The sequence below is a fragment of the Rana temporaria genome, chromosome 3, assembly GCF_905171775.1.
Source record: "Rana temporaria chromosome 3, aRanTem1.1, whole genome shotgun sequence".
Lineage (NCBI taxonomy): Eukaryota > Metazoa > Chordata > Amphibia > Anura > Ranidae > Rana > Rana temporaria.
The window spans coordinates 225840966-225975246 of NC_053491.1; the positions used below are offsets into that span (position 1 = coordinate 225840966).

General features: G+C 41.0%; 1 protein-coding gene across 1 annotated transcript; it reads right to left on the reverse strand.

Moving 5' to 3' along the window:
• Positions 1-59291: 59291 nt before the first annotated feature.
• Positions 59292-108930, reverse strand: LOC120932173 (homeobox protein EMX1-like). Its single transcript, XM_040344377.1, has 3 exons — positions 108355-108930; positions 63092-63276; positions 59292-59872 (listed from the first exon to the last, which is right to left on the reverse strand). The coding sequence occupies exons 1-3, from the start codon at positions 108668-108670 to the stop codon at positions 59705-59707; spliced, it is 669 nt and encodes a 222-aa protein (XP_040200311.1). The 5' UTR covers positions 108671-108930; the 3' UTR covers positions 59292-59704.
• Between the last annotated feature and the right edge of the window lie 25351 nt (positions 108931-134281).

Here is a 134281-nt window from a genome sequence, read left to right on the forward strand (position 1 = left end):
ACATCATTATCAGTTTTATTCAACCCCCAAGTGACATTCAATCTTAGTACTTAGTACAACATCCTTTTACAGTTATTACAGGTTTTAAACTTGAAGCATAGCTTGCCACAAGTGTCTTGCAGCGATCTACGGGTATCTTCGCCCATTTGTCATGGGCAAAAGCCTCCAGTTCAGTCACATTCTTAGGCTTGCGCACTGCAACTGCTTTCTTTAAGTCCCACCAGAGGTTCTCAATCGGATTTAAGTCTGGTGACTGCGATGGCCACTCCAAAATGTTCCAGCCTTTAATCTGCAACCATGCTCTAGTGGACTTGGAGGTATGCTTGGGATCATTGTCCTGTTGAAAGGTCCAACATCTCCCAAGCCTCAGGTTTGTGACGGACTGCATCACATTGTCATCCAATATCTCCTGGTACTGAAGAGAATTCATGGTACCTTGCACACGCTGAAGCTTCCCTGTACCTACAGAAGCAAAACAGCCCCAAAACATGATTGACCCCCACCATGCTTCACAGTAGGCAAGGTGTTCTTTTCATCATAGGCCTTGTTCTTCCTCCTCCAAACATAGCGATGATCCATGGGCCCAAACAGTTCTAATTTTGTTTCATCAGTCCACAGAACACAATTCCAAAACTTGTGTGGTTTGTCCACATGACTTTTGGCATACTGCAGTCGACTCTTCTTATTCTTTGGAGACAGCAAGGGGGTGCGCCTGGGAGTTCTGGCATGGAGGTCTTCATTACGCAGTGTGCGCCGTATTGTCTGAGCAGAAACTTCAGTACCCACATCTGACAAATCTTTTCTCAGTTCCTCAGCAGTCACACGGGGACTTTTCTCCACTCTACGCTTCAGGTAGCGCACAGCAGTCGAAGTCAGCATCTTCTTTCTGCCACGACCAGGTAGCGTTTCAACAGTGCCCTTTGCCTTGAATTTGCGAATGATGCTTCCTATGGTGTCTCTTGGTATGTTTAACATCTTTGCAATCTTCTTATAGCCATTGCCCTTCCTGTGAAGAGTAATCACCTCTTCTCTTGTCTTCCTGGACCATTCTCTTGACTTCACCATGTTTGTAACCACACCAGTAAATGTCTAGAAGGAGCTGAGTATCACAGTCATTTTAAAGCTGCCTAATTGGTGCTTATTAGGCTTTATTGATGCTCCCTGACATCCACAGGTGTTTTCAATACCTGATTGAAAACACTTCAATGAACCTCTGTTCTTCAGAGTGGTAGTCTTTAAGGGGTTGAATAATTGTGTAAATGAAGAATTCACAAAATAAACATTTACTACTGTATTACAAAACCAATTGATGTCATTTTAGTTGCATATGGTTCTTTAAGAAGTCCTTGTAGGATTTCATTCTGAATACAATTACAAATGTACTCTAAATTCCCTAAAACCCTTTACAGCATTGGGGGTTGAATAATTTTGAACAAAACTGTATATATATATATCTCAGTAGGGCAATAGACAATGTCGGTAGAGCAGTGGACAATGTTAGTAGGGTAGGGATTGGTGTCAGTAGAGCAGTGGACAGTGCCAGAAATTGTTTTTTAGTATTACTTATTTACAATTTTATTATTTAAAAAAAATATATATTTTTGTCTTTTACAATTTTTTTTAGCTTTGGTGAAATATCAGGAGTCACTTTTGAGACAGAGAAAGGGACTGCAGGCAGCGATTCCCCAGTCCCTTTCTCTGCAGCCAAAAATCAAGAGGAATCTGCCCAGCACAGGGTCATTAGGGTGTCTCCAGGCACACCTGGCACACCATCTGCGCATGCCCATGATTTAGGACAAGGTGCGCTGTGTACCAGGACTAGTGAGTATATTCAACTGTGCTTGCATCCCCACTGTTAGTAATACAATAAAACCAGAGGCTGCTGCCTTGCTCAGCAACCCAAAAGCAATTCACTGCATGCAGTTTTAAAGAGATAATAAGTGCACCACCATACAGATTGGGCCCCCTGTTAGCTGGCTGATGATTACAAGTCAGGCACCAGGCATTATACAACAATTTCTCAAGGGTATACACACAGAGTGCATTCAAGGACACTTTTGATAATTTGTGCAGAGTTACTGTGAGACTTTCCATTACCGTTTATACTTCTCATCGTTTATGCTATTCTTTACTAATTCAGCATATACTGGGTTAATTTGGTTCAGTATTACTGCAATACAGGTTAACTGCCATAATATAGTCTAGCATTCACATCAGCTACCTTAGTGCATTCCAACAAATTATTTACTAGTTCATTAATTTTGGCGTATTATTAATTTATTTTGCCTTTTTGACAATATAATTGCTTAATTTTCAATCTCTGGCCTGGTGTTTGTTTCCTATATGCTAATATAGCAGTGGTTAGTATTTTAATACCTGAGCTAACGGAGGTGTTTTCAGCATCCTATTACCTTACCAGGTGTGTCAGAAGGAACAGTACTTTGACGAGTCATGGCAGAACAGAGAACCCATCATACAAGGTGCTCCTCTGCTCCACTTTGTGAAGTTATCACTAAACCTATTCAAATAAGGACTAAGACCAATACTACAACAAGCTTGCAGACTAGTGGCTTGTTTAAATGAGATGCCAAGAGATGCACGTTATCGATTCCTAAGTGGTCTCTATTTTTTGGTTTTATGTAGCACACCTAAAACATACCATATTAAGGACTTATTTAATTGCTAAACATTATATTGGGTACATTTTGAAATTTTCAGGGTACACCACTAGGCAGTAATAGTAACAGTTTGGTGCTCACTTGAGAGATATTTTAAAGCAGAGTTCCACCCAAAAGTGGAACGTCCCCTTAATCCACTCCTTGCCCCCTTACATGCCACATTTGGCATGTACGTTTTTTGGGGGGGAGTGGGGGCTTCAGGAGGAGTGGGACTTCCTGTGCCACTTCCTCCTTTCGCCCAGGGACCACCTAGGTGATACACCATCTCGCCTACAGCGGCCCCTCCCTGTAGGCGATCGCCTGACCAATCACAGTGCGCAGCGCCGCTCGCGCATGCGCAGTGAGTGCCCGGCCGTGAAGCCGAAAGCTGTCACAGCTGGGTGCCCACACTGACAATGAAGACGCCAGCCGAAGAGGGGGGAAAGGAGCGGAGCTCCGGCCGGCGCGTCGCTGGACCATGGAGCAGGTGAGTGCATGTTTATTAAAAGCCAGCAGCTACACTTTTTGTAGCTGCTGACTTTTAATAAACATTAAAACAGCCTGGAACTCCCCTTTAATAAAAATATCACCATTGTAGTCAACCACTTTGTGAATGAAACATGAATTATAGAAGTAAATCATTGACAGTTCAGATTTTCGAACAACTTCACACACCAACTAGAGGAGGGAACCATGGATATTCGCTATGGAAGACAGCAAACCAAATGGTCTAACCTTTTGCTGTATCCCATTTTTAGAATTGTGATCAATATGTCTCATGTTTTACCTTTTTTTTTTAGCTTCAGTGTTTTTATTCTCTTCCTATTTTATTTTTCTCTCTCCTTCGTTCTACTTCCCTTCCCCTTCTTTTCTTCTTTGAACCTTTTCTTTTCCCCCCATTTCCTTTCTTTTCATATTCCTTTCCATTTACTTCATTCCCCAACCCCTGTTTGCTCTGTTCTGCCTTTGCTTAGCCTCTCCTTTACCATTTAATTCCTCATTTCACTACCATTTTTTTTCCTTTCCCCCTTCCCTTCTCCCTCCACCCATTCTCCCATTCCCCTTGGTCCATTCTTTAGTATACTTTCTTTTCTTCATTCTTTTAATTTTTTCTTTTGCTTCAATTTGGTATACCTTCATTTAGTCTTCCATATTTAGGAATCAGCTATTTGGGCTATCAACAACCATTACTATCCTCTTATAAGTAAAAAAAAATGTTTTTATATACTGTATTTTTGGCGTATAACACTCACTTTTTTACCCTGAAAATAGAGGGTAAACTGTGCCTGCGTGTTATACGGAGGGGGCTGTGGAAAGGTTTTTACCTGAAACTTCCCTCTTAAAGTTATGGTGCGTTTTATACCCCTGTGCGTGTTATACGCCGATAAATATGGTAAATATTGGTGTTTATATTAGTATTTTCTGTCTAGCAAAGATTGTTGTTTTTATGGTTGAACAGTATCTGTGGGATTTTTCTATACCCCACATTCTGCATTTGAAATGTTTGCAATGAAGTAGTATGATTATTATTTGTTTACCTATATATTATAATACGTGAAATGACTTTGTAAGAATTAAATATCTGTATGAGAGTGTGTAGTATCAGTGGCATAGTTTCTTTAAGAATATTAGTCGGTTAAATCCAAATGTGGTGTAAGTATCCCAAACTCGCACAGTCTCCATTTCTTTACAGCCGTGGCAAGTTATGTTTGAAATGCGTTAGATCGAAGCCTGTGTATGTTGGAGATGTCTACATTTTTTAATAAAGTATTGATATCTGTGCTTCAGTGGTGGTGCAGCAGTTTTCTTTCCTACACTCTCTGCAGTAAAGGAGTTTACACATCTGGCCATACTAGTTTTCACCATAACAATTCTATTCCACAACACTTTGCATTAAAATTCTTACTTCCAACTTTCAGCATATTGCTCTGTAAACGGAGCATTGATTTAGTGTCTGCAGATAGTAACGTGTGGATGGGTTGTCTGCAACATTTTTTTTATAGCAATATACTCATTTTCATAGTTTAGGTTACTAATTAGGTAACTTATATTTAATTAGCTACTTTGTTAACACTTATATAGCACGCTTGACATCAAGAGTCTGTGTAATGTCTTTTCTAGCAGAGTATAGACCTGTAGTGTTACTCACAATTATAGTTTAGTTGCTACTGACAGAATTTTATGTTCTGAGACCAAAGATTGTTTAACACCTCAATAAAGGTTTGTCAGGATCTCTGGAGACTCTGGTTATTCAAACTAAGTGGAAACAATTTAACTGTGATTCTAAAATAAATAATTTATGAACAAGTTTGTAGTGGAACAGAGATTAAAGCTGGATTTCAGGAATTCAGCAACTTTGTAAAAAGTTTAGGCATACTATGGGTTGTGTCAAATGAGGTGCCACCTCCTTAACTTATGTCTGTTATTTATATTTGACAGATTTATGGCTCTCCAAGAGGATTTACTCAAGCTAAAAAGCACACAGCATAGCATAGCATAGCGGATGCTGCTGCTCTGGAGTCTTGAGAATAGACATGTGCATTCATTTTCATCTGAATGCATTTTCGTCCAAATTTCGGGTATGTTCGTTATCATTTTAAGAAATGAAAACGGACGCGCAGAATCCGAAATCCGAAACATCCGACATAAAAAATGCTTTTATTTTTTTGCGGGCTTAAGCTGGTGTTAGCGCTTCAATCATCATGGCACCACGCTTAATATGGTGTCAGGGTGATTGAAGCGCATTATTTATATTATTATATTGTAGTAATAAATTAAATAGTCACCATAATGTAGAATCAGTGGAAGCCCTGATTGCGTCACTTGCCACTGTCGCCTGCTACCAGATGTGGATAGTCACTTGCCACGCTGCCTGTCACCAGATGTGAATAGTCACTTGCCACATCACCTGCCACACTGCCTGCCACAAGATGTGGATTGCCACCTGCCACGTTGCCTGTCACCAGATGTGGAATGTCACTTGCCACGCCACCTGCCATGTTGCCTGTCACCAGATGCTGAGTGAGTGGAGTGCCCCTTGTGGTATATCAGGCAGACAGCTGAGGGGGTGAACTACAAGTCCCAGCACACCCCACCAGTACACCCACACACAGCTCACCTGTCACTGATGACGTCACATCTCTGTGGGATCGCCCCTCTGGATGTAGCAGGGTGTCTCCCTCCTCATGATGCAGCCGGTCTCACGATGCGGGATGGGCAGTGTGAGATGATGTCATCTCTCTGCTCCCTCTGACACTGAGACAAAGCACTAGCTTTGAGGGCGGAAGAGTGGTGATGCAGGGGGCGGAGAGAGATGATATCTCTGCTTGCACGCCCGCTCGCTTCTTTCACCCAGCGCTCTCATCCCCCCTGGCTCTCGGCTCCGATCGGAACTCCGCCTCTCCAGCCCTCTGCATTGTCGCTCCTCGTACTGTCCCACGAATGCTAATAATCCTAATACCGCCGCGCCTCTCCAGCCCTCTGCTTTGGGGGATACATAGCATGAATACAGGAAATCAGTTAAGGAGGAAGTGCAGTCTGCTCACATAATTTGTAATGGAAACATCTTTGCCATTCTGAAGCTTCCCTCCAACCACTTTGCATATTATTTTATATATACTGTGATTATGTATTTGCCAAATATGCTGCAGAAATCTCCCTCCACTGAGTCAGGCTGCAACCATTTTAACTGTGGGCAGCTGAAGCTGCCGTCTGTTCACTTCCTGGATTTACACAGACACCTCCAGCTCTGCAGCCCTAGAGCTCTTATTTGCCATCTTATGACTCATTCCTCCTCTCTTCCTGACAAACTCTGACAAGAGTGAGCGAGAGAGCTGTGCATGATGTCATAAGCCTAGACTTTTTACCAGACAAGAAACAGGAAGTGGGCTGTATAAGGTGTTTACTGGTAGAAAAAATATGCTTTACTATCCAGTTAAAACAGAGGCAGAAGATTCAATAGATGGAAAGATGAAAAAAGTACTAAAGGTCTGCTTTAAGTTGCCCGTAGGTGGATCGAATTTCAGCCGGTTCAGCAGGTAATAGCCAAATTTCAATTCATCTATTGCCACTCCCGCTCTACAGAAGTCGATCTAACATTTGACTTCTGCCAAACACAACTGTTAAAAAAACTTTTGTTCATCAGCAGCTGCAGCCAATCAGCTGCTGTAACTGATCAGTGTATTCTGACAGCATGTGTGGGTGGGGGAAATTGGTACATTTTATTTTAAATGAGACATCTATGATCAGCCTTAGATTTTTTTTCTAAGTTTACCTCCTTGTCCTAAACAGGGGTACAGTGCCAATTTAGTTTTTGGCTGGGCTATAATTTGCTCAAACTGATTGTATAGTTTTTCACCCAGTTTTTCCCTAAACTTAAGTTGGCGTCCTGGAAGGGCGCACAGACCTCTCTGAAATCCCTTTGGTTAAAACTTATTAATGACGCTATCCCACTGTATAAACTTAGTTTTGAACTCCGGAAACGGAACAAAACCTTCCACAAAATTTAGGGTAGATGGTTGGCTAGTCCGCTAACCTTCTCCCAGCACTGATTGTACTACTCTTGCTTGACCATTGATGGGCCATGCCTCACGGATCTCTAATGTCTGGACCTCTGCTTTTGCTAAATCCCGGTATTATATCTGAGCCTTTTACCACTGTGCCTACTTTATATTTTGCACTGATGTCAGTTTATTTTTCTATGTTTGAGTGTATTGCCTAACGTTTATGACCAGGTTGTCTGGTGGTGGTGGTTTTTTTTGTATGTTTCTTTCTGTTTGTTGGTTTGTCTTAAACCTAATAAAAATATCTTAAAAAAAAAAACTTAAGTTTGCGTGTGATTTTTTACTGTCACCTGTAGACGTCACTGGAATCACTGGTCATAATATGGGATTTCACAAACAAAACTAAGTTATGGATATTTATATTTTCTTCAGCCAATCCAGTAGGAGGTGTATGCAATTGGTGCGTGCTGGGTGAGAATATAAAGATTTGGAACAGACCATGCACTTGCTCTCTTTCTCTGGGCTGAGGCCTAGGGAGGTGCTGTTGGATGAAGCTTTGCTATTAGGTCCAATGGCCTGGTTGGGGCCCTGTGCGGAAGCGGTCCTGCAGTTGCCCTGCCTGGTCTGAAGGAAGCTGTGCCAAGGAGGAGACCCAAGGGAAGTCCCTTGCTGGAGAGAGCCAGAAAGAAGGCTGATCTATCCGAAGGCCCTGGCGATTCACTTGGAGGACACACTAAAATTTGGGAATGCACTTACAGTGTTGCGGGATCGACTTAAAGGTTCTGAATCTGTGACGCTGGTCATTGATTTGGATCTGGAGAGTCTGTAAGTGATCTGCTATGGTAACATGGGCCCCTACCCCTAGATCTCATTTCTTTAACCATTCTGCAATAAAACTTTAAAACAACAAAAGAAAAATGGTTTAACTCCCTTGCTGCAAAAATGTGTGAAAGAGCAAATTTGGACAGATAGGGAGTGATGCTATAAGATTTGGAGAGTGCCCTATTTAGCACTCCTGTTGCTGGTGATTTTCTGGCAGCAATAAGATAGCTAGTGTGACATGTTTAAATTAAATCTGTACTAAAAAAAATATGAAGGCTGCCATTGCTGCTTTCTGCTTCTGAATATGTTAGCTGCGTGGTTGATGCTAACCCAGTGGCGTCAATACTTTTGATCCATTGACCTGGAACAAGCAGATCTGGGGCTCTGACTTTCTACTATACATGTTTGTCTTATGGCAGCAACTAAAAAGTTTAAACCAAAGACAGATATTTTTTAGAACTCTAAAGGTAAAACAGGTGTTACAACCTTACCACATAACAGCTCTGCCCGGTTCTCAGACCTCGAGGCCATAACTAAGGACTAACGTCCGAAACGTGTAGGCTGTTTTTACAGCACTGTACATGTCTTTTCAACAAAGGAATACTATTTATTGGATGTCATCCTGAGTGGCAACCATCCCTTTCCTTTTTTTTAGATTTGTCCTGAAGACATCTAAAAAATAGCTGTACAAAAAAACAGGGAACCTAATATATTTATATACATTGGGGTTGATTTACTAAAACTGGAGTGTGCAAAATCTGGTGCAGCTGTGCATGGTAACCAACCAGCTTCAAACTTCAGCTTGTTCAATTAAGCTTTGACAAAAAAAAAAAAAAAAAACTGGGAGCTGATTGGTTTCTATGCAGAGCTGCACCAGATTTTGCACTCTCCAGTTTTAGGAAATCAGACCCAATAGTGTTTTTAGCTGTTAAGCAGTAGTTCAGCTTTAAAAAAAATGGCAGGTATTATGCATTTTATTGCACATTTAATGCAATTCCATTAACTCCAAGGCATGTATAAATAAACAAACCTAAACAGTTCCATTGACAGTAATTCTACAGATTTAGTCATATACACAGGGGTTGATTTAATAAAAGTTGCACTTTGCAAGGGATATTGACCAAAAAGCCTAGTGAATGTAGTGACGTTTCTTTGCAAAATAAAAATAACCACATGCCAGGAAAATAAAAACAAAAATGCATTTTTGCTTGCATCTGATGGTGGAAATCAGCAGAACTTTACTTCACTCATTAAGCTCCGGGGACATCCCCTTGCAAAGTGCAACTTCCTTTGCAAAGTAAAAAAGCCCATTTGCCTTTAGTAAATCAACTTTACCGTGTGTAGTTTTACATGAAATACCCAAGTACGAAAAGGAGATTTATCTTAGCCTATCAGTATTTAGAAAGATACACACCTGTATATTACAAGCTAAATGGAAAAAGTGGCTACATCCTATTGACATAAAGTAAATTGTATGTTTTTTGCTGGTTTTGTCCCATCTTATTGTCAGTTCGTTCATGATTTACAATGCCAGTGACATCATAATCGTTGCTTGCATTGATGATTTCCTTGTAGACTTGATAGGTTTGCTTTAGTGTCCAACACCTGTTTGAGGTAATGATGTTCAAGACATGTCCAGGCAGAATTACACAGTAAAAATAACAATTTCACCTGGGCTGTTCCATTTAGGATTCTCCTTCTCTCTTCAGGGTAAAAACACTCTGGGGTCCACCAAGCTCCAGTAACTACATTTACAGCTGTGATGAGTGTTCACTAGAATATATTTACCTATCCTAACCTAGTGTATAGATTACTCTATATAATATCATTTACATCCTATGTCATAATAACTTTAAAACTTACACCATCCTTTTGTCTGGATCTACAGACCACAATGCCTGCTAATATATCTTTAAACTTGCACTAGTGTGCATGCAATAGTAACCGCTAAAATTATTCTCAATTAAAGCACAGCTCCGGGATATTGGCAACTCCCCTCCCACCCCTCCCTGTCACCCCCTCTTAATGACTGCTGGTATGAAAAAAACTATCCAAATGGCCATTTTACTTAAAGTGGTAGTTTTTTTTTTTTTTACTTGTACCTATAGATAAGCCTACAATAAGGCTTACCTGTAGGTACTGTGAATATCTCCTAAACTTGCACTGTTTAGGAGATATTCACACTGCATGCAGCCGGTGATGTCACTGGGGCATGGACTCTGAAGGAATGGCATACCATGCTATCCCTTCAGAGCTCCATGCCGCAGCCGTGTCATCGTGTCTTGACCAATCAGGCAGCGGATCACGCAAGCCCAGAAGGAAGACCATGTGAAGATAGAAGCCCTGTCAGCAGTGACAGTGCGCCACTGGGGGGCTTCGTTCTAAGGTAAGTAATTCATAATCTGTCAAAAAACACAGAATTTCCAAGCTCAACTTACCAACCAGTCAGCAACCAACCAAATTCACCTGTCTAACAGTGTGTTAAAAACGGGTTTAGTTGCACGCATTTGCAAATACATGCGTAAGCTGCAGGACCCATCAAGGCTCCCTGTATACTGCAGACACTAACTCTAAAATTTAAAGAGTCTGCTCAGTGGAAGCACATGTATGCTGATGGATAGATGAAGGGCAGATGACTGGGGGGAGCCGTACCCTCTTTAAAGGAGCAGGAGCACACTAAACACCCAGCACATTGCACAATGGCGGCAAATGGGCTAGCGAGTTGCCTAACCACAATGACAACAATACAAAAAAATGTCACTGGTCCTACCTATAACTGGTCTTCACAGCAAGGAGCCATGGAACGGCATGCTTTGATGAAGGCCTAAGGCCGAAACGCGCCTGCATTTTCTATGAATCATAGTATTACATGTAGAAAACACACTCAATGCAAGCAGCCAATGGAACAAGCAGACATGTATTTTTTTTTTATTACAAAAATTACAGTCATGTTGATTTTGAGTAGAGACCTTACATTTAAGATCCATTCACTCTAGATGCACTGACATATTTTTTCAATGCATGTGAGTTCCTGTAAAAAAGAAGGTATGTGAATGGGAGCAACTCTCACTGGTGTGTTATGCTAATATGCACTGGTTTACAGTGCAAAAAAAGTAGAGCAAGACCTGAAAACGTATTTTAGTACAATGCAATACAATGCATGATTAACCTCCCTGGCGGTATGATTCTTTCAGAAAAAACATGCTGAAAGCGGTACCATTATTTGCAAGGAAATTTGGCGTTTTATATTGTAGGTCTGTAATTTTTAGAAATAACTCACTTAAATCTGACCAAACAAGATTCTAATATGCATCCCGGGTATGACATTTTTTAAAAAACAAAAATATAAATTATAATATAATAAATAATTATAAATAATTATAACAAATAATAATATAATTATAATAAAAATTATTCAATAATGTAATCAAATCAAAATCACTGAAATTTGCTCAGTTGCAGAATTGTCGCTGTCATTATTTTATTTTTTTTATGACGAATTTCCCCACAAATCGCTATCGCACAATTCTGCAAGTGATTATAATTTATTATTGCTGTTTTTTAGCTGATCTAAAACCATTTTTGACATAAAGGGACACTTTTGGTTGCTATGGACAATCTACAGTTTGCAGGGAGAAAGAAACGTTTTTATTATATAAAATGACATGCATGACACTGGGCAGACCACTAGGGACAAGGGGGGTGTGTTTTTTTTACATACAGTACTGTAATCTATAAGATTACAGTATACTGTATGTAAAGTGTTTGTTTACTTTTTTGAATTTGGCGCCGTTCTCCGTCCCCGTGCGTCGTAACGTCGCAGGGAACGGAGATCGGCGTTACACAGAGGCACTGTGTGAATCGAGCGAGGTCCCGCTCGCTCACACAGCGCGGTGGCATCGCTGGATCCAGGGACAAGGTATGTAAACAGTGCTTGTGGATCTAGCGAGGCAAGCCCGAGTCTGACTCGGGGTTACCGCTCGCAGCAGGATAATCTAACCCCGATTCAGACTCGGGAATACCGCCAGGCAGGTTAACCACTTACCCCCCGGACCATATTGCTGCCCAAAGACCAGAGTACTTTTTGCGATTCGGGACTCTGTCGCTTTAACAGACAATTGCGCGGTCGTGCGACGTAGCTCCCAAACAAAATTGGCGTCCTTTTTTTCCCACAAATAGAGCTTTCTTTTGGTGGTATTTGATCACCTCTGCGGTTTTTAGTTTTTGCGCTATAAACAAAAATAGAGCGACAATTTTGAAAAAAATGAATATTTTTTACATTTTGCTATAATAAATATCCCCCAAAAATATATAAAAAAACATTTTTTTTCCTCAGTTTAGGCCGATACGTTTTCTTCTACATATTTTTCGTAAAAAAAAATCGCAATAAGCGTTTATTGATTGGTTTGCGCAAAAGTTATAGCGTTTACAAAATAGGGGGTAGTTTTATGTCATTTTTTTTATATTTTTTTTACTAGTAATGGCGGCGATCAGCGATTTTTTTTTCGGTACTGCGACATTATGGCGGGCACTTCGGACACTTTTGACACATTTTTGGGACCATTGGCATTTTTATAGCGATCAGTGCTATAAAAATGCATTGGATTACTATAAAAATGCCACTGGCAGTGAAGGGGTTAACACTAGGGGGCGGGGAAGGGGTTAAGTATGCCTGGGTGTGTTCTTACTGTGGGGGGGGGGGGGGGGGTGGCCTCACTAGGGGAAACACTGATCCTCGGTTCATACATTGTATGAACCGAAGATCAGCATTTCCCCTGCTGACAGGACCGGGAGCTGTGTGTTTACACACACAGCTCCCGGTCCCCGCTCTGTACCGAGTGATCACGTGTGCCCGGCGGCGATCGTGCCCGCCAGGCACACGCACGGGAGTCGGGGGCGAGCAGGGGGCGCGCGCCCGCGCCTCCGGCGGCGCGCGCGCGCCCCTAGTGGCGGCTGGGAGAGAGGACGTCATATTACGTGCTCTCGCCCAGCAGAGCCACCTTGTGGACGTATTTCGACGGTGCGGCGACGGCAAGTGGTTAAGGCTGGCCTTACAGGGTTCGAATATGGGCTGGTTTCTGACATTCAAACCATTAATGGACAGGCTGAATGTACCAAGTTGGTCAATCGATCCACAACTAACCTGACTGATTCTCGTGCAATTATCGTTGGTGGCTGCTATAGCGGCTATCGATTATCACTGTAGTCTAAAGGGGGGGCAACTTCCCCTGCCTGCTCTGGCCCCTCGTTGGGACAAGACAATTGCTCTGCAGAAGGGATTCCCATGTCAACAGGAAAGAAATTCACACTGTGTATGGCCTGCCTAACACACGTCAGCACAATAAATAATTTGGCTCCTCTGCCATACAGTAGACCCTTTTCTTGTTCCAGGAAGTGAGGAGAAAAGGAAACATTAAAATGCAACACAATACAGCATGTCAACGCATGTGTGTTTACCTGCGATCAGTGCACACTTTGTGGTGAAACTTAGAATATACTGTACATCCCAGTAAAATAATATCGAGCTGGAAGGGCTTCAGGCAAGACAAAGATGAATGATAAGGTGACAGAATATCAAAATATTTCCATTTGGTATTCATTTGTTCCTATTAGCTTCAGAAGTCTCTTTTCTGAAATGTAAACCTAAAGTACCTCAGGTTGTCAGATATTATTTTAACCACTCACACTGCTTTTGTATGTGTCTGCATATTCTTAGAAACCCTCATTTCACAAACCGACCTTAAGGCTATAGTAACTGAAACTTTGGTATGGATCATTAGATATTGAGACTGATTTATTAAAAGAGTTAAGAATTTTCACTCAAAAAAAAATGAGTGAATATTCACTTCAATTATTAAATCATGTTGAAAGCTAATACTTGTTCTTTTTGAATGCTCAATAATGAGCAGATGACAGATATTTGCTTTTCACCACTTTAAGACCTGGCATTTTTCTGACATTTGTACTTAGAACCCCCCCCCCCCCCAAACATTATATATGTTTTTGACCCTAGAGAATAAAATGGAGGTTGGCGCAATATTTTATGTCACACTGTACTTGCGCAGAGGTCTTTACATTTTTCAATTTTTTGGGAAAAAATATACTTTCATGAATTAAAAAAAAAAAAACATTAAAGTTAGCCCGATTTTACTTGTATAATATGAAAGATGCTGTTACACAGAGTAAATAGATATCTAACATGCCATGTTTTAATGGCAACAAAATACGGTACTTAAAAATCTCCATAGGCGATGCTTTACATTTTTTACAGGTTATCTGTTTAGAGTTACAGAGGAGGTCCTGTGTTAGAATTATTGCTGTCACTCTAAGAGCTGGTTCACACTGGGGCGACTTGGGATCCGACTTGAAGTCGCCTCAAGTCGTCCCAAGTCGCGCTGTCGAGATAAACAATGCAAGTGAATGGGAGCGGTTTTAATACACACGACTCGAGTCGCTCCGACTTCAAAAGAAGTTCCTGTACTACTTCAATCCGACTTGTAGGCGATTTGTACCCATTGATTTCAATGGAAGTCTGATCACTGTCTTAACTGAAGCGACTTTCCAGGAAGATAACATACATTTCTCAGGCAAACCTCTCCCTCCCCCTCCCTCTCCCAGAGCTGATTGTTGTTTGATTGGCCACTGGAAAGTCTCCTGTCCTGGAGACGACTTCAAGTCGTGTTGTAAATCGCCCCAGATCGCCCTGTGGTTCATGCTCAAGTCGTGTCGGAGTCGCCTCTGGAAGTCGTGTCGCCCTAGTGTGAACCGACTCTAAATATTGTGGCGATACCTCACATAGGAGTGCGACTTATTTATGCGTTCGCTTCTGCACGCGAACACGAGGGGATGGTGAACTTTATTTTATTTATTTTTCTTTTACTTTTTATTTTTTATATGTAAACTGTCCCTTTATTTTTTTATTTTTTTTATCACTTTTATTCTTATTACAAGGAATGTAAACATCCCTCATAATAGAAATAAGCATGACATGTCCTCTTTATTGAGATCTGGGGACAAAAAGACCCCAGATCTCTCATTTACCCTTAAAAGCAAAATCATTTTTTTTAACACTTAAAAATAAATAAAAAAACACGTCTTTAAGCCTGAGAACCGGAAGTGTTGTCGGTGGTCGCTCCAGTCCTCCAAGGGTATAGAGCTGAGTGGGGGCTATCTTGCTCTCATTCAGCTTCCTGCCTAGCCATCTGCTGCATCGGATTGGTTTCAAGTTTACCGATGGCTCTGGTAAGCTCGGAAACAACAGGGAAACGTCAGGGGGAGAGGCACCTCTCCCGCCGCCTATAAAAGTGATTCTGCGGTGAATACGCCACTGGGATTACTTTTATCAGAAAGCTGGCTAACTAAGGTAAAAAACAATACCAGGGTTAAGGCTGCCATGACCCCAGTATTTATTGTCAAATTCATGACATACATTCACAGTTAGGAAGTTGGCAAGTGGTTAAATAATTGAAGTCAAAGTTATCTCAATTTATTGAGTAACATGTCCCAGCTCCTTTGGTAAAACCAACCAATAGAATTATAATGCAAACAAAGGGCAGCAGCTCCCCTTACGGACACATTTACTACAGATTTTTCAAAATTGGCTCAAACTCCTCTTTATATTTGAATATGCCACTGATTCTCTCATACCTTGTCCAGATTTGCACATTGGTACTCTTATATACAGTAAAACCTTGGTTTGAGAGCAACTTGGTTTGAGAGCAACTTGGTTTGAGAGCGTTTTGCAAAACAAGCAAAATGTTTTAATACATTTTGCCTTGATATACAAGCGATGTCTTAAAATAAGTAGCGTCATGTCATAACTGAGTATAAAAAAGAAGAGAGGAGCCTCTAAGTGTAGCAATATGGTTACATTTAATGAAGGTACAACATTTAGCAACAAATTGCTACACTTAGGCCTCGTACACACGACCGAAGAACTTGTCAGAAAAGACACATGGTTTTCCTCGACGAGTTCCTTGTTAGGCTTGTCGAGAAACTTGACAAGCTTGCTTTGCGTACACGCGGTCAAGACCAAATCTCCTCGTTCTCAAACGCGGTGACGTACAACACATACAATGGCAGGGGAATTCGATTCCACTGGCACAACCCTTGGGGCTGCTTTTGCTAATCTCATGTTACTGCGTGTTAAGTCAAAGTTTGGTAAGAGACGATTTGCACTTTTCAGACTGTTACAGCGTGACGAATGTGCTATCTCCATTACAAACCCTACTTTTACCGAAGGTGCGCTCCCATCTCATACTTTATTCTGAGCATGCGCAGGTTTCTAAGCGTACACACGATCGTGTTTCTCGTCGAAAACCAACACGACGAGGAAATTGAGACTCCCGTCGAGGAAAAAGAGAACTTCCTCGACAGTTACCTCGATGAAAAACATATCGACGACCAGTTTCCTCGGCAAAAAAGCCCTGCCATCAAGTTTCTTGATGGATTCTGTCGAGGAAAACGGTCGTGTGTACGAGGCCTTAGAGATGCCTCTCTTCTCTTTTATACCCTGTAAAAAAATGCTTTGATATACAAGTGCTTTGGATTACAAGCATGTTTCTGGAATGAATTATGCTCGCAAACCAAGGTTTTACTGTAGTTAAAAAAAAACACAACTATTATCTAAGGCCCAAAGCTAAAATCCTCCACCATCCATCAATATTTTTGGCGCTGTTCCTTATTTTATCCAAGACCCATACTTAGAACTTTTACTGTTTCCTTAAAATAGGGATGATTGGAAGGTTAATCTTGGAGGTTGTGAAAAGCAAATATCAGTGCTGTAGGCTGGATGCCAATATTTCTCTCTGAATTCAATTGTATTTCTGCCATATGTGGTGTCATACGTCAGTTTATTTAGTCCAAAAACATCCTTTGTACGCCTATTCTTAGGTTAAAGCGGAATGCCAGACATATTTCAAAACATGAATCAATGCAGTATTTATTCAAAAACATTAAAAGCATTTTGACTCTAGTTAAAGGGGTTGTAAAGGCTCATGTTTTTTCGCCTTAATGCATTCTATGCATTAAGGTGAAAAAACATCTGATGTTTTCTGGCCCCCCGGTTTACTTACATGAGCCCTCAAAAGTCCAGCGTTGTGAACGAGCAGGCTTCTGGACCTGGCTTTTCGGCTCTTCTCGGCTCATTCATTGGATAATTGATAGCAACGCAGCCATTGGCTCCCGCTGCTGTCAATCAAACCAATGACGCAACGCACCGAGTGATAAAGTCAGCCGCTATAGCCGCCGGCTGTATCACGGGAGTGCGCCCACAAGCTAACCCCCTTGGGAGAGAGCTTCCCATGAAGGGGGTTAGCTGATGCAGGGAGGAGCCGAGACAGCCGCTGAGGGACCCCAGAAGACGAGGATCGGGGCCACTCTGTGCAAAACAAACTGCATAGTGGAGGTAAGTATGACATGTTTGTTATTTATTTTATATATATTTGAACCTTTACAACCCCTTTAACCTTTTATCCACTGCCCGCCGTCAAATGAGGCGGGAGGCAGACCCTGTTGTTCTGGGTGGACGTCATATGACGTCGCGCCCTTTAAGTCCACTAGGGGGTGTGCGCCCGCCGCGTCACTGGGAACAGGTGTGCGTGCCCGGCGGCCACGATCATCGCCGGGCACCTGCGATTGCCCAGTAACTGAACAGGAACGTGGATCTGTGTGTGTTAACACAGATCCACGTTCTGTCAGGGAGAGGGGACCAATGGTGTCTCCCTTGTACATAGGGACAACCATCGGGCACCTCTCCCAGTCACTCCCCTCCCCCCACAGTAAGAATCACTCCCTAGGGAATACATTAACCCCTTGATCGCCCCCTAGTGTTAACCCCTTCCCTGCCAGTCATATTTATACAGTAATCAATGCATTTTTATAGCACGGGTCGCTGTATAAATGTGAATGGTCCCAAAAATGTGTCAAAAGTGTCCGATGTGTCCGCCGCAATATCGCAGTCACGATAAAAATCGCTGATCGCCGCCATTACTAGTAAAACAAAAAATTATTAAAATGCTATAAATCTATCCCCTATTTTGTAGACCCTATAACTTTTGCGCAAACCAATCAATATACGCTTATTGTGATTTTTTTTTTACCAAAAATATGTAGAAGAATATGTATCGGTCTAAACTGAGAATTTTTTTTTTTTTTTTAAATGGATATTTATTATAGCAAAAAGTAAAAAATATTGTGTGTTTTTTAAACTTGTCCCTATTCTTTTGTTTATAGCGCAAGAAATTAAAAACCGCAGAGGTGATCAAATACCACCAAAAGAAAGCTCTATTTGTGGGAAAAAAATTACAAAAATGTCATTTGGATACAGTGTTGTATGACCGCGCAATTGTCATTCAAAGTGTGACAGCGCTGAAAGCTGAAAAATGGCCTGGACAGGAAGGGGGTGAAAGTGCCAAGTAGGCAAGTGGTTAAAGTACCAAATTTTTCTTAATGTCAGCCTCTCTTTTGTTCCGCAGCTCCCAGACTTGAAAAGGTAGTGCTCATAGTCTGTGAAAATCAGGTTGTGCTGTATAGACATATGCTGTTTGGGAAGAGAAAGGAGAAGAGGGGTGAGCTCATCAGTGTGCCGCTGCTCTTTTGTTTCCCAGTCATAAGTGTATACAGGGAGATGACCTTATTGCTTGGGTTTTATTGCTTAACTACAGCAGGTCACCTGTGAAAATATCAGGACTAGATGGAAAATGTGAAAAGCATATATATCCTCATATGTGTATACATTTTACCTTTTGCCTGGAGTTTAGCTTTGATGCCACACATAATCGATATTTTTCCATGACAAAAGCATAATGTGACAGGATCAAACTCCAATGCAGCTGCTGGCTCAATCCTAAAACTGCTCCACCAGCACAGAACTAGGTCTATTATGAATCCCAAAGGTAAATGCGAGCATAAATCTACATTTTCCAGCATGTACAATCATTTCAGTTTTTTTGGTACACTGAAATGTAATTTAAAAACTCACAGTGCATTTTCTTAAAATTCTGGATGGTAAGAATTAAATGAGAACAATAATTTTTGCTTATTACAAAACAATATAAATCACAGTTTTAACTCTTTGGTGCAGGAATTTTAAGTACAGGTTTGCAAAGTAAAAAAAAATGACTGGTATTTGAATGTTTTCTACTTTACCTTAACATTATAGATGGGCGAAACATAGGGAATCACTGAACAGGAATCTGTTAAGCAAGATTTAGAATCTGAGAAACAGATGTTTCTGTCACTGCTGTCACCACCTCTAAAGGAAAAAAAAAATGTGCCGAAAAAGTCACATCACTTTTTCAGCACCTGGGTCCATTTCCCAGGTTGTCAGGACTGATAACATAAAAAAAATGTTTTTAAATTAAACAAATGGCAGCTTTACCCAACTCTTTAAACGGTGCAGCTTTTGACCTTTTTCCAAAAAACTTAAAGTATGAAAATAATTGCAGTCATTGACGGAATATTATTAGGTATCTGACATAATTTAATCAAGCTATTAAGAGGATAAAAGAAAATACAAGAATACACTTGATTTATAGTTAAAACTCGCCTTTGGGTAAGTAAAGCATATTATCATATTGTCCCCGCAAGATAAAATGAAACAAAAAAATGGGTGGTTGCAGACATAGCATTAGCGGCAGACACAGACAGAAAGGTGCCACATATTGTAAAATAATTTGGATACCTCTTTTGCCCCTTAGTGTTAGTTAACCCCAACAATTGCCACTGGTGTACCCCAGTGATTATTAATGCATAAAAAAATAAAAATAAAAATTATAGTTGAACCTAGGCAAACAGATGAATACAAAAGTGAAACACATACATGGGCACTGCTTTACATGCCAAAAGAACATATATTTCGGTCCATCCAGTCCTGAAATTTACACAGCTTTATCACACAGAACAGCCCCACCTAGAAGGGGAGGGAATCTGGTCTTTCTCTGGTGCAAAATCCCTTTTAAATACAGGACCCCTACCTGTTTTCACTCTGTGACTGGACAGTGAAAGGAGAAGCAGTACACAGATAAGCTTGTCTTTTCTTCTATTAGCATTCTCCTTGCACTGCAGCAAAACTGACTTGCCCCTAGTACTGCTTCTTTTTCCTCCTCTCTTAACCTGCCTGGCGGTATTCCCGAGTCTGACTCGGGGTTAGATTTTCCTGCTGAGAGGGGTAACCCCGAGTCAGACTCGGGCTTGCCTCGCTAGATCCACAGGCACTGTTTACTTACCTTGTCCCTGGATCCAGCGATGCCACCGCGCTGTGTGAGCGAGCAGGACCTCGCTCGATTCACACAGCGTCCTCCTGTGCCGCCGATCTCCGTTCCCTGCGACGTTACGACGCACGGGGACGGAGAACGGCGCCAAATTCAAAAAAGTAAACAAACACATTACATACAGTATACTGTAATCTTATAGATTACAGTACTGTATGTAAAAAAAAACACACCCCCCTTGTCCCTAGTGGTCTGCCCAGTGCCCTACATGTTATTTTATATAATAAAAACGTTTCTTTCTCCCTGCAAACTGTAGATTGTCCATAGCAACCAAAAGTGTCCCTTTATGTCAAAAATAGTTTTAGATCAGCTAAAAAACAGCGATAATAAATTATAATCACTTGCAGAATTGTGCGATAGTGATTTGTGGGGAAATTCGTCATAAAAAATAATAATAATGACAGCGACAATTCTGCAACTGAGCAAATTTCAGTGATTTTGATTTGATTACATTATTGAATAATTTTTATTATAATTATATTATTATTTGTTATAATTATTTATAATTATTTATTATATTATAATTTATAATTTATTTTTTTTTAAATGTCATACCCGGGATGCCTACTAGTCTCTTGTTTGGTCAGATTTAAGTGAGTTATTTCTAAAAATTACAGGCCTACAATATAAAACGACAAATTTCCTTGCAAATAATGGTACCGCTTTCAGCATGTTTTTTCTGAAAGAATCATACCGCCAGGGAGGTTAATTCTGATGAACAGACAATACAGTAAAATTGCAAGAATACCTGAACTGATATGAAGTCAATTACAAGTACTTACACTGCTTGCATTAAAAATACATTTAATAATGTTAATAATTTAAAGAGCTGTATTAATTTGTGTCTTTAATATCTGCCTGAAATTAAAGTGACACTAAAGTCTTGTTTTTTTTGGGGTTTCAAAATAACAAACATGTTATTCTTACCTGCCCTGTACAGTGGTTTTGCCCAGAGTAGCCCCGCTTCTCCTCTTCTCGGGTCCCTCTTCGGTGCCCCTGGCCCCTTCCACCTGCCGAGTGCCCCCACAGAAAGCAGCTTGATATGGGGGCACCCAAGCCGAGCCACAGCTCCCTTTGTTCATTCAGATAAGGAGCCCCGGGTCTGCCCCATCCCCTCTCTCTCCTCATTGGCTCACTGACTTTGAATGACAGCAGCGGGAGCCAATAGCGCCGCAGCTGTCTCTCAGTTAATGAGGAGGGAGAGTTCCAGGCAGCCAAGTCTCTCCTCCAACATCACTGGATCGAGATGGGCTCAGGTAAGTATTAGGGGGACTGAGGGGAGCTTCTGCATACATAAGGTTTTTTAACTTAATAGATATTTAATGCGTTAAGATAAAAAAAAGTTTTGCCTTTACATCCAATTTAAGCTTTATGTTGTCTTGAAGTGGGATTTGGGGGTTTTGCTTAAATGTTGATATATGTCCTCTTTATTTAAGTAATGTATGCATGTTATTGATAGTTCAATAGAAGTCATTGATCTGTTAGGGATCTGGAGTTGGGGGAATTTGGTCACATGAAAATTAAAAGGGTTGTAAAGGTTTGTTTTTTATTTTCTAAAAAGGTTCCTTTAAGCTAGTGCATTGTTGCTTCACTTACCTTTTCTTTCGATTTCCCTTTTAAGTGTTTTTTTTCTTTGTCTGAATTTCTCACTTCCTGTTTCTCCTCAGTAAACTTTCCCCCCGTCATCCGAGCTGTTCTGGCTGGGGGCTAGTCAGCCAGAACAGCTTACTGAGGAGGAACAGGAAGTGGGAAATTCAGACAAAGAAAACAAGAAAAACATTTTTTATGAGGGAAATCGAAGGAAAGGGTAAGTGAACCAACAATGCACTAGCTTAAAGGAACCTATTTAGAAAATAAAAATTAACCTTTACAACATCTTTAACATAGTAGGTAGTTCAAATTGTCTTAATCATACTTTGTATTTATAATATGCTCCTTTAACAATAATTTAGGCCTTGATTTTAATTTAATGATTTTATTTATGGCTTTTAAGTGCCATTCATTTTTAAGACATTTAAAAATATCTTTGTAGTAAATTAATGTACTTAATTCACAAACTTTTTTTCTGTAATCGAGTAAAAACAAATAGTTATTTAGCAACAAATTCAAAGTAGTAATACAAGAGCTTCAATGACAGTTACATTAGCAAAACCCTACTGTACATAATTACTTTTGAATTGTAACCCTCAAAATATATAGTATAGTATTATTTTATCACCTATATATCTTCAAGAACATAGAACATAGAGGAGAGCAGGTTTGGGTTCAAATGTATTTGAAAATATATATTTTTTTTACTCTAAACTGCAAAACAACACAGGTTGGAAATTTGTAAAGCTAACCCCCTTATTTCTCTTATACCGCGTACACACGATCGGTTCGTCTGATGAAAACGGTCCGATAGACCATTTTCATCGGACGAACCGATCTTGTGTGGGCACCATCGTTTTTTTTCCCTTTGGTGAATAAACTTAGAACCTGTTTTAAAATTATCTGATGGTTAAAAAAAAACGATAGAAAAAAACGATTGTCTGTGGGGAATTCCATCGGTTAAAAATCAACGCATGCTCGGAAGCATTGAACTTAATTTTTCTCAGCACGTCGTTGTGTTTTAAGTCACCGCGTTGGACACGATCGGATTTTTAACTGATGGTGTGTAGGCAAGACTGATGAAAATCAGCTTCATCGGATATCTGATGAAAAAATCCATCGGTCCGTTTTCATCGGATGAACCAATTGTGTGTACAGGGCATAAGATATAAGCTACATACTTTATTAAAAACTCTGCAGAGACTATTTTCTTTGACTAATATCTGTAATTACAGAAAAAAGGACTTCAGTTTTGTAGAGTAGATAATCTATGTTAACTTTACCTCAATTCAAATATCTTATGAAATTATGAAGACTGCCTTGATTTGTATACCGTTATTCTTTTTTTTTTTTTTTGCTTTTTCTTGATTTTAGCCTTAGGCCGGGTACTAACGAGCAAACATGTACGGTGAAACCGGTCCGTCGGACCGTTTTCACCGTACATGCCTGCCAGAGGGCTTCTGTACGATGGTTGTACTAACCATCGTACAGAAGTCCGCGCGTAAACATTACGCGGGGCGTGTCCGCGTCGTCGCCGCGATGATGACGCGGCGATGACGCGGCGACGTGGGCGGGCCTGCCATTTAAAGGCTTCCACGCATGCGTCGAAGTCATTCGCCGCATGCGAGGGACGGCGGGCGCTCGGACATGTACGGTAGGTCTGTACTGACGACCGTACATGTCCGAGCGGGCAGGATTCCAGCGGACGGTTTTAAAACACGTCCAGGAATATTTGTCTGCTGGGAAAAGGCCCGGCGGGCAAATGTTTGCTGGAATTCGGCCCGCTCGCGCCTACACACGACCGAACATGTATGCTGAAACTGGCCCGCGGACCAGTTTCAGCATACATGTTTGGTCGTGTGTACGGGGCCTTAGTCTTATGATACAGAGCATATGTCAAAAATTGTCAAAAGCTTACAGCCCAATTGAAGTATGAAAATATTTTCTTTTCTTTTTATAGTCCTGCACCCCCATGCTGTGAGTTGTGTCTGATCTTTACTTTTAAAGGCCTTAAAATGCTCTGCACTTTAAGTGAAAATACTGCTTCCTACTATCCCCTCCAGGGCTCTGTGGCCCAGATTCTCAAAGAAGTTACGCCGGCGTATCTCGAGATGCGCGGCGTAAGTGTATATATACGCCGGCGTATCTATGCGCCGTACTCATAGAACCAGATACACCTGAAAAGAGGCTTCTTCCGACCGGCGTAGCGTAGGCGCATATTTACGCTGGGCGCATCTTGCGCTCCCATTGATTTCCTATTCAAATATGCAAATGAGGGAGATACGCCGATTCCCGAACGTACGTCTGCCCGACGCAGGCTACGCGCGGTGAGCGTAAGCTGTACGTCCGGCCTAAACTTGCCCCTCATAAAGCAGGGGTAACTTTGCACCAGACGTGTGCAGGTCAGCTGGAGAGCAGCTTCAGCAGCACCGTTACGGACGAGCTGAGCAACCACACTTGCAGGACAACACATCTGTATGCCAACATGCCAGGGGCATCCATGGTCATAGCTATACTAGTGTGTGCCCAGGCGCGTAGAAGGAGGAGGGCACGGGAGAGGATATACCGAACGCGCATGGGGGATTCGGAGGTGTATCGCATCTTCAGATTCAACACTGATGCCATCCTGGAATTAGCCACAACCCTGCAGGATGACATCACCAGCCAGACACACCGCTCATATGCAGTGCAGCCACTAGTCAAGGTACTGGCAACACTGCATTTCCTCGCCACTGGATCTTTTCAGCGTACAAGTGGAGTTGTGGCTGGGATGTCACAAACCAGCATGAGCAGATGTGTGCACCAGGTTGTCCCCGCAATCCTCAGACGCATGTCCCACCACATCATCAGACCCACCCAGGAGCACCTGCGGAATAAGGCTATGGCGGATTTTGTCAGAATTGCAGGATTCCCACGCACCGTGGGGGCCATTGATTGCACACATGTGGCACTTTGGCCCCCCCGTGACACAGAGCACATATACCGCAATCAGAAGCACTGGCATTCCATCAACGTACAGGTGATAGCCGATGCCCAAGGCCTCATATGGCACGTCCGTGCCAAACACCCAGGGTCCAGCCACGACAGCTACATATACCGTCAAAGCACCATCCCAACAGAATTTGAACAAAACGTGTACGGGAACAGCTGGCTGGTTGGTGAGTGACATGGGAGTCAGGCATGACTGTCCGACCCCATGATGCAGACATCACGAGGGGCACATGCACGGCTAACATCCTCCTGTCTTTTCCCTTCCAGGTGACTCTGCATATGCACTTGGGCCCCATCTCATTAATCCATTCCGGGATCCCCAAACCACAGGAGAGCAAAACTACAATGCTGCACACATACGTACCCGTGCAGTAGTGGAACACACATTTGGCATCCTGAAGTCCAGTTTCCGATGCCTGGATAAGTCCGGGTGTTGTATTCCCCAAACTTCGTGTGCCAGATCATCGGTGCATGTTGCATTCTGCACAACTTTTCCGAGAGAAAGGGCCTGGAGATTGATATACGTGATGACCTGACCCCCGAAACCAGACATTCCCCCCCTGCCCGAGGCTACCCCATCTGCTGAGGGAACAGCAGTCAGAAATTGTCTCATGGAACGTATCTTTGCATGTTAAACACACACATTCATCATGGCACAAGGAGAATGCACGCATGCACACCACTGTGGTCCCTAGCACACACCCCACATCCACATCACATTGGATTAGCCCAAGTCCAACATGCAGGACTTGGGAGCAGAAACGCCACGGCAAGGCTCCAATTATGTTGCTGACCATTCATACCACATTCACACGGGTCGTGGGGATAAATTCTCCCCAACGACCGAGGGTGACACCCCTTTGCTGGCAGGAGTGTCACCCCCCCCCCCCCCCCCCCATTCACACACCAGTCACACTGTAATTGCACGCCTCACCGTGTGCATTATTGGAAAAAAAATAATAACACTCTTAACCAGAGCCAAAAATAAATCATAATACTCTTAACCAGAGCCAAAAATAAATCATAATACTCTTAACCAGAGCCAAAAATAAATCATAATACTCTTAACCAGAGCCAAAAATAAATCAAACACAAAATAATTAGTTGCCCTGGCTGCTGTTACGGCCACGGCTCCGTAACTGCCTGGTTGACGGATCAGGTGGGGGGGGGCATCAGGTGAAGGAGCATCCACCGGTCTCTCCATGGCTGAAGGCCTGCCCTCTAACGTCACGGCAATGCGGGTCAGGATGGTGTTGGTGTCTGACTGCACCTGTCGCGAACGTCTCCCCTCCACCTCAATGGCAGCTGTGTGGCTCTGGACGGCCTCAGACAGGGACCGCACCTCTGCCACGAGGGTAGCCGTTGTGGCCTGCAGCTCACCCAAGCAGGTGATGACAGCCACATCTTGCAGCCCATCATTTATGTGGCCCCTGGAGGCCAGGCTGTCGGCCATTCGCCTCATCTCCTGGACCATCTCACCCATATGGTGGGTCTGAGAGTCCTGGGCACTGGTCAGGTTCTCAGGCAGGAAGTCAGGAACCCCCTGGTCTTCCTGGTTGCCTTCCTGGGGCCAGGAGAGGCTTGAGGCCTGGCATAGGGGGAGGGACTTAAGGGAGTGGGTGGGTTGGGGATGGATCCAGAGGGGCTGGATGATCGGAGGCTTGACGTCCGGGATGGACCAGCCGATAGGGAGGACTCCTCAAGATATAGGGACACCTCCTCACCCAGATGTTCTGCATCCTCCTCAATCACCTCTTCAGTGGAGGTCTGGCCACTCCCCTCCACCAATGCCTCTTGGCTTCCCAGGGGGTCAGGGGCATGATCTTCAGGGGATGATGGCGTGGGATGGGCAGAGGCACCAGATGGCCCAGCTCCCTCCTGGACATCTGCGGATGACACAAAACATTCACATGTTGGTGGACCCACACACTTGTCACATATTCTCTTCCACCCCCTCACATGCTACACACCAGATAGGAGAAAAAACACACTTACCTGTCCTCGAGGCGGCTCAACTGAGTCGTAGCCCTCAACTCCCTCCACTTGCTCCCTCTCAAGGCAGCGGGCAACCACCTGCTCATCAGGAGTCAGCCGAATACGAGAGGCTGGTCCACCACCAGTGCCCCTGACATGCCTTCTCATATTGGCCAGCTTCTCCTTGACCCTCCTGTACATATCGTTCATCTTTTTGGTGATGTCCTGGGGCCTCCTCACCTCATTGCCTACGGCATTCACCTGGTTGGTGATCCTCATCAGGATTTCATCCCTTCTGCCCTTGCTCGTCTCCTTGCTCCGTGCCCCATGGAGGCAAGCGTCATACCTCTCCATGGCCGCTAGTATGATGACCTTCTACTCTGGGGAGAAGTTCTTCTTTCTATTTCCAGAACGCCGAGCCGACATGTCAAGAGGAAGAGCGCAAAAGTACCTACACCTCAAGAAACCAAACGGGTGTACTTTTGCACTCGACGGGCGTATGTCTGGGCGTATTTATGCCCTGGGCGTAAATGGTGGGTTAACTCAGGATTTACGCCGGGCGTAGCTGTGAGCTTGCGCAGAGGGGCGCGGGACATACGATCACATCACGGCGCATGCGCCGTTCTTTCAGCCCTTCATTTGCATGGGGTCAAGGTTCATTTAAATGGATCACGCCCACTTTCTTCCTACTTTGAATTACGCCAGCTTACGCCGACAAAATTATGTTACGCCGGCGCAAAATTGGACACATTTGCTTAGAGAATACGGAGCTTGCCTCTCTAAGTTACGTCGGCGTAACGCATATGAGATGCGCTACGCCGGCATAAACATGCGCCGATCTACGAGAATCTGGGCCTGTGTTGGCATAGCTAAATAATAGCAATGCATACAGACTTGTATTACGAAGGAAGAGAGGGAACATGGAAATTGCATTTGTCCGAAAATCCGAACGAATTAAGGTTGAATCTGTCATTGAAGGCTTATGGTGTCTGTCGATTGTTCAAAGAAGATTCGACGGAGCAGCAAAACTGTACGATGCTGCAATCATACTTTTTTGGTTGAATGTTCCGCCTACAAGCTATAGTAGAATTCTAATGTTGTATGACTAGTAATAATTATATTTATTATTTATTACTACTAGTCAACCAACATTAGAATTTTTCTATAGCTTATTGGCCGAGCTTTTGACTGAAAATGTATGAATGCAGCGTCGTACAGTTTAGCTGCTCCGTCGAATCTTCTTAGAACTATCAACAGACACCATAAGCCTTCAATGACAGATTCGACCTTTGTATGTTTTTCGATGCTTTGTCGAATCTTCGTCGTTCATGTTGAATTGTCAAGTTAGTTGTAGCTATTTTACTGCTCCTCCTATTTGGTTACAATCAGCCAATAACATTCATCATCATCATTATTTTTATTTTACTTCCTCCACCCAATTCCAGCAGCGATCTTTTCTCTCTATGTCGAATCTTTTTTCTCTATAATGTTGAATCCTTTCTCTCTAAAATGTCAAATCTTTTCTCTCTATAATGTTGAATCTTTTCTCTCTATGTAGAAAAATCTTGGACTAATAGAGTTAAGGTTAGGCACATTCGACCTACGAAAACGAAAATAAAGCATTTGTTTTTCGGTTTTCGTATTCTGTGCGTTAGTTTTCGCTTGTTACAACGATAACGAAAATACCTGAAATTTGGACCATGTCTACTGATTACTGAGAGCACAGGTTCTTGAAACTGATGTACATTGGGCTTCACCATTATACTGTATTTAGACACACTGCACAACTGCTATAACAGGAAAGTAGAGGCAAAACTATGAAAATGAAGATGTGAACAGAATTTCTATCTGATTGCATTTCTTTTTCTGTGGCTTCAATTAGGCTGACCATATGTGGCTTGAATTTCCGCTGATGCAGCTGAAGCAGACAAAATTGGAGCTGTAGGTGGCCTTGTTGGCACCACCTGGTTTGACAAAAGTCAACTGGAAAATTAAAGAAGAGGGGAGGTAAATTGCTGGGTGAAGAGTGACTGTTCAGGTATTCAAGCAGCCGCATGTGCTGGGACAGCTTAAATGCAATAGCCATTAGTGCAGATTCCCCAATAAATGGTGTTTAACATAAATGGAGTAATAGAATGATTTTCTCCCATTTAGCCCATGGGCTAAACAAGAGAAATGTAGACATGTATGGCTAGCTTAAGGCTTCCACTCCTCCTCCTCTCTATTAATACTCGGTCTGCTGCATTTTCAAGTTAATGTCAACATAGAAAGGAGTAGCAAGGAGTATGAAGGGGGAGGGGGAGATTCACACGTATGAGATGGTTGCCCAAATCAGCGACAAAATGTGGGCTGTCATTTCACGTCTATGGGTGCCTCAAAAAAAATTCTAAAGGATTTTGGCTAAATAATAATACATTTGCTGTTCTCCAATCATTTTAGAGAACAGATACATCCAAGCTACTTGTCAGTTATAAACCCATCATAGATTTTATGCAGAATACCAATAACACAGATAACACAGGAGAAGTGGAGGAGAATTCTAGAGATGGGACCGAAGGTTTCGGTTTCACCCCCGCAGAAAGTCTCCCACCTGATGTTGATAAATAGAGCTTATTATACACCCAAGCGTCGGTTCAAGTAGGTAAGAAGATTAGACGATAAATGTCCTAGGTGCCAAGGGCCTGGAGACCTAATACACATAGTGTGGCGTTGTCCGAAGTTGTTTCGGTATTGGGAGGGAGTGCTTAATATCTTGAGTGACACATTTGGAACACCTCTGGAGATGGAGGCCACACTGTGTGTATTGGGGTACAGGAAAGAACGGGGGGAAAAGAAGAGCACTACAATAGTAATATTGAGATGTCTTTTTCAAGCCAGAAAATTAATAGCCACGAGATGGCAGGCGACAACCCCTCCGGCAGTTAGAGAATGGATTAGAATAGGAAATGAGACAATTTGCAAAGAAAGAGCAGTCTACATAAAAAGAGGTAACCTTAAGGACTTTGAGGAGATGTGGAAGCCATGGTTGGAGAATAAGGGTGTCCCCCCTCAGAGGGTAAGAACTATAGTAGGGGCGGAGAATAACCAGGATATAATATCTGATTGAAAAGGCATATGCTTGATAATTCAGTAGAATTATGGTTACTGTAGCTTCGAGATCTAGCTGGGGGAGGGGAGACAACCGGGTGAGAGAACCGCTATATGAAACCAACGGTAAAGAGATTAATGGAGAAGTATTAGCTGGGGAGGAATAAAGAGAGGGGAGGAATGAGAAATAGTATAATTATAATCTCGAAATTGGGTAAAATAATATATAGACTTCCTGGCCCGGTTGTTTCTTCTACTCCAGTAAATTTTATGTCTTTCTCTTCTTTGTAAATCTATTAAGATTATGATGAACATAATAAAAACATTTTTTTACCTGTCTCCAATAAATGTGCCGCATCCTTATAGTGAAAGTATCATGTGAGAGTTCTTTACTAAATATGTAGAATTATATATTAACCACTTAAGCTCCGGACCAATACGCTGTCTAAAGACCAGAGGTGTTTTTACAATTTGGCAATGCGCTGCTTTAACTGGTAATTGCGCGGTCATGCAATGTTGTACCGAAACGAAACTTGCGTCCTTTTCTTCCCACAAATAGAGCTTTATTTTGATGGTATTTGATCGCCTCTGCGATTTTTATTTTTTGCGATATAAACGCAAAAAGACCGTAAATTTTGAAAAAAAATGATTTTTCTTATAACAAAAAGTAAAAAAAATCGAATAAACTAAATTTTAGTCAAACATTTAGGCCAAAATGTATTCAGCCACATGTCTTTAGTAAAAAAAATCGCAATAAGCGTATATTTATTGGTTTTCGCAAAAGTTATAGCGTCTACAAACTAGGGTACATTTTCTGGAATTTACACAGCTTTTATTTTATGACTGCCTATCTCATTTCTTGAGGTGCTAAAATGGCAGGGCAGTACAAAACCCCCCCAAATGACCCCATTTTGGAAAGTAGACACCCCAAGGAAACTGCTGAGAGGCATGTTGAGTCCATTGAATATTTAATTTTTTTGTCCCAAGTGATTGAATAATGACGAAAAAAAAAAAAAAAAAATGTTTACAAAAAGTTGTCACTAAATGATATATTTCTCACACATGCCATGGTTATATGTGGAATTGCACCCCAAAATACATTCTGCTGCTTCTCCTGAGTACGGGGATACCACATGTGTGGGACTTTTTGGGAGCCTAGCCGCATACGGGGCCCCAAAACCCAAGCACCGCCTTCAGCATTTCTAAGGGCACAAATTTTTGATTTCACTCCTCACTACCTATCAAGGTTTCGAAGGCCATAAAATGCCAAAATAGCAAAAAAAAAAACAAATGACCCCATTTTGGAAAGTAGACACCCTAAGCTATTTGCTGAGAGGCATGTCGAGTCCATGGAATATTTTATATTTTGACACAAGTTGCGGGAATATGACAAACTGATTTTTTTTTGCACAAAGTTGTCACTAAATGATATATTTCTCACATATGCCATGGGCATATGTGGAATTGCACCCCAAAATACATTCTGCTGCTTCTCCTGAGTATGGGGATACCACATGTGTGGGACTTTTTGGGAGCCTAGCCGCGTACGGGACCCCGAAAACCAATCACCGCCTTCAGGATTTCTAAGGGCATAAATTTTTGATTTCACTCCTCACTACCTATCACAGTTTCGAAGGCAATAAAATGCCAAAACAGCACAAAACCCCCCCAAATGACCCCATTTTGGAAAGTAGACACCCCAAGCTATTTGCTGAGAGGCATGTTGAGTCCATGGAATATTTAATTTTTTTGCCCCAAGTCACTGAATAATGACCAAAAAAAAAAAAATACAAAACGTTGTCACTAAATGATATATTTCTCACACATGCCACGGTTATATGTGGAATTGCACCCCAAAATACATTCTGCTGCTTCTCCTGAGTACGGGGATACCACATGTGTGGGACTTTTTGGGAGCCTAGCCGCGTACGGGACCCCGAAAACCAATCACCGCCTTCAGGATTTCTAAGGGCATAAATTTTTGATTTCACTCCTCACTACCTATCACAGTTTCGAAGGCAATAAAATGCCAAAACAGCACAAAACCCCCCCAAATGACCCCATTTTGGAAAGTAGACACCCCAAGCTATTTGCTGAGAGGCATGTTGAGTCCATGGAATATTTAATTTTTTTGCCCCAAGTCACTGAATAATGACCAAAAAAAAAAAAATACAAAACGTTGTCACTAAATGATATATTTCTCACACATGCCACGGTTATATGTGGAATTGCACCCCAAAATACATTCTGCTGCTTCTCCTGAGTACGGGGATACCACATGTGTGGGACTTTTTGGGAGCCTAGCCGCGTACGGGGCCCCGAAATCCAAGCACTGCCTTCAAGATTTGTGTGAGTGAAATCAAAAATTTATGTCCTTAGAAATCTTGAAGGCGGTGCTTGGTTTTCGGGGTCTCATACGCGGCTAGGCTCCCAAAAAGTCCCACACATGTGGTATCCCCGTACTCAGGAGAAGTAGCAGAATGTATTTTGGGGTGCAATTCCACATATAACCATGGCATGTGTGAGAAATATATCATTTAGTGACAATGTTTTGTACATTTTTTTATTTTAATTTTTTTTGGTCATGATTCAATCACTTGGGGCAAAAAAATTAAATATTCCATGGACTCAACATGCCTCTCAGCAAATAGCTTGGGGTGTCTACTTTCCAAAATGGGGTCATTTGGGGGTTTTTTGTGCTATTTTGGCATTTTATGGCCTTCGAAACTGTGATAGGTAGTGAGGAGTGAAATCAAAAATTTGCGCCCTTAGAAATGCTGAAGGCGGTGCTTGGTTTTCGGGGTCCCGTACGCGGCTAGGCTCCCAAAAAGTCCCAAACATGTGGTATCCCCGTACTCAGGAGAAGCAGCAGAATGTATTTTAGGGTGCAACTCCACATATAACCATGGCATGTGTGAGCAATATATCATTTAGTGACACATTTTTCTTTTTTTTTTTTTTTTTCTCATTATTCAATCACTTTGGACAAAAAAAAAAAAAAATCAATGGACTCAACATGCCTCTCAGCAGTTTCCTTGGGGTGTCTTCTTTCCAAAATGGGGTCATTTGGGTTTTTTTTGTGCTATTTTGGCATTTTATGGCCTTCGAAACTGTGATAGGTAGTGAGGAGTGAAATCAAAAATTTACACCCTTAGAAAGCCTGAAGGCGGTGATTGGTTTTTGGGGTCCCGTACGCGGCTAGGCTCCCAAAAAGTCTCACACATGTGGTATCCCCGTACTCAGGAGAAGCAGCAGAATGCATTTTGGGGTGTAATTCCACATATGCCCATGGCATGTTTGAGCAATATATCATTTAGTGACAACTTTGCGCAAAAAAAAATATATATATATATATATATTTATATTTCCCGCAACTTGGGTCAAAATCTAAAATATTCCATGGACTTAAGATGCCTCTCAGCAAATAGCTTGGGGTGTCTACTTTCCAAAATGGGGTCATTTGGGGGGGTTTTCAATTGTCCTGGCATTTTATGCACAACAATTAGAAGCTTATGTCACACATCACCCACTCTTCTAACCACTTGAAGAAAAAGCCCTTTCTGACACTGTTTGTTTACATAAAAACATATTATTTTTTTGCAAGAAAGTAAAGTTGAACCCCCAAACATTATATATTTTTTTAAAGCAAAGGCCCTACAGATTAAAATGGTAGGTGTTGCAAAAAAAATTTCCACACAGTATTTGCGCAGCGTTTTTTCAAACGCATTTTTTGGGGAAAAAATACACTTTTTTTTTATTTTAAAGCACTAAAACACACTATATTGCCCAAATTATTGATGAAATAAAAATTATGATCTTAGGCCGAGTACATGGATACCAAACACGACATACTTTAAAATTGCGCACAAACGCGCAGTGGCGACAAACTACATACATTTTTAAAAGCCTTTAAAAGCCTTTACAGGTTACCACATTAGATTTACAGAGTAGGTCTACTGCTAAAATGACTGCCCTCGATCTGCCCTTCGCGGTGATACCTCACATGCATGGTGCAATTGCTGTTTACATATGACTCCAGACCGACGCTTGCGTTCGTCTTTGCGCAAGAGCAGGGGGGGACAGGGATGCTTTTTTTTATTTTTTTATTTTTTTATATATTTATTTCGCTTTTTTTATTTTATTTGTTAACTGTTCCTTCCATTTATTTATTTTTTTACCATTTTTATTGTTATCTCAGGGAATGTAAATATCCCTTATGATAGCAATAGTTAGTGACAGGTACTCTTTTTTTTTTTTAAATGGGGTCTATTAGACCCTAGATCTTTCCTCTGCCCTCAAAGCATCTGACCACACCAAGATCGGTGTGATAAAATGCTTTCCCATATTCTCAATGGCGCCGTTTATATCTGGGGGGGGGGGACATTCCCTCCCACTGAATGTAAAAGCAGTCTAGAGGCTAATTAGCCGCTAGGACTGCTTTTACATGAAAGCCGACCGCTGGCTGAAAAGAATGATACCAAGATGATGCCTAAACCCGCAGGCATCATTCTGGTATAACCATTCAAAGTCCTGCAACATACCAGTACGTTGATGGTTCTTGTTGGACATGTATTGTAATCTTTTTTTTTTTCATGCAGTCTGTTGGCTGAACAAAAAAAAGATTGATCGGTGGGTATGCCCACCATTAGAATACCTCCCTTCATCCACCCACTTCTAATGATGGGCATACATGCACCATTTATATATGCCGAAGCATGGGGGCATCCTCCCGCAAAAAAGTTATGCCGCGTACGGTCGGACTTTTCTATGCCGCGTACACACGGTCGGACTTTTCTATGCCGTGTACACATGGTCAGACTTTTCCACAGGAAAGCCTCCGTAGGAATGTCAACCGTATGTACGCGGCATTAGGAGCAAAATCGCTCCTCCGCCCCTAATGCCCCCATGCTCCGGCATATATGCTCTTTTTTGAACTGTAGTGGTGAAATCACCTCCTACAGCATTGGAGTCGCGGCTTTATATATCGTGGGAGCAAACGCTGTTGCTGTCACGCTAAATAAATCCGCACTGCAACTGAATGGCGTACCTGCTAAGCAAATGATGGTTAACATTAAAACAAAGTAACATTCCAGTATAACAGTAAGATCATACCATACCTGCAAAGCAAATACCTATAAAAAAACATAGTAAAAAATAAAACATTTTTTAACGCAACCTGTGCCTAAAATATATATATATGCCAAAGCATGGGGGCATCCTCCCGCAAAAAAGTTATGCCGCGTACGGTCGGACTTTTCTATGCCGCGTACACACGGTCGGACTTTTCTATGCCGTGTACACATGGTCAGACTTTTCCACGGGAAAGCCTCCGTAGGAATGTCAACCGTATGTACGCGGCATTAGGAGCAAAATCGCTCCTCCGCCCCTGCTGCCCGCATGCTTCGGCATATATGCTCTTTTTTTTAACTGTGGTGGTGAAATCACCTCCTACAGCACTGGAGTCGCGGCTTTATATATCGTGGGAGCAAATGCTGTTGCTGTCAAGATAAATAAGTCCGCGCAACAGCTGAATGGCGTACCTGAAAACAGTAAAATAAATTACATACCTGAAAAGCAAGCATGAAAAAACATAACAACAATAAAACTTTGCAGAATAGAATACAGTAAAAAAGAGCAGAACAATAGAGAGAGAATAGAGAGGGAGAGAACAATAAAACGACAACTATTTTTGTTTTTTTTATTTTATATTTTTTTGTGTGTTTTTATTTTTTACTTTTTTTTTTTTTTTTTTAACACTTTTTTTTGTAACTGTGAACTGTAACTTCAACTTTTCGGTTCCAGGTTTGGGTCTCTCAAAATGCGATGGCATCTTGGGAGACCCTGTGTGAGTGTGCCTAGCCTGTGAAATGTTTCACCCTACACTAATAATTAACGTGTGTGTGGAAGCGTTCAAAACATTCACCAATACAAAGACCAGGATTGCCAGGACATTTGGGACAAAAATAACGGGTGTCACGCCTAAATCCGCGCTTGGTACAGACACGACATTTTCTTTGGGGGGCTCGTTGGGTAGGGGTACTCGGGAGGACATAAGAAAAATGCCTCTCATGCAGTCGGCTTACTGCATTTGGTAGGAGATGGTGAGGTACAATACCGCCTGGATACAGGAGTTCTGTGATGATATCCCTCTGGAATTGAAGGAAGGATTCATTCCGTCCTGAAGCTCTGTATACGACATGAGCATTCAGTAGAGCCAATTGAAATAAATGTAGAGACACTTTTTTGTACCAGCGTCTCGTCTTACGGGCAATATGATACGGCGCCATCAACTGGTCGTTGAGGTCCACCCCTCCCATATTAAGGTTATATTCGTGGACACAGAGGGGTTTCTCCACAACACCAGTCGCCGTACGAATTTGGACTGTCGTGTCTGCGTGAAGGGTGGTAAGAACGAAAACATTCCTATTGTCCCGCCACTTCACAGCGAGCAAATTTTTACATCTGCAGCAGGCTCTCGCCCCCGGCCTAACACGGGCATCTACAAGCCGCTGGGGGAAGCCCCGGCGATTAGGTCGCACGGTGCCACATGCTCCAATCTGTTGATCAAATAAGTGGCTAAAAAGTGGCACGCTGCTGTAAAAATTGTCCACATACAAATGGTACCCCTTTCCGAATAAGGGTGACACCAAGTCCCAAACAATCTTGCCAGCGCTCCCCATGTAATCTGGGCATCCTTCCGGCTCTACCTGACTATCTTTTCCCTCGTAAACCCTAAAGCTCCATGTGTAGCCTGTGGCCCTGTCACAGAGCTTATAGAGCTTGACCCCGTATCTGGCACGCTTGCTGGGAAGGAACTGTTTGAAAGACAAGCGGCCAGCAAATTTAATCAGGGACTCATCAACGCATACAACCTGCTGGGGATTAAACAAGGCTGCAAAACGTTCGTTGAAATGGTTTACGAGGGGCCGAATTTTGTAGAGCCGGTCAAATTCAGGGTCTCCACGTGGACGACAAAGTGCATTGTCACTGAAATGCAGGAACCGCAGGATCGCCTCGTATCGTCTCCTGGCCATGTGAGCAGAGAAAATGTACATATGGTCAATGGGATGTGTGGACCAATACATCCGCAATGACGGAAATTTGTGTATGCCCATGTTGAGGGTAAGGCCCAGAAAGGTCTTAAATTCGGAAACCTCGAGAGGTTTCCATTCTTTGGCAAGGCGAGACTGGGGGTTAGCGGCGATGTAAGTACCAGCATATAAATTAGTCTGGTCCACAATAGATCTATAGAGATCTTCCGTGAAATACAGCGAATAAAAATCAAGTGACATAAAGTTCGCTGTATCCACCTGAATACCGGGTTGGCCAGTGAATGGGGGAAGTACAGGTGCTGTAGAAGTGGTGGGGACCCAATCAGGATAGGCAAATTCTACAGGAAGGGCACTATGGGCACGATGGGCCTGTCTCTGTCTTTTTCTTGGTGGCAGCGGGACACTACTTGTGCTTGCCACATCGCCAGCTTCAACTGCACTTATGGGACTCGCCACGTCACCAAGTGTTACTGCAGTGCTGGATAAACGACCAGGGTGTACTAGGCCGCTGGTGCTTGCCAATTCACCAGAAGGAATAGCGGCGCTAGTACTGGATCTCTGCTCCATACGAGGGTCCTGCGGTTCTTGCTGCTCAACAACATCAGAATGGGATCGGGTACGCCTGGCCTTAGCAGGGACCTCAACTTCGTCGTGCGAGCTATCTGACATGGAGCCGCTGTCGTAAATGGGTTCATATTCTGAGCCAGAATCTGTCAGATGCGTGACCTCCTCCTCTTCACTATCTGACATGCACATGAACTCCAAGGCCTGCTTATCATTGTACCTTCGGTTTGCCATTTTGGACTCTAAATTTAGTGGTACAATGGTAAGGATTCACAGGTAAAAAAAGCACCTGACTATAGAAAAGCAAATGTAGAAAACGCTTCAAAAAAAACTGTAAGCGATCGCAGGGATCAGGCCTGTCTCTGCGAACGCTGCAGTTATGTGTCTTGTGTTTTGTAAGTGACAGTGATCGATCGATACTGCACTTGGGTGGGTTGGGCTGGGCAGAGGGGGAAAACGCAGGTGCTAGCGGGTATCTGGGCTGATTCCGCTAACAATGCGTTTTTGGGTACCCTAAACTGCTGGGTACGCTAGTATAGATCTGATCAGATCAGGTATCGATCCGTTCAGATCCTATACCACTAAGGGGGGTGTATGCTTAGCGAGTGGGTGTAAGCGGTACTGGCTCTAACCTAACGCTGCCTGGGGTGACGCAGACCCTGACTGGCGCTAAAATTTAATTTATATCACCCGCCGGGTGATCAGGGGGTTAAACCTATTGGGTTATATACGGCGGGTGCTCTGATGCTATAAACAGCAAACTAACCAACCAGCGTCAACCGTAACACTTATACGGTGATCACTGGTGAAAGGGTTAACTAGGGGGCAATCAGGGGGTTAAAACCTTTATTCGGTAATATATGGGGGTACCTAACGCTTTCTAAAAACCTGGTGGCGAACCTAAAATAACTAAATAACTAACTGGCTAACCACGTCACCAGTGACACTTATACAGTGATCAGTGGTGAAAGGGTTAACTCTAGGGGCAATCAGGGGTTAAAACCTTTATTTATGGGGGTACCTAACGCTATATAAACCTGGCGGCGAACCTCAAAAAAAACTAACTGCCTAGCGGCAACAGTGACACTAATACAGCGATCAGAAACCGATCGCTTAGTGACACTGGCAATAGGGGTGAAAGGGTTAACTCTAGGGGCAATCAGGGGTTAAAACCTTTATTTATGGGGGTACCTAACGCTATATAAACCTGGCGGCGAACCTCAAAAAAAACTAACTGCCTAGCGGCAACAGTGACACTAATACAGCGATCAGAAACCGATCGCTTAGTGACACTGGCAATAGGGGTGAAAGGGTTAACTCTAGGGGCAATCAGGGGTTAAAACCTTTATTTATGGGGGTACCTAACGCTATATAAACCTGGCGGCGAACCTCAAAAAAAACTAACTGCCTAGCGGCAACAGTGACACTAATACAGCGATCAGAAACCGATCGCTTAGTGACACTGGCAATAGGGGTGAAAGGGTTAACTTTAGGGGCAATCAGGGGTTAAACCTTTATTGGGGGGGGGTAGGGGGCTACCCTGGACCTAAAGGGGCCTAAACCTAACTGCCCTGACACTTTTTTCTGTCACACTGACACTAAAAGCAGTGATCAGAAAATAAATGATCACTGCAATCAGTGACACTGTGACAGGGGGTGATCTGGGGGTGCTGGGGGGGTGATCGGGGGGGGGTTATGTGCCTATGTGTGCTGTGTCAGTGTGCTGTTGGTGCAACTCACAGTACTGACGTCTTCTCTCCTCTGGAATCAGACGAAAAGACCGCCAGAGGGGAGAAAACGTCACTTCCTCCCTGCCTGTGTTTACAGTTACACAGGCAGGGAGGGCTCTGCTGCAATCTCATTCGCCGAGGGAGATCGAGAGGGGACGGCTGGAAACCAATAGCCGCCCCCTCCTCCCGGACCTCCCGTACACCGTTCCCGGCCGTCGCATGTACCGGAGGGGGTCCCGATCGGACCCCCGAACCGAGGTAAGGCGGGGACGTACCTATACGCCCATGTGCCTGTACGTGCCATATTGTGGACGTATATGTACATGCGGTGGTCGGGAACTGGTTAAAAACCATGCATTAAAGTATAGCTGCAAGAACCCATTAACAAACAATTGCCTTAATACTTGTTATGATCTTTAAAGTTGGATAGAACCATTTTATTATTTCATCAGAATGTAGTAAACAGTGTCAAATAGGTAGTGTTAGACTCAACACGTTACTCGGAATGCCGGTTTCTGCTTCTTCAGGAGAACATGGGGTCAATATTATAATACGCTTTGTGAATGGTTCCCCTTTTGGGACCAGCCTTGAGAAAGGGGTGAATGCCTGGAAACATGTTACCTAATTCCCTTGAGAGCTGCACACGTGATCCTGACCAGCTGTGTGCAGCTTGTTTGTGGGAGTGATCTGATCCCTATTACCCCAATTCCAGCTTTGCCTTTGCCAGCCGGCCGGTGTTATTCTCAGGACTCCCACTGGGCTGCACTGTGCTGCCTTTGGGGCTGTGCCCCTCTCTCCTCTATAGACCCTGTGCCTTTGTGATGTTCTATCTGGAGTAAATGATGGATGGATTTCCAGATGTTGTCACACTGATGCTTACATACTGGAATGTAAGTGGATATTATATTTATGTCTATAAAATCAAAATCTAGAACCATGCTGGAATGTAGTGGGACTGCCTTCATCCCAATATCAATAGAAAATGTAATACCCTCCAAAAAAGGAACGGGGGGGGCTATTATTGGCACAGCAGACAAAATTAACTTAAAAAATGTATATATATATATATATATATATATATATATATATATATATATATATATATATATATATATATATATATATATATATATATATATATATATATATATATATATATATTTAAATATATATATATATATATATATATATATATATATATATATATATAAATATTTATATAAAAGCTTAGTCTTTAGTACAGAAGCAGCAATGTATAAAATGAATTAAAAACATGAAGGCGGACAGTACAGTATAAAATAAACACAGTGCTGGTAATGGAACATAACCTTGATCATATATTCAAATTACAGAGAACACTGTTGCGAGGATAGAGATTGTTTGTTTTTCTTCAGGGATGCTCGTGTAAAGGCAAGGATGTTCTAAGATGTAAAGACAGCATAGGTCACATATAAATACATCTATAAATAAAGATTAGCATGAGAGTAACAAGGATACAACCATGCTGTGTTAGATATGGACATGTATTTGGGCGCAAATTGTAAAACCAAATGGAGATGCAAATTGCCTCACAACCAGAGCTTTTTTTCTCAGAAAATAGGAACTCAACCACGACCCCGTTCAAATTTCACAAACAGTAGAAGGGTCTTAAAGGGGCAATAAATATCAGAATTGCATTACATACAGAATGCAGGGTTCAGGGGGTTACACACAGAGTGCAGAGCTGTCACTTGTAAACACAAAAACCAGACTTCTGTGTTTACAAGTGATTATGGTGAGCAGGCCCCCCCAAGGGTCTGAGCCAGAGGTGGTGGAACTGAGTTCCCCCAAGTTCCCCCTGAAAAAAAGCCCTGCTCACAACAGAGACCACATGGGTTAAGGCCGACCTGACCCCCCAAGACAAAAGGCTGCTGGGGCTGCCACAGGTTGTAATGACTCAGCTTTTATTTATATACATTTTTGGATTTTATTTTGTAGTTTATTTAATAGTCCAATAATGGCCCCTGTTCCTTTTTTGGTGGGTATTGCATTTTCTATGTCTATAAAAACAGTATTTTATAGTTTGACACCTTTCTGCACTCCATCTCTGTGTTTTCATTACCTGTACAAAAGAATACATGACTAATAAATTAATACAAATATATTAAAATTGAACATTTGGGTAAAATGAATTCATAGCCCCAACAAGGTAAATCTGGTGAATATGCGGACTTGTTATATGTATCTCTCTGTAATAAATTCATATTTTTGAAGCACAAGTTTCATTAAACCAGCATAACTTTCTTCATGAAACCAGTAATTAGATGGTTAATATAGACCTGGCCTTTCAGAATGAGTTTCCATTGAGCACTCAACCTACCCCTCCCAAGACAATTTGTTGAAATATTTTATAATGTAGGAAGGTATAGTCTTTGAAGTTTAGAAAAAAGGATATACCTATAATTTGTTTTCCTGAGGGGACACAAGACTGCATTTACCTCCTGACAGAAAACTGTGGACAGACGAAAAATGATTGCCAGTATAGGCAGTCCTAGCAGGATTAGCAGACACCATCAACGTACAGTGAAGAGCCCAGGCATGTGTCAATAGGCAAACCTGTTAGTAAAACATAAAAAGAGAATAAAATGATGATATTGCTGCAGGTCAGCATGACACATTTTTCTAGAGTCTGACTTTTTATGTTAAATGCATTCAGAGTTTAGTAATTGCCTTTGCCTACAAGAACAAAGAACAGGTCAGATTCTCTGAACTGAACCATCAAGTTTTTTCAGTGCGTAAAGACAGGAGAATGAAGATAAGTTCATGCAGTTAGTGTATAATCTGATAAGCACCCTACAACGATGTTCTTTATGGAAAGAGCAAACCATCTGGTTTTCAGGTTTTGGGACTGTTAGTGGAGTAAATCGTTTTCTTCCTATAGTTTTTTTTTTTTATCAGGGATTGCAAACATTCTCTAAGGCTTCATATACACTGCTGCTGGTAAATGGACGTTTAGGAGCAGTTGGGCGTTTTTTTCAACTGCCCCTAAACTCTCCTCTATACATGTATACAGGGTCATTTACAGTCGTTTCTAGGCAGCTGAGTTTAGAAGCATTTTTGGAAAGCAAAAAATGCATTCAGGCTGGATGTTCAGAGGCATTTGAAACGCCTGTAAATGCATGTAAACGCGTGTAAACGCGGTAACTCGCGTTTACCTGCGTTTTGTTTACAGGCGGTTAGTTTTTTTGGACTATTTGAAAAAAAATCGTTCTAAGCGCAAACACGTCTAAACGCAGCTAAACGCGCATGTAAAAGTGGCAAAACAAACGTTTTTAAAAATCGGTTACTATCTGTCAAATCGTTCATGAGAGGTTGTAAAATGTCCTGTGTACATTAAGTCTAATAGTGACCACTTTTCCATGCAATGTGAATTTTAGTCTCACCATCCTCTTCGCTGTAGCTAACTAGAACTTTTTATGAAAGTTTTATTAAATACTTTAGCATGTTAAAGCGTATCTCCTCTCCCCCGCCGGTCTCCCCCTCCTACTTTAGCATGTCTCCTCTCCCCCTCCGGTGCCACAAATGGCACCTTTCGGAGGGGAGGGGGGACAGGATACCTGTCTTAGACAGGTATCCTGTTCCCACTTCCGGGAGTCCGCGCTGTGGCCCATGACATCACTGAAGGGGCCTCGCGTATGCACAGTAGGACTCCCGGTGTGAAGCCATAAGGCTACACTGCCGGGTCTCCTTACCCGCAATGGCGGTGGCAGCGCGCGACAGCTGATAGAAATTTCAACTGTGGTGCTGACATCGCTGGACTCCAGGACAGGTAAGTGTCATATTATTAAAAGCCAGCAGCTGCATTATGTGTAGCTGCTGGCTTTTAATTATTATTTTTTGGGTGGACCTCCGCTTTAACAAATAGTCTAAAGAGAGACATCAAATGCCAAAAAATCTCTAGCTTTACAATAGACTTATCACAGCCGTCAATCCTGAACAAAGGTATTGATTTACTAAAGGCAAAAAGACTGTGAACTTTGCAAAGTTGCTCCAGAGCTTAGTAAATGAAGTAAAGCTTCACTTGGCAAAGAATACCCAATCATGTGCAAGAAAAATAAAAAAAAAACATTTTTGCTTGCACGTGATTGGATGATGAAAGTCAGCAGAGCTTTTGAACATTTACTAAGCTCTGGAGCAACCGCACTTTGCAAAGTGCACAGTCTATTTGCCTTTAGTAAATCAACCGCAAAGAGTAATCCACAAGTTAGATCAAATAAAAAGACAAAGGGGTTGATTTACTAAAACTGCAAAATCGGAGGCAGCTGTGCATGGTAATCAATACGTTTCTAAATTCAGTTTGTTCAATTAGGCTTTGACAAAAAAAAAAAATGGAAGCTGATTGGTTTCTATGCAGAGCTGCACTAGATTTTGCACTCTTCAATTTTAGTAAATCAACCCCGCAGGCTAACTTTTCCCAACTTAAAGAAGAATAATATGCCTATTCTCTGTGGTTGGCTGTTGGTGTTGTATCACGGCCACATACTGTAAGCTGATATCATGTTGTTGTACAATTTTTTTTACAAAGTTATATAAAGAAAAATAGAACACTAAGGGGTTGATTTACTAAAGGCAAATCCACTTTGCACTACGAGTGCACTTGGAAGTTCAGTCGCTGTAGATCTGAGGGGAAGATCTGAAATGAGGGGAAGCTCTGCTGATTTTATCATCCAATCATGTACAAGCAAAAATGCTGTTTTTTATTTTCCTTGCATGTCCCCCTCAAATCTACTGCGACTGCACTTCAAAGTGCACTTGTAGTGCAAAGTGGATTTGCCTTTAGTAAATAACCCCCTAAGTAACAGAATTCGATAGACTAGCGTTTTCAGAAAATGCCCCTCATGGGGCTAGTTAACAGAAAACAACAGAAAAAAGTGTGATGAAAAAGTAAAGAATAAAAAAAAGAAGGAGGAAGATGTTAAAAGGGAAGTATGTTTTTTTTGTTTGTTTTTTTGCTAATCATACATACCATGGTGCACTGAGAACCGAGCCCCCGAACACCACTGATGGCTCGGTTCTCACTCCTCCCCGAGCAGAGCTGGTTTGCTTCGCCCCGCTCATTGGAGCGATGAGAAGTGGAGGGGCAGGCAGAGGCTGTCTTAGCATCTCAGCGGCTCGCTGAGACCGTCATCAATCAAGGCGACTTGGGAAGTCGGGATGACGCGCTGCCTCAACTGATTCCTGTGACTTCAGCGGAGAGTATAACCGAGCCCCCGAACACCACTGATGGCTCAATTCTCACTCCTCCCCGAGCAGAGCTGTTCTGCTTCTCCCCGCTCATTGGAGCAATAAGAAGTGGAGCGGTGGGCAGAGGCTGTCTTAGTATCTCAGCGACTCGATGAGACGTTGAGACCGTCATCAATCAAGGTGACTTGGGAAGTCGGGATGACGCGCTGCCTCAACTGATTCCTGTGACTTCAGCGGAGAGTGGACTTCAGACCGCTCTGCGCTAAAAAAGGGTCACAGAAGAGCTAAACTAATTGCACTCCTGTGACCCAGAGGAAAAGCCCAGCCTAAAAAGCTCAGGCTGGCCTAAATATTGGGTTCGGAGGCAGAAGGGAAGGGAAGGGTTTGGGGGGGGTGCAGCTTTGAGCCATGCAAAGACAGGGCCTATTTTTCATTTGCCATTAGCAGGACCCCCTTTCCGCCAAGCATCTGTTGTAAAGAGCCCTGTGCAATGTTCGCCACACTTTCATTCCCATTGATGGAGTGATCTCCTGCACAACGCTTACATTAAAGAGTGAGAATGAAGCCCCGTACACACGGCCGAGGAACTCGACGTGCCAAACACATCGAGTTCCTCGGCGTGTTCAGTCCTGGAGCCGCCGAGGAGCTCGGCGGGCCGAGTTCTCCCATAGAACAACGAGGAAATAGAGAACATGTTCTCTATTTCCTCGCCGAGGTCCTTGACGGCTTCCTCGGCCGAAAGTGTACACACGGCCGGGTTTCTCGGCAGAATTCAGCTCTGAACCGAGTTTCTGGCTAAATTCTGCCGAGAAACTCGGTCGTGTGTACGGGGCCTGAGAGCAGAGTGGCTGATGCAGGAGAGAGAGGAGCATCATGGGAGCAGGTCCTGAAAAAATCCAAAAATCCACTGGAGTTACTTTGTAGCGCTGAACACCAATTCTGGGGGTATTTTTCTGCCCTGACACCCTGGGGGTATTTTATTGCACTACCACTAATCTTGGGTGATTTGTGCTGCATTCACAACAAATTTGAAGTTTTTTTGCTGCACTGAACGTCAATCCTGTTTTTCTTTTATTTTTGCCATCAGGTATTTTACTGAGCTCAAAGGATTCCTGGGACAGCACTGACACCAATAATAGTGGTATTTCACTGCACCAACACCAATCCTGGGGGTACTTTTTTGTCTTGCAATGACAGCAATTTTTGTTTTTTTTACATTGACACCAATCTGCTTCTCTCAATTGCTTACAAACATTTTTTGGTAGTCTAGATTTAATAGGTTGCCCACCCTTCTTCTATCTAATTGATTGGTGCTGACATGAATACTAAAGCCAGCCATAGATGGCTGGAATCTTGACCAGTTCATCGGGAACTGGCCAAGTTCGAACCATATATGGGCAGAGATAGATTGTACCCAATCTACTTGGGTACAACCAACCTGTCAGATTTTTCATGGGATTATTGCCAGCATCTATAGGTGCTATCTATAAACATTGTGTGCTCTCCCAGGAGAGCTCCACCCCTGCTGAGAGTAACGCAATAACCCTGCAGGAGGGATTGACCCTATCAACACTCATTGTGTTGATAGGGGAATTTAGTGATTTTCTTTCCTGCAAGCCTGTGGTTGCAGGAAAGAAATTCACACCATCTATGGCTGGCCTAAGGCTTTGAAAAGAACAAGTTTTGTCTGCTGATGTAACAATAGTATTAATGTTGGTTATCGTAAGGTATGTACGGGTGACTGACTTTGTTTTACCACATTACAGACTCATTATCAGTAGTATACTTTCCTAACAAGCAATAGGGTCTTGTAAAATTATGAACAAATGTTACTATTGTATTTGTAATGAAGTAGTACCAACATGAAGGAGGTTAATGTACAGGGACACCTACACAGACTTACACAGACACAGATGAGGCAGCAATCGGGGGTAGCAAAACAAAGTACCTTTTAAACAGGGAGAGGGCTTTTGCATTCTCCAAATATCCTGTAACATCTTGTAGTTATTTGACTTGTCTGCTGTGTCAGCATCATCCTATACATCAGGGATGTGCAATTAGCGGACCTCCAGCTGTTGCAGAACTACAAGTCCCATGAGGCATTGCAAGACTCTGACAGCCACAAGCATGACACCCAGAGGCAGAGGCATGCTGGGACTTGTAGTTCTGCAGCAGCTGGAGGTCCGCTAATTGCTTATCCCTGCTATACATCCTTACGGGGGGGTTAAAAAAACAAACAACATTTTAATCCAATATGTATATCAACAGATGGGTTTACCAGGGCAGTGGGATGTATTAAATATATAGGGATGTCCTCTCAGTTTAAGACAATGAGAATTCCAGGTTATTGGTGTACCATGATTGTAAGGTATGTACTTACTATTTTGCAATAACTAACAAGAATAATTAGATTAGTACAGGCATACTACACTTTTAAATACACAATGGGGTTTTATTTACTAAAGCTGAAAAGTGCAAAAATCAGGCTCACTTCTGCATAGAAACCAATGAGCTTCCAGGTTTTATTACCAAAGCTTAATTGAACAAGCTGGGGTTAGAAGCTCATTGGTTTCTATGCAGAAGTGAGCCTGATTTTGTACTTTCCAGCTGTATGAAAAAATGCCTCTTAGCAAATAAATGAATAATAATAATAGAATTGGTTGTACCATCATCCAGGAGATTTAGTATATAGAGATCGGAGAATTGGTCCCCGAATCAAAACTCCAAAAAATGGGGGGGTTTACGGGCAGTTGGACTATCATGGTACAGATAAACAAATAAAGTAAGGTATAAATGCACATATGTAAAAAGAATAGCTCAATTTTATTAATCAAAAATGTATAAAAGACAATACATTCATATATAATTAAAAACATTTAGTGGCAGACCATACATATCACCAATAGACAAATCCCCGGGTAGGGGACATGGGTCGCGGAGGGCATCTCGACTAGTTTCGCGTTGTGAACCGCTTCGTCAGGAGAATGTCTAAAGCCCCTAATAGACCCGGGATACTGATGGTACCACAAATGAGGGGTCCCTAGCGGCGGACATGGGGGGACGTGCCATGGATGGACTAACTGCAATGTGGAAGTGCAGTGTAAGGAGGTCAGACCCAGGGAGTAATATCAATAATGGGTAGATGACATAATTTAAGGGGCGCTGTGGGATAAACAACGAGTTGCAGAGTATGGGTAATACACCGCGACAAGACCCAGCTTAGTGTACTGGGTGATGGTGATCCCTGGGCCCAAGATCCAGCTTTAGTAAATAAACCAACCCCATTGCATACTTAAAAGTGGGGTATGCCTGTAATCAATTATTACATAATTACCACTTTGTTTTACTATAATGTAGTACTGTATTCTAAACCTTCCTACATAAAAATTGTGATTGTTTCCACTGTTTCCACATCACACATTACAGTAACTACAAATTTTTGCTTCAAATGCTGTATATTACACCCTTTATGTCGCCTCTCTGTATTTTGTTCACAATATATATATATTGAAACATTTACCACCTTTTTAAAAACAGCCTTTGTAAAGATGAAAGAAACATTGCATGGCTAGATATGAATATAAAAAAATGCCATCAAAGAAACAATTGTATATGGTGTGATTATTTGAATAATTGTAGAGCAATAAACCTTCATAAGCAGACATTTGTCTTTTCAAGTCGTTTGTCCACAGATTTAGACAATGTCTCAAATAGACAATCATCCCAATGTGTTCCACAACCTCTTGGAACAGTGTATCAAAACCATCAAGGAGCAAAATAGTGCTATGAAGCAAAAAATGCTTATGAATTAAAAGGGAGGTCCACCCAAATTTTTTTTTTAAAGGTCAGCAGCTATTTTACCAATACAGCAGCTGCTGACTTTTAAAAAAATCGACACTTACCTTGTCCAGCGCTCCCGTGATGTCGGCAGCCGAGGACGAGCAATCGCTCTTCTCTCGGCTGCCCCCACCACCATTCTCGGTGAGGGAATCAGGAAGTGGAGCGTTGCGGCTTCACTGCACGGTTCCCTGCACGGCGTGGTTCATTCTCACTGGTCCCCGCTCTCTCCTGGGAACAGTGACGGGAAGTGGCATGACTCCCACAGGCGTCTATGCCCGAAAGTGGGTGCAAATACCTGTCTTAGACAGGTATCTGCACCCCCCTCCCCCCTGAAAGGTGCCAAATGTGACACCGGAGGGTTCCGAAAGGCGGAAGTTACATTTTTGGGTGGAACTTTGCTTTAATGTAAGATGCTGACAGCTCCCTCCTGCTTCTAATTGGCAATCACTGTCTTTATGAGGGTGGTCATAGTTCTGGTGTCTTTCTTTCTTAGGATACTTCCAAGGCACATGCCCATACCATATTTTTGGTAAAATAAAGAATGCTGCTCAAGCATCTTCATGCATGCCTGCGATGTCATTGGGAGGCAAATTTAATCTTGCTTCTAGCATTCAGATATCGACAAAGCAAAAATGTTCCTCTAGTCTTTTATGGCACTTTAATACACTTATCACTTCATCCTAATAATCATAAGTTTGCTGTTTCCTTTTATGGTTAAACAACTTATCACATTGCTATAATCTTTTTATATGGATTATAAACTGAAGGATTTATGTAATAATTGGTTGTGGAAGGAATCATTTGAATTTCCATTATTTCTTATGGGGACATTTGCTTTGATATACGAATGCTTTGGATTACAAGCATGTTTCTGAAACAAATTGTGCTTGCAGTCCATGGTTTTACTGTATTAAGAAACAGACAGATCATGCAGTTTGGGTAGTAGAAGGCCAATCTGGACAAACTCCAAACCTTGCTGCCAATTTATGCAGTTTTCTCAGAATTTACTACACTATTAGACGACCCCCTTGTGCGGTAGTATTGCCTTTTAAATTAAACGAAGAGACCGCCGCTGCCGGGTGCTTTGTAAGGCTGTATGTAGTCTGTATATGCGCCGCTCAGCCAATCCCGATGCACTGTGTTGATGACAGAGCATGCTAAGCCTGCTTGGATAGGAGTAACAACATAATGTAGCCTGCTCGGATTGGCAGAGGTTATTACTCCAATCTGAGCAGGCTTAGCATGCTCTGTCATCAACAAAGTGCATCAGGATTGGCTGAGCGGCGCAGAATACAGAATACATACAGCCTTACAGAGCACCCGGCGGGCTGATATCGATAGAGCAGCTGCTTCACCCGCCGTGACCCCCGGTTTTTGGCTGTGTAATTTCGGTGGAAAAGGTCGTCTTATATGCCGGAAAATACGGTAGCTGAATTGAAATAGAAAAACCTTAAAGTGATTGTATTTTCATATAGCCTGGCAAAGTAAAAATGGACTTTCACTGTATTGTTCATTTAAGCACAAGAGACTCCATCTTGTTCTGCAATATTGAAATGTGCTCTGTAACTTTCACTTAACACACAGACACAACTGCTATAAACTCTCTCTAGCTTTGCTCCCCCCCTGTCAAGGTTTTACTTTTGCAATTGTTCTATTCGCTAACTTTTATTAACATATTTCTATTTGTTAGTTTTTAATAACATCGCATACGACCCCTTTATTATCTATGTATAAAATTACATGTAATAACAAATTTTGTCAGAACGGACATTTTAAACACTGTGATTGTGTCCTGTGAAACTGTTCCTCCAATTGCAGAGTTAACTTTTATATATAGAGTCTTAACCAATATTTCCACAACACAGTGTTGTAGGAAATAATGTGAAGGGTCGATGTTCTCTTAACCAGTGTCTCTGCATATTAAAATGGATGTCCACTTTAAAAAATATAAAACTGTGGGGTTGATTTTAGGGCTGTGCAAATTAACTTTTAATTAATCGATTAATCTTTCATTTTTTTGATCGATCAAAATCTTTTTGATCGATTAAAATTCTTTTGATTGGTACTCACCTCTCTGCCGGCTTCTGGCCTTCAGGGAGTTCCGTCGGAGATCCAGTAACATCACGGACACTGGCGGGGCTTGCCGTGTCCATCTGAAGGGCTCCTTTGCTGTGCCTTCATATCTGCATGCTGGCGGGACCTTACTATCTGCCACACACAAGGGCTGTTACACTTCCCTCTATCAACCTGGGATTCTACAACCATCCAGTGGGAATGGTTATGGTTCCCTTCATGGGACATCTACATGCAGACGGACTGATGTTAACCTCTCCGCATCTGGATTCAGCAGTGGTATCGTTGTACATTTGTGTATTTTTATAGCAGTATCATACTTAGCTACATGTTTTTATGACTGCTTTTGGTACCGTTTGGTATTACTCGCACCATTTTTACAGTTTATGTAGAGACATCGATTTTATCTCCAGTGCAATATTTATTTGGTTACCTACTTGAAGACTATAAAGGTTTTAATGCAATTCCCATCGAGTGCTGCCTTTGTGTGTTTTTTGTATCCTGCTATCCATTTTTCCAGTTGTTGGTAGCTGCACTGGGAATCAACCTGCAAAAAGATCAGCTAAAAGTAGTTGGATCTGTATGTGCGTTATAATTAATCGAAATTAGTCAATTAATCGATTTAAAAAAAAAACGATTAATCGAACAGATCAGTAACAGCCCTAGACTTGATTTACTAAAACTAGAGAGTGCAAAGTCTGGTGCAGCTGTACATGGTAGTCAATCAGCTTCTAACTTGAGATTTTTTAATAAAGCTTTGACAAAAAAAAAAGGAAGCTGATTGATTTCTATGAAGAGCTGCACCAGATTAAGCGCTCTCCAGTTTTAGTAAATCAACCCATGTGAGTGCCTAAGGAGTATGCCTTGCTTGACTTTAAATGGAAAGAAATGGCTGTTTCCACGTCTGATTAGAAAGACAGATGTCAAAAACCCCAGAGTCATTTCCTTTATTGTGCTGGCTTAAAAGTCCTAAGTAAATGAGAAAATTGCACAGATGGGGAACAGGGAAAATTCTATGACTCCTCCAGCAACATGGACTGCTAGCCACAGTTTTATCAGTATCTATCCTATGTCTACTCTTCAGGATCATGGGAATTCTGCTTATACTGGGAGCCTGTTGCCACACAACCTACATGTGTGCTGCTTCCTATCGGAGTCAGAAGACACATAAGGGTTGATTTACTAAAACTGGAGAGTGCAACATTTGGTACAGCTGTGTATGGTAGCCAATCAGCTTCTAACTTTAACTTGCTCGATTAAGATTAGGCAAAAAAAAAAACTGGAAGCTGATTGGCTACCATGCACAGCTGCATCTGGTTTTCCATTCCCCAGTATTAGTAAACCAGCCCCATATTGGTGGTAACCAGTGGCAGCCTCTCCATAAGGCGCCACCCCCCTAATCCATGCACCTTGCCCCAATCTCTATGCAGGGTGCTGGATTCATGGATTCCAATTTTTATTTTATTTTTTTAAGCATGTGATTAGAGCCTGAGGCTCTAATTGGCTTCAGAAAATGGTGGGCTCGGGCGCAGAGCACTGTGCCCTGAGCCTACCCAGTTGTGTGTCAATAGCAAATTAATATTTGCTATTGTCTTCCTTAATCTCCTCTTGCCTAATCAGGAAGCGGGTCCTGAGACCCCGATTGGCCAGGAAGTGTTAGGACTCACTTCCTGTTCGGCCTGGAAGAGAAGCCCCTGCTCTTACCTCGGAAAGCTGGAGCAGCAGTCCTGCCCCGGATCATAGTCATCTGCTCATCCGTCTCCCGGCAGTGCAAGTGAGGAAGGGGGTGGCTATGGCAGTGCGAGTGAGAGGGGGGATTTGCGGCGCTGCGGGTGAAAGGGGGAGGTTTATTTGCCACCCCACCCTAAAATATTAAGCACCAGCCACCACTGGTGGTAACTATCCTGTCCAAGTGCAACTGATTGTGTATGAGCTTTTAAAAAAAATTCTAGTAGTACAGTGTTGCCAAAATGTAATTTACTACATTTGTATAAACAACTTAAATAATTATAAAAATGTTACTTATATCACATTTACAACAACCAGACACATGGGATACGAATAAATGCTAAGGCCATCAAAAGACATGTTTTTATCTTACATGCATTTAAATTGTTCCATGCATGTCATATAATAGCCCCATGGAGAATGAGCCACCAAGCTGCCTCATCTTTGGACAGCCAGTAAAAACAGTTTGGAAATAGCTAAGACTTACTATCCCACAACCCAATCAATTTTTTTAGCCAGTTTTCTTTTCCTTGGACATGTTTTTCCGATCATTTGTATTCCATATATTGTTCAGTTAAAAGGCACACAAATATTTGTATCGTACCACAATTTTAGATTCCATATACTGATTTTTACAGGAATAAAAAATCCGAAATTAAGTGTTTATTTTTTTGTTTAGTGTTTGATCTGTGATGAATAGCCATTTACATTCAAAACATCTTGTTTGGAAAAGTGCAATGTTTCCTTCACAGAATCCTGGTGGTCAGACTATTGAAAATTGGAACAAGAAGATCTAGTGTTCCACATAAACTATAATTGTTTTTGTTTTTTTTAGAACACCTGTCTATATAAGGTCCCACAGTTAACAGTGCATGTCAGAGCACAAACCAAGCCATGAAGTCCAAATAATTGTCTGTAGACCTCCGAGACAGGATTGTATCGAGGCACAGATCTGGGGAAGGTTACCGAAAAATGTCTACAGCATTGAAGGTCCCAATGAGCACAGTGGCCTTCGTTCTCAAAGTAGCCTTTATTCTCAAAAAATAAATAAAAAATAAAAAATGATAGTTTATGTTGCTATAGCCAACCTCTATCTTCTCTCATACTCTGTTTATTATAATACAGCACTGCTGTATGTTGCCCTTCTGTCAGGGTAATTCGATTTTCCACACAAGCTGCAAACAGCACAGCTGAGATCTGCAACTGAACATCTGCAAACTATACAGGAAATGTTTCTCAAAGCAGTTTTCAGGGATCACTTACAGTTCATTTTTTTCAGATCTCATCGCACAATCACAAATAAAGTAATTAGGCAACATCAAGCAACACAGCTTTGCAACTGCGTGAAGGTTGGAAATCGGGACCTGTTGGTGGTTTGTAAGAACTGCATTTGGGAAACACGTATATAAGCTAACCTTTTAGTATTGTTATCTACAGTGCATCCAGAAAGTATTTCCAGCGCTTCACTTTTTCCACATTTTGTTATGTTACAGCCTTATTCCAAGATGGATTAAATTCACTATTTTCCTGACAGTTCAACAACAATACCCCATAATTACAATGTGAAAGAAGTTTGTTTGAAATCTTTGCAAATTTATTAAAAATAAAAAATGAAAACAAAATCACATGTGTATAAGTATTTACAGGCTTTGCCATGACACTTGAAATTGAGCTCAGGTGCATCCTGTTTCCACTGATCATCCTTGAGATGTTTCTACAACTTTATTTAAGTCCACCTGTGGTAAATTCAGTTAATTGGACATGATTTGGAAAGACACACCGGTCTATATAAGGTCCCACAGTTAACAGTGCATGTCAGAGCACAAACCAAGCCATGAAGTCCAAGGAATTGTTCGTAGACCTCCGAGACAGGATTGTATTGAGGCACATATCTGGGGAAGGGTACTTAAAAATTTCTGCAGCATTGAAGGTCCCAATGAGCACAGTGTCCTCCATCATCCAGAAATGGAAGACGTTTGGAACCACCAGGACTCTTCCTAGAGTGGGCCGCCCGGCCAAACTGAGCAATCGGGGGAGAAGGGCCTTAGTCAGGAAGGTGACCAAGAACCCGGTGGTCGCTCTGACAGAGCTCCAGTGTTCTGTGGAGAGAGGAAAACCTTTCAGAAGAACGACCATCACTGCAGCACTCCACCAAACAGGCCTGTATGGTAGCTTGGCCAGATGGAAGACACTTCTTAGTAAAAGTCACATGAAAGCCTGCCTGGAGCTTGCCAAAAGTTACCTGAAGAACTCTCAGACAATGAGAAACAAAATTGTCTGGTCTGATGAAACAAACATTGAACTCTTTGGCCTGAATGGCAAGTGTCATGTCTGGAGGAAACCAGGCACCGCTCATCACCTGGCCAATACCACCCCTACAGTGAAGGATGGTGGTGCCAGCATCATGCTGTAGGCATGTTTTTCAGTGGCAGGAACTGGGAGACTAGTCAGGATCAAGGGAAAGGTAAATGCAGCAATGTACATGAGACATCCTTGATAAAAACCTGCTTCAGAGCGATGTGGCGAAGGTTCATCTTCCAACAGGACAACGACCCTAAGCACACAGCCAAGATAACAAATGAGTGGCTACGGGACAACTCAGTGAATGTCCTTGAGTGGCCCAGCCAGCGCCCAATTGAACATCTCTGAAGAGATATGAAAATGTCTGTGCACCGACACTCCCCATCCAACCTGATGGAGCTTGAGAGGTCCTGCAAATAAGAATGGGAGAAACTGCCCAAAAACTGGTGTGCCAAGCTTGTAGCATCATACTCAAAAATACTTTTGGGCCTTAAAATGGTGCCTTAAAATGGTGCCAAAGGTGCTTCAACAAATTAATGAGCAAAGGCTGTGAATACACAGTACAGTACATGTGATTATTTTTTGTGTTATTTTTAAAAAATTTGCAAAGATTTCAAACAAACTGCTTTCACATTGTCATTATGGGGTATTGTTTGTCGAATTTTGAGGAAAATAATGAATTTACTCTATTTTGGAATAAGGCTGTAACAAAATATGGAAAAAGTTAAGCGCTGTGAATACTTTTCCAGATGCACTGTATATTTTGGGTAGTAAAGGACAATCTGAGAAAGGAAACGGAAAACTTTGTAATCGAGTAAAGAAACTGAACCTATTCTGAGGTATTGTAAATGGCAGGGCTGCTCTAATAGATGAGTGGATATTTTGATCAGAGGTTCATGAATGCTATTTACACTAGTGACAAATTCCCTTTAAAAAAATGTAATGCCATATTCTTAAATTTCTATTGTTTTTTTTATAGCATTAATAACAATGTATAAGCTCTTAAAAAGCTTATATTTTCCAAATGCTATAAAAGTGTAAGGCCCCGTACACACGTTCGAGGAACTCGACGGGCAAAACACATTTCCCATTGAACAACGAGGAAATAGAGAACATGTTCTCTATTTCCTCGCCGAGATCCTCGTCGGCTTCCTCGGCCAAAAGTGTACACACGGCCGGGTTTCTCGGCAGAATTCAGCTCCGATCGAGTTTCTGGCTGAATTCTGCCGAGAAACTCGGTCGTGTGTACGGGGCCTTATACTAACACTGAGTATATGTAATGGTCAACACCCAGCAGCAATATTGCATGCTCTGAAAACTATTCCTGATTGTGGAGTCCACATGGGGAGTCACTATGGACAGCACAAGCTGTAGTATTAAATTCAACTCACTGCAGAGCAAACAAATTCTAAGTTGCTGATCATGTGTAATGAGCCATTCACCTCAATCCATCTCTTGGACATAAGACCCAGGGGAAAGCATTAGGAATGTAAGCCTTGCTCTCCATTTTGGAGTTGGTGTGTAAAAGTAAACATTCTTTTGAAGCTCCCTATTCTGTTACATTCCATGCTTCTTGATCTTCTCCTCCTATGTCATTATTGCTTCCCATAATTCTGCTACCTGAGATGTAAAACCTCAGAATACAAGATTTAGTTGTATATGTGTGTCATCTGTTGGGATTGGAAATGTTCTTCTTGTTGGATACCTTAAATAGCTGAGGCATGTAAATGTCTAAAAGGAAACTGTATTTAGAGAAATATGGAAACTGCCGTTGGCCCATTACTAACTTTCTTCTAAAAATACTAGATCCTTAGCTGCTTTCCAGATTACTGACCTCTAATGTCTAGTGACATTCAGACACATTTCACACTGAGGTGCTTTTCAGGTGTTTTTATGCAAAAAATAGCACCTGAAAAGTGCCTCTCAAGCCACCCCAGTGTGAAAGCCGGAGTACTTTCACCCTGGGGCGGTGCGCTTCCAGGACAGAAAAAGCCCTGCAAGCAGCATCTTTGGGGCAGTGCGGGAGCCATGTACACATCGTTCCTACACCACACTACGCCCATTGAAATGAATGGGCGCCACTTTCAAAGCGCCGTAAAACTGCTTTGAAAGCAGTGCTAAGCATGCAATTTTAAGTGCCCTGATAGCAGCGACAAAGCGACGCTGTAACAGCGGTAAAGTGCTGCTAAAACTAGCAACGCTTTACCGATAACTCCCACTCCGCCCCAGTGTGAAAGGGCTCTAAAAGAAATGCAGAACTCCAAATTTGTTTACCTGTTCTTATGATTTAGAAAGTATGAAAGATTTTGTTTTCATCATGTTTCACCCCATAAACCAGTCAAATGCAATACATACTCTCTGTTACAGATCTATCTTTGTATATCCTGTTCCTGGAAGGAGGGTTTCAAAGTGTTAGCCTTCTTTATACAAATAACACCCACTTTTGGAAAAGGATTTCCCATGCAGACTCAGGGGCCATGTGTAACACCACCCCTGAAGCAGCATGAGGTACACTCCTTGAAACCAGCCTCATTTGTATACAACAACTGAACTTCTATAGCAGGGGCGCCCAAACTTTTGAAGAGTGAGGGCCACTTAAGTGACTTGGTAACAAGTCGCGGGCCACAATGAGCGGAGCGGATGACAGGTCTGTGTCAACTTTGCATATGCAGAGCGAACACAGACACAGCCCGCTCTACTCTATGGGACCTCGGATCTGATCCACCCAGAAAGAAGGGTACTGATTGGAGGTAGGCGGGTGTAAATTGATACCAGCCTGTTTACATCTGACGCTCCATAGAGGTGAATGGAGGGTCTGATTGGGTCCCCCTGAAAATGGACAGACGGACCCGATCAGATCGATCTTGTGAAAGGGTTCTAAGGCTGCTTTCATACTGATGCCCTGCGGTTTACCCCCACCCGTGTTCAGCACAGTGCAACTGTGGCTTTCCTGCAAGTTAGTTGAAATTTGCCGTAGACTTCTACTATATTCTTTAGGTGTGGTGTACTTTCTGAGGTCGCACCAAAACTCCTGTATTCTGGAGTTTTTTTGTGCTTTCAGAATGTGCACTAAACCGGTAGGTAATAGCAGAGGTCTATAGTCCAGTACAGGTAACACGCAGTTGCACTGTGCTGCACCTGTGGGTCAGTGTGAAAGCAGTAACCACTGGGTTTTGCTGGCTGTTGCTGTCGCAGTGCACTTGGTATCGCTCTGCATGTGACAGGAGCTGACGCCTTACAGAAAGCGTTAGATTATGCGGCTCTCCTCTGCAGCCACTTGTTTCCTCTTTTACTGGCTCCATTCACAACACTGATGCTCTGAGATGGCGGGTTGGCAACCCGCGTTCTGAGCTTGCTGACCCGCCATCCCAGAGCAGATGGTTGCGGGCCACATCAGAGGGCCAACGGTTGGGCATCTCCATTCTATAGCGTTTCTTCTGGATAGGGAGGAACAGGTATTGATCTGTGCCAAAGTACACATGGGGGGTAATCCACAAAAGGGATACGCCGGCGTATCTACTGATACGCCGTCGTATCCCTGTTTTTATCTATGGAACTGATCCACAGAATCAGTTTACCATAGATAGGCAGAAGATCCGACATGTGTAATTGAATTACACTGTCGGATCTTAAGGATGCAATTCTAGGCCGGCCGCTAGGTGGCGAGGCCATTGCGGCCGGCCTAGAATATGCAAATGAACACTTACGGCGATCCACGAACGTTCCGACGGGCCCGTCGCGCTAAATCTACGTCGTTTACGTCGAGTTACACCGCGTAAAAATAGGGCTGAGTCCTATTTGACTAAGCCCTATTAAGTATGGCCGTCGTTCCCGCGTCGAAATTTTAAACTCCACGTCGTTTGCGTAAGACGTTCGTGAATGGCGCTGGACGCCATTTACGTTAACGTCTAAGAAAATGACGTCGGAGCGACGTCAGTTAGAGCAATGCACGTCGGGTAAGTTACCCGACGGAGCATGCGCAGTACGTCTGGCGCGGGAGCGCGCCTAATTTAAATGGAACTCGCCCCATTAGATTCGGCACGCCTTGCGCCGGACGGATTTGAGTTACACCGCCGCAAATTTCCAGGTAAGTGTGTTGTGGATCGATACCTAACTTAGGAAATTTGCGGCAGTGTAACTTAAATCACTTAAGTTACGTTGCGCTGCTGGGCTGTGGATTTGGCCCATGGTTCTTAACTCTGTGTACTCTGCAGGCATCGAAATATGAACTCAATAGTCTCAAAAAACAACCAGAATTCACCTGCTTACTTGATAAAAGGAAACTGAAATTGAAACGGATTCTTTGGGTTAATGTATTTTTGTAAATAGATAGCACACTAATAAAAGCAGAACTCCGGACAAAAAAAAACTTTGTTTAAATATATTCTTCATCAGCCACAAAGGATTTATATCCACTTTGTGAGCTCCAAATGCCTTTGAAAATAAATCCAGTCTAAGATCCGACAGGTGTAATTATGTAATTGACACCTTGTAAAATTAGCAGTGACATCATCAGCCTGTGTGTGTGTGTGTGGGGGGGGGGGGGGGTCCAGCAGGTCTTCCCCTATAGGCTGCCTGCACAAAACTACAGGAGGGGGCGGATACAAGACTATTCACCCTGCACAAGGAGAAAGAGCAGCAGTGAATGGTCTTTATTAAAAGAAGCTCCTGCACAGAGGCAAAATTTCATGCTGGATTATTGCACAGATCTGGAAGAAATACACAATTACACCAAGATAGAAAATCAAGAATACACGTGACTCTTGCGTTTAGACAATATTTGATGAGATGAATGTGTGGAGTTCAGCTTTAAATGGACGAGATGTCCGTTCCCATTATCTAAATTAACATTCATGTGCCCTGAGGACAATAAATAACAATAATAGCATATTTGTACATATTTAATAAGTTCCCCCCTATTGCCACATATTCATGTTTAAATATATATTTACATCAACTCTATCTAGTACACAATGGGGATTCCTGAGGTACAAGTTTTGCTGTTCTGTTATCTTTTGACTGAGAGTTCTTGATCCATTGGATTAAGTTTATATTGCATTCAAGTGTAGAGCGTTTCACTATGCTTGGCCAGTGCTACGGTATTTTGCCAAATTTTCATTTGCAGGACAAATCGATATCCAGAAGACCCTGGTTGTTGCCAGTGAAAGTACTGAAGTTGCAGACCCAATGTTCATGCTGCAAGTGGAGTATATTTTGACTTCATTTCCTGCAGTTGGCATACAGTCACCTGACATGATAGTCTGCATGTATAATGTGCCTTTTGTATGTCCTGTCATGTCATTCATCTGAGGTAACATCAATGTCCTTGGAGCTGTCCTGACAGGTTGCCATTCTCCATCTGCTGACATGCTGAGTGCTTTTTCTTTTTTGCTGTGCGTCTGGACATTCCTCTTCTAACTTTTGACGTTTGTGTTTCGTTCTTCTGTTCTGAAACCATACCTTTACCTACAAAAAGAGTGAGATTTTTAGTATTCAGTAGGGATGAGTAGAGCAATTTTGCCCAAATTGATTTAACCACAATATTATTGATTTTGCCATTGAGTCAGCTAATAGGTTTATCATGTTTTCTGCTTAGATGAAATATGCTTGAAAATTTTCTAGGCGGTAGGGTCCTTGGCAGAAGAGACTTCAGTAAAACCTTGGTTTGAGAGTAACTTGGTTTGAGAACGTTTTGCAAGACAAGCAAAATGCTTTAATAAATTTTGCCTTGATATACAAGCGATGTCTTGATATAAGAGTAGCGTCATGTCACAACTGAGTATAAAAAAGAAGAGAGGAGCCTCTAAGTGTAGCAATATGGTTACATTTAATTAAATTTACAACATTTAGCAACTTATTGCTACACATAGAGGTGCCTCTCTTCTCATTTATACCCTTTAAAAAAAATGCTTTGATATACAAGTGCTTTGGATTACAAGCATGTTTCTGGAACGAATTATGCTCGCAAACCAAGGTTTTACTGTATTTACAATAGGAAGCGATAATCAATACCAATAAAATGTGTGAATATTTAATTACATTATGCAATAAATGTGACATCAAATTAAAATAAGTAAACAGAAACACCCACTCTCATCATAGGCATAGACTCTAAGAGGTGTTTTGCAATAGGACCAGCTCCCTGCTAATCTATTTATGGCAACCTCACCTGACAGAAATTTCAGGCTGCTTTTATCTGATGTGTCCAAGAAGAGTTTTCAGGCTGATAACAGAGGAATGGTTCAGGAGGAGAGAGCTATGGGACTTAGCTCTTTGAAGAGAGATAACAAAATCCTGCTGATTTATGTGCCCAGCTCAAATTTCATGAATTTGTTTTACATCCACTTTAAATGAATACTCACACAGTTTGTATCGCTTTTAGAAAATCAGCCACATTTTTTTTTTTTCGCCAAAAAAACTCCTTCCCCTTTTTCCTATGCTGCCATTGTGCATGCACAATGTAGTGTAAACTACCGACACATCTGTAAGATGCTAAGAGTGTAGCTGTGTGCCAGGATAATGTAATTCTAGCAAGCATGTAAACGTGTAATAACAACATTGGTGGCCAATCAATAGCCAAAGAAAGAAGCACTGGAGCACTGAGGGAGAACTCGGAGCTGTCAGTGCTGGGGAAGGATAAAGTGGAAGGTAAGTCTAACATAATACACTATATAGTCAACAGTATTGGGGCGTCTGCCTTTACATGCACATGAATTTTAAAGGCACCCCAGTCTTAGTCCGTAAGGTTTAATATTGAGTTGGCCCACCCTTTGCAGCTATAACAGCTTCAACTCTTCTGGGAAGGCTGTCCAGAAGGTTTAGGAGTGTGTCTATTGGAATGTTTTACCATTCTTCCTGAAGTGGCTTTGTGAGGTCAGACAAGTTCCTCTAACCCAAACTCGCTTATCTATGTCTTTATGGACCCTGCTTTGTGCACTGGTGCGCAGTCATGTTGGAACAGGAAGAGGGCCATCCCCAAACTGTTCCCACCAAGTTGGGAGCATGAAATTGTCCAAAATATCTTGGTATGCGGACGTCTTAAGATTTCCCTTTACTGGAACTAAGGGGCCAAGCCCAACCCTTAAAAAAAACAACCCCACACTATAATCCCTCTCCACTAAATGATTTTTACCAGTCCAAAAAGCAGGGTCCATAAAGACATGGATGAGTGAGTTTGGGGTGGAGGAACCTAACTGACCTGCACAGAGTCCTCACCTCAACCCGATAGTATACCTTTGGGATGCGAGGCAGGCCTTCTCATCCACATCAGTGCCGGACCTCACAAATGCGCTTCTGGAAGAATGGTCAAACATTCCCATAGACACACTCTTAAACCTTATGGACAGCCACCCCAGAATAATTGAAGCTGTTATAGCTGCAAAGGGTGGGCCAACTTAATCTTGAATCCTACAGACTTAGGCCCCGTACACACGACCAGTTTCCTCGGCAGAATTCAGCTTCCGACCGAGTTTCTGGCTGAATTCTGCCGAGAAACCCGGCCGTGTGTACACTTTCGGCCGAGGAAGCCGACGAGGACCTCGGCGAGGAAATAGAGAACATGTTCTCTATTTCCTCGTTGTTCTATGGGAGAACTCGGCCCGCCAAGGTCCTCGGCGGCTCCAGGACTGAACTGGCCGAGGAACTCGATGTGTTTGGCACGTCGAGTTCCTCGGCCGTGTGTACGGGGCCTAAGACTGGGATGCCATTATGTGCTTGTAAAGGCAGACATCCCAATATTTTTGGTAAGATAGCGTATGTAAGTTTTTCCACATCAAACATCTGGCAGTTTAATTCTGCTATAAGTAAACCCTCCCATGTTGCTTAGCAAAGTGTTCTTTGTATTTGCGATTTCCTCCTTAATTTATTTTGTGTATTTTATTGTTACAGTATTTGACTTTTTTCTTACAGAAAGAAAAAATTAAATTAAATAAAGTTGAAAGCTAATTTAAAACAACAAAGTAGCTGCATTGCTGCAGTATATATACAATGTTATAAATGTTCTATATGCAGAACTCAAAAACGTATAACACAACCCTAGCAAAAAAAACTTAAAACCAGGACTCAAACATCAAACTGGATACTTTCCAAAAAGAATTGTATACCAGAATATTATATATTTCCATTATTTTAGTTGTATATTCTTATGTTATTCTCGGATCCCAAGCTTCACAGTGGTTCTTGATCAGTAAAGGATCTGTTTAGCCTGATTTCTGACTAAAGTACCATATGCCGAATTACAACTGTAGTACATGACCTGAGGGACTTCCGGAACTGCGGTATATGAAAGGCTTCACAGTCAGGTAAATACTGAAATGAGAAGCTCTCTGTAAACAAAAACTCTGTGCACCCTTAACAGTCCTCCCCTTAATTGGCCCCATATGATCACCTAGACAGCCCCTTAAAGGTGCACAAAGATCTACTTCAGTAAAAACAATAGTAGCTTGGCAGAAAAATAAAACTGTCCTAAATAGGAAAATTCTGTAAAAGCGCACAAGCCCCAAGAGCACTTACTGTATATTATGTGTAATCACCACATATTATCACTAACCTGAATTGTAATGAAAGCCTTTAAGCTCTTTACATGTATGTGGGATTCAATGTGTAAATTAAATAGGTTTGTATGATTTTCCGTACGCCCTCAGGCTCTGAGCAAAAAAAGTTACATTTCTGTAGTGTATTCTATACCTGGGTCTCTGTGAGGCACAGACTGTTTGCAAGCTGTTTCCTTTCTGTTCCGACTACATAATGGTTCTTTTCAAATGCTCCTTCAAGGCGTAGCAGTTGCGAGGGAGAGAAAGCAGTTCGTATTCGTTTAGGTTTCCTTGAAAAGGGTCCCTGAAGCAAATAGTTTTCTGTAGTATTCTCCTCACCTTTAGAAATAGAACATAAATAATATATTATTTAACAATAACATTTTTATATTTTACACTGTTAAAAGTAACTGAGATTTACCTGGCCACAAAACCAGTGTTTGCAGCATGCATCAAAGTTGGTTATGAGGAAACTTATGAGGGACTACATCCCTGCAGGGAGACCCATCATCCGAGCTGTTCTGGCTGGGGGTTAGTCAGAGTGCTTGCCCCCTCCCTTGGGACTACATCCCTGCGGGGAGACAAGCGTCCCAATGGAGGGGGCGAGCACGCTGACTAACCCCCAGCCAGAACGGCTCGGATGATGGGGGCTTGTCTCTCCACAGGGATGCAGTCCGAAGGGAGGGGGCGAGCACGCTGACTAACCCCCAGCCAGAACAGTTTAGATGATGGGGGCAAGCTTACTGAGGAGGAACAGGAAGTGAGAAATTCCGACAAAGAAAAAAAACATTTAAAAGGGAAATCGAAGGAAAAGGTAAGTGAACCAACAATGTACTAGCTTAAGAAAATAAAAACGAACCTTTACAACCCCTTTAACTTCCCCGCTCCCTTCAAAAAAAAGATAAGCCCTTTGAATTCAATTTCCTAATTTGGCTATTTCAGAAATTTTTGGCAATAAACCAGCAGTTTAGATGTGATGAAAACTCAGTAAATCAAATAGCATTACAAAGATAGAAAAGTAATTGGTCAACATTTTTATGCCACTGTATAAACCTGGAAAAAAAATATTTTTGCAACTCCAAAGAATTTGAAAAACATAACTTTATTTTCAGTGCACATTTATTAGGGCCTTGAAGTAGGGGCTTTCCAAAAGTTTTCTTATGTGCACAACTGAATTTTATTTCCAATGTGTACTGGCAATAAATCATAAAAAGTAAGAAAATAGCTTGTGGTATATATATGGCATTATCATCAAAACACAAATACGCAAAGTAAAAAAAAAATTGTGAGGCAAAGATGCCCACCAATAAAAGTCATTATTAAATCCACATGAATGGTGAGGTTATAAAATTTCAACTTAGCAACACTGAAATGTAAAACATGACAATAATTAAAAATTACACAAACATAGCAAAGACAGTGTGTAGTAAAGCTTACTGTCCACTGTTCGGAAAATGCAAAAATATAAAACAAGGGAAATGTTTGGCTGTCCAAAAAAAGTGTCTACTTGTATTCTAAACCCCAGCTAGTCCAACCAACTTTACCCTGAACTAAAACTATGGTTTAGGGTAGGCAGTACGGGGATGCAAGATCTGTCAATCTCCTTTATCTCTCACTCAAATTCTCATGTAGTAGTTTGTGTCTCTGTCCTTCCCACAATGCCATAATGAAAGTTTGTCTATTTTTTTGGGGACCCAATTATTTCACATCCACTAAAAACCCAACATGTATAAAAAGCCAGCATGTGATTCAACTTGTACACAACCACACAAAATACAAATAACTCTAACAGCGACCACATCTCAATATTGTGGCCACTGTACCAGCACTGATTACTATAAAAGGGGCATCAACAGTAGACCCGCTTCATCAAACTGTTACAACTGGAAACCAGCAAGGTAGAAGAACATGGGGTGGGAAGGGTAGCAGGCAATTTTCTTTTTTCTTTTTTAATGTGGCTATAATAATTGACTAAAGGTACCTTACAAAGTATAGAAAAAACTGGTGTAAACAACTGCAAAACATTATTCAGTACACAATTACAAGGATCTTAAATTGCAAGTTTGCATTCTATTCCCCACTGTTCTCTGTCATTGATATTCTACAGATAGCAGTGTCAATTAAAAAAAATATTAAAAAAAGGTTAAAGTTAATAACGGCAAATGCAAAGTAATATGACAAGGACGGGTGTTCGCTTCCAGCGTCCAATAAATCAGAAGATAAGCCGTGTTATTTCAAATTTACTTGTGCATGACTTCATGTGTACACAGACTTGCTTCACCTCATGTTTCACTTTAGTAAATAAGGTCCAGGATCAGTTCCCCTCACTTCACTTTACCACTCATTTTAGTAAATCTAGTCTAACCAGTTTAAGGACTGATTTATTATAAAGGGAAGCGAGTTTTCATTGTGTAAAATGTTCAGCTTAGTGAATAAGGCTGTGTTCACCACAATTATCCAATTCTGGCATGCCTCCTAATTTTTTTCAATGTATACTACTGAATATTCAAAGGAATTTAACCGATCTAGGATCTCAAAAGCAAAGAATGACCACAAATGTTAAATACCCTAATTGTATTACATATCTCTAGTCTCTTTTTGGACTCCTCCTTGCTGTTTTATAGGTTTAAAGTTAATTACTGTATACGGCAAGGAAAAAACTATACACATACCTGTAGAATGTATTGGACATATGTAAATGTATGTATATGACTACATTTTTTTTTTATAAAACTAAAATACTTTTATAATATTAATGTAAACTAAGTTGATAAGTTCAAACCAAATATCTTTTCTTTCTGTGCACTATCCTTCATTTATATTAGTTGGTTATCCTCCTCCTCGCTCAAAATACAATCCAGTCTAAACTTTTCACGTAAGTACTGCAGAAAAAGTCTTCTTTAATCTATTTATATTGAATTATTAGAGCTGAAAAAGTCTGATGTAATGTTAACACTTGTACTGCACTACTTGAACGCAAGAAAAATCTTCCACTAATTCCAACTTATCAAACTTTTATAAACATCTTCATAACAGAATTACATTAATTTCAATATACCACCATATTCATGTTTGCATCCTATTATGATTTTAATTGAAACTGGGTAAGAACTGTTTTATAGTTTACTTTCTTCTATAACATCCTTTATTAAACTTCCTTGTTTAAAAAAATTAGAGTTGATTCTGTAAAATTGTATTCTCAGTGGTCAGCCGCAAACACGTGGTCGTATAAATCATCTCACTGCTTCGACCACAGGGTACTATCAGTGGTATTGCAATATTATTTCTTATATTATAGGGTTTCAAAATGTTATCAGGCTTTGCTGTCTTCTCCTTTACTTCAGAAGTTACCAACATATTTATAAAAGAGATGACCTAGCTAAATTTGTATAAATAGTATAGTAAAGGATAGAGTATGGAAGATTTAAAACAGCTTCTAGTTTATTTTATGTTACCCACATAACATTTGTGAAATTTCCCCTCACGTTCTGCCCCAGAGACGCAACAGCATATAAGAGTAAATCTCTCAAAGTGAAGGGAATTCCTCTCTTACACAAATGTCCCTATTGGAGGATTTCTCCTTACATTTTGTTCTGAAGACAGCTCTAAAGTTTTAGATTTCCCCATTTTAATTTCTTGTGACAATAGTTACTAGTACAAATAGAGGAGAGAATCTCTGAAATGGGGACATAGACACCAATAAAAACTTGACAGATGGTCTAGTCCTTCCCCACTCCATCCCAAACTAAAATAAAAAAAGTTTTGACTAGGGATATACTTTTATACATGTGAAGTTATTGTAATTTGGGTAATATCCTCTTTTTTTTAAATGCATTTAAAATGTTAATGCTTTAAAGTGAAGAAAATTAGACAAATCTGCATACAACTGGATCTGCTGGTCGGACAACTAAATGCTCTTATTCCTAGCTAACCCAATTGCTTGACCTCACTTTAAAATACCATATATCTGGTTTACAACATCTTCATTTTCCTTTTTAATTTGAACTCTTGGTTTTGTTCAAGAAGAAAGCCAGTTTTATATAACACATATTACTATGGACCTTGAAAGCAGTTTTGAGTCTTGTTTTTTTAGTAGCTACATTGAGCCCTCATTCGTTTTTTAGTGATTTTGTCTGCTATAAAAGTAGACTTTAATTTAACAAAAATATGATCCTGGTCCTAAGTATATCATATGAGCCACATCTCTTCCTACATAATTTTAAGCCACTTAATTCTAAATACCTGCACCAATACTAAATTATGTATATGATTTGTTCACATCTTTATTTTTCTACTTGATGTTTTCTAAAAATACATAAAAATAAATATTAATACTAAAAGACAAAAATGTACTACTATATGAGCAAATCTGAATTTACATCAACTACCTATGCCATTAGTAGTAAATATTGTATACAAAACTTAGTCCTTGTTTGTCTATTTTTTCTGTGCATTCATTCCACAAGTAATAAAGACAGTTTGGAGAATTGCATACTTTTTAAGGAAACATAAAAAGCTATAAATTGAGTCATTTTGGTAACATGATTTTCCTGACGTGCATTTTTTTGTAATTGCCTTTATAAATGTATTTAACGCAAGCTCTGCAGTTCTTTTTGCATGGTATTAGCAACGTAATGGAGGTAATTTAGAGAGAAGCTCACAAACAGATTTATATACCCCACTTTTAAGTACACAATGAGGTTTATTTACTAAAGTTGGAAAGCGCAAAATCAGGCTAGCTTCTGCATATAAACCAATGAGCTTCTAACCCCAGCTTGTTCAATTAAGCCTGGTAATAAAACCTGGAAGCTCATTGGTTTCTGTGAGCCTGATTTTGCGCTTTCCAGCTTTAGTAAATAAATCCCATTGTGTACTTAAAAGTGGGGTATGCCTGTACAATGCCATTAAGAGCTTTAGCCTGGACAAAATGTGCTTCTACCCCTTAAAAAAGATCTAGGGATAATTTAATAATAGAGAAATGTTTACACCACCGAGCGTTTAAAGCCTAGTACACACAATGAGATTATTTGACGAATGATCTTCTGTTTTTTTTTTTGCATGCTAGTCTCCATATGGAAAACAAAGAGGTTACTAAAGTACGAAAATTCTAGTACCACAGAATAACAATTTTGGAAGTGGTGTAATGTGTTTTAGTGTATTTGTATTGTATTTTTGGATGAAAACTGTGATGATTAAACGAAAATCGCACGATCTGGTATCGTATGGGAAAAGTTTTCGTGTTTGTCCCTAAAGCTGTATACTAACGAGCAGATTATCATACAATCGTTTTGAATTCGGTATTTTTTGTACGATTTTATTATCGTGTGTACAGGGCTTTACTTCATGCAAACAATTCAGAATAGATTGCAATTTTTTATTTATCTCAAATAAACATAGACCAATATTAAATGTACTCCTTTAGTAAATCAGGTATCTATGTTGCATTAATAGGATGAGGCAGGAAAAAGCCTGTTTTAGTCCTAGAATACCAGCAGATTACTGTTGTTAAGGATACAAATAACTGTGGCTTTATCTCTCAAATCTACTGAAACCAAAGCATTAATTCATGAAAGTCTTCCTACTTTAGCTCACTCATCGTTTGTCAAAAGCGGTAATTGTTCATTGGTCTAAATGACAATCAATTTAGAACTGTCCAGCAAGTATTTAGAGAGCCCTCAGGAGTCCTGTGATTGGTCTTCAAAGCTTACCTTCCAGCTATAAGAAGTAAACGCTAACTCACAACTGAACATATCTAAAATATCAATTATGTGTGCGTTTCATCCTCACCAATTATTTTTAGCTCATGCACATAGAAGAGGCCTGTGTATATAATTTTATATTGTCATCTCAGATCTCATGCTATATAGACGATAACAATATAAAGAGATATTGGTATAAAATAGAACAGTGGCCTAGTAGGAGACAAAGAGTTAAAGTAGCTGTTAAATTTATGTTCAGTCTTTACATCCGATGACACATATTTTATTACTGTCATGTTGCAGTAATAATAAAAAGTATTATATAAGCTTAATATAGATTGTTACATGACAACTACCTATATAATAAAAAAAGATAAGGGAATGTTGAATTTTTCCCTTAATAGGTTTAAGTAAATATTTTATATTAATTCAGCACACCTTAAGAGTCACACGAGTCACAAACTCAATTTTTATAACACCATTTTTGTATGTGCTCTTTCACTGGATTTATGTTTTGTGAAAGGCTACAAAAATCTTGCCTATATGATAAAGGCATATGATGCATAACTCAACTTTCATTAACGTGCGCGATCATGAATCTATTCATTACTATGGGTCCCAGAAATGTATGTTTGGGGTGATTTACTAAAGGAGTTGAGAATTTTCCCTTAATAAATTGAAGCTATGTCCACTTTGCATACCCAATCATAAGCAGATGAAATCAATAAAAAGTGATTTGCTTTTCACATAATTGGGTATTTTAAGTGAAACTTCGCTCAATTTATTGAGTGAGGAATCTCAGTTCTTTTAGTAATTAATGTTTACTGCATTGTAAAGCAGCACAATAATTTAAATAGCCTACATAGACAATAATTTGTTTAATTTGATTTAATATTGTGTAACACCACAGCAAACACATGATGTGAATGGGCCCTAAATTCTATGATACTGTAATCACCTACATGGCACAAATAGGTGCAGCGCATATTATTTCAGTTAAAGTGATGTTTTGAAGTTAGATGATTTTTTATTTTGTGAAAAGATTAAAGCAGTTCTGTACTTTATGAACTATGAATGCTGATAAGGTAAGACAGTGAATGTGTACATCAGGTGCAAAAATCTGCACAACATATTTTATGTCTATCGTTGGCTTGTCAGGTTTTTAGAAAAGAGGAAATATTGGACTTACAACTCATATTTCCCCCGTTAATTAGTAACATAATAATGGCTTCTTCTAATAGATATTGTACATCTAACTTCTCCAGTGCTATGTGTAAAAAAAAAAATGAGATTGAAAGTTGGGAGAATAGTAGAGTTGTTTTATATGCATAGATTGATTCTGATATGCAGGTCTCAGATGCACTGAAAATCGATGTATGCATGGACAACTGCTCACTTAACAGTCTATTACCCTCTTCATCTTTTTTTTGGTCTTTTAAGTACACAATGGGGTTTATTTACCAAAGCTGGAAAGCGCAAAATCAGACTTACTTCTGCATAGAAACCAATGAGCTTCTAACCCCAGCTTGTTCAATTAAGCCTGGTAATAAAACCTGGAAGCTTATTGGTTTCTGTGGAGATATGAGCCTGATTTTACACTTTCCAGCTTTCGTAAATGAACCCCATTGTGTACGTAAAAGTGGGGTATGCCTGTATGCACCCAGTTAGAAGCCTAAGGCTCAATCCGGAAAGGCCAATTTTTCACACACTAGTAAAACCTGAGATTGATCGTATTACATTATTTTCAATGTGAATTGATACACATACATTTATTTTGGATCTCATTTGAATAATTAGTCTTCCACAATCGCAAAATACTACAATTCAATCCTATACCAGAATCTGCTATCAATCTCCTATTTTCTCTTTTACAGATACAGGAGCATAAGTTTAAGGCCCCATGCACACGAGGCGCTGGTAAACTCGAGTTCAGAGGCATTTGGGCATTTTTTTAACTGCCCCTGAACACATTTAATGTTATCCTATGTGTCCATGCACACATTCAAGTTTTTTTGCGTTTTAAAGCAGTTGGGTTTAGGCTCGTTTTTTCAGACGCAAAATTTTGGGTTCAGACGCAAACGTTTTTGCGTTTCAAAGCTTTGGGAGGGTCTACAATGTCTTTGTTTTGAACGCTGATAGCCGCAAACACAGTAAAACGACGATAAACGCGGCAAAACGCCGCAAAATTCACGGCAAAAATGGGCGTTTTAAACGCCGTTTTTTGCCTTTGAAAACTTGAGTTTACATGTGTTTGCATTTGCTTCTCGTGTGCATGGGGCCTAATTGTTTACAATTGCTCATTTAGGAGATTACTGGGTGATTTTTCCCTTTCAAATATACCCTATAAATTTACTCTCATCCCACAGTAACCCAATATGGTGATGTGTGTACTAAGGGATTTGTTTTTCTGAGACTAAAAACCTCCCATGTAGTCCTATAGTAGGTTTTAAACATACAGATCCCTTTTTAAAAAATAAATAAACTTATTATTGATTGTTCTGAAACAACTGGTGCTGGATTCTTAACTGCGGAAATCAGAATTCAACTTATTCTGTTCTGACTTCAGCAAACTGAATTATAATTGTCTCTGCACATAAAGGCATTGCGTTATTAAAATCTGATGCAGCTGTTCATGGTAGCTAATCAGCCTCTAACTTCAGCTTGTTCAATTAAAATGATTTTAAAGGCTCAAGTTGTTATATTTACCTTAATGCATTCTATGCATTAACCCCCTGAGTGGTATTCCCGAGTCTGGCTCGGGGTGGAATTTCAGGACCAAAAGCCGTAACCCCGAGCCAGACTCAACATCGCTCGCAGTGTCCACAGGCACAAGTTACTTACCTTGTCCCCTGGATCCTGCGATGCCTCGCCGCTGTGTGATTGAGCTGTGTCCTCGCTCGATTCACACAGTGTCCGCATGCCACCGAGCTCCGTTCCCTGCGACGTTACGACGCACGGGGGCAGAGATCGGCGCCAAGTTTAAAAAAGTAAATAAACACAATACATACAGTATACTGTAATCTTATAGATTACAGTACTGTATGAAAAAAATACACACCCCTCTGAAATATTCATACCGCCAGGGAGGTTAAGGTAAAAACCTTCTGCGTGCAGCAGCAACCCTCAGCCCCCCTAATACTTACATGAGCCCCATCTAAATCCAGCAATGTGCATGAGAGCAGCGGCTCTCCTGGATCTCTCTTTCCTTATTAGCCCTCACAGCAGCATTGGCTCCTGCTTCTGTGAATCACAGCCAGTGAGCCAATATATTGAGAGTGGGGGGTGGGGCAGAGACGTGCTCTGAGTGACACACAGAGCGCAGTTATGGATTGAACCTGCCTGCATGCCCCATAGCAAGAGGATTCCTATTGGAGGCACTCGGCAGGGGGGGAGGAGCCAGGACCACCGACAGGGAACTAAAAAGAGGAGGATTGGGGCTGGTTAGTGCAAAACCATTGCACAGAGCAGGTAAAAAAAACATGTTTGTTATTTTAATAAACAAATATATATTTCCTTTAGAATCACTTTAAGTTTTGACAAAGCCTGGAAGCTGATTTGTTTCTGTGCAAAGCTGCACCAAAGTATATCTAAAGCCAAAAATTATTATTTTAATTTATGAATATAGTAGAGAAGGGTTAAAACTGCTGTCTAATTTTTAATACGAGATTTCCCTTCCCTTTCTGTCCTATAAACACGTCAGGAAGTAAGAGGAAATGTCTTCAAAGTGAAGGAAATCCTCCATTAGAAAATTTCTCTTCTATTCCTGTACCAGTGACAACTCAAACTTTTTAATTCTCCCTTGCTTTTAGTCTTAGTGACAATGATCAGTAGAACACGTAGATGGAATGCATTTCACTTAATCATTAAGAAGTAAAAACTCTTAGGCCTCGTACACACGACCGTTTTCCTCGACAGAGTCCATCAAGAAACTTGGTGGCAGAGCGAGGAAAAAGGTTGTGTGTATGTTTTTCATCGAGAAAACTGTCGTGGAACTCTACGAGAAAAAAAGAGAACAAGTTCTCTTTTTCCTCGTCTGGAATTTCAATTTCCTCATTGTGTTTCTCATCGGGCTGGTTTACAACGAGAAACAAGATTGTGTGTATGCTAAGAAACCCGCGCATGCTCAGAATAAAGTATGAGACGGGAGCGCACCTTCGGTAAAAGTAGCGTTTGTAATGGAGATAGCACATTTGTTACGCTGTAACAGACTGAAAAGTGCAAATCGTCTCTTACCAAACCTTTACTAAACACGCAGTAATATGAGATTAGCAAAAGCAGCCCCAAGGGTTGTGCCAGTGGAATCGAACTTCCCCTGCCGTCATATGTGTTGTACGTCACCGCGTTTGAGAACGAGGAGATTTGGTCTTGACAGTGTGTATGCAAAGAAAGCTTGTCAAAATTCTCGACAAGCCTGACAAGGAACTCGTCGAGGAAAACAATGTTTCATTTATGACGAGTTCCTCGGTCGTGTGTACGAGGCCTTAGAGTGTAAGCTCTAACAAGCAGGGCTCTCTGATTCCTACTGTATTATATTGAAATTGTACTGTCTGCCCTTATGTTGAAAAGCACTGTGTAAACTGTCGGCGCTTTATAAATCCTGTATAATAATAATTCTTAACTGTTAGAGCTGGTTCACACTGGGGCGGCACGACTTCGGGGGCGACTCGGCGAGTCGTCCTGAAGACGACTTCAGAGGCGACTTGCAAAATTACTTCTGTATATAAGTCAATGCAAGTCGCCCCGAGTAGCCCCCAAAGTCGTACAAGAACCTTTTTCTAAGTCGGTCCTATTAGAACAGTTCTGGTGAATAGAATGGGACGCGACTTGTCAGGCGACTGAGTCACCTGACGAGTCGCCCCAGTGTGAACCAGCTCTAATAAATCACAACTGCGTAAATACATGCCCAGTTTGAAAGGATTGCCTTTCGTGACAGTGAAACGTTAATAAATACACCTTATCAAACCTGTCTGGGCAGTTTCTTTTAGGGCACACCAATTTGAAAAATTGTTTAACATTCTCAGTGAGTTGGGGTAATTTGCATTAGTAAATTTTCTAGTATAGATAAATGTCAGCGGCAAAAACAATTTTAGGCATTGTTTGTGGAAATCACTTTGTGTATATTTAAGATGCACGTTTGTGAAGCACAGACAAACCGGGGAATAAAAACCCTATAAAAGAAAAACGGTGGAGCATGGCGTGCACGTGCACGTGAGGACGTGGCGCGCTCGTAGGTGGGGGGAGTGAAGAGCTGCGGGATTGCCAGGTATGGGGACGGACGGACCGCGCTGACAGGAAGAGGAGAGGAGACGGCAGATAGCAGTAGCTTCTGCCCGCACGCTGCCTTCCTACTAGTAGGCTGATCAGCTGGATACCACGGACGCAATCGGCGGGAGCGGGTCACTGCGTTGCACGGGCTGCCGCGGTGTGCAGTGTAGCTGCTTTGACACACAGCCGGTAAGGATCGGAGACGGATGGCCAGGTCCAAGGTAGCGAGCGGACTATGCAGCGGGAAGATTGAGGCAGCCAGGTCCAAAACGTCGGACGCCTACCTCCACTAAGGTCTGCTCCCGGATGCCTGCATCCCTGCATCCCTCTCATGTATGAACACAGAAGACAGAGGCACGGAGGTAAGGTAGGGGAAACCCCCAGTGGGAGAGGAGAAGGTGAGCTGAAAACAATATCAATGCAGTAAAAAGATCTGGAATTTCTCTGCTGTCTCCTAAGTATCTGGAAAGCAAAAGTGTGTCATGGTACTTTTTGTGTGATAAAAAACTGAACATAAGTATTAAAGTGATATAAGTAAATCCAAAAAGCACTTAGCACTTTAAAGCACTTCATTTTGAGGTTCTGGGGGAAGATTTGGGACACGGCAAGGACCCGGGGGAAAACCTGGAATATGGCAAAGAGTGAGGAGGTGGAGAGGTGACTCTAAGGAGCAGAGGTTACTCAAATTTTAAAAAAATCCAGTGAGAACAAGAGACAACCTCTCCCCCCCCCCCCTATAAAGTCCTCTACAAGTTATATAAATGCTATGAAATGGTATGATATATATTATCCAGTATATTATCCAGTATATGAATATCGGGGACAAAATGGATGGAGTGGAGGAGAACCTTAAGATAACCAGCAAGACAGTGTTAAATCACATGGAAGTCAGCTGTTACTATCGGTAACCGACTAATCTGGCTATTAGGCTATTAGCTTGGTGGACTACCTACACCTCCCCCCCTCCACTCTTCTTTTTGAAACACCCAGAATAGACCAGGCATATAAGGGTAGATTCAAAATAGCATATTTCCTCCTAGCTCCTCCCTATCTCCTTGGATGATCCGGGATAAAAAAGGGGTGGACAAGGACATATTAACTGATGGAATGGGATCACCTACCCGTTAATTGGGAATAGGCAAAAACTGTGGAACTTTTTTTTTTTTTTTTTTTTTTTTTTTTGTGTTGCTGTTTTTTTTTGGTAGCTTTGGCAAAGAATCCTAAAGGAGGCCCATTTTCCTGAACATCCAAGGGCCATTTGAGCCATTTGAGCCCGCGGACGGAGGATAATTATAATTCCCCCTCTCTTGGAAAATCCCAGGCGCCATCAGGCCATCAGGCCTGGACCTTCCCTGCTCTCCCTCTGGAGGTCCCCCCCCCCCTCCTCACAGGACTTGTTAAAAAATTGAAAGGGGAGGGAGACCTGAAGGCAGCTAGAACACAATATTAAATACAAATTAGAAACCCCCAGGCTATTCGGCCTAGGAGTGTGGTATTCTGACAACTCCGACTGGAAAATAGTGGGGGGAGGAAAGGAGGGGAGAGAAGGGAGAGGGGGAAAAAAAAAGGAAAGGGGGAAAGAAAAAAGAGAGGGGAAAAAGAAAAAAAAAAAAAAAAAGAAAAAATCAAATACACCCCAGAAACACGGGTCCGACTTAGTTTGACACCCCAAATTGGCTTTATTTCATTAATCTAAGCTTTGCACCAATAAGAGGTCAAGCTGGGGAAGAGAATTAGAAAGAAGGAGACTAACATGAGCAGGATGACGAGTAGATCAACAAAAGGGGGACCTCCAACTACTCCGAGCAATACAACAGCAACAAGCTCAATAAGGCCATTTGTGACCAGAGGGGAAAGTCCGCGAGCCCCTGGCACCCAGGGAACAACAAAGCAACAACAAGTGAATAAAGCAAAGAAGACTGAAAATAAGAAACCCCAGAGCGATACTTCCAGGGAAGTATCCATAGAGGAAGGACCTACAGGGAGTGGACCGGAAAGCAGCAGGATGGAGGATCGAAGTGCAGACACCCAATCCCCCTCTAAAGGAGAAATGGCAGAGATGCTGTTAAGACTGGAAAATGTAATAAAAGCCGAAATACAGAACCTGCGGACCGATCTTGGCCATATGCTCTCCAGAATAGAAACAGCAGAGGAACAAATAGAGAAACAAGCACAGGAAGCCAATACATTAAAAGCCCAGATTGACCAGATTCAATCACAACAAAGACATATTCTCTATAAATTAGAGGATCAGGAAAACAGAAATCGGAGACAAAATTTGAGGATAAGGTCCATACCAGAGAAAAGGGGTGAGGACCTCAGGATAATAACGCAGATGATATTTAATCCATTATTGGAAAGAACTGCAGACAACCCAATCAGGATTGAAAGGGTTCATAGAGTAGGAAATCCGAAAAGAGGGACTTCTGAGCGACCAAGAGATGTCATAATAAGGTTCCGATTCTATGAAGAAAAAGAAGCAATCTGGAAGAAGTTGAGGGGACAACCCCCGATAGTGTTTGAAGGGATGGACTTGCAGATATTCACCGATGTGGCCCCAGAAACTTTGGCAAGGAGATGGTTGTTAAAACCACTCCTAAAACAGATGTTGGATTTGAATATCAAGTACAATTGGGGTTTTCCTGCCTGCTTAATTGGAACAAAAGAGGGGAGATCAGCGACACTGAGATTCCCAGAGGATTTGAATGAATTCTGTAGGAAATTAGAAATGCAGGTCCCTGACATACCGGGTTGGGAGTAGGGGAGGGAGTGGAAAATGGAAGTACCCCCCCCCCCCCCCCGTCTTGTTTCCCGCTCTTTCTCTTTGTTATTATTTTTCTTCTATTGGAGTCACCTTGTGGGTCCCTCTTGAGACCCCCGGTTTCTCGCTATACTTGTATTTTCTTTTTGGTCTGGGGCCCCTGTACCCCCCCCCTGTCCCGGGTAGATAACCCGGGAGAGGGAGAGGCAATCTCAGACCCCACCTAGAGCAAATCTGAACCAAGACATGGAAAATGGTTCAGAGGTCTTAAATAGGCCAAATTGGGAGGGTGGGAGGGAGGGAGGGGATGGGGGGAGGGGGGAGAGGGAGGGGAGGGAAGGGAGGGGAAGGGAGGGAGGGGGGAAGATATCCTATCTCACCAAGACAATCGGAAGAAACTGTAACCAACAACCAAGATGCCGGTAATTAAATGTCTATCTTATAACGTAAAAGGCCTCAATAGTCCATCAAAGAGACATAAGGTACTAAAGGAACTAAAGAGGCTTAGGTCAGATGTTGTCCTCCTGCAGGAAACCCATCTTACATTAGGATCAAACATAAAGCTATATTCCCCTGACTTCCCCATATGGTACTATGGTGACACCATTTCTAAAAGGGCCAGAGGGGTAGCAATCGGGATAGCTAAGGGGATTAGGTTTGTGTTAACAGACCGATTGACAGACCCAGAAGGGAGATTCCTCTTTTTAAGGGGAAAACTAGAGGAGGAGGAATATACTCTTGTAAACATATATGCACCGAATACCTCCCCGATGAAATATCTCCAGGGAATCCTGGGGAAATTAAAAGATTTCAGGAGGGGAAAGATAATACTGGGAGGAGATTTAAACTTTTGTATGGACACAAAGGCCGATAAAACACACCAAACATTAGAGACTCAAGAGAGGCAATTGAGAAAGGTAAAAGGCAGTTTACATAGAAGCCAATTAGTAGACACATGGAGGATCTTTAACCCAAGCAAACGAGATTATACATTTTATTCTCACGTACATGAGAGTTACTCCCGGATCGATCACATTTTCATTGAGCATAGAATGTTAGATGCGGTGGTCGAGACAAAAATAGAGACTATGACGATTTCCGATCATGCCCCAATTAGTATATCCATAAATATTATAGGCAATCAAAGGACCTATCCAAATTGGAGACTAAATGAGAAACTACTAATAGAAGAGAAAAGTTTAATGAGGGTTAAAAAAGAATTAGAGGAATATTTTAAGATAAACAAGACAGACGAAATTTCGGCAGCAACATTATGGGATGCCCATAAGGCGGTGATTAGAGGGGTGTTAATCTCCGAAGGGGCAAGGAGGAAAAAAGAAATGAACAGCAAGAAGGAAAAATTAGTAGATGAGATCTTCAATTTGGAACTAACACATAAGAAAAATGGTAAACAACGAGATATTTATCTGGACTTAGTTAATAAGCGGAACGAACTTAAAGAACTTATTGATCGGGAAACAAGAAGGGAATTTAACTTGGTGGCAAGGGAGAGATATAGGTGGGGAAATAAAACAAGCAAACATCTGGCTCGGATGGTACAAAAAAAGAAATCAAGGAATTATATAGACAAAATTAAAAACGAAAAAGGAGAGGTCTTGCATACAACAAAAGATATTGCTGAAACATTTAGATTATATTATGAAAAACTATACTCAGTAGAACAAAAAAGCTGGCAAAAAGGGGAGAAGGACAAAAAAATCTCAGCATTTTTAGAAGAAGCAAGGTTATCAAAAGTCAGTCAAATAGACGCAGAGGGGATGGACAGGCAAATAACGGAAAATGAAATCAGAGTAGCATTATCAAGCTCTGCCTCAGGTAAAAGTCCGGGGCCAGATGGCTTTACAGTAATGTATTACAAAAAATTTAAGGAGATACTTTTGCCAAGGCTATGCCAGTATTATAATGGGCTTGGAAAGGATTACGAACTAAGTAAAGAGGCATCGGAGGCAACTATCACCGTTATCCCTAAGGAAGGGAAGGACATCGGAAACTGTTCAGGATACCGGCCGATATCTCTGCTCAATACAGATTTAAAACTGTTTGCAAAGGTATTGGCCGGGAGAGTTAAACAGGAAATGGCGAGATTGGTATACCCGGATCAGACGGGTTTTGTCCAGGGAAGAGAGGGGAGAGACAATGGGGTTAGAACACTGTTAATCCTCCGGAAAATAAAGGCGGTGGGGTCCCCAGGTCTACTTCTGTCGATAGACGCAGAAAAAGCGTTTGACAGGGTAGACTGGGGACTCATGTTGCTCACCCTGAAGGAAATGGGGTTTGGACAGAGGATGATGGAGTGGATTGGCACTCTCTACCGGTCCCCCACGGCCAAAATAAAAATAAATGGAAGTCTCTCTCAAACCTTCTTAATGAGAAACGGTACAAGACAAGGGTGCCCTCTATCGCCATTACTGTTCGTGCTCGCATTGGAACCTCTACTGGCTAGGATCAGAAACTCTCAAAAAATAAAAGGGGTTAAAATAGGAGAGGAAGAACATAAACTGGCAGCTTTTGCAGACGACGTCCTCTTCTATTTAATGGAACCCAAAACATCAATCCCAAATCTTCTAAACCTTTGTAGCGAATACGGAGAAATCTCAAACTTTAAATTAAACATCACAAAAACGGAGATTATGAGTATAAACATAAGCAAGATAGAAGAACAACTCCTGAAAATGAAGTACAAATTTGCTTGGGTTAAAGAACTCAAATACCTAGGAATACTGCTAGCAAAATCTACTAGGGAGATGTATACGATAAATTTTATCCCTTTATTAAATGAAATTAAGACAGAAACAAAAAGGGTGGAAAACAGGGCAATATCATGGATAGGACGAATTAATTATTGCAAAATGGTCATTCTGCCAAAAATTTTATATAAGTTCCAGATGATCCCCATTGCCCTCCCCGGGACATTGTTCTCGGCCCTCAGAAAATTAATAATGAATTATATATGGAGAAATAAGAAGCACAGGATAGCACTCCAGACCCTAAAACAACCAAAAAAAAAGGGTGGATTAGCGGTCCCCGATGTCAAAAGATACTATGAGGCGGTGATATTAACAAGAGTGGTGGAGTGGGCCAGGGCTAGTAAAGAAAAAAGGTGGGTCAGTGTAGAAAATAAATTGTCACAGGCAAGGTTAGATAAGATAATTTGGAACCCTCCACAATTTAGGACAATAGATAAAAACGCACATGAGATAACTAAAAATGCACTTAAAGTTTGGGACACTGTCTATAAAAAAATTGTGAAAGAGTACAATTCACCCCTTATATCACTAAAGAATAATGATTATTTTGCACCAGGTAAAACACAAGTGGGGGGAAATTGGATTAAAATGGACACTATACAATTAAAGGATATAATGAAGGAAGGGCACATTTTAACACTACAGGAGTTGAAATTAAAAAACTCTTTCCTGGAAATTAATGAATGGAGATATCGGCAACTAAACCATTTTATCCAAGACCTTCCACACCCACTGAGGTCGGGAGATCAGTTATTGGAATTGGAAAAAATATGCTCTACAAAAAATGCCAGAGGATCTATCTCAGGACTATATAAGATGTTACTGAAGATGGAAGAGCAGAACATACCCCCATTCATTAAAAAATGGGAAAGAGAACTAGGGACACATCAGGATAGGACCACAATAGAGAAAATGCTGACCCTGACACACTCCTCCGCGGTGGATAGCCGCACAGTAGAGATGTGTTTTAAATGCATAGCCGGATGGTATATGACACCAGACAAATTAAAAAAGTTTAAAGAAGGACAGACTGGAGAGTGCTGGAGGGGATGCGGTTTACCAGGAAATATGGCACACCTGTGGTGGGGATGCCCTAAGATAAGGAGGTACTGGGAAAAAATATTGGCCTGCGTTGAAGAAATTACAAAGAAAAAGATAAAGATGGACCCTTGGGTTGTCCTGTTCCACGGGGGGGAAGAAGGCATTAAAAGTTATAAAAAATCGCTAGTACCACACCTATTGAATGCTGCCAAAAGACTAATTCCAAGGGGCTGGCAAGAGGTGGAATGCCCATCGATCTGGGAATGGATCGATGCGGTTGAAGAAACGTATAAAATGGAGGAACTGCAGGAGGACATGGAGGGTAATAACATATTACAAAATATGAAATGGGAAAATTGGAGAACTTTTAAGAAATCGTGGAGTTACGCGGAAAAATTAAGAGAAGACACTTAAGGCCATTATAGAAAAATTAGAGAGAAGTAGAGGTATAAGAAGATTGTTTTGGTGAGATAGGGGGGGGGGGGGGGACGGGTAAGGGGAGGTGAAGTATTAAGGGAAAACTTTTGTATATGTTCAGCAAAAGAAGTCAAAAATGTACTCAAGAAAACAATATAATATATATATATATATAATAATAAAAAAAAAAAAAAAAAAAAAAAAAAAAAAAGATAAAAGTGGAAAACAAAACAAAAACAACTAGCATAAAAAACAGAGACACTAATGATGCAAAACCGAAATAGAGATGCAATGGGCTGGCACGCAGAACATGAGCATGTAAATGCACACTCTATGAGGTGGAGTCTGAAGTTGAAAGGTAAAAAAAAAAAAAAACAAAAAAAAAAAAAAAAAAAAAAAAAAAGAAAAACGGTAACTTCAGACTAAAATAACCTCATAATTGGACAATCCAAAATGAAATGCACCAATCTGAGATTTTTAACATACCAGTATTTAATTAACACATTTTATCTACATAAGATGGAGTATATTCTGTATTAGTATCCCACTTTGTATGAGCCATACTTGTGATAATGTTAGTATCAAGATATGTATGAATTACTTGATTGTACCCTCAGTCAGAGAAGAGAAATCCTCCCTTAGATCACCAAAGATCTTACAGACAGGAGAGGAAAGAGACCCCCATGGGACTGATATAATGAAAATATAGTGGGGGAAAAAGCAGAGCTGTTTACTTCAATCATCTAATTATGTGCAAGACAAAATACTGCAATATATTTCTTTGATAGACTAACCCTAAGAGTCATTATATGGCTTTATATGGTTATTGTTTATTGCCTCATACACGCAACCATTTTTCTCGGTAGGAAAAAAAACGAAGTTTTTCCCGACGTGATTCCTCTCCAGCCTTACTTGCATACACACGTTCATGCAAAAAAACGTCTGACCAAAGCGCGGTGACGCACAACACGTACGACGGGACTATAAAGGGGAAGTTACTTTCAAATTGTGCCACCCTTTGGGCTGCCTTTGCTGATCCTCTTGTTAGTAAAGGTTTGGTGAGAGACGATTCGCGCTTTTCAGTTTCCGTGCTTTTCAGTCTGTTACAGCTTGACGAATGTGATATCTCCATTACAAACGCTAGTTTTACAAGAACATGCACTTTATTTCCCCTCGTAAAAGCATACACACGTATGACCGTTTTTCGCAACGAGAAAAAGACTGACGGGAAACACGACGAGAAAAATAAGAGCTGGATTCAATTTTTTTGTGGGCAGTTTTTTCGTCGAGAAAACTGCTAGGGAGCATACACACGACCAGTTTTCACGACCAATATAAAAAATGTCAGTTTCTCGTCGTGAAAAACGGTCGTGTGTACAAGGCATATGAGTTTGTTTTTTCTTAATGGGTATGCATATGCTTTCAAGTGTATCAGTGATTACCATGTAGACAACAATGCAGCAGGTGGAAAATAACATACTGGCTATATGGACGGTATTTGCATCTACACACAGAGGATATAATAGACAATGAATGAGGAAAACAGGACAAGCTGCTACTATCTGTTGTTATTTGCCATGTACATAGATGATGAAACCTACATAATAAGCAATAGATATTTACTTATTTCGCCAAGTTGTAGCTGGATGTACTGTTAGCCAATAAAATATAGATTTGCTTGGCTCTACCCTCTATCTTACAATAAAGAATAAACTTGTTGTTTGGGAGATTTGTGATGGCAATGAGATATGTACACAGGGCCAGATTCACGTAGAATTCACAAAGCACTTGCCTGTAAACTTGCGGCGGCGTAACGTAAATCTGTCTGGCGCAAGCCCGCCTAATTCAAATGGGGCGTGTATCATTTAATTTAGGCGCGTTCTCGCGCCGAACGTACTGCGCATGCTCCGTTTTGTAATTTCCCGCCGTGCTTTGCGCAGCGACGTGCGTAACGTCCTTTCCTATTCCCGTACGACTTACGCAAAAAAAAATCAAAATTTGACGCGGGAACGACGGCCATACTTTAACCACTTCCAGACCTTAGGTGTTTTTCAGATTCGGTGTTTGCAAGACTAAAACATTTTTTTCTGCTAGAAAATTACTTAAAACCCCCAAACATTATATATTTTTTTTTCTAACACCCTAGAGAATAAAATAGTGGTCATTCCAATACTTTTTGTCACACCGTATTTGCGCAGCGGTCTTACAAGCGCACTTTTTTTGGAAAAAATTCACTTTTTTGAATTAAAAAATAAGACAACAATAAATTTGGCCCAATTGTTTTATATATTTTGAAAGATAATGTTACGCCGAGTAAAATGATGCCCAACATGTCACGCTTAAAAATTGCGCCCGCTCGTGGCATGGCGTCAAACTTTTACCCTTAAAAATCTTGATAGGCGACGTTTAAAAAATTCTACAGGTTGCATTTTTTGAGTTACAGAGTAGGCCTAAGGCTAAAATTATTGCTCTCGCTCTAACGATCGCGGCGATACCTCACTTGTGTGGTTTGAATACCGTTTTCATATGTCGGCGCTACTCGCGTATGCGTTCGCTTCTACGCACGAGCTCGTCGGGACGGGGCGCTTTAAAAAAATTTTTTTTTGCTTTTCGCATTTATTTTTATTTATTTTAGAATTTTTAACACTGAAAAAAAAAAAAAAAAAAAATTATCACTTTTATTCCTATTACAAGGAATGTAAACATCCCTTGTAATAGAAAAAAGCATGACAGGTCCTCTTAAATATGAGATCTGGGGTCAAAAAGACCTCAGATCTCATATTTGGGCTTAAATGCAAAAAATAGAAAAAAAATAAAAAATGTCATTTTTTCAAATGACCAAAAAAAAAATTTGTCTCTTTAAGAGGCTGGGCGGGACTGACGTTTTGACATCACTTCCGCCCAGCCGAGCTATGGGGACGGGCGAAGGAGATTTTTCCTTCAGTCCCGTCCCCGCTCACCAGCCGACAGCATCCGATCGCCTCCGCCGCTACCGACGGCTCCGGTAAGCGGCGGAGGGCACGGGAGAGCGGCGGGAGGGGGGGGGGCCCCTCTCCCGCCACCGATAACGGCGATCTCGCGGTGAATCCGCCGCGGAGACCGCCATTATCGGATTCCAGACCGCGCACCCTAAAGATGGATACCTCGGTTGTGACAGCAGCTGCTGCCGTTACCGAGATATCCGTCTTTAAAAATAGGACGTACATCGTCGTGCGCAGGTCTGGAAGTGGTTAACATGGCTAGTCTAAATATAAGCCATTGAAATGGCATGCGTAACTTTACGACGGCAAAAGCCGACGTAAGAGAATGCGACGAGCGCGCGTAGCTTCGTGGATCGCCGTAAACAGCTAATTAGCATACCCAACGCGGAAAACGACGCAAACTCCACCCAGCGGGCGCCGAAGTATTGCATCCTAAGATCCGAAGGCGTACAAAGCCGTACGCCTGTCGGATCTTAGCCAAATGCCGTTGTATCTTTGTTTGAGAATTCAAAATAAAGATACAACGCGGCAAATTTGAAAGTACGCTGGCGTATCAATAGATACGCAGGCGTACTCTCACTGTGAATCTGGCCCATAGTTTCTTCTTTTAGGCTCCATGCACACTGGGCTTAAAAAAACTCCAGTTCCCCTGGCAGAGAAAAACGCTCATATAGAGCTCTTTGTGTACATTGCTTAGGCAAGTTTAGGAGAATTTTTTTTCCCGGCCTTTAAACATTAAACTTAACCACTTTAGCACCGGAAAAATTTGCAACCTTCCTGACCAGAGCACTTTTTGCGATTCGGCACTGCGTCGCTTTAACTGACAATTGCGACGTGGTACCCAAACAAAATTGACGTCCTTTTTTTCCCACAAATAGAGCTTTCTTTTGTTGGTATTTAATCACCTCTGCCGTTTTTATTTTTTGGGCTATAAACAAAAAAAGAGCGACTTTTTTGAAAAAAGGCTATATTTTTTACTGTTTGCTATATTAAATATCCCCAAAAAATATATAAACATATTTTTTTTCTCAGTTTAGGCCGATATGTATTCTTCTACATATTTTGGTAAAAAAAATTGCAATAAGCGTATATTGATTGGTTTGCGTAAAAGTTATAGCGTCTACAAAATAGGGGATAGTTTTATGGCATTTTTATTATTATTAATTTTTTATTAGTAATGGCAGCGATCAGCGATTTTTATCATGACTGCGATATTATGGCGGACACATCGGACACCTTTGACACTATTTTGGGACCATTGTCATTTATTCAGCGATCGGTGCTATAAAAATTCACTGATTACTGTAAATGACACTGGCAGTGAAGGGGTTAACCACAAGGGGGCAAGGAAGGGGTTAAGTGTGTCCTAGTGAGTGATTCTAACTGTGTGGGGGCTGGGCTACGAGTGACACGACAGTCATTACTGCTCCGATGACAGGGAGCAGTAGATCACTGTCCTGTTTACAAAGGCATCTCCCCGTTCTGCCTCTCCGTGACACAATTGCAGGACATAAGCGGACATCGAGTCCGCTGGTCCCGCGGGCACAGCCATGGAGCATGCGGCAGGGGCATGCACACAACGGCAAATTCAAAGTAACGTACAGGTGGTTGGCAAGCGGTTAAAAAATGCCTGTAATTGTCCTAATGTGCACAGACACATAGGATAACATTGAGCTGCTCCTACAGGAAGAAAAAGAAATGAGACAGATCGCTGCTCCAGGTGGGTATAATAATCCACCAAAAAGGAAGGGCAGGGTGCTAGCTCTGGCTCGCAACCCTGAACATGTAGACCAAGGGCTAGATTCACATAGCCCGTACTAACTTTGCGGCGGCGTAGTGTATCGTCTTTACACTACGCCGCCGTAAGTTAGCGAGGCAAGTACATGATTCACATACTACTTGCCTGCTAATTTCGACGCGGTAATGGCGGCCATACTTTAACATTACTATTCCAACTATTTGATGGAATATCTTTAGGCCTGCTAATGCGTTACGTAAACGGCGTATCTGTACTGCGTCGGCCGGGCGTACGTTCGTGAATAGGCATATCTAGTGATTTACATATTCTACGCCGACCGCAATGGAAGCGCCACCTAACGGCCAGCCTAAATATTGCACCCTAAGATAGGACGGCGCAAGCCGTCGTATCTTAGATAGGTTTAAGTGTATCTCTGTTTGAGAATACACTTAAACTTAGGTCGGCGCAGATTCCGAGTTAGGTCGGCGTATCTACTGATACGCCGGCCTAACTCTATGTGAATCTAGCCCCAAGTGAGAAAAATTAGCTGCACACCAACATCGGTTCAACTGATTTATTGAAAGACCTCGACCCTTTGTTTTAGTCCTGGTGGCAGTCTTTCTAAAAACCTGTTGGGCCGATGTTGGTGTGCAGCAAATTTTTCTCACTTGGTCTGCAGGCAGTACACAAACCTCCTGTAGTAGCAGCGATTTTTAAGCCAGTGTGCATGAAGCCTTAAGAACGTTAGAATGTGCTTTGCATCAGTTAAGCAGTTAAGTGGCTAGTCTTCTGGTTCCTTTTGGTCCTCCTCACCATAAGCTGTCTGGTTTCACCTACTTAATGCTGTTTCTGCAATTCGGGGTGCCAAGCCCACAAAGCTAAGCTGTATATAAAGGGTTTACTCATTAAGGTATATCACAATGCTAACACATTGTTCTATGAAATCTTTCAGCTCCACCTATTTCTCAGTTTTCTATAAATGTGCAAATTATATAGGAAACGTATAATGCTAAAGGGCATATTCTAAATTGTAACATTATATATATATATATATATCTCTAGAAAGTGTTTGTAATATTGTGAAAACAATATAGAACTAGGTTCATTTCAGTGCAAGGAAGGAAATCTAACAGCTCTGTCTTCAGACATTCACAGCAAATGAGAGGGTTGATTTATATAATCCCTTGTACAGTGTCATTTGTATTCCACCTCCCAAGTGAGACTAGTACAGCAAAACCTTGGTTTGAGAGTAACTTGGTTTGAGAGCATTTTGAAAGACAAGCAAAATGTTTTAATACATGTTGCCTTGATATACAAGCGATGTCTTGATATAAGAGTAGCGTCATGTCACAACTGAGTATAAAAAAGAAGAGAGGAGCCTCTAAGTGTAGCAATATGGTTACATTTAATGAAGGTACAACATTTAGCAACTTATTGCTACACTTAGGCCCCGTACACACGACTGAACATGTCTGCTGAAACTGGTCCGCGGACCAGTTTCAGCAGACATGTTCGGTCGTGTGTAGGCCCGAGCAGACAGGATTCCAGCATACATTTGCCCGCCGGGCCTTTTTCCAGCGGGCAAATATTTCCAGACTTGTTTTAAAACAGCCCGCTGGAATCCTGTCCCCTCGGACATGTTCGGTCGTCTGTACAGACCTACCTGTACAGACATGTCCGAGCGCCCGCCATCCCTCGCATGCGTCGAATGACTTCGACGCATGCGTGGAAGCATTGAACTGGCAGGGCCGCCCACGTCATCGTCGCGGCGACGGCACGGACACGCCCCGCGTATTGTTTACGTGCGGATTTCTGTATGATGGTGAGTACAGCCACCATACAGAAATCCCCGGGCATACATGTACGGTGAAAACGGTCCGGCGGACCGGTTTCATCGTACATGTATGCTCGTCTGTACGCGGCCTGAGGCCCCGTACACACGACCAGTTTCCTCGGCAGAATTCAGCTTCCGACCGAGTTTCTGGCTGAATTCTGTCGAGAAACCCGGCCGTGTGTACACTTTCGGCCAAGGAAGCCGACGAGGACCTCGGCGAGGAAATAGAGAACATGTTCTCTATTTCCTCGTTGTTCTATGGGAGCTCTCGGCCCGCCGAGGTCCTCGGCGGCTCCAGGACTGAACTGGCCGAGGAACTCGATGTGTTTGGCACGTCGAGTTCCTCGGCCGTGTGTATGGGCCTTAGAGGTGCCTGTAAAAAAAATACTTTGATATACAAGTGCTTTGGATAACAAGCATATTTCTGGAACAAATTATGCTCGCAGACCAAGGTTTTCCTTAATCTGATTTGTTTGTAATGGGTATATGAAAAAGGAACAGCTTTATTGGCAGAATAAATGATTGTGTTATACCTTCCCATCGTGATCACGTACTTAATTGTATTTAATTGTAAATAAACACAATAAGACGGAGAAACCATATATCGCCTTTATATCATGCAGCACAGTTTATATCAGGGTCCAATTTTTTGTTTTTGTCCAGAAAATAAAAACTTAAAGCCTGAATTCTGATTGATTCTTGCTGAGTTGGTCAAAATTTGAGATGCCGCTATCAACATCATCAGGCTTGAGGAAATTAGATCATTTAATTGAATTTTGCTGAGATAGTTGGGTGGGAAATTGAAAGCCAAACAGTGGAGTTGACTTACTAAAGCTGGAGAGTGTAAAATATGGGGCAGCTATGCATAGAAACCAATCAGCTTCCAGGTTGAAGCCCAGGTTCACACCGGGCTGCGGGAGTGAAGCCGCGCGAGTTCAGCTGAACTTGCATGATTTCACTCCCGCTGGCAGTCCCGATTTCGGCCGCGACTTCAGAGACATCTGTGCAGGTTTCTGCTCAGATGTCAATGTAAATCGCGGCCCGAAATCGCAAAAAGTAGTACAGGAACTACTTTTTGAAATCGGTGCTGCGCCGCAGATGCGGCGTCGCACTGATTAGGATGGTGCCATTGCCGACAATTGCCATTAAATGCCGCCGATTTAAGATGCGATTTGACATCTCAAATCGCATCTCAAATCGTACCAGTGTGAACCAGGCCTTATTGTCACAACCTAATTGAACAAGCTGAAGTTAGAAGCTGATTGGGTACCATGCACAGCTGCACCAGATTTTTCACTCTTCAGTTTTAATAAATCAACATCGGTGTCTGCATCCAATATGATGCAAGCACTTTTTGGGTATTCTGACAGTTCCGTCTGCCAGCTCTCAGAATACACTAGCTGGCAGGGGAGATTCATCCATCCAGGTGGTTAAGCATTGATGGAGGAATCTATGCATCTATGTTAAGTTTTAATTTTATATTACAGTATTGTTTAGTTGTCTTTTAGTTCATTTTAGTTTTCTTTTTAGTTAATTATTATGACACAAACCTATAACATTTACTAAACAAGCATATTTCCCATAGCCCAATACAAATATAATTGCTCCAAATATTCAGTCCTATGCAGGTGAAACTGCACTTTATCCCGTATATGATTGCATTCTGAAGTAAACACAGCTTCATTGGGCTACATGAGAAAATAGCAACTGTACTGCAAGGATAATTGCAGAGGCCTATTCACACGTGTCTGTTTTGATGCAGCAAAACTCTTGTATTTTGCTGCATGAAAATTCATGTCAAGTAGGAATCCCATTCTTCCCTATGTGGCTGGTTCACGTCTTATGCAATTTAGTGTGAAAGACAAAAAGAAACTCTATAGACCCTTTTACACCTAAACATGAGTGTTACCATGTGCTCTGCATGCACACATAATAGTGTAAATCCAAATAAAACGCACACTAGAAGAATATCTTCTCCATGATATCCTGTTACAAGTGTGCTTTGTTAAAAGACTCTATCATTCTAAGGCTTATATTATCAAAGATACCATGTGGTTTATTTACTAGAGCTGGAGAGTGCAAAATCAGACTCACTTCTGCATAGAAACCAAATTAGAGTCTAACCTCAATTTGATCAATTAAACTTTGTCAATAAAACCTGGAACCTAATTGGTTTATGTGCAGAAGCGAGCCAGGTTTTGCACTCTCCACCTTCAGTAAATAAACCCCATGTGAAAGGTACACTAAATTCTAGAATTCATTATTGATATCACTACATTACCTCTACTGCGTTTTAATAAAAAATCCTTTAGTTTTGTTAGGGAACTTTCACACGGGGCGGATCAGTAATGATCCGCCTCCGTGTGTCCGTAAGCTCGGCGGGGATCCGCAGACGGAGGAAAAAAAAGGACATTCTTCCGTCTGCAAAATCGGATCTTTGCAGAGGCGGGTGATTACGGGTGTCAGCGGATGTTTATCCGCTGACACCCGCAATCACATAGGGACCAATGTATGTCCCTTTTTCAACCGCAAACGGATGGATGAAAAAGCGGACATACGGTCCGCACGTCTGAAAGGGCCCTAACTGCCCTGGACAGGCATGCCAGACTCTAAAATGTATTGGACACAACGACAAATCAACAGCATGAACAAGCTGCTAACAAAGTAATATTTAATTTATGTACTTAAATGACCACCATGGCAAAAAGACTGATTGCTGGTAACCTATGCATAGGCATGCGCAAGGGGGTGTGCCGGGTGTCCCTGGGCACACCTTAATCACTTTGTGAGCGTTAGAATTAGTAACTCCTCCGCTCTCAAAAAAGCATTGTGAAAAAGGTAAAAAAAAATCGAATAAAATTTTAACAAATAATAACAAAAATGTACAAATAATAAAAAATTTAAAACAAAAAGTTCTGTGTGTGTGTGTGTGTGTATAGGTGTATATACTGTATATACCTATACACACACACGCATGTGTGTTTGAGCATTAGAGTGCACACCTAAGAACCTATGGTTTCAAAAACATGCAATGATAGTTTTTAGTATAAAAGTGTCTAAAAGTGGTTGTAAACCCACTTGCACCTATAATAAGGCTTACCTGTATGTACTGTAAGTATCTCCTAAACTTGCACGGTTTAGGAGATATTTACCATATACGCTTGCGCCGATGTCATCAGTGCATGTGCACTGAAGAAACGGCTTGCTTGTTTCCTTTCTTCTTGTTCCCATCTCCTGCAGCATGCCTGCAGTCTCTGACCATCTTGTGTATCATAGCTGTGGCTTCTGACCATCTCTTGTATCATGTCCACAGTCTCTGGCCATCTTTTGTATCCTGTCTGCAGTCTCTGACCATCTCTTGTATAATGTCCACAGTCTCTAACCATCTCTTCTATCATGTCCGCAGTCTCTGTCCATCTCTTCTATCATGTCCGCAGTCTCTGACCATCTCTTCCTTCCATCATGTCCGCAGTCTCTGACCATCTCTTGCATCATGTCTGCAGTCTCTGACCATCTCTTGGGTCATATCTGTGGCTTCTGACCATCTATTGTATCACGTCTGCAGTCTCTGACCATCTCTTCTATCGTGTCTGCAATCTCTGACCATCTCTTCTATCATGTCTACAGTCTCTGACTATCGCTTGTATCATGTCTGCAGTCTCTAACCATCTCCTGTATCATGTCTGCAGTCTCTGACTATCGCTTGTATCATGTCTGCAGTCTCTAAACAGCTCCTGTATCATGTCTGCAGTCTCTGACCATCTCTTGTATCATGTCCACAGTCTCTAAACATCTCCTGTACCATGCCTGCGGTTTCTTACCATTCCCTGAATTATATCCAGTGTCTGTCCATTTCTTGTATCTTGTCCGTGACAGTCTCTTGTCTTCTGTCTGCAGTCTCTGATCTTCTCCTGTATTATGTCCACAGGCAATGACTATCTCTTGTATCATGACCATAATCTTTGACTATATCTGCTGTCTCTGACACTAAATATTCACAAATTTTATGCGTGGCCCTTTGGTGATAATGATGGCTGCACTTGAGGCCCCTCATATCAAAAAGGTTGACCACCACTGCTTTAGAGAGTTGTGTGCTGGATAAGAATGAAAGGCTGTAATGCTGAAGCAATAGTCAATGGCGCTGCAACAGAACTGTATTATTCAGGTTATTCCACTTTAGCAATAGCACCAACAATATATCAAGATCATTACCAAAATTAGGAGCCAGAACAAGCTGGTAATGACACTAACATACACGATTACAGCATGTAATATATTTATTTAATCTACAGTAGAAGCACAAACATGCTTGGAGGGAAAAGCTCTTTAGTTGTTGACCATCTGGATGCTGGGACGAAATGGTAAAACAGATTCAGTCCACAAGTCTTGATTGTGTGCTTATAAAATTTTAAGTGAAAATATAAATGAGTCCATTTTATATTGTATTATATATGCATGTACATTTTTTTCTTACAGGTACATTGTCACAACTGTGTAACACAATAACATGCATAATTTGTGACAATGCCAATAGATATTACAAGGGTGTCCTTTTATGAAAGTGAGATCAGCAGCGATCCCGAGTCTCACCGCTGATCTCAGGTCATAAACAGTTTATGAAGCTGAGGTAATCGGCGGAGAACATGTTCTCCACTGATCATCACAGCACAGCGAGAATCTGTAACTGACTGTCACAGAAACGGCCAGTTTATGAAGGTGCGATCTCAGCACCTCACTGGCGATCTGTGACAGAATTCTCACTTTCTCATTCACCAACTCAAAGGTGGAGAATCGGGCCTCGGACACACGACCGAGTTTCTCGGCAAAAACCAGCAAGAAACTTGCTGGGAGATATTTTTTTGCCGAGGAAACCGGTCGTGTGTACATTTTCGTGGAGGAAACTGTTGAGAAACTCGACGAGCCAAAAAGAGAGCAAGTTCTCTATTTCCTCGACGGGAGTCTCAAATTGGGTCGTCAAGTTCCTTGACAGGCTGGTTTTCGACGAGAAACTTGAACGTCTGTATGCTAAGAAACCCGCGCTTGCTCAGAATAAAGTATGAGACGGGAGTAAAAGTAGCATTTGTAATGGAGATAACACATTTTTCAAGCTGTAACAGACTGAAAAGTGAAAATCGTCTCTTAACAAACTTTTACTTAACACGCAAACACATGAGATTAGCAAAAGCAGCCCCAATAGTTTAGCCAGTGGAATCGAACTTCCCTTGCCGTTGTATGTGTTGTATGTCACCGCGTTTGAGAACGAGGAGATTTCTGTCTTGACTGTGTGTACGCAAAGCAAGCTTGTTGCGTTCCTCGACAAGCCTAACAAGGAACTCGACGAGGAAAACATCGAGTTTCTCGGTCGTGTGTACGAGGCCTCAGAGAGAGAAGCCGAAGCTGGCTGAGTATTCTGGAGGAAGAAGGAAGTCTTTTGACTTCCATGCTTCACACACAAGCAGCCATACAGACAGAACACATCTTCCCCACCATTACACACCCCAAAATGAGCAGGTTAGGAATTTATAGTGTGTGTATATATATATATATATATATATATATATATATATATATATATATATATATATATATATTATTCTACCTGCATTAAAATGCTATTATTAAAGCCATTTTTATATAATTTTTATTTATTGGTAAAAAAAAATTGTAAACCCTAAAATATGGTTTTACACATGGACTGTTCTATTACAGTTATACAGGGTTTATATTTGTATACTTTATTTAAAAAAAAATACGATTATAAATGTATTTTTCATTTATATGAATGGTGTATAGCTGCATTACATATGTGGGATTCCATTCATTTACTACACCATTCACATTTAAATTGGCACATGTATGAGCTTTAAATATTGATAAAAACAATGTTTTTTAATAATTAGGTTAACCTGCCTGGCTGTATTCCCGAGTCTGACTCGGGGTTAGATTTTCCTGCTGCGAGCGGTAACCCCGAGTCAGACTCGGGCTTGCCTCGCTAGATCCACAGGCACTGTTTACTTACCTTGTCCCTGGATCCAGCGATGCCACCGCGCTGTGTGAGCGAGCGGGACCTCGCTCGATTCACACAGCGTCCTCCTGTGCCGCCGATCTCCGTTCCCTGCGACGTTACGACACACGGGGACGGAGAACGGCGCCAAATTCAAAAAGGTAAACAAACACAATACATACAGTATACTGTAATCTTATAGATTACAGTACTGTATGTAAAAAAACACACCCCCTTGTCCCTAGTGGTCTGCCCAGTGCCCTACATGTACTTTTATAAAATAAAAACGGTCCTTTCTCCCTGCAAACTGTAGATTGTCCATAGCAACCAAAAGTGTCCCTTTATGTCAAAAATAGTTTTAGATCAGCTAAAGAACAGCGATAATAAATTATAATCACTTGCAGAATTGTGCGATAGCGGTTTGTGGGGAAATTCGTCATAAAAAAAAAAAATAATGACAGCGACAATTCTGCAACTGAGCAAATTTCAGTGATTTTGATTTGATTACATTATTGAATCATTTTTATTATAATTATATTATTATTTGTTATAATTATTTATAATTATTTATTATATTATAATTTATAATTTTGTTTTTAAAAAAATGTCATACCCGGGATGCCTATAAGAATCTTGTTTGGTCAGATTTAAGTGAGTTATTTCTAAAAATTACAGACCTACAATATAAAACGCCAAATTTCCTTGCAAATAATGGTACCGCTTTCAGCATGTTTTTTCTGAAAGAATCATACCGCCAGGGAGGTTAATGTATATTGTTTGGTGGGAATGTAACTTTATTATTTTATTAATATGTGGTGTATAATGTGTGCCGATTCGTGTTCAACTTTTGTATTTTTCACTTCCTCGTACTGTAATCCCGCTACATCACGCGAGATTACAGTGAGAGAAGCCGTTCTCAGGAGTTTCCAGGCGTTTGTAGATCGCTTCTCATCTCAGCATGAGAACCGATCTACAGAGCTTCATAAACAGGCACTCAGAGGAGAGCGATCTCCCCTGAGAATGCCTGAGAACTGAATAGCGGTATTTTACCGCACTTTCATAAAAGGACACCAAGGTGTAGTACAACGTATTACTATCTGCTACTAAGGCCTCGTACACTAGACTGAGGAACTCGTCGGGTGAAACACATCGTTTTCCTCGTCGAGTTTCTTGTTAGGCTTGTCGAGAAACTCCACAAGCTTGCTTTACGTACACACTGTCAAGACAAAATCTCCTCGTTCTCAAACGCGGTGACATACAACACATACAACGGCAGGGGAAGTTCGATTCCACTGGCACAACTCTTTGGGCTGGTTTTGCAAATCTCATGTGTTTGCGTGTTAAGTAAAAGTTTGGTAAGAGACGATTTGCACTTTTCAGTCTGTTACAGCTTGAAAAATGTGTTATCTCCATTACAAATGCTACTTTTACTCCCGTCTCATACTTTATTCTGAGCAAGCGCGGGTTTCTTAGCATACACCCAACTCTAGGGCTAAGGTGTTTATCTGACTATGAATGTTTATGTGACAGTCTAAGAAATTCTGAAATTCAGATCATACCAGTGCATCAAAATAATTTAGCATGCCTGTAGTAATGTTAATGTTTAGAGATTGCCAATTTGGTTCAAGATCAAACACCAATGTTTACATTAAGCTTCATCATCCTTCTTGGGAGCGCCAGGAGCCCTAGGACCAGGAAACACTATTATGTTAAGGCTCGGTCCACACAGGTGCGATGCTGGAACGCTGCAAATCCACTGCGGGTTCCTGCATCGCACCAGACTCGCAAGGCAGTTCACACTGCCTTATGTGAACTGCTGGGAGTGTCAATAGAAAGTTAATGACACCCTCAGATCAGATTGCATATCGCAGTGCGAACTTTCGCTTTGGATATGAATTCGGACACCCATGTAATCCGATTCTGGTATGGACCTAATAATGGGTTCTGCACAAGTTCTCTTTTTCCTCGTCGGGCTGGTTCTCGACGAGAAACACGATGTGTGTATGCTAAGAAACCCTTGCATGCTTAGAATTAAGTATGAGACGGGAGCGCACCTTCGGTAAAAGTAGCGTTTGTAATGAAGATAACACATTTGTCACGCTGTAACAGACTGAAAAGTGCAAATCGTCTCTTACCAAACTTTTACTTAACACGCAGTAACATGAGATTAGCAAAAGCAGCCCTAGGGGTTGTGCCAGTGGAATCAAACTTCCCCTGCCATTGTATGTGTTGTACGTCACCGCGTTTGAGAATGAGGAGATTTTGTCTTGACCGTGTGTACGCAAAGCAAGCTTGTCGATTTCCTCGACAAGCCTAACTAGGAACTCATCGAGGAAAACGATGTGTCTTTTCCGACGAGTTCCTCGGTCGTGTGTACGAGGCCTAACAGTTTATTCGTTACACTTTACAATAGCTGTATGGATTCTGATATGAAAAAAAAAATTAAATGCCAAAATGTATATGCTGTCAGTCACACAGGGGTTGATTTACTAAAACTGGTGCAACAATGCATGATAGCCAATCAGCTTCTACCGTTGTCGTGTTTGATTAAGTTTTGCCAAAAACAAATTGAAGCTGTTTGGTTTCTATGCAGAACTGCACTAGGTTTTGCACTCTAGTTTTAGTAAATCAACCCAACAATCTAAGATTGCAAATGTGACAAAAAGGTAGAAATATACAGCAAACCCACAACTAGGCCATAGTTCTTTTAAAAGACTCACATGGCCCAGAGTTACTACACTGAACATTTAGGAATGCAGACCTTATCCCTAGGTTTTTTTGATTGTTTTTATTATTTAACAGCCAGGATTTTTAACAATATTAATCACCTATTAATAAGCTATTTTCCTGAACATGTGTATGTTGCTGGCAAGTGCATAGATTGAGCCAAACAATGGAGCACTTCAATGCATAGGAATGTTTTCTGACACACAGCTGTTCCTGCTACATTGAAATTATCTCTCTAAGACCAATAGTCAGACATTTTTATGTAGACCAAGTGAGAAAAATTAGCTGCACACCAACATCCGTCCATCAGGTTAATTAAAAAAACTGCCACCAGGACTAAAACAACGGACCCCCTTGGACCGTTGTTTTAGTCCTGTTGGCAGTCTTTCAATAAACCTGTTGGACCGATGTTGGTGTGCAGCTAATTTCTCTCATTTGGTCTACATGTTCAAGGTTGCGAGCCGGAGCTAGCACCCAGCCCTTCCTTTTTGGTGGATTACGGGCATATCCCACTTTTAAGTACACAATGGGGTTTATTTACTAAAGCTGGAAAGTACAAAATCAGGCTCACTTCTGCATAGAAACCAATGAGCTTCTAACCCCAGCTTGTTCAATTAAGCTTTGGTAATAAAACCTGGAAGCTCATTGGTTTCTATGCAGAAGTGAGCCTGATTTTGCACTTTCCAGCTTTAGTAAATAGACCCCATTGTGTACTTAAACATGGGGTATGCCTGTATATTACTTATCTGGAGCAGTGATCTGTCTCATTTCTCCAGACATTTTTATGGACTGATTATAATGTGTAACGATCGTCTCTGATGTGGTCCAAAGCTAAGCAAACTCAAATGGGATGATTTCCCAGCTAAATGAGTTCATGGCTAAATACGGTATAATAATAGCAAATGCTTTTCTTTTGGTGTTTTGTGCATTTATGGTTTATGAACTATTACTTAAAGAAGAATTACAAGTAGCACGCTAAGTATACAGCTGCAGTACATATATGTGAACTGGTTTACTTGTTCAGTGATTCATGCCATCTGCCTGCTGCATAGACACTGAATCAGCAGTACAATGATGGTGATTTACTGTCCAGGTGGTGACACTAGAAGCTGCCAAACTGAACCAGGAAATACTGGAGTCATCTTGCTGCTATGTATGCATTGAATAACTACTTTAATAACATGCAATATATAGTATTGGCACTGTTTAAAAACAACAATGATGAGCTGAATTTAAGGTGGCTATAGATTTATGGGGGAGGACGCTCAAGTAGGCATGAGCTGAGCACCTGGAGATATGTCTGGTGGCCATCCATCTGTGAAGAAGAATGCTCATCTCATCTCGATATACATATTTAAGTGCATTGTGAGAGGAGGAGTGAGCTAAGCCTAACTGGTGCCATCTTGTATGGTAGTAACAGTAATCGACAAGATTTTCAAACAAACATTCCCCCAAAAGGATTTAAATCGGGGCTTCCGCCATAAACAGTAGATTTGGGTAGCTAAATTGAGAAGTGATTATGTCAAGCCATACAGAGGCAGTATAGTGACTTAGTGGTTAGCACTTCTACCTAGCAGCATTAGGGTTGTCGGTTTAAATCCAAACCACAGCACTACCTGCTTGGAGTTTGTATAGTTTTCCATGTGCTTTTGGGCATTTCCTCCCACACTCCAAAGACATGCTTGTAGGTTAATTGGCTCCTGTGTAAATTGGCCCTAGTATGTGTATGTATGTGAGTTAGGGACATAGGCGTGTGCAAGGGGTGTGCCAGGTGTGCCTGGGCACACCCTAATCCTGGGGTTGGCAACCTGTCAATGGTGGGCAGATGACAGGTAAACCTCAATTCTTCCTTGCCGATCCTCAGAACCTGGACAGGAGAGGTTGCGGATTGGAATTTAGTGGAACCGATTTGTATTTTCCTGCTGCAGCTGCTGAAAGTAGGCTTCTCCTCCTCTCCCTTTTGTCAACATTCAGCTGCCACAGGACAGAAACATAGGGGATCGATACAAATATATGCCACCCCTCCTTTCCCTGTTCCTCTTCCTTCTGTTGCCTGGGTCCCCCATGTGCTCCCTTGCTCTCCCTTCCTCCCATTGCTTCAGGATGGAGAGCGGGGAGGAGGAAGGTAAATATGTCAAACGCATATGTGTTGGAGATTTGGGTTGCACACCCTAATGCAATAGGCTGCACACACCTATGGTTAGGGACCTTAGACTGTAAGCTTCTTAAGGGCAGGAACTGATGTTAATGTACAACATATACGTAAAGAGCTGTGTAAAATTGACGGCGCTATATAAGTACGTAAATAAATAATAAGAAGAGATAACTGCCTTTTGTAGTAACAGACAGGGGTTGATTTACTATAAATGGAGAGTGCAAAATCTGGTGCAGCTATCCATGGCAGTCAATCAGCGTCTAACTTCAGCTTGTTCCATTAAGTTTTGACAAAAAAAAAAAGGGAAGCTAACTGGTTTCTAAGCAGAGCTGCACCACATTTTTCACGCTCCAGTTTTAGTAAATCAACCCTACAATTACATTAAATGTTCCTATTAGGCTCAGGAACATCATAATTACACCCTCTCCAACAACCCCACTGTGACACTGTCATTTATTTTAACAGTGGCTTGGTGGCAAGACTCTTTAGGACGGTGTCACCCAAACCAGTCCTTGGGGGTCACCAGGTCACCAAGTTTTCCGGACTTATTTACAAAACCACTAGTGATATAATTGCAAAAGAACTGTGACTAATAAGTTCTCTGCAATTGCCTGGAAGCCTGAAAAAAGTCAACTGTTACAGTTTTTTGATAGCAGCCTTAATAGTTGAGCAAATTCATGTGTTAGCAGCTTTATTTGATAAGAGAAAACAAAAATTATTATATTCATGATTGCATCGCATGCAATGTTAGCTATGAGTGCTCTGACGCATAAGTCAGTTCATCTTTGTGCTGACTTTTGTAAACAATTATATTAGAATATGTAATTTTTATGTACCCACCATGCCTCACGTGACGCTGTTTGATAAACCTGAGGCACATAATGTCATGGATACCTTATTAAACAAAGAGAAAACATCCCAATTCTTCTACATGATTCACAAATGTCTGCATCGACCCTTTTAGAGCCAGAGGGGGAGATACATACACACACAAAAATGTTATGGCTTTATAGTAAATCAACAAGAAGGGACATGCCAGGGACATGCCAGCATGCCACTGATATATATCACTGTGAATTAGGGGATACCCTACATGGCAACCATTTTTGGTGAACTGTATATGGACACTGTGACACTGTGTTAAATTGAATACCAATTGTATTGTACACCAGAGCTCCTATTGTCATCTCCATGTTAATGTATTCGATTTCCCCATATCTAATATTTTTTGTGTAAACCAGATACTTTTTTGAATAAAATAAATTATATTTTTTTACTCATGTGTAAATATTTCTAATTTTCCTTGCTGCTCAAAACCCCCTGGGAGTAATTTCCTCTTTTTTTCCATATCACTGTGAATTTAGCTGTAATATATCTATTTTCACCTTTGCTACAAAATTCTGTCTAATAATTCATGTAACATGTTAATAATATTTTCAATAACAATTTAATTACATCTTTTTGTTTGCTTCCTGCTTGGCACCAATTTATACAATATTAAAATGTGTACCAAAGGACAAGTGCCTACATGGTGGGGATGCCCAATTGCCTCAGGGTCTGTTTATAAAAGTCTGAATCGATTTATGAATGTCGAGAATGATTTTCAGTTTTAAAGGAAAGGCAAGGAAAGAAGACAATGGTTTTATTTTATTTATTCCATTTATTTATTTGTATTCTCTGTTGTTTTCTTTTCAGAATTACGGTACTAAGAGAATAAAAAGTGGGATTTGAGGAAGTCACATATATTAGATACATAGTGAGGCCCCATACACACGACCGAGTTTCTCGGCAGAATTCAGACAGAAACTCGGTCGGAGCTGAATTCTGCCGAGAAACCGGTCGTGTGTACACTTTCGGCCGAGGAAGCCGACGAGCGTACCAACTTTTCGATAGTTTAGAGTGCCTTGATTTTAGCTAGGTTGTTTTTATTGTGTTTTATATTGTGCTTTTGTTTCTGTTTGCTTGTTTGTTTGTTTTTTTGCTATGCAATTGAGCTTAGGTATGCCCAATATGCTCTGTTATGTACTGTTAACTCCGAAACCTGCAATAAAAATAGGTTTTGGGAGCCCTGTCATTGAATTTTGGAAGTGAGGCATGGGGAAAACCAATTTATGGGGGCTGGTTCACACTAGTGTGATGCCAAGCATTGCATGTGATTCGCACCATAATACTGTGCAGATCACATTTTTGAACAAAAACATTTTATAATTTTTTTTAGAAAAAAATAAATTATTATATTTAAAAAAAATTACAAATTCTTTTTTATACATTTTTTTTTTATTTTAACAGGACAAGGAAGAACAGGCAGTTGTGTCTGTATCTCTCCCTGCAACTGCTAAAAGTCAGTGGAAGGGTTTTCAGCTGCCGAGAGCCGCACAGGGCATCCTGTAATTGCCCCTCCTTCCCTCTGGTGTTTGGGCCCCCCTGTGTGCCCGGTCCCCCTATCAGTGGCCCTGTTCACACCCATGTGATCCGAATCTGCAAATCGCGCAGTGTTTTGCAAACTGATTGTGGGGTGTCGTTAACTTAACGTACACTCTGCAATCAGTTCGCATGAACAGGTTTGCGATTTGGATGCCGTGCGAATTTGAAGTGAATTTGCTGTAAATTCTCACTGCATCTAGTGTGAACCGGCCTTAACAGTACAAAAAAATGGCCACTGCCCCCACCTATAACTGGCTTTGGCAGCAAGGACTACATAGAAGGGCGACGCATGTCAAACAAAATCAAAGAACATGTGTTTCCACTGTGGAGGCTCTCAAAATTTATAGTTAGGACTGCAGATAATACTGAGGGGTAATACTGTTTTTTATGCTCACTGTTAGGCAGGATAATTCGGTTGGGTGCAGGCTGGTCGGTAAGTTGAGCTAATAATTTTCTTTGGCTTTGTTTAATTTATGGTGCCTAGCCTTGCTGAAAAAAATACGACTTTTGCATAAAGTTTTGTATAACTAGGCTGAGTCATAACATATCAATACATCTTTAAGCAAAAATAATTACGCACAATGCAGTTTTAAGATATTTTCTTGAATGTCACCCATAATTATGACTATGCACAGAGATATCCGCACAAAGCTAACTTTCTCTTACAGAATCTTACTAAAGAATTCAGCAATCAATTTTCTCCAGCCTCTCCCAAGCCTGAAATGACAGATGACATTAAACAACTGGCTGCATGCATCTACCTAAGAGCTGCTAGTTAAAATATAGAAACTTTTACATAGAGATTGATGCATTTTATCAGGCCTCATTTACGCTTCTGCATTCTGTTGTGTTGCATTAATGCAGAAAGGTTAACATGCATTGCATCAAGGCAGCCCATTAATTTTGAAAGGATTGCTAACGCACGACAAAGAACAAAACAAAATAAAAAAAATAAAGAACTGTAGCATTTTATAATGCAGTGAACCACAGAGAACGCAACAATGCACAGGCCCATTGGCACCTACTGCCCATATGCATTGGGATGCCATTCTAAATTAACACAAATGAGTTGATTTACTAAAACTAGAGAGTGCACAATCTGGTGCAGATGTGCATGGGTAGCCAATCAGCTTCTAAGGCCCCGTACACACGACCGAGTTTCTCGGCAGAATTCAGCCAGAAACTCGATCGGAGCTGAATTCTGCCGAGAAACCCGGCGTGTGTACACTTTCGGCCGAGGAAGCCGACGAGTTACTCGGCGAGCCAAATAGAGAACATGTTCTCTATTTCCTCGTTGTTCAATGAGGAAAGTTGGCTCGCCGAGATCCTCGGCGGCTTCACAAGGAACTCGACGAGCAAACCGATGTGTTTTGCCCGTCGAGTTCCTCGGACGTGTGTACGGGGCCTAACTTTAGCTTTGACAAAAGACTCTGGAAGCCGATTGGTTTTTATGCAGAGCTGCACCAGATTTTGCGCTCTCCACATTTAGTAAATGAACCCCAAAGTGCCACGCTTTATTGTGCACATTTTACCGCATGCTTTTGCAACATATAATCATGTAGGGGGCCTTAATGTTTCCTACTCATACGCCAGTCATAGAAGGCACACACCCTACTGGATAACAGCACAGATAACGTACAAAGTGTTCTAACCAACAGCAACTAATTAAGTTACATATTAAGTCAAATTAATGAAAATATATTTTTCCATGATTTACTGTTTTTATTTTTATTATGTAAGTGATGGACTGGGGCCTACCCCAAACTGTCCTGCCTAGACCTAAGGCCCATTATAAATAACCAGTAGCTACCGCTAGCATGTACTTGCAGTCAAGACATAATTTACGATGAAAAGCCAAATACATTTAAGACAAGTTCTAATGCTCAGTTAATGCTAAAATGCTACTCTATAATACAGATATGATTTGTACAATATAAAATATGAATTTCATGAAATAAAGCTTGAAGGAAGGGGGCTTGCGTTTCTTTGTGAATAATGATATAAATATATATTGCAGTTTGTTATAGTGTAAATGATAATTATTATGGTGACGGATCCTCATCTTTATTACCATGGTAGCAATTGCCTATAGACGTGATCATAACCAGATTGGGAGTTTACTGTTAGTACAACTAGATTGGGAGAGGATTGTAAGGTATATGGGTATCTTCAGATCACACTAGACACCACTGATTGATAATTCTTGGAAGGCTGAGGCCTCGTACACACGACCGAGGAACTCGTCGGGCGAAACACATCGTTTTGCTCGTTGAGTTCCTTGTTAGGCTTGTCGAGGAACTCGACAAGCTTGCTTTGCGTACACACTGTCAAGCCAAAATCTCCTCGTTCTCAAACGCGGTGACATACAACACATACAACAGCAGGGGAAGTTCGATTCCACTGGCACAACTCTTGGGGCTGCTTTTGCTAATTTCATGTGTTTGCGTGTTAAATAAAAGTTTGGTAAGAGACGATTTGCACTTTTCAGTCTGTTACAGCTTTAAAAATGTGTTATTTCCATTACAAACGCTACTTTTACTCACGTCTCATACTTTAATCTGAGCAAGCGCGGGTTTCTTAGCATACACACGCCCGAGTTTCTCGTCGGAAACCAGCCCGACCAGGAACTCGATGAGCCAATTTGAGACTCCCGTCGAGGAAATAGAGAACTTGCTCTCTTTTTGGCTCGTCGAGTTTCTCGACAGTTTCCTCGACGAAAATGTACACACGACCGGTTTCCTCGGCAAAAAAATATCTCCCAGCAAGTTTCTTGCTGGTTTTTGCTGAGAAACTCGGTCGTGTGTATGAGGCCTGAGAGCCAATTGGTCAGGTTAGATATTCCCAAACCATTGTTATTGTTTTTCTGCAGTACAAGTGTGGTTCTGCTGTACATATCTTTTCAACAAAATATAATTTAGAAGTCAAGTCTAGCCGCCATCTTACCCCGGTAGATGGATGATTACCAGCATGTCTGCACATCTAGACTGATGATGAAATATATAGAATTCTTAAGCACTAGACCCAAATATTTTCCTAAACTGGCAAAACGTCAACCTGGTTTAGATAGAGCTATGTTTTCCTGATCTAACTATCCTTTCGTCATTTAGAAACCTTAAAGAACCTAAATAAATAAAGATGAAAAATATACATTTTCTGCTTTTGTTGTTCTATCATGTGCATCAAAGTGACAATGAAGCATTCTTCTTCTGTGTTAATTCCAGGCAGAATAAATTACAAAAGATCTCCCAAGTTCTTCATTTTGTATATAAGATATATATAAAAAAACTATATACTTTTGTACTGTTCAGTCAGAAAACATATCAAAGTAATTAGGTAGAAGCACCAGACCATTATATATATATATATATATATATATATATATATATATATATATAAATATATATATATATATATAGAGAGAGAGAGAGAGAGAGAGAGAGAGAGAGAGAGAGAGAGAGATACACACACATATATATATATATCTATGTAGATTACACACACACATATATATATATCTATATATCTATATATATATATATATATATATATATATATATATATATATATATATATATATATAATATATATCTATATCTATATATATATATATATATATATATATATATATATATATATATATATATATATATATATATATATAAATAATAATAATAATAATAATAATATAAATGTGTCAGTTTAAAGCTTTCCTGTTAAGACTACCATTTTGCAGTGCAGATTTGAATATAACTGGGTTCTGTGACAATAATACACATACTTCTGTTTGCGTATATTTGCAAATAGACCAACAGTGTTTAAAACTGTAAGCATTACAGTTCAACTGTATTTTTTATTTTATTTTTTTTGTCATAGACCAACTGAATAAAGTATTATGAGTTTGTAATAACTAATGTGCATAGTGAGCATATTCTTGGCCTTTATCTTTGAATTAGTGTAGTGTGTCCTCCTGTGTACCAAACAAGGTATTTTATGTGGAAAATATATAATGTGTGAATCTATAAAAAATAAAAAAAAGTGTATAAACAGTCTGTCCTGAGGTCACTGCTTCATTAATTGTTTTCCTACTATGGAATATATCATGCTAATTAATTACTGACCTCCTGAATACTTAATAAAAGCATACTATTCTCACTTTATCTGTCTGTGGTGGAGAATTCTGAAATTAAAAATGTAATGCACAAACACGCCTTATCTACCTATTTGTGTATCTATATATTTTATATATATATATATATATATATATATATATATATATATATTGCCATCTTAAAATATATAGGTAAGCCACTTTCATGTGTGCTACTTATTTTCCTACTGTGGGTAAATATATAAATAAATATATGTGTATATATAGATATATATCTATATATAGATATATATATATATATATATATATATATATATATATATATATATATATATATATCTATATGTATATATATCTATATATCTATATATATATATATATATATATATATATATATATATATATATATATATATATATATATTACATTTATAAAGAATTGTTTAAATATAGTAGGTTTTAGAGAAATTGCTTTCCCAATGGTGAGTAGGTACAATTACAAAGTTTTAATACAGAACATGTTGAGGTGGCCCCATATCCATATATAAATCCATTATCTGCATGGTTGCAGTATGAGCTGTTTTCAGATGGCTGCTAAACAAAGATCATGAGTATGATTACTAGATACAGGTATATTCCCATTAGCCTCCTCTACTAGATAGATAGATAGATAGATAGATAGATAGATAGATAGATAGATAGATAGATAGATAGATAGATAGATAGATAGATAGATAGATAGATTATATATATATATATATATATATATATATATATATATATATATATATATATATATATATATATATATATATTTATTTATTTTTTTATTATTATTATTATTATTATTATTATTATTATTATTATTATTAGAAAATATGGAATGTATGTATAAACATACCTATCAATGACAATAATTATCAGAAAAAATATAAATGAGAATTGTTTCAAGGACAGAATATACTGAAGAACATATCTGGGTGCAAAGTTTAGGGTAAAAAATGTATTAGCAAATTCATGTTTCTGACATGCTGTAGGTTTAATTTGGGCTTTTCTGCGGCAGTTACACTTCCTCCCCGGATAGACAACACTGCCATAAACAGATCAGAAGACCTATATATAGAAGACTACCGGGAATAGGGAACTACGCGCTAGTGCTTACTCTGTGTGAAAATGCACCCAAAATATAAACATAAAAAAATAAAATGTATAAAAATGCAACCTGTAACAATACAGCTGCCTTCTAGTGATTTAGAAATACTTAGGTGATTTAGGTGTGGTTATGTATAAAGAAATGCAGAACATCCAGGTGTGATGCCCCATGTATGTACGGGCCTATTCAATCATCCCTTTAAACGCACATATGCATTACACATTGTATTCAAACATATATATATATGTGTGTGTGTGTGTGCATGTTTTTTCAAAATAGTTTTTCAAATTTTATATATATATAACATACACATTGGTGAATGCACAAGCTGCACATGTGCAATGTCCTGCAGCTTAAAAAAAATGTATATACAAAAACGTTATATATATATATATATAAATCGGATTCGTATCAATGTCCTGCAGCTTAAATTTTTTTTATACAAAAATGTTATATATATATATATATATATATATATATATATATATATATATATATATATATATATATATATATATATATATATACTGTATATATACATTTTTGTATATAAAAAAAATGTAAGCTGCAGGACATTGTTACGAATCCGATTTTTTAGCACATGTGCAGCTTGTGCATTCACCAATGTGTATGTATTATTTGATACACTCCCTGTAGTTTATTGGCTAGCCCTCAATCAGTATGGGTGTATTCCCCTTGTTATATAGGGGAATTGTGACAGATGTGAGTGATGTGTTGTGATACAGCTCAGATGTAGTCGATGCGCCATGTCCTATTGTGTCTAATGTGGAATGTGGAATCCCATCACTATAGGAAATAATTGTATGATTACAGATAAGTTGGCATCCTCTTGTGTATCTGTCTGTGATCCTACACCTATTTTATGATCAAGCGATCGTCCAATTGAAATCGATGCATGATATTTAATTTTTCTGACAGATTTGATGTCTATTATTTTGTGCTTTCGTTATTTTAGCATTCTGCTGCGAATAGATTGGGAAAATCCTTGGCAGAATGTGTCACTTTCCTTATTTACTAATATGATTACTAAGAGACGAGTCATATTAGTAATTAAATTACTCATAGCAATATTACTAGTAATATTATTAACTTGAATTAAATTTTATAGATCTCATTATAAAGGACATACTGCACCCACATAAAACTGTCAGGAGTGTCAGAAGCTTGGTTTGCTGGTACTTGTAGTTCCAGTCCAGTGAGCCACGAGCTGCCTGGTACTTGTTCAGTCTGTCCAGTGTAGCAGATTGCAGCCTTTAACAGACAGAAACTTCGATTTCTACTGAATTTGAATGTTTTCCTGCTGCAGCTTTTCAGGAATGAAGATTCCCCTGCATGCATTCCAGTTTATATGTGTGTAATGTCCTGCACTATAGGGCAATCTAAAAGTGTGAAGTGTAAGCTTTTGGGTTCACTTCTGCTTCATGTGTTCATATTTGTGACACAGGAGGAATGAGGTGTAGCGGTGGGTAATGCCAATCTATGATGCCAAACTTGAATGCCCCAGTATGCCCAGTGATCGGCTGCTGATCAGAAATGAATTGGTTGAAATTTATATTTGTATTGTTTTTATTTGTTTGTCTCTGATTTTCTGCTCTGAAGTGTACTGAGAGCACTATGATGTACATTTCTTTTCTTCAATAAAAAAAAAAAAATGTAAATCGAAAAAAAAAAAAATGTATTGTTAAAACAAAAACAAAAATGAATTGGTTGAACTAGATGTTCTTTTTCAACCAGACTAGCTAGATAACTATGTAACTATATGAAGACAACATAGGATGTGATGTAGCTCCTCTGCACATTATAGATCTGCTGATCTGATCAACAAGCAAGGTGATATAATAGAGGGATAATATATAATAGAGGGAGGGACATATTTCCTTGTTAGTTGGACTCCAGCCTAAGCTCACAATTAATACAGACCTATCAGAAAAAGTGGCATGCACATGCAATCCTCTACACAGCCATGGGAGCCTTAAGCTGGTCATACATTATACACATTTTCTTGTTCAATTTGATGTAGATTTACCTTGAACTATGTAGTACAAGCCTGATTGAATACAAATTAAGGTGTTTAGGTTTAACCTCTTATTGTATGGTTTTGGTAAATCTAAATGCAAGTTTACAAGAAACTTATATAGTGTATGGCCAACCTTAGATTAATGGATGTATTGCTGATCTGACTCGTATCGATCCGATACACCTTGCTGTCACTTTTAGCCCAATGACAAACTAAGACAAGTGACATAACATGCTTTTACATATTTTCGGATCAGTGGAGCTCAGATGCTGTGCAGGGCCCCCAGGGGCCCCCTGTCTACTCACCGGGCAGTCGATGCCTCAGGATCCAGGGGCAGAAGCTGAGCGGGTCCCTGTGCAGTAAGCGATGTTGGGGGATGCCCAGTCCATGCCCATAGGGGTTAGCAGCGTGCTCCGGGAATACCAGATCTGGGGCACCAAACAGGCGGATCCCAGGGTGGAGGGGGCCAGAGGACAGTCCATGGCCAGCTTCAGAGTATTTTAGAGCTGTGGGTCTAAGAGGCTCCTCTGGGCTTCTGTCCGGACCCACCAAAGCTTCTATAGAGAATCCTTTCCTGGCTGGAGGCAGGAACATGGTGCTGCCCCTGGGGCCAATTACCATAACATAGGAGTCACTGTGTGCCAGTCCTCATCCCTTCTCTAAACACTGATTGCTCCGGATCTTCCGATGTCCCCAGATGGCTGTGACTGTTGTCACCTCCTTAGGTGACAAGAAGAGACCTTGTGCACACTTCTCCCTCTCTCTCTATGCAGATTTGTAGCTGAGATGAGGCTCAGGTGTCAGTGCCAGGCATACAGCAATGGGGGGAGAGAGCATATAGTCTGTGCTGGGGTAAGGCATAGCACCTAGCACTGCTGTACATGTGTTCAAGCTCCTCCCCCCAGCACACCTCCACCAATAGCAGAAGCACTGGCCCAAAAAGCCACGCCCATATGTCAAACTCACACTAAGATCCGATTTCCCCTTCTTCTACCTGCAGGACCTGTAACCTCCATCTAAAATGTAATCCTCATCATAGAAGCAGGTCACCCCCTGTGCATTCCCTATGTCAGATCCCATCAGGACACAACACAGTGACTCACATGTGAGATGTTATCTCCATCAGCAGCAACCACAGTCCCAGAAATCACAGACATCACCCACTGACAAAATGATTCTGCAGCCTCAACTGAGAAGTCACTAGAACATCATTAGCTAATTGTTATGGATAATTACTGCTTTTCTGCAATTGATCTGTTAATAATGATCTTCCAAGGTGATACAAATGGACCTGAAACAATTGACAATGACACCAGTGTTTCCTGATCACCAGCTAGTCATAATTCATTAATAATATCAGTATTTGTTATGGTGATCTTCCTATTAAAGTGTTATTGAACATAAATTAATTAATATGCTAGTGCCTACACTGTCACTATAACATATATATATATATATATATATATATATATATATATATATATATATAGAGAGAGAGAGAGAGAGAGAGAGAGAGAGAGAGAGAGAGATCTATATATATATATATATATATATATATATATATATATATATATATATATATATATATATATATATATATATATAAGAGTTTGAGTATAGCCTCAGGTTGGTTTAATGGGAAAAATGTACCATCATCCGAAATTAATTAGGAAATAAAGGGACACCAGGAATAGAGGGGTAGTGGCTGCTATATATATATATATATATATATATATATATATATATATATATAGAGAGAGAGAGAGAGAGAGATACCTACCTATCTATCTATATATATATATATATATATATATATATATATATATATATATAGATATCTCTGTATATATATATATATATATATATATATATATATATATATATATATAGAGAGAGAGAGAGAGAGAGAGAGAGAGAGATATATATATATACATATATATATATATATATATATATATATATATATATATATATAGATATCTCTGTGTGTATATATATATATATATATATAGATATCTATATCTAGATATCTCTGTGTGTGTATATATATATATATATATATATATATATATATATATATATATATATATATATATATAAAGAGAGAGAGATAGATATAGTATATGGAAATTTAGGCACTATTTTAGTTACCCCAGGATGAAAGGCGAGAAAAAAAAATTATTTTATATTTCCCCACATTTTGGAGACAATCAAGTGATTTGGCAAAAAAAAAAATGAAAGGCAAAAAAAAAAAAAAAAAATGCCATGTTGGCATACTTGTGGTCAACTTGCGAAATTTAAATAGTTTTAGTTGATTTTAGTGCAAATGGATGTGTTCTTAGGATTACAAAAGATCCGATCAGCTTCCTGAAGCTGTTCTCTTGCCAAACAATTGTCCCCTGATTATTAAAAAAAATTCATAGAAAAAAAAAGAAAAAGAAAACAGCAAAAGAGGTCAAATAAAAAATGTATAGCGACACAACACAAATAGCAATGGAATAGACATCAATTCCAAGAGAAAAAAAAAACACGATATATATTTCAAATACAAAAGTTATATGAGACTTTCAATGTACCTCCTTGGGTGTAATGCCCAGATACGACCTTTGTAGGTAAAAAAATATAAAAAATATATTAGAAAATTAACAAATATAAAAAGATTTAAAAACATATCCACAGGTTAGCTATCCCAGATTTCTTTCCTTACCCCTACACACAAAATATTGGTAATAAAAAATAAATAAATAACAAATGATAAACAAACACCATATTTTTTTAAATAAAGGGAAAAAGTATATATATGTTTTTCTTTACAAATGTAAAATTCGCCAAAGCAGCTCAATGAGCAAAATCGAGTTTCTATATAATTCTCCACTTTAGAAAAATTTAGCCAATGACGAAATTAAAAACATTTCTGTGACATTTATTTGCCCGTGAGTGTACTTTAATTATCCAATCTGGTTCAGGGGATTTCTTTATTTATGTATTTTATTTTTTTCATTTTGAAAGAACATTGTTCGAGCCAGATAGGGGAGACAGACGAATCGGACATCCCATGTCCGGCTGACACCATCAGTGTATGTTAACCCCAAAATGACAGACAGACCTTGCACAGCATGCCTCACTATATGTGTGATGCTTGGGGATTATCCCTAAACTAAAAAAAAAAGTAAAGAAAGGGGGACATGAAAGAAAATAACTCCTGCTATCTCCACTTCTAGGCTTCATTCTGCCAAATCCGATTTTTTTTTTTTTATTATTTATTCTTTTTTGGTTTGCAGTTATTTTTGCATTTAATTCTGATCTGGCATTGTGAATATTGTCCATCGGTCCCATTATAAAGTTGATATTAACAACGAAATAACCAGCAGACTGGCAGGACTGAGGAGGGTGCACTCTGCGCTGAGCTCAGTGCTTAACCAGCGCTAACAATTCGCTCTCTCCTTCTAACCTGGATGGGGACAATGTGCGATATACAGAGAAAAAAGTCTTGTTATATTTCACATTATTCAATAAATTTAGGATTACATTTAGAGAAAATAATACATTAACAAAAAAACAAAAAAAAAGAAGGAAAGTGCAGATGTTGACCATTTACAAGTTTCATCAGAACGGTCACTGACTGTTCTCCTTTAGTTTTTATCATATTTTCTCAGGCTTTAATACATAGCGACCAAAGCCAATGTGTTGCTGGTTACATAAAATGACAGTGTCGAGAACCGAGACATTTTAGAAATGACAATTATATTTCTGTTTTCCTGCCAATGCTGAGTAATCAGAAGTAGAAAATTAGCACATGTTCTTAAACCTATAGGAAGGAGACTTCTGAGACAGAAGCACTTGGCATAGTTGATAATGATACAACATGTCTGTACCCACTGTGAAGTTTGCATTCAAATGTAGCAATGCTTTATAATGTTGTTTTTAGCTGTTCAATTTTTATTTATATACCTTTTATAAACCTGCATTACATCTGTACATTATTTGAAAAAAAACTATCTGTTAAAAAAATAATTGTAGCATAATTGCAAGCGAAATGTATGTATAGCTCAAACCTTTTTATTATAGTACCATCAATTGTATGCAGCCCTTTACATATATTGTACATTCACCTCAGTCCATGCACTCAAGAAGCTTAAAGCGGGGGTTCACCCGAAAAACACATTTTTAACATTAGATTGAGGCTAATTACGGGAAGCACAATCAATGCAGTACATACCGTTTTAGAGATAGATGTTCTCCGCGTCTTCCGGGTATGGGCTGCGGGACTGGGTGTTCCTATTTGATTGACAGGCTTCCGACCGTCGCATACAGCGCGTCACGAGTTCCCGAAAGTAGCCGAATGTCGGTGCGCAGGCGCCGTATAGAGCCGCACCGACGTTCGGCTTCTTTCGGCAACTCGTGACGCGCTGTATGCGACCGTCGGAAGCCTGTCAATCAAATAGGAACGCCCAGTCCCGAAGATCATACTCGGAAGCCGCGGAGAACATCTATCTCTAAAACGGTATGTACTGCATTGATTTTAAAGAAAACACCCGATTGTGCTTCCCACAATTAGCCTCAATCTAATGTTAAAAAATTTTTTTCGGGTGAACCCCCGCTTTAAACAATCTAAAGGGGTTGATTTACTAAAACTCGAGCGTGCAAATTTGGAGGCAGCTGTGCATGGTAGCCAATCAGCTTCTAACTTCAGCTTGTTCAATTAAAGTGATGCTAAAGTCCAGTGGCGGCTGGTGGTAATTTTTTTTGTGGGGGGGGGGGAACAGTGCATCCACACCCACAACTGCCACCCCCCTCCACCAGTTGGGTCAGGTTGGTTGGTGCACTTACCCCATCCATGGCGGGCAATCACGGGTGGCTTCCCCGTCTCTCCTCCACAAGCATTACAGCAGCGGGCATCACAAGCACCTCATTCCCCTGCTCTGCGGCTTCTGTCTCCTCCCTCCTTCTTGGTGGCCAATCAGAATGCTTCTCCTCTTGGTCAATTGGGAAACAGGTCTCAAACCAGTGCTTCCTGATTGGCGGAGAGGTGATTCAGTGTGAGAATAGGGAATATTCAGTTGGTATTTTCACACACCTGGGTGGACTCCGAGCGCATTCTCAGCGCCTCTAATCGGTGCTTCAAACCCCTGGACTGCTCTGTGCAAAACCACTGCAACAGAGTAGGTAAGTATAACATGTTTGTTATTTTTAAGAAAGAAAAATGCACGGGCGCTGCCTCCTCTATTCATCGCCGCCACCCACCACCCCCCCATCCATGCGCCCGGCCCCTTTCACGATGCCAGGCGCATGGATTCCAATGGGGGTGGTGGGTGGCGGCGATAGATAGATGAGGCAGCGCCCAAGCGTTTTTTTCCTTAAAATTAACAAACATGTTATACTTACCTGCTCTGTTGGTGGTTTTGCACAGAGCAGCCCAGATCCTCCTCTTCTTGGCTCCCTCGCTGGTGCCCCTGGCCCCTCCCTCCTGGCGAGTGCCCCCACAACAAGCTGCTTGCTATGGGGGCACCCCAGCCAAGCTGCAGCTCCATGTATCCATTCAAACACAAAGCCCCAGTTTAGGCCCGCCACCTCTCTCCTGATTGGTTAACTGACTTTGAGTGACAGCAGCGGGAGCCAATGGCGCCGCTGCTGTGTCTCAGCCAATCAGGAGGGAGAGTCTCTGACAACTGAGGCACTCGTGCACATCGCTGGATAGACATGCAATTTGACATGTCAAATCGCATGTCAAAAGGCACCAATGTGAATCATGGCTAAGGCGGCGTGTACACGATAGGATCGCCAGAGGAGAGTGGTCTGAAGGACCGTTTTCATCAGTCCAAACCGATCGTGTAGGCCACATAGGTTCTTTAACCTTCTTCCGTCAAAAAAATGAGAACTTGCTTTAAAATTGAACCGATGGATGCCTAACCGATAGGTCAAAACCGATCGTTAGTATGCAAAAGCATCGGTTAAAAACCCGCGCATGCTCAGAATCAAGTCGACGCATGCTTGGAAGCATTGAACTTCGTTCTTTTCAGCACGTTGTTGTGTTTTACATCACCGTGTTCTGACACGATCGTTTTTTTAAGCGATGGTGTGTAGGCGCGACGGACCATCAGTCAGGTTCATCGGATGGACCGATCGTGTGTACGCGGCCTGACTCACATTCATACATCAAGGCCAATTTAGCCTACAACCATGTCTTTGAAGCGTGGGAGGAAACTGGAATACCCAGAGTCCAAACTGTTGGGGTTGTCACCAAAAGATGTGAAAGAAATCTTCCAGCAGAGTATCTGCTGTTCCAATGAGAATGTTCCCTCACTCTGGAGGGATTTTCTCTAGCTTTCTGCTGTGTCTCCAGGACAAGAATTTATGAGAATACAAGCAAGCCGCAATAAAGTCACACAGGATAGTCGGCTGTCAAAGTCGCGTGACTTTGAAGCTGCATAGATGTGAATCGGCACTTAGGCTTACAATCGCTTTAAAAAAGTTACTTTGTCTAATTAAGGCACTGCTGTTCATGTAGTCTTTTGTTGATGACAACTTTTTCAAGTGTAACTGATGATTATGAATCAATAGGACATATGTCCTCATTATTAATTTAGATTATTTTCAGTATATTAGTACATTTTTCATGAATGAAAAACGTCCGTTCCCCTAAAGCTTTGCCTAGAACCACATGGCTACTAATCAACACAGTGAATAAACCAGTGTTGAGATAAAAGGAGAAAATGTACAGTATATATGTATTAGTACATTAACCCACACTAGATGCAGTGCGAATTCACAGAAAATTCATTGCAGATTCGGCACAGCATCTAAATCGCAACCGATCCATGCAAGCTGATTACGGAGTGTATTTAATGACACCGAGTAATCGGTTTTCAAAACGCAGCACGATTTGCAGAATTGGATCGCATGGGTGTAAACATCAGTTTGGTGCAAATGCAGTGCGATTTGAGCCATACAGATCCATGGCTCAAATCACACCCCAGAGATACCGCATGTACTCCGCACAGGAATGTGCTGCATTTCTTGTGTAAATTCATGCGGTGTCCTGCACCACAACAGTGGTAAGTCGGGCTAAACCACATTAACAACATTAAAGGATTTGTAAAGTCTCTGGCATTCTATGCATTAAGGGGAAAACCCTCCTGTGCTGCAGCAGCCCCCCCCCCCCGGGCCCCCCTTTTTCTTACCTGAACCCAATAGTTCCAGAGACGAGAACGAGCCCAGCAGCTCCAGCCGCTGTCTCGGGTCCTCATTGGACAGATTGATAGCAACAGTAGTCATTGGCACTGGAGCGGTGAGGAATTAGGTATGTAAAGGACAGGTCGTGGGGTACTTTTAATCTTCCTGCAGAGAATGCATCACTTTAAGTAAAAGGTATAGTGTCATCTTAGCACATATTTGAAGGATTACTACAGTCAGTCCATTTCTGTATAACTTTTACATTATTATGTGCAGGACAGGACTTAGGGTGGTGGGGGGCCCTGGGCTTAAGTGTTGAAGGGGCCCCCTGGAGCCGAGAATTGGGGGGGATCAAAGATGTTGAGCAAGGGGGGATCATAGTTGTTGAGCGGGGGGGGGCGAATTGAAGTTGTTGAGCGGGGGGGCGCAGCAAAGTTGTTGAGCGGGGGGGTGCCTCTCACCTGTGCCGACAGCCGGGGTCACAGACTGTCATTAGTCCGGCTGTCGGCTTTCTTCCCTTCAGCAGCCACAGTCCTCCACACACCGATCCGGTTCCTCCTGCCTCCGTGCTGCCTCCTCTTGCAGTACGGGAAAATTAACCCTTTTGCGGGACTGCGGGAAGAAGCCGTCTGTGCAGGAAAGTCCCGCAGAATCCGTGCGTGTTGGGAGGTATGCGCAGGGCCGCCATCCGGAATTTTGGGGCCCCTTACACAGCTTAAAGGATCACTAAAGAAAAACATTTTTTTTTGCTGAAATGACTGTTTACAGGGTATAGAGACATAATAGTTAACTGATTCCTTTTAAAAATGATTAAAAATAGATAAAAATCAATCATATAATGTGCCTCTTAGATGCAAAAACGAAACTGAAACTAGTTTAGTCTTTGCATGTTATTTTATGCCTCTGTGCTGGACAGTGCCATAGAGAGTCATGAGTAGGAAAACGAAACTAAACTCTCCCATTACTTTTTTCATAAGGAGCCAGACAACCAGGAAGTGTCCACAACAGAGTAGTATTACAGCAACATCAAAACAAAAACAAGCAATGAGGACATGAAACCAGGACTGCAGTAAGGTAAAGGAAGCTATTTAGCTTAAAAAAAATTCCTTTAGTGACCCTTTAAGGCATGGCCCCCCTGGAGCAGAGTACAGGGGGGGGTGCTGCCGCCTAAAATTGAGAAGCGGGGGGCTGCCGCAAATTGAGAAGCGGGGGGGGCCTTTACAAAATAAAGAAAAAAATATATATATATATATAAAAAAAGGGGTATAGCCATCAGGGGCCCTGGGGACCTCTGGGCCCTTTAATAAAAAGAAAAAAGAAACCTCTGGGCCCTTTAATAATAAAAAAAAAACATTTATAAAAAATGCATAAAAAAAGGGAGGTTGCCATCCGGGGCCCTGGGGACCTCTGGGACTTTTAATAATAAAAAAATATATAAACAAAAATAAAAAAATAAACATTTATATAAAAAAAGGGGGGGGGGTTGCCACATGGGGCCATGGGGACCTCTGAGTTCTTTAATAAAAAAAATATATATAAAAAAAATATAATTTTTTTTATAATAAAAAAAGGGGGGGTTGCCATCCGGGGGCCCTGGAGACCTCTGGGCCCTTTAATAATAATAATATATATATATATATACACACATATATATACACATATATATATATATATATAGTATATATATAAAACATTTTTTTTAAGGGGGTTGCCATCCGGGCCCCCTATTGGGCGGGGCCCATGGGCTTGAGCCCAGTCAAGCATAATGGTAACTCCGGCCCTGATTATGTGCCTGCTGTTTCTTGTTTTTAGTCCCATTGGTATAGAGCAGTGTTTCTCAACTCCAGTCCTCAAGGCGCCCCAACCGGTCATGTTTTCAGACTTTCCATTATTTTGCACAGGTGATTTGATAAGTTTGACTGCCTTAGTAATTACCACAGCCGTTTCATTTGAGGTAAATCCTGAAAACATAACCTGTTGGGGCTCCTTGAGGACCCTTGATGGGTGATGTGATCTGTTACGTAACACGTTGGGAGATATCACTTCCGGTCGTGGCCGAGATCGCAAGTCCTGTTGTTTGTGAAGCTGATTATCGCTATTTTAAACTGTAAATTTGCTGCTTTGGTAAATAAATACTGGATTACTGCCCCATGGAGACTTTTTTATGTTGCATGTGAACGGTATATGGAGGGGAGTGTGGACCTATAAGGAGAATATCAGCACCAGTGGAAGCCTTATCATCTATCTGGCTGGATGTCCCAGGAGAAAGGATTTCATTGCCTTGGAGCTTGAAATCACATACTGTATATACAAAGGCTTAACTAGACCTGTAGGGTTCTTTGTCTAAGGTGAGAGGCTGGGGCAAACCAATGGCACACTACGGATGGTGGAAGCATTTGAATTTATTGGATTCGATTTTTGCACAAGCACTTTATTCATGAACTTTTGGACTAGGCACTAGGCACGTCTAGCCCATTTATTCACTGCATTGTCACTTGGAAATTGTTGCACTAAGTTTTTCGTGTTGTTAAAAATGATCGTGTGTGGGCAGAAACGACGTTTTAAACCCGCGCATGCTCAGAAGCAAGTTATGAGACGGGAGCGCTCGTTCTGGTAAAACTACCATTCATAATGGAGTAAGCACATTTATCACTCTGTAACAAACAAAAAAGCGCGAATCGTCTTTTACTAACAAGGAATCAGCTAAAAGCAGCCCAAAGGCGAATAGAACTTCCCCTTTAGAGTGCTGCCATACGTGTTGTACGTCACCGCGCTTTGTTCATCATTTTTCAAAAACGATGGTGTGTGGGGCAACATCGTTTTTAATGATGAAGTTGGAAAAAAATTCGTTCTTTGGACATGCTGAAAAACAACGTTATTTTTTCATGCCAAAAAACGATCGTGTGTACGCGGCATTAATGGTGTGTGAAGAAACGTTATATATATATTCACATTTTTTTTCTGTGAATTACCGTACGTATGTACTGTTACTTTTTGCTTATTTGCACTATATACTGTGTTTGAAGATTCACCATATTATTTATTGAGTAAGCGTCACATATTATATTATTATGCTCCTTGAGGACTGAAGTTGAGAAACACCAGTATAGGGATGCCAGAAACTGCTGCAGCTGAGCCACTGCTTTAAGGGATAACATGGTTATTCCCTCCCATCCCTTGTACCTTACTGACCTGTGATACAAAAGTAGAGAAACCCTCAATTACATAGAGCATTACACCAGAGACATGTGTACAGAAGATTCTCCATTGCATACACAAAGGTTTCTGATGACTGACACAGTGACACCACCCCATGTGTCTTCCATGCTTGGTTAAGTGACCTGTAATGTCACATGACCAAACGCAATGGGCAGCCATCATCAACAGGTTCTTTGTATGTTGTGAAGGATCTTCTGTAAATATTGCTCTGTTCACCTGTTCTGCATAATTTTAAAATACAAGTATGCATTTGATGAAAAACCTTCCCCGTATCATTCATATGAAAAGTCTGAGGCCCCGTACACATGTCCGAGGAACTCGACGGGCAAAACTCATCGTTTTGCTCGTCGAGTTCTGTGTGAAGCCGCCGAGGATCTCGGCAAGCCAACTTTCCTCATTGAACAAAGAGGAAATAGAGAACATGTTCTCTATTTGGCTCGACGAGGAACTCGTCGGCTTCCTCGGCCGAAAGTGTACACACGCCGGGTTTCTCGGCAGAATTCAGCTCCGATCGAGTTTCTGGCTGAATTCTGCCGAGAAACTCGGTCGTGTGTACGGGGCCTTACTTTATAAGTAGTGTGGTCCCGATTTACACTTTATGGCCCAGATTCTCCTAGAATGGAGTAAAACTACGGCGGCGTAACGTATCTCATTTACGTTACGCCGCCGCAAGTTTTACGGGCAAGTGCTTGATTCACAAAGCACTTGCCTGCAAAGTTGCGGCGGCATAGCGTAAATCCCCCGGCGCAAGGGGGCGTGGATCATTTCAATTAGGCGCGTTCCCGCGCCGAACGTACTGCGCATGCGCCGTCCCTAAAATTTCCCGACGTGCATTGCACGAAATGACGTCGCAAGGACGTCATTGGTTTCGACGTGAGCGTAAATGGCGTCCAGCCCCATTCACAGACGACTTACGCAAACAACGTAAATTTTTAAATTTTGATGCGGGAACGACGGCCATACTTAACATTGGTTGCCCCTCATATAGCAGGGGCAACTTTACGCGTCGCAAATCTAATGTAAACGTCGTATCTTCACTGTGTCGACCGCGCGTACGTTCAGGAATTCGCATATTTTGCTAATTTGCATACTCGATCGGGAAAACGATGGAGGCGACACCTAGCGGCGAAAAAAAAAATTGCAATTAATATCCGACAGCGTAAGAGCCTTACGCCTGTCGGATCTAATGGTTATCTATGCGTAACTGATTCTAAGAATCAGTCGCATAGATACGACGGCCCAGATTAGGACTTACGACGGCGCACATGGCGTTGCGCCGTCGTAAGCCCTTTCAGAATCTGGGCCCCTGGCTCTCCACTATGCTAGGTGGGTTGCTGCTGGTGCTTGTACTACAGTGGGCACGTCTGTTCAATCGTGATGAATGCAAAAGCCGAGTTGGAGTTGGGCTTTAATTTGATCAGTAAATGGCATCACTTTGTTCATCAAGGCTCGTTACAGAGTCTCTTTGTAAAGCGCAACCTCTGACCTACCTTTACTGACTTTCCGTGTTCTTGCCTGCTATTCCATTCTTCTAGCAGGTTTGGGAGTGTTTAATTTTTTTTTTTTTGCTAAAGTAGCTGCTATAATTTATTTATTTTAGCAGACCGGATTAGATAGAGGTAAATGGAACAACCAATCAGGTCCGCCTGAAAAACTGAAAGGGGCTTTAAGCTTTAAGATGCCTGAAGGCGATCAGATCATATGTGCATGTACAAACACACACTGTTAACTATAGCCGTCATAAATGCACATTACTAGCTATAGAAGCATTATAATTGTTATCACTGCTAAATATTAATAATATTCACAAGCCTATCATAGAAACATTAATACGGTATTAAAACCAAAACCAAAATTGTGATATATAAAGGGGAAAAAAACACGCTAATAAAAAAATTATAACGTCCAGAAAGAGCAACAGCTTAATGTGAGATATACACAAATACGTAAATAGATGGGGGAAACCGCGCTAGTTTAGTCCAATAAGAAATCAAGCTAGTTGATTGAAGAACATATGACTTGTTCCAGTGATTTGGAATGGTGAGATGGATTCATCTAGTGTTAACACCACAGGGAATTATTTCACAAAGTGCACCGCCACCATATAAAAAACTTGCTTACCTTGCCGTCTGGTAAGTGAGTTTTTTATATGGTGGCGGTGCATTTCATGAAATAATTCACTGTGGTGTTAACACTAGATGAATCCATCTCACCATTCCAAATCTCTGGAACAAGTCATATGTTCTTCAATCAACTAGCTTGATTTCTTATTTTGGACTAAACTAGCGTGGCTTTTCCTATCCAAAATGTGATATATTGCAACATGCCAATCATCAGATGTGGGCGCTGCATTAGTTTTTACTTTTCAGGCTTTTCCCCCTTTTGTTTCTACCTGGTGGCCAGTAACACACCTCCTGCATTACAGTGCCCCCAATCAGGATGAATGAGGATAGGAGGCAGATTTGGACAGCAGCATTGTCAGTGTAAGGGAGACAATACTAGCAAATTCAAATGCACTTATAAATTGACTGCCCATGTGCAGCGGCACTTGTCTCCTGCTCTCCTCACATAAAAGAGGGGCAGCAGCGGGAGCCATTGGCAATTCTGTGAGCAGAGAGGGGGCGGAGCTGAGCTATGCTGTGTGTGCCTATAGAGGCAAACAGCCTGGCTCAGGAGTGAGTCCGCAGGTGCGCCTCCATTGGAAGCGACTTCTTATGGGGTCACACTGAGACGTGGAGGAGCTTGGAGTGCCAGTGGGGGGGACCCCAGAAGAAGAGGGTCGGGGCCACTCTGTGCAATGCCTTTACACAGAGCAAGTAAGTATAACAGAGCAAGGTGCGGGTTGGGGGATAGGGTGGGGGAGGGGGTTGTTCAGGTGGGGTGGTTTGGGGTCTTTTTTTTGTCTTTTATTGGGTCGTGTTTTGTTTATTGTGATTTTGTTTGTATAATTTGTCTGTATTGTCAAAAATGTTGTTTGTATATAAAAATAAAAAAAGGATCTGATAAAAAAAAAAAAGTATAACATGTTTATTTATTTATTCTTTTAAAACAGAACCTTAAAGCCTCGTACACACGATCAGTCCATCCGATGAGAATGGTCTGAAGGATATCGGTTAGGTGTCCATCGGTTCAATCTATCGGTTAGGTGTCCATCGGTTAAATTTTAAAGCAAGTTCTAATTTTTTTGACCGAAGGTTAACTAACCTATGGGGCCTACACACGATCGGTTTGGACTGATGAAAACGGTCCTTCAGACCGTTGTCCTCTGGCGATCCTATCGTGTGTACGAGGCCTAACAAACATTTTAACTGGCTCCTGTCTACATTGGCCCTAATATCTGTGGGGTAGATTCACATAGATTTTGGCCGGCGTAGCGTATCTCAGATACACTACGCCGCCGTAAGTTTGAGCAGCAGGTCCTGTATTCACATAGAACTTGCGCTGTAACTTATGGCGGCGCAGTGTAACTGGGCCGGCGTAAGCCCGCCTAATTCAAAATAGGCTGGTTGGGGGCGTGTTCTATGTAAAATACTAGTGACCTTACGTATTTGACGTTTTTAACGAACGGCACATGCGCTGTCCGTGGACATATCCCAGTGTGCATGCTCCAAATGACGTTGGCAAATTGTCATGCTTTCGACGTGAACGTAAATTACGGCCAGCCCCATTCACGGACGAGTTACGCAAATGACGTAAAAATTTGAAAAATTTGACGCGGTTCCGACGTCCATACTTAACATTGGCTGCGCCATGTTTTTGGTGGTTTATCTTTACGCCTGAAAACCCCTTACGTAAACGGCGTATCTTTACTGCGACGGCCGGGCGTACGTTCGTGAATAGGCGTATCTAGCTGATTTACATATTCTAGGCGTAAATCAGCGCACACGCCCCTAGCGGCCAGCGTAAATATGCAGTTAAGATACTACGGCCTAGGAGACTTACGCCGGCCGTATCTTAGCAACATTTAAGCGTATCTCAGTTTGAGCATACGCTTAAAGTTGCGACAGCGGGGATTCGGACTTACGACGGCGTATCTACTGATACGCCCATCGTAAGTCTTTGTGAATCTACCCCTGTATATATAAGTGTGAGTTAGGGACCTTAGATTGTGAGCTCCTTGAAGAAAAGAAACTGATATGAATGTATATGTAAAGCACTGCCTAATTGGTCATCTCTATATAGATACCTGAAATGAATAAAAATAAACAGCCAGTAAAAAAAAAAAACAACAGTACACAAATAAAGGTAAAATATGGAGGGATAAAATAACAATACGAAGAGCACTGAAAAAAATCAAATAAAATACTAACCCCTACCCAAAGAAAATAAAACACCCTTTAAGAAATCTTTTTAAAAAATAATATTTTGTTTGCCAGCCAATTTCTTTCAAGCAGTTTATTGGAGATAATTAACAGTTTCTGTTAATCACGCGGCAAAATCGGTTCTGACAAAATCACCCAACTCATCCTTCACCATCACCCAATCTAGAGAGAAGATTAAGGCACAGCCAGGAATAAGGATAATTTAACATACATTTTTAACTTACAACTGAATGGCAAAAAAACAAAAAAAGGAACAAAAAAAAATGACTGCTAAGGTGGGAGATAAAAGAAGTTCCTGTCTTTTGTGATGAGTAAATGACAGCTAAGAGAAAAGCAATGTAACACTGGAGGCAGTAGGAAAAAGGGTAACAGGGCATGAAATTATCTTACACCATCTCATTAACGTCTGGGCTGGAGAAAGGGATTGTTCATGCATGCAGGTCCCTGCAGGGATTATAAAAAAGGCTACTAGTCTGGGTTAGAGCCTCAGGTTACCAGCAGTGTAGGGGGCAATGTATTAGCTGCATGTAATTATGGCTTACCTGTACAGTGCGGCTCAACAAAAGTACATACATTGTACTAACAAGTATTTTAAAACAGGAACTTCTGGCTGTGCTGCAGACTTCCCGCTGCTCTCATATGTCTCCACTGAAATAATGTAATATATTTAAAAAATTGCAAGGTACACATTTAAAAAGTTGTAAAAAAAAATCAAAAACCAAACTGAACCCACTTTAGGTCATGAAGCAAAAGTTTTACTTATTTGAGTCCATGTTGACATCCTATATTAAATTTGACTAATGCCGCGTACACACGATCGGTCCATCCGATGAGAACGGACCGATGGACCGTTGTCGTCGGTTAACCGATGAAGCTGACTGATGGTCCGTCGTGCCTACACACCATCGGTTGAAAAAACGATCGTGTCAGAACGCGGTGGGGTAAAACACAACGACGTGCTGAAAAAAACGAAGTTCAATGCTTCCAGGCATGCGTCGACTTGATTCTGAGCATGCGTGGATTTTTAACCGATGGTCGTGCCTACTAACGATCGGTTTTGTCCTATCGGTTAGGAATCCATCGGTTAATTTTAAAACAAGTTGCCTTTTTTTTTACTGATGGTTAACTAACCGATTGCGCCCACACATGATCGGTTTTGATCGATGAAAACGGTCCATCAGATCATTCTCATCGGTTTAACCGATCGTGTGTACGCGGCATTAGTTAAACATTAATGCGCATTGCACCTTGCAGCAAATATCTGCAGATCATCTCGTAAGCAATGTTCCATCACTTGATACATCTTACCCAGTGTACCACCACCGCATACTGTATTTGAACTAGTCAATTAAGAAGAACTATAGGCAAAACTTTTTTTTTTTTGGATAAAGGAGGGTTATAATCCCAGTCAGATTTTTTTTTCGCTATCTGTATCCCATTGCAGAGATTTACCTTCACTTCCTGTCCCATAGCCAAGCAGGAAGTGAGGGGAAATCCCTACAAATTAAGTGAATTCCTTGGGAACCCGCTTCCCCATTGGAACAATTCCCATCTTTTGCTTTCAGGGGACAACCCAAAATTTGGGATTTTCTTTTAATTTAATTTTCAATGATCATAGTAAACAGGACAAATAGAGAGGGTGAAACTCTTTAACGGGGGCACAGACAGCAATAAAAACTGACATGTGTTCTAATCCCTCTTCACTCTGAAACCAAAAAAAAAAAAGTTTGCCTTTAGTTAGTTTCTGATGTGCTTCTATCAGATAGGTACAGATACAAAAGCTCACAGCTATGCAAGAGAGATCTGTACATGAGTAAAGTATACATGAAATCTGTTATCTGCTTGAGAAAAGTTAGTAGAATTCCAAATATCCTTATTATAAACACTGGACAACATCATAAAAGAGGTCACATATCTCAGAATGCATAGTACAGTCTGGAATATACAGTAGGTCGTTTCATGTGGTTTAATACAATAAATAACATCAAAACTGTCATGGCAATGAGAAAAATTGGTATAAGGCAATAAAATTAAATAAAATAATCAGAATAAATTACCCCAAATATCCGATTTATGAAAGTTATAAGTGTAGTCATTGATCTTTTGGATAGATGTTTTTCCCACATTTATTAAACCTGCTGTGATACACATATCTTCTATAGACCAGGAACATATTAATCAAAGGGGATGTAAAGGTACGTTTTTTATTTTTTAAATAGGTTCCTTTAAGCTAGTGCATTGTTGGTTCACTTACCTTTTCCTTCGATTTCACTTCGAAATGTTTTTTTTCTTTGTCTGAATTTCTCACTTCCTGTTTCTCCTCAGTAAGATCCTGCAGGTGTAATTGCTTTACACTGCCGGATCTTAGGATGCAGTACCGCGGCCGCCGCTGGGGGAGTTCGCGTCGTAATCCAGCGTCGGGTATGCAAATGAGGAGTTACGTCGATCCTCAAAGGTTTTTCGTGTTCGTCGCTTAGTTACCGCCGCTACGTTAGTTTCCCGTCGCTTAGTTACACTTTTGTGAGGCAGCCCTACTTTTACACAGCAGGTGTACTGCTGTGTAAAGTATGGGTGTCCTTCCCGCGTCAAATTTTTTAATTTTACGTCATTTGCGTAAGCCGTACGGGAATACGGAAATACGCTACGCGCCGTTCAAAAAATGACGTCACGTCGCGCAATGCACGTCGGGAGCATGCGCAGTATGTCCGGCGCGGGAGCGCGCCTAATTTAAATGGGACTCGCCCCATTTGAATTGGCCCGCCTTGCGCCGGACGGATTTGAGTTACACCGACGCAAATTTCCAGGTAAGTGTTTTGTGGATCGGTACCTAACTTAGGAAATTTGCGGCAGTGTAACTTAAATCTAAAAAGTTACGTTGCGCTGCTGGGCTGTGGATCTGGCCCACAGAGTACAGCTCAGGAGTGAGCCGGCTCATTTGTTCCCATAGCAACAGGCTTACTATTGGGGGCACTCAACAGTGGGGAGGAGTCCAGACCACTGACAGGGGGACCCAAAAAGAAGAGGATCTGGGCTGCTCTGTGCAAAACCATTGCACAGAGCAGGTAAGTATAACATGTTTGATATATAAAAAAAAATTAAAAAAAAAAACACTTTCCTTTAGAATGACTTTAAATTCATATATTAATTTCCACATTGTATTTCAGTTTTTTCTAGCTTACATGTACTAATCTGAACTGTTTTGAAATGTAATAACTTACTTTGTGAAGCATCCTAAACATTTACCTCCTTGAATTCTGTAACTCTTATTCACTATGTCCTGTGAGTAGGCACTGCTGTGTCACACATTTCACAGAGCCTGCCTTCTGAACAACAGAGGTGCTGAGAGGAGGAGTTTTAGGAGGTGGGGTCAGTACAGGAACCACAGCTTACAGGCCGCATACCATGGAATGTGTAGTCCTTAGAGATCAAAAGAAATTAGCAGAGGAGAAGCTGAAAAGCATGCAGGGAATCCAGAAAGTTGGGGAAAAATATGACCAGCAGACAGAACTCACAGCATGAAAAGAGATTTGTCAAGAAAGCTTATTGTACTGTCAAATATAACTATTGTTTTTTTAGCTATTACAATACTGATGTTGTAAAATTTTAGTGTATGCTGTGACTATAGATCACCTTTAATTGAGCATCCATTGCCCTATCATACGGGAGTAAGCTGTTAGGGATTTTAGGACTGAATTTTGTGCAATACTTTTATTAGTGACAATTAAAATTTGTATTTCTAGTTTCTGATTAAGCTTCTAGGCTAATAAATGAATCATTAAAAAGAGTACAATTGTAATAGTTTAATGATAGTTATTTCAACCATGCTATCATTTAAATTATATAAAAACTCCTACCACTAAATTTGGAATAACAATTTTTTTGCAGTACTTGGTGAAGCTGTTTTCATCAGACATAATAAAAAGTTAACTCTGAAATCCATTTATAAATATATCTATGCACTTAGGAAGAAAAACATTCAATTCATAATTTAAGAATATTTTCTGCATTTTAATTTAATAATACTTAAATATGTAAAATATCAATAATATTCCTGTGTATATTCTGGCCTCACGTCAGTACACAAAGATTCACAAAAATGATCTTGCAGGTGCTTTCAGTTCATAAACTAGAATAAAGTTTATAGGTCCCATTTAAGAACCAATAAACATGGATCCATCAAGTACATGTTTGAGTACATTTGCTCACACTCCCTGGCTGTTGTGTACTCTCGGCACACATGATGGCTCCCAAAGACGTATAATCTTGCCCCCATTGGTAAAGGATTGTCGGCTGAGAGCTTTAGGTTCTTGGTTGGTCCTTCCAAAGCCAGACTTGATATTTTAGATGATTAAATGAATACTTTGGGCCTAATCCACAGAAACCCGGTGCAACGTAATTTTTCCCATTTAAGTTACACCGCCGCAAAATCTCTACCTAAGTGCCCGATCCACAAAGCACTTACCTAGAAATTTTGAGCGGTGTAACTTAAATCCGTCCGGCGCAAGGCGTTCCTTAATCTAATGGGGCGAGTCCCATTTAAATTAGGCGCACTCCCGCGCCGGACGTACTGCGCATGCTCCCAACGCGATTTTCCCGACGTGCTTTGCGCGGTTTTACGTTACGCCGAGTTTTGTGAATCGCGCCGGGTAAAAAAAGTTGCGTCGGGGGAAAAAAAAGATGCGGCGGGAAAAAAATTTTTTTAAAAAGAAATTTGACAGCGTCGCGGGAAAGAAGGGTCTACTTTTACATGGTGTACTAACTTTACACTTTGTAAAAGCAGCCCTAATTTTGCGACGGCAAACTAATACTTACGGAGAAAAAACTAAGCGTAAAAGCTTCGTGGATCTCCGTAAGTGCTAATTTGCATACCCGAAGCGGCATTTCGACGAGAAATGCCCCCAGCGGCGGATGCGGTACTGCATCCTAAGATCCGACAGTGTAAGTCCCTTACACATGTCGGATCTTCTGCCTATCTATTGGAAACTGATTCTGTAGATCAGTTCCATAGATAGAAACAGGGATACGACAGCGTATCAGTAGATACTCCGGCGTATCCCTTTTGAGGATCAGGCCCTTTATTTTTATTTTATTTAAAATTTTGATACAAGAATTGCAGTTATATGCTGTAAGAGGAGCACTGGTAAAGCCAGTTTGATAAAGAAAGGTACAGTGTGTTCCAGAGAAAACAGCCTAATTAAGGGTAATTATCACACAGCTGTGTATTTTTTATAGAAGTTGCCTTCGTAGGAGTCTTTTAAACTCTTTCTCAGGTATAAATCAATTTGAGATGGAGGCAATGATTGTTTCAATTTCAAAGCAATCAGACACATAGCTATCGTTAAAACATGGTTGATCAACTTGACAGTCATTTTAGTCATGTTTGGTAAAGGTAGCCCCAGTACAGCGACTGCAGCAGTATTCATTTCGGTGACTAAAATATTTTCGTTGACTAAATTAATACTATTTTAGTAGACTAAAATATGGCTAAATCTAAAACAATTGCGATGACTAAAATATGACTAAAACTAAAATGCCATTTTAGTAAAAAGACTATGACTAAAACTAAATTGAAATTTGACATCAAAATTAACAGTGCACTACCACATGAGAATATGTAGAGGGCATCTACTAAGCTTATATATATCTTTCTAATTTTTTTTCTTGATATTTAATGTTGGTAAATTATTCAGGTAAAATGTGCAATGGCATTACAGCCAACCGACTTTACAGGTTTTTGGGGTTTTTATATTTCAAGTTGTATTTCTGTTTGTCAAAAAGCAATATTTTTGTTTGTTTATGAAACGTGGTTTTATTTATAAAGACGTTATATATCACAACGTCAAAATCTGTTAGGTAGATTCACAAAGAGTTAGGCTTTACAGATAAGCCGACCTAACTCTGAATCTAAGCCGACCTATGTTTAAGTGTATTCTCTAACAGAGATACACTTAAACATATCTAAGATAGGACGGCTAGCGCCGTCCTATTTTAGATTGCAATGTTTCGGCGTACCGTTAGGTGGCGCTTACATTGCGGCCGGCCTAGATTATGTAAATTAGAATTTACTACGATTCCCGAACAAACGCGAGCCCGCCGCAGTCGATTAACGTCGTTTCCGTGCACGATAGGCCGCCTAAAGTTATTCCACCTATGAGGTGGAATAACAATGTTAAGTATGGCCGCCGTTCCCGCCGCGAGGTTCGAATTTTTTACGTCGTTTGTGCAAGTCGTCCGCGAACCGGGATTTACGTCTTTTACGTACGCGTCGAAATCAATAGGCCGTACGGCCTACTTAGCCGCAATGCGCACTGGGAAATGTAGTCGCCCGGCGCATGCGCAGTGTAAAAAAACGTCAAAAACCGCGAGGTCAAGCCTCATTTCTATACTACATGCCCCCCTCCCAGTCATTTGAATTAGGCGCGCTTACGCCCGCTCGTTTTAGGCTACGCCGCCGAAAATTTGAAGGTAAGTGGTTTGAGAATCACTAATAGCCTAAATAATTTACGGCGGTGTAGCCTAAAAAGACTAGGCTAGGCCGTCCTAATTTTAGGCCATTGTATGTGAATCTACCCATGTGTCTGTAGTGCATGTTCAAATCTTAATACCATAAATAATAACATGGAATTAGAGTTTTACTCCAGGAGATTATAATGAGTTTTTTTTTTTTTTTTTATAGAGATGCCTAAATAATGCATGCAAATTTAACTAAACCCATTAAATTTTAGTCAACTAAAATGTACTGGAGGTTTAAGTAGACTAAACTACGAGAAAAACTAAAACAATTCAGATGACAAAAATAAGACTAAAACTAAAATGGCATTTTAGTCAAAAGACTAAAACTAAATCGAAATTTGATGTCACAATTAACACTGGACTGCAGTAAGGATCTACAGGGTGGGCCATTTATATGGATACACCTTAATAAAATGGGAATGGTTGGTGATATTAACTTCCTGTTTGTGGCACATTAGTATTGTGAGGGGGGAAACTTTTCAAGATGGGTGGTGACCATGGCGGCCATTTTGAAGTCGGACAATTTTAATCCAACTTTTGTTTTTTTCAATAGGAAGAGGGTCATGTGACACATCAAATTTATTGGGAATTTCACAAGAAAAACAATGGTGTGCTTGGTGTTAACGTAACTTTATTCTTTCATGAGTTATTTACAAGTTTCTGACCACTTATAAAATGTGTTCAATGTGCTCTCCAGTGACATGCGGTGAGTGCTACGCTGTGGGCTCTTGCTGAATGAAGCTAGGACAGCCACTGATGTTTCTTCATTAGACCCCTTTCACACTGGATACGCCTATAGCGGAGCATTACAATCGCGGTAAAATCTCGGTAAAATATTGGTGTTTTACCGCGATTTTAAGGCTCCGCTATAGGCGTACCCTCTTCCTATTGAAAAAACAAAAGTTGGATTCAAAATGGCCGACTTCAAAATGGCTGCCATGGTCACCACTCATCTTGAAAAGTTTCCCCCCTCACAAAAATTCAAACAAACACACTACACAGGTTTTAAAAGTAATTTATTAGGCAGCCTCGGGGGGTCTTCTTCCGACTTCGGGGGTCTGATTAAAGGGGGCTCCCGGATTCCGATAAGCTCCCTGCCCTCAAAAACATTGGGACAGGGTGCTTTGGGGTGGGGGGGCCGCAGGGCACCTTCTGCCCCAAAGCACCTGCCCCCCCATGTTGAGGGCATGCACCCTGGTACGGTTACCCTGGCACCCTGGTACGCTCGTTCGTCCCCACCCCCTTTCCTGACCGACCGGGCTGCGTGCTCATATAAGGGTCTGGTATGGATTTTGGGGGAACCCCCACACTGTTTTTGCGGCATACGGGGGTTCCCCTTAAAATCCATAGCAGACCCAAGGGCCTGGTATGCTCTTGGAGGGGGAACCCATGCCGGTTTTTTATTTGAAATTTGGCGTGGAGTTCCACCTCAAGATTCATACCAAACGCAGCTGACAGTGCACTGCGATTACCTGCGGTTATGCGCCGATAGCTGTGCCAGAATGCACCTGGAAGCATTCAATTCTATTTTTTTCTTTTTGCACAAAACCGCAGGTAACAAAACTGCAGCTAAACACAGTGTGTGAAGGGTGTCATAGGAAAGCATTGTGTGCTTCTAGCTGCGGTAAAATCCGCAGCTGAAAGCACCATTCTATCCTTCCGTGTGAAAGGGGCCTTACACGTTTGAGCTTTGGGTTTAATAATACTTTAGATTCTCACACACAATTGAATGAGCCAGTGACCTTTCCCCCCAGCAGACATGAGAGACAGCATAAATAATATACAGTTGTGCTCAAAAGTTTGCATAACCTGGCAGAAATCATGACATTTTGGCATTAATATCGGAAATATGACTGAACATGCCAAAAAAAATGTATTTAATGATAGTGATCATATGAACCCATTTATTATCACATAGTTGTTTTGGCTCCTTTTTAAATCATAATGATAACAGAAATCACAAACCGTGGAATGTTTGGCCTTGGTATAGTCAAGGTCTTACACACAGGTTAAAATGGCAATTAAAGGTTAATTTTCCACATCTGTGGCTTTTTAAATTGCAATTAGTGTCTGTGTATAAATAGTCAATGAGTTTGTTAGCTCTCATGTAAATGCACTGAGCAGGCTGGATACAGAGTCATGAAGAGCATAAAAGAACTGTCAAAAGACCTGCATAACAAGGAAATGAAACTTTATAAAGATGGAAAAGGATATAAAAAGATATCCAAAGCCTTAAATTTGCCAGTAAGTGCTGTTCAATCACTTATTATGAAAGTTGAACATTTGGGGATCTCTTGATACCAATCCAAGGTCAGGTAGACCAAGAAAGATTGCAGCCACAACTGCCAGAAGAATTGTCCGGGATACAAAGAAAAACCCAACCTCATTACAAATACAGGCTGCTCTGGAAAAAGATAGCATGGTTTTTTTTCAGGATCACAGTACGACAATACAGTAAAACCTTGGTTTGAGAGTAACTTGGTTTGAGAGAGTTTTGCAAGATGGTTGTATTTAATGAAAGTACAACATTTAGCAACTTATTGCTACACTTAGAGGCGCCTCTCTTCTCTTTTATACCCTGTAAAAAAAAAAATTGGATATACAAGTGCTTTGGATTACAAGCATGCTTCTGGAATGAATTATGCTCGCAATCCAAGGTTTTACTGTACTTGAGCAAAAATTATCTGCATGGTCAAGTCGCCAGAAAGAAGCCTTTACTGTGCCAATGCTACAAAAAAGCCCAGTAAGGCACGTCAAGGTGTTGTCAGGAATATTGTAACCGACCCCGTTCCTTCAGAGCCCGGTGGTGGAATTATGTCTGTTTTAAAACAGACAAAGGGAGACTAACACATTATCAGTGCTGCCAAAGCACAGAAATAGGAGGAAATGTCTAAATCAATTAAGAAAGGGAAACAAGACCCTTTTTAGGTACAGAAAAGAAAATACCATGGAATCACAAAAATTAAAACTGGGTACAAAACTTGAAAATTCTGTAAATATGTGAGGTAAATACCCCAAATAAAATAAAATAAAGTAAATTAAGAACAACAAAAAACACACACATTTGTCAATTATATCATGGTGTAGGCCAGGGATGCCCAACCAGTGTCCCGGGGGCCACATGTGGCCCGCGGAGCCCTCTGCTGTGGCCTGCGACCTCCTGCTCTGGGATGGAATAAAATAGAATAGAATACTGTTATTAAAGGCAAGTTTATTACTAAAATCACAGTATATATAGGCATATCTGTTCTGCAGTGGTTACTGGGCTGCTTTCAACCTTATCCGCAGGTGCAGAGAAGTGCAACTGTGGGTTACCTGCACTGAGCCATAGACTTCTATTACCTGAGAGTTTGGTGTGCTAAGAGTAGAGTGGGCTCTATAGAGCCGAGTGGGCTGCCATCCACCCGCTCCGCTCATTGTGGCCCGCGACCAGTTACCAAGTCGCTTAAGTGGCCCTAGCTCTTCAAAAGGTTGAACACCCCTGGTGTAGGCAGTCAATATTGTAGGAATGTAAAAAATAGCAATGAGGGGAACTCTGCGCTGGCCAGTAAGTTCAAAGGAAACAATGTATTGGTGTAGAAATGTTATGCTCTTAGCTCAGGAATGTAAATAATTTGTAAAATTGCACTAGAGGGAGATTGTTCTTTGAAAAAGTCACTCTAAGAATGTTTTCATAGTTTCAGGATATTCTTGTGTGTCTTCATTCATAGAAAATCTCCTTCTGGTGCAGCGTTGTAAAAGCCAAAAATCACACAAAATTTAAAGCATATGAAAGGTCAAAATGTAAAATCATATTTTCATTTCCACATTGTATTTCAGTTATTCTAGCCTACTCCTAACAATATTGAAGTAAGCACTGCTGTGTCGCACATTTCACGGAGCCTGCCTTCTGATCTACAGAGGTGCTGAGAAGAGGAGTTTCAGGAGGTGGAGCTTGGAGGCAGCAAGTTTCCATGAGTTATGTAGTCCTTAGAAATCTGAAGAAAACAGCAGTGGGAATCCAGGAAATTGCAGAAAGAGATGGCCATCAGACAAGCAGCAATCATAACATGAAAGGAAAGCTTATATTAGATTGACCAAATAACTATTGTTGGTATTGCTATTACAATGTTGATGTTATCAAATGAAAGTGTACGCTGTGACCATAGATTTCCTTTAAGAGTCAGATATCGCAAAACATATTTGAGTGCATTGACTACTTTTGAGTAGCCATAACTTTATAGCCACCCACCTTATATTGAGTATGTCCCTTTTTTGCAGTCAAAACAGCTATGACAAGGCATGGACACCTCTAGACCTCTAGTGACCTATGGCTTCCGCTGCTCTCAGGGCTTCCCGTGAGACCAGGAAGAGTGAGCAGCACTGATGCAGATCGGACAGCGCCGGATCAGTGGAGCAGTCAGGTAAGTGTTTAGGCAGGGGGCACAACAAGCGCTGAGACCTTTTTTATTGTAATGAGGATAATGCATTAAAGTAAACGAAGATAAAAACACAGGGACTGCAAACTAGCAAGAGGAGAGATTAAAACTGATCTTAGAAAGTACTATTTTACCAAAAGATGCCCCTTTCACACTGGGGCGGGGGGTATGTCGGCAGTAAAGCGCCGCTATTTTTAGCGGCGCTCTATACCACCAATTTTGCGGCTCTTTTCAGCCGCTAGCGGGGCATTTTTACCCCCGCTAGCGACCGAGAATGGGTTAAAAACCAGCGCAATGCGCCTCCACAGCCATTGGCTGGCACCGCTGTCAATCACATCCAATGACACAACGCGCCGGGGGGCGGGGCCGAGTGAAACAGTGAGCGGCTATGGCCGCCGCTGAATCACGGGAGCGCGCTCGCAAGAGCTTTCCACCATGCGAGGGAGCTCGCATGAAGGTGAAAAGCTCTTGCGAGGAGGAGCCATGGGACTCCAGAAGACCAGTTTCGGGGACACCATGTGCAAAACGAGCTGCACAGTGGAGGTAAGTATAACATGTTTGAGATGCAGTGGCGGCCCGTCCATAGG

Bases quoted from the DNA above. Each gene is read 5' to 3' on its own strand.
- LOC120932173 (XM_040344377.1), bottom strand. From the start codon at position 108,670: ATGGTAATTGGCCCCAGGGGCAGCACCATGTTCCTGCCTCCAGCCAGG. The intron at 63,277-108,354 runs GTGAGTAGACAG...CTATTTCTAAAG, and splicing joins CCTGAGGCATCGACTGCCCG to GTGAGGAGAATACTACAGAA. The intron at 59,873-63,091 runs GTATAGAATACA...CTCTTTTTGTAG, and splicing joins TGTGCCTCACAGAGACCCAG to GTAAAGGTATGGTTTCAGAA.